Here is a 143,332-nt window from a genome sequence, read left to right as displayed (position 1 = left end):
AAATCTGAATGCGCAAAACTTCCAGTGTCATCTGCTTCCAGCTACTTTAGCTGTGCAAAAATAGTCCATTATGCTGCTTGATATCGCAGACTTCCTATCATGTTGTTTTAATTCACTATCATAATCATTAACACATTGGTTTGTTGAACAAATAATTTTAACGTTTACAGCACTTTGTTATTCTTAGTTACTTGTGGCTATTGAATAAGAAGTCTCGCATAGTCAGAGAAAATAGCTTAGTTCCTCATTGCTAAATAAGGTGGACACTGCAACTTGCAAAACTACAGGCAAAATTCTTCCTGACCTGCAATTACAGATTTTCTCAGTTTATTTGACACATTTCTCCAAACTCAGGTCATTGTTCCTAAAACAGTTAACACAGTGATCTGAACACTTTGTAATTGTCCTGAACAGGTTGTAAATTTTCCTTAATTTCAGGCAAATTATGAATCACTTGCATAATTTTCTTAAAACACTGTGCATAAAAAGTTGTTCGCACTGCCAACCAAAACGTTAATATATCAGACAAAAACAATTGCAGCTCTTTTTATTGCTTTTACAAAAATCACAACTATTTGTGCACCAGTTTTCCAAACAAAACAAACAAAACTCTGCTATTTGTTAAATTTTCAGTTGCACTTGGAATGTTCTCAATTTGCCCCAAATAAATATCTGCTGAGTAAGTAATACACACAACACAGGAAATGCAAATTTCCTAATTTTTTGCACAGCTATCTTAATTACAAAAACTATAAAAGAGGAAAGAAAAAATATTTAAAAAAAGAAGAATGGAAAAGGAAGAAGTCTAAGAATGAGAGGTTTCTGGAGAGGATAGAGGAACAGTGGCAGATTGAGATGAAGGGAAAGGAATACATGGTATAGGAAGAGGAGATGGAGCAAGAAGAGCTGAGGATGTAGGAAGAGGTGAAAATGGAGGAGTAGAGGGAAATGATATGGTAGAGTGGAGGGCAATGGTATTAAAGAGCAAGAGAAGAAAATATAAGAAGACATAGACAGAGAGAAAGGGGAGAGCAAGGTGTAAGAGGAGGGAGGAGAGGTTGAAGGATATGGTACAGACAGGTTTCAAATGAAATCAGAGCCAACCTAATTGACCATGTCATTAAATTATGGTCTTTTCTTGAGAGAAGCCCAATATAAACATTGTACCACAGTCAATGTCTCTGGACAACGAGTGGCGCAATCCACTGGTGTCGTGGCACACAACGCTGTCTTGGGCCGCACAACACAGAAAGGCTTCAAAATTTTAAAATCTCCATCAATGAAATTCACTTTCCACAGGGTGATCAGGAGCAAATCAAGCGAAATTGTGTAGTTGTGTGGGACATTGTTCAATTTCACCATTCAGCACAGATGCAAGAGTGGTTTGATCATCGATTACAGAACACGGTAAACATCTACTTTCATTCATGTATGTGTGTCTACAGTAGGGCTGCACAATGAATCAAATTTCTAATCGCGATTACATTTACGATGCCACTATTTTGTAATCGTTCAAAGGCGCAATTACAAAAAAAAATATATCCACTTACATTATTCTGCATGCTTAAGAGTTTTGTTTAGAGCATGTTATGTTGTGATAGGTTAATCATGACTATTTCAGTGTAAAAGGCCTAACCCAGCACAAAAGGAACTACCAGTGACGTAGGTGTACGCTGAATGGTCAAACGCTTGCGAAACACCAGCACCTGCAATTTTTAAAAAGCCGTGTTTCTATTTACTCCACAAGCTAACTCTACAAACATGGAAAACAGTGATAGATGGACCTCTCAACCTCATGCTAAGAAGAAAATCCAGTGCGATTTTGAGTGTACCAAGCGAAACATGATTATGTATTTCTGCTCAGCTACCGACACTGGGCATCAACCACATGGCAAAAGCTAATACATTTTCATATACTGTCTACTTTCTTTGTATAACAGTTATATCTAATAACGTATTAGACAGGACTGTTAAACAGATCGTAAACTAATGAAGATGGAGAATGAGGCTCTGGCTGAGCTGTTCTCAGCACCGTCAAAATAAATGTCCGCCGCGCCATCAAAATAAAAGTCACAACAACAAGCACAGTTTGTGTCACTTCAGAGTTCCTACTTGCGGTGCAAATGCAACCAGGAAAAAGGCCCATATGTTTATTTTTTTATATATATTGTTTAAAGAAGAAAACAAACTAACGTACAGTTGACGTTTGAGGCTTAATGCTATGGAAAAGTAATAAAAAATAAAATTTCAGGAAGGGTGTTTTCAGCTTGTGTTTCATTTTTATATAAAAATATGGCATGCAGTTGCTTCAAACAATGGTATAAAGCCATTCAAAACATCATTCAGTATAAATTATGATAGTAGTAATTAATAATCACACTCACCATTTCAAAGGAATAATCGACAATTATGATTTTTGTCATAATCTTGCAGCCCTAATCTACAGCAGAATTTATCAAATCAACAGAGAGCACACTTGTAGTTTTGATGTTAACATTTATTTTTGATAAATGCATTACTAGAATAAAATGCAGTGCTTCATTATGCAGTGAAATACTGAACTATTTTGCCAACATAACAGTGTGTTGTGTTAATTGTTTTGAGAGCAACTACATTCATTTGGAGAACTGTGTCAAATCGATTGAGAAAAACTGTAAAGTGAAAGTCCGGTGCGGGTTATATAACTGGAGGGTCAGCTAGTTAATAAATGTAAGGATTCAAGCACTTTTTCCACCCTGCACTGTGAATGATTACATAATGTGTTCAATAAAGTCATGAAAATGTATCATGTATGTGTTATTTGTTACAACAGACTGTATCAATAAGATCACAAATGCCAAGCAATATTGAGCTTATGACACTCCAAACTCACATAAATGCACTGGCCTGACACAACTGACTCTGTGAAATATGTAGAGCATGTTCTGGAAACTAACAATATACTGCAGGTTCCTTTATTACTGTTTACACAATAACAAAGTGCGTCACACGAACCACACGAGGAGCAGTGGGGCCTACATAATTTTATGGTGACTTTACAGAATGTAGACTCATTTTTATCAAGAGATCAACTCTGCCTCATCTCTCTTTGTGTTTTCTCTCTCTCTCTCTCTCTCTCTGGACTCACAGATGAGGTGTGGTTAATGGCTTCCTGCAGAGAGAAATGGTCTCTTTGAAGAAAAGATATTCCATCATCACTTTCATAAAGAGACATCACTGTTATCCTTTGGAAACACAGACAATAGCAAGCCTGTCATGGGATGGCAAGGTCAAGCTACAAAGGAATCCTGGTGTTGCTGTGGGTGGAAACGTGGCATGTGTGAGTTTTTATAATTACCACACATTTGCTTTTATCTACAGCAGTGATTCTCAAATCCCAAACTAGGGTACGCATACCCCTGGAGGTACGTACTGTATGTGAGGTGACAAAAGGGGTACACAAATTGAATGTTTACCTTAAAATAGCATTAAAACAGAGCATGTATTTCTAACAGGCAAAATGCTGTAAAAGGTCAAATACATGACATCCAATCAAATGACCTCATCTTTTGCTGTCAAATCTGACTGCATCTGACAAGCAGCATGCAATTGATAGGTTGCATGCAGAGTATGCTGCCTTAGCAAACTGTGTCACATTATTGCTGTTCTCGGCAATGGAACATTTTTTTAAGTGGGGATTTTTCACTTACCAGCATGAAGAACAAAACAGAGATACAAAAGCATACCCTGTGTGAGTTCTTGTTTTTAATGTTGATAATATATTATACAAGCAAAAATGCAATTTTTTCCAAATATCCACAAGATTGCAAATGAGACATTGATTTTATACAAGAGTTCAACAAACAAAGGGTAATATTAAGTGATGTAAATTTTAAACACAGTATTGTCAGTATTGTTTGGTCTATTTTGCAACGAAATAAAAGTTCCAGCGAAAGCCACAGCAGTATTCAACACACCGCTGGGGTTTTGTGAATGAATCTGTGGCTTTGAACGAATCATAGAGTTAATGATTCAATGACACATTCATAAATACAGCCACTTGCTTCTTTACTGAATGAATGAATGATGGCTCACTCATTAAGACAGTGACTTACCACCGTTTTTCAATGTTGTTTTAGACCCCACTGACTTTCATTATATGGACAGTAAAAAAAAACATTCTTCAGAATATCTTCTTTTGTGTTCCACAGAAAAAAGACAGGTTTAACCCTTTGACTATGGTATGCAGTTTCTCTAAATTATGGACCTCCAATGGATTTTTGAAAAAAAAAAAAAAAAAAAAAAAAATCAAACATTTAAATAAACATATTTGCTCTCTGTCTTTTTGCAAAACATTCTGTTCCAACTGAATACCATGAAAAAAAAAAATTTGCAGCCTAAAGAACACTTACACAAGGACATTTTGCCTATGGTTTTAACAAAAATACCACAACAAAAACAACTAGACTAACTAATATAAATTTAAAACATTAGCCTATTAAAGAAGTAGACAGTTGTTTAGACAATTATAAAATAGAAGTAGACAATTACAAAATAATAAACAAATTAGCAATGCTCAAATAAATACAACTGAACAAAGTTCAGGTACAAAAATTGTAAAGATTGTATTGTAAAGATGCATTCACACTACCAGCGACTTAGCCTCTGCACGTCGCCATTGGCTGGCGGTGAGATCGCTAGTGGGATTAGTTCACTTTCAAATAAAATTTTCCTGATAATTTACTCACCCCCATGTCATCCAAGATGTTCATGTCTTTCTTTCTTCAGTCGAAAAGAAATTAAGGGTTTTGTTGAAAACATTCCAGGATTATTCTCCTTATAGTGGACTTCAATGGCCTCCAAACAGTTGAAGGTCAAAATTACAAAAAAAAAAAAAAAAGTAATTTAAAAAAGTTTCAGTGCAGCTTCAAAGGGCTTTAAATGATACCAGACGAGGAATAAGGGTCATATCTAGCAAAACGATCGGTCATTTTCGAAATGTAAATGTATATGCTTTATATAAACAAATGATCGCCTTCCAAGTGGTTCCGCCAAAACCGCAAAAAGATTACGCTGTATGTCCTACACCTTCCCTATTCTACTTACGGAACGAACGCAGCGCCAGTTCCATTTTTTCCGTAAGTAGAATAGGGAAGGTGTAGGACATACAAGCTGTATTAGGGTTAGGCGATGTCCCCTAAATTGGCAGTTGACGATGTTTACAGTAAAACATCACGATGGACGATGATATCGTCGGGTGGGGGTGTAATTTTAATTATTTTTAATTTAAATACATATAATTTAAATACATACATACAAACAAAACAATACATTTAGAGTTTGTAAAACACACACTGATGTAGAAGCGGCAATAACAATTCTTTCCATTATAATTAGAGGACACGTTTTATTCATATCAGATACACATTGTGTTCACCAGCTTACTTACTTCAGGAGAATTGGATGAATTTACATGTTGTAAACATAAATCAGAACGTGCGGCACAAACTAACATGGCGGCGCCCATAACGTGTATAGATCAACTAACGCGATCATTATGAAGGTGTTTAAACAGCAAAACACATCCACTTGCTCATATTTGACAATCGGAATATAAGATATTTCATGTTATAGTTAACAAAATTGTGAATATTTTGAATAAAAAAGGAAAACTGAAATAAAAGCAGATCATCAGTCATACAGCGCTGCGGTGTGTGACATGACGAGCAATGACGCGTCACCATGGAAACAATAAAGTGATACGTTCTAAATAACGGTCATCAGAATATTTTAAACTTACGTGTGAAAGGGTTATTTTATTTCCCAACTAATGACTCATTCGGGCTTTCCAATAGGTATGCCTGACACAGTATTTTCACAGACTAACACACGTCACGTCTCTGGCATAAACTACAGTATTTAAAATAGTATATATGCATTAGTTAGGGCTGGGCGATATATCGCATGCGAGCCGGAGCCTTAGTTCACTGACAAGCTACGCAATATCACGTTCATTATTGCAGATGAATCGCCTTCGATAATGAAAGCGATATTGCGTGGCTTGTCAGTGAACTACGGCTCTGTCTATTAAATGCCGCTCCATTTGAAAGCAGTTGATGGCGATTTAGCGGTAATCAGGGAACCGGGAACCAGGGAATTACTGACGAAATGCGCGTGACAATCGCATGCGATATATCGCACAGCCCTAGCATTAGTTATATTCTCAATTTAATTTACAGAGCAATTCCTGCAAATATTTTAGGTTAACTGTAGTCTATAGAAGAGAGTGTGTCGACTCAAGACTCGCAGCGGAGCGGAGCGGGACGGGGCGGGGACGTGGCATCATGATGGACGATGATATCGTCCATCAGTACAACCCTAAGCTGTATAACAAAACCTATATGAGAGGCGGCTCTCAGTGCTCACACACCCAAAGTGCGCACAGAAAACCGAATACCGAATTGAGTTCTCTTCTGGCACTTTAATGATTTCAAATCACATTAAAATGCGCACACAGGAATTGATCAGTGGAATAAAAATTTTAATTTCAAAGTGTCCGATTCCTGACCTAATGTGTCCAATTCTTGAATTGGAATCGATTTTTGATTCCCAACTTTTCATTCAAGCTATATTTTTTTTTTAAATCAATGTCCCATAAACAGAAGCTGTCTTAGTGGATAGAAAAGCAAATTAGTCCCAGCTTGCTTTTAGACTTGAATTTGTACCCAATCCATGTCCTGTGGTGCAGCCTAGAAAAAACACTGAAAACTATTATTTTCAATGACTACGCTTGATGTCAAAGAAAGATATGGACTGTATTTCCTGGTAGCACATGAGGATGAGTAAAATGTTTGATGTTGCAGTAGGTGGCACACAGTCGATTTCAGCATATTGCCTTATCAGGATGGAGTGTTATAACTCTCACATTAAGTGTTGCCAATCTGTTCACAGCATCACATTTCATCCCACGAGTTAAATTAGTTTTGCAATACAGACACAGTAGAGCAGCCATAAACGCTATAAACATAAAAACATATGATACTGAACATAAAAGGGAAACAAACTATAACCATTAAAATGACTTTGTGTGACTTTACCCTAAACAGCCTGCTCAAGCAAATCTGTCCAGTAATCTGTTCTGCTGTAAGATTCACACAAATCTGCTCTCAGTAAGACGAATCCTGTGAAATATAGCACACGATGACAGCTACTTTGTATATAAACATCTAAATCACAAATATTTCATTGTTAAAACGACCACATTTTTGAAAATATATTGGTAAATATTGGATATTTAATTGTGCATGCTCATTTCCCCTATTTCTACATTTAGATTACCATAGCAATCATCTAATGATCACTTAAATTTAATTTTTAATCTTTATTAGTGTTTGATTAATCTTTAATCAAACACTAATACTTTAATAACACTGTTAAATGTAATACTTAGCATACCACAAAATTAATATCCACTTTTCAATTTATTTATCATACAAGTTTCCTAGTTGGAAATACATGTATTCACAAGTTGTGACATTGGAATGGGTGTGTCGATGTGAAACATGGCAGAAACACTGACCTATAATATTGATAATATCATACATCTATAATCTATGAATAGATTGCAGTTATTTGGGTTTATTGCTCAGATTCAGAACATTATTCTTTTGTTTTGTTTAGACCACCTCCATCATGTTATGTTTCTGACTTGAATGTGTGATGACAGCGTGCTCAAAGTATCTGCACACCCAACCAAGTCAGACTAGTGAATTACAAATAAACATTCACACTCTATTCTCTCTAGAATATCATTATCTGGGGCGATGTGATGTTTAGCTCAGGTAAATGTTGCACAGGAGGGCATTATTATCCTCCATCTGAGGTTAGAGTCAGTGCACCCAACCATTCCACACCTCCAATATCTGATTACTGCGCATGTAATTACATGTGATGTAACTACCGGCGATCTGGTCTTTCTCTTTCATTAGGAGTCGCCATCAGGACTAAATGGCTGACTCATCTCACTGTCTGTCTGTTCTACATGTGCATTGGTTCTCATTTCTGTTTCCTAAATATTCTCAGATAGTTTCTCAAGGTCTGAGCCTAATGTTTTTTTCTACATTTGATTAACAGGGCTCCTAATACTAGAGATGTGCAAAATTGGTTTTCTTTTTCATAATCGACTAGTCTGTGGGTTGCCTGAATAGTCAGTCTCAAGACAAAACAAGTCTCTTATGCTCACCAAGGTTGCATTTATTTGATCCAAAATACTGTTAAAAACAGTAATAATGTGAAATATTGTTACAATTTAAAATAGCTTTTATCTATATTAATATAAGATCAGAAATCATTCTGATGCTCAAAAAACATTTATCATTATCAATGTTGAAAACAGTTGTAGCTCAATATTTTTGTGGAAACTGTAATACTTTTTCAGGATTGAATAGAACAACATTTACTTCAAAATTTAAAATTTAATGCATCCTTTCTGAATAAAAGTATTCATTTCTTTAAAAAACAAAAATCACACTTGGGAAATTGAGGTGCATTAGCAGCAATACAAGAAGACAGTAAAGTACTCATAGTTCGCACAATAACAACAACAACAAAAAAAACAATATAAACCTTATATTAAAGGGGGGGAGGGGGGTGTAATGCTATATTAAACATGGCCAAAGTTTAAAAACAAGAGTTGGACGTATGACGGAGTATTTCTCTGCCAAATCCACTACTTCTGGTTTCGGTACAGGATTCTGAGAGTTTTTTTCGAGTGTGTCCTGACTCCTGAATGACTCCTTGGCTGCATCCGAAAACTGGAAAATGCTGCCTTCGGAGGACACATTTCAAGGTAGGAAGGCATCAAGGCACATCCGTATTCAATGTTAGTTTCACTTCCTGTTTCCTGAGATACCTTCATCTGATCGATTTTTGAAGTCAGCATAGAGGTATCCTTCGCTGCCTTTGATATCCCACAATCCTGTGCTTTCCATTCTGTGGCTGCATCCAAAAACCTAGGTAGCTGACTTGCTGCCTCAGGGTTTGCGCACAAAGGCACCTTACGAAATGGATTTCAGACAGACTTCTGAGGCAGCGTAGCAGTTTAATTATCTACAGCAAAATAGCACGAACTTTGGTGAAAACTAAACAAATACTTAATTACTACAGTAGTAATTTCTCGCTAGAAATGACATCAAAAGTGGAAAATGTTGGTAAAAAACGTACATTTACACACAAACTGGCCAGCAAATGCAACTTTTGGATGCCATCTTTATTTTTCTATCTCAACTGTCACAGGCTGCGTCCGAATACTGGAAAATGCTGCCTTCAGAGGACACATTTCAAGGTAGGAAGGCATCAAGGCACGTCTGAATCCAATGTTAGCTTCACTTCCTGTTTCCTGAGATACCTTCATCTTATCGATTTTTGAAGGCAGCATAGAGGCATCCTTCGCTGCCTTTGATATCCCACAATCCTGTGCTTTCCATTCTGTGACAGTTGAGCTAAAAAAATAAAGATAGCATCGAAAGTTGCGTTTGCTGGTCAGTTTGTGTATAAATGTGCATTTTTGACCAACATTTTCCACTTTTGATGTCATTTCTGAAATGAAAATTCTTGGCCGAGGCCAAAACCAAATATAATGAAAAACTTGCCCGAATTTTTTCCATTTATTTTGCCAATTATTTCACCATTGCATAAATTAAATAGTCAAAATGTGCTTTTTACTATTTTATCTTGATTTTCAAAGAAAAAACATTATACCAACAAATCACAATATAACTTATAATAAATGAATCAGTATTTTTTTTTTTTTGGCCATCTTTAAGCCCCCCTTCTTGAATAGCCTATATTAGACCTGTAACTGACTGCTGAAAGAATGTAACAGACTACGCCTACAACAAAAAAGTGCATTAAAAAGTACATTGAAAATAGCACAAAACAAGTGGATGAACCCACAACAACTGAATAATTGTGCTAGAAATAAGCCTTCAGGAAAAGTGTCAGGTTCTTCTTTATGAAAAGTAGCTTCTCTGCTTTCTCACCTAAAAGTCGGCTCCTCTTTGATGACATGAGGCCCTGTTTACACATGGGCTTAAAGGGTTAGATCAACCAAAAATGAAATTTCTGTCATTAATTACTCATCCTCATGTCGTTCCAAACCCGTAAGACCTTCGTTCATCATCGAAACACAAATTAAGATATTTTTGATGAAATCAGTGTGCTTTCTGGCCTCCGTTTTTGTGTTTGTTTGTTTTTTTGAGCACAAAAAGTATTCTCATTGCTTCATAACATTAAGGTTGAACCACTGCAGTCACATGGTTTATTTAAATAATATTTTTACTACCTTTCTGGGCCTTGAAATTGGTAATAAAGTTGCAGTCTATCGGAGGCCAGAAAGCTCAATGATTTCGTCAAAAATATCTTAATTTGTGTTCTGAAGATGAACGAAGGTCTTATGGGTTTGGAACGACATCAGGATGAGTAAATGATGACAGAATTTTCTGACCCTTGGCCCTTTAAGAAGTGTCGCAAGTGGACGACACTAAATACAGGTGTAAACGGGGTGTGAAACGTTTTGAGCTTGTCCACTTTCAACCACTTCCAGATATAGTCGAAAATGCATTTGACCATGATTGCTTTAGTAGTGTAGACACTCATGTGTTCGAACAACCACAAAAGACCCCCTATTCTCTGACCTAATGCATAAACATTATACTTTTGCTACATTTATACTTTGTTGGCTGAAGACCCAAGTTTGGTTTGAAGACGAAAAAAAATACACACACTCGCCGCATTTGGTGTGGTCTTGTGGAACCACAGAGCAGAGCAGAAAGGAAAGCTGCTGCACTCCATGTGTTTTTCTGTCATCTCTGTGCGAGTTCATAGGTAAATTGCGTGAGCTTATTTTATCCATTAGATCGAAAGATCTTAAAAAAAAACCCTATATTTACCCGCCCATAGACCCTCCCCTCAAAGAAATCAGGACAGAAGTGTTGAAAGTGGACAAAAGAGACAGATTAAAACACCAGGTGTAAACTGGAAAGTGTCTCTTGTGATCCGATCGACCAAAACGCATCTTAATACCAGGTGTAAACAGGACCCGAGATGCAACGCTAAACAGTCTTTCGCTGTCGGTGCTTGTGCATGGAACAGACCTAGGATCAAGATATTAGGATAGTTAATAGGATAGATAATAGGATATTTTTGCCTTTTCTAAGAAGTCATCCACAGATGGAGTGGGTGTGCTGGGACTGAGAGGAGGAACTTTCCTTTTTCGCTGCTGCGTCTTTCGGGGTGTCTTGATTTTAAATGATAAATTAAATTAAGTGCTGTAAGTTTTTGCATATGCACCCCCTCTAGACCATTCAGCAGAACAGTGTCTGCAAACGGCCATTTTTGCATCTTTTTCAGACACTTTAAAATGCTTCCACACTGCCTTCTAACTCTACGCTGGTTGCTATTTGATCGCGTCATCAAACCATCATTGTTCGGTAAAATTTATTCAGTCTTTTCATTTGTTCTAAAGGGCTTTTTTTTTGTTGTTGCTATTTTCGGCTAAATGATTTTGGTTGCCGAACATTCGGTGCATCCCTAGTTTTAGCATGAACCCAAGAGCTGTTCAGAATAAAGCTCATTTTCTGTCTTACTACATGCATCATTCGTTTTCATTCTCTCCTTTTTCTCTTCCCGACAATGAAAGCCATTGTATCAGAAACTGGTGCCCTGGTGTTCCATTACACTACTTCGACTAAACATGCGCGTGTGTTTTTTCAGGTGTGTGCATCAGTACGGAGCTATGCAGGAACATTCAAGCAGAATGTGTGCGTCTGTGTAGCTCCCCGCACGATATCGTGATTCACTCCCCTTTTCCATGTTGGAAGGACACTAGAACACATGCAAAAATGTGACTGTTGTTAATGCGTGTGAGGGAAGTTGAAAGGTTGATTATTAGCTAAGTGAAAATAGCTATCTTGTACATTAATCACCTCCTTTAACACCCTTTTTCTGGTCACTCTCTCTCATTTCCACACACACAGATAAATACAACAATACATAACCTCTAGCAGTAAGATCACAATTTAAAACGTCAATTAAAATGTCAGTTCCCTTAACAAGTCTTTAATGACAGCTGATGTAAAACTACAGAGAAATGTCACCAAGACATGAACTCACGTTATGAAAAATATCCAGATTTCCAAGGAAACACACTTCAACATTTTAACGGTAAGCTACACACGTGCACACTTAGACATGTTACATGTTCATGATGTAAAAGATGTCATATTAACACTGAGCTGATTTTGTGCTGATAAAGGTGGTTTCAGTGAGTGGGCAGTTGAATAATAAGTCAAAGAAATACACTGCACCCACAAAAGCAGAAGACAGAATCCACCATTTTCTGAGCAGAGAAACTCTCATCAAGGACAACCTTAGATGTCTACTCAATCTAACCACACACCAACCCATTTCCTTAGCAACTGTGACTCATTTCCCTAACTACAGGGCTGAAGGCAGTGCAGTATAGGCAGCAGAGCAGTGAGGTACATCGCTTCAAACAACAATGAACCTTTTCTGAGAGATTTCAATGAAGAAGGACTGTCGTTTTCTCGTGCTCTGCAATTCACTTGTCACAGCACAAAGATAAGTGTGTCTCAGACGTGTCATGTGACAAAAGACCTGAGCACCTGGACTCTTACAGAGCACAAACACACAAACTCTATCACTCTTTTTGGCCGTCACGTGCATTCAAACCTAAATAGGCTCCCAGGCATTCAAGGAACATTATTCTTCATTTCTGTTCTCTCCAATCGCAAACAGAGAAAACACACCAAATCTAAAAAAAAAAAGCATGATTTAAAGGGATAGTTCACACAAAATTTTAATTGTCATGTTTTACTCACCCTCATGTTTCACCCCAAATGTATGTTGTTGTTTTTTTCTTCTGTGCAAAAACGTGAAAATATGTTTCAAGTTTTTTGGCCACACAATGGAAGTTAATTGGGTCCAAAACAAGTGAGTAAATGAAGGCAGAATTTTCATTTTTGGCTGAACTGTCCCTTTAACAAAAACAGGATAAGTTCAACCTAAAAAATGATGATTTAAAGGGATGGTTCACCCAACAATGAAAAATAGACCTTAGTCAAGGCAGACGCCATATTGAATTTTATGCGGATGAGAACAAGGCTGTGAGGGATAGACTAGAGTCTTCACTATATAAAGGACCTGATCACAATTTTCAAAACTCACGATTTTCAAAAGAGTTTTATGGAGATTTCTGAAGATTTTTTTTTTTTTTCGTTTTGTCATCTGAACAACTGAAATGCTGTTTCATTCTTGTCAAACATTATATATGGCGCTACCCTGACTAAGGGCTATTGTTATCATTTACTTACTCTCATGTCATTCCCGTATGTATATGTTTTTCTTTCTTCTGTGGAGCATGAGAAGATATTTGAAGACTGTTTCAACCGTTTTTGTCTATACAATGGAAGTCAATGGGGTGCAAAACAGTGAATAAAAGATGACACATTTTTCATTTTTGAGTGAACCATCCCTTTAACAAAAAGAAAGGAAAATATGCATTGTGGACAACAGGTTTAGTATGTCTCTTCATAACACCATTCAGGACAGAGAATCCCATCTAAAAAAAACCCATACACAAACAAATACACCCAAATCTGGCATGCCCAACCCCACTTACTCATAAAAACAAATGCAAAATATCATAAAAGCATGCAATAAATTATGTTTAATAAAGGATTAAGATGAACGGAATCGATACAAAAAACACTGCGGCGACACACACTCTATACAATGCTTCACATAAGCACCTGAAATACCTTTCAACAGCAAATGAGCTTCAGAAAGAGCTTCAAGTGTCACATCCACTTTTAGGAAAAAAGACACAAGTGCGTCAAAAGGGTCAAGAGCGGGAAAACTTCCACATAGTCCACAATGCGCAGGGATAACGTCCACACCTCTGCATCTCAGGATGAGAGCGCGTGTGAAGGAGAGACGGTGGAAAAAATGAGAAGACAAGGCTAGACAAAACATTACATCAGTGCTACGAGCAAAGACACACTGCGAAAGAATGTTCAGAATGCGTGTGACACACAGATGACGCTCCTCGGCTATATATTATAATCATAATATTTTTGCTGTTATCAACTACTGTTTGCTTAAATGCAAGCTTCTGTGCCTGTTGGATTTGAGGGGTTAAGGGAGGGAATGGGCTGAGGATATGGAACAATTAAACAGACCAGTGCAGTCCAGCAGATGAGGGTAAAGAGGGAGGGAGGAAAAACAAAATGAGAGAATAAGACAGGGATTACAGGAAAGACACCATAACAAAGACAACAGATACGATTTTTTTTTATCAGCTCAAGTGTGCTTTATATGAGAGGATCAGACGGTAAGACGTGGCAAATGAAATCACCTCTTCATCTCTCACAGGCCAAAGATCTGATGTGACCTTGCGTGATCTCAAAACCTGATGAACTCTTTGAAGTATTCGGCTTCATATTAAAGTCTCTTACATAGCGTATCATGACCTCAAATGTGGATTTTTAAGAGGATAGCATTACATAAACGCCACAGACCTTTTACGTATAAACCGTTACTGAGAATTTCAGTCATCTTAAATAAAACTGCAGCAGCATGTGGTCATCACATCAGAGAAAATGCAGTATCCAACACATTTCTACCAAAGGTCTACCACAAGGTCTACCACAAGGTCATTCTACCACAAGGTCTACCAAAACATGGATTCCACAATAAAACTTCAATGTTTTGGTAAATCTAGTGCAGCATACTTGTTTGTAGTACAGATGAACAAATGGGCGATCTACATGATATAACCCTCCAACCCTCCTGAAATAAAGTTCTCTTTCTTTGTCAGACATTACTGAAGGATATCCCAAAACTCAGACTTCAAAGCAACACACACATACTCTAATGTGCAAAAGTGACAAAAACAAACAATTGTGACAAAACTTCTGGAGACAATTTTAGCCAAGTAAAACTTTCAAACACATTTGCTTGCTTCACTATATTAGTAAGGAGGACATAGACTTTCATTGATTTTATATCACGTTAATATTTTCTATGGCCTAACCTAACCCCTACTCCTAATCTCACCCATCACAGAAGCATATGCAAAGCACTAGATTTAAATAAAATGTTTTGGGCTTTTTATAAGCCTTTTTACTAACGAGGACCAGTAAAATGTCCTCACTAGTCGGCTGTCATAATATTTCACTGTAAGGGAGGACATTTGGCCCTCATAGCCAAGCCTGTACACACACACACACACACACACACACACAAACACACAGAAGAACCTATCAATCACTTGATGACACTGAAGTGTTTAGAATTTGACTCCAGCTTAGCTGAAATGACTTTTCAAGAGATGGCTGCTAGCCTGCTAACTCTACAACTCCTCCACACAGCTTGAACACAGAAGTGTGAGATCTTGTTTTAACACAGAGCTGTTAAGAAACTCAAATAGACCAAATCTAAAATAGATCATAAAGCACATGCTTCACTTCCCACAAAGCCAGAACAGCAACAGACCGAACTGAGGGGGGAGCGATTTTGACCTTCTGAGAGACAGCCAGTAACCTTTTGTTGGTAGCTGTGATCGCACTTCATCTGTTTGCTTAAGATTTAATACAACAGATGTCTGTGATGCTGTCACTGTACCTCAGCCGCCTGATCTCTCTCTCTCTCTCTAAATAGTGTGTGCTTGTCAAATGTGTGGTATGGTCAGATTTCTGCAGATGGACCCAGCCTGTCGGTCAAACAGCACAGCAGACCACAGTATTCAAAAATGAAGCACAATAATGATCTACCATACCATATCAAATATCCCACTAAAGCCTTTAAAGAGCAGCGTGGCACCACTCCGTCTGTTATTGGTTAGGTGATTACATTATTGGACGGATTGATTTTGTGTAATTGCCTATAAAAAACATGGATGAGATGAAAGGATTCAGTGATCATCAATCCTTAGGGAACAAAGCATCTTCATAACAGAGGTCGTTCTGTCCAGCACTAAACGTCACAGAAAGGAAAACTGTAACATGCCCTTAATACGACAGTGGGACTTTAAGTCAAAAATTTAAAAAGTTATTAATATTTTTCTTTTTAGCAATACAGTTACTTTTTGCAGAAAAGTGTGCTTAAGTGTTTAGAAGACAAAAAGCAAAAGTAAGTTCAGGAAGTCACTCCCTGAAAGTGCATCAAATTCCATTCAGTGGAAAAGACATTGCCTGTGTGGATACGTGGATGGTCAACTCCACAGGAGGAAGGGAGTGTGCAACACACGGGGCAGGGGTGGGAAAACTCCAGGGAACATCCGAGAAGAACATCTAAGACACACACACACACACAGCTGAATGTTTAACCTCTCTAGTCATGTATAGATTGCCAGAATTAGCGAGAGAGAAGGGTGGAGAACAAGTCAAGGGTCAGAGGGGGTCCAAGTGCTTCACAAATAAAGTGATCTAGCAGTTCTCCATTGTCTTAGGGAGCGATTGTGTTTCTTTTAAAGTAGGAGAGCAGAAAATCTTAACGGTTATTCTATATATATATATATATATATATATATATATATATATATATATATATATATATATATATATATATATATATATATATATATATACACACATTTATATACAGTATACACAGAGTAATATAGTCTATTCAGTAAAACTGACTTTATGCACTTTTTCCCGCATTTAGCCTCTGTGGCCACTGCAACTTCCAGTGCAGCGTAGTGTATGGAATTTGAGAAAGTTAAAGGTCCCGTTTTTCGTGGTTTTTTGAAGCTTTGAGTGTGTTTATAGTGTGCAATATAACATGTGTTCATGTTTCGTGTGTAAAAAAACACAGTATTTTTCACATAATTTACTTATCTGTATACCGCTGTTTCCACTGTCATAAAAACGGGCTGATGACTTCCTTGTTCTATGAAGTCCCTCCTTCAGAAATACGTAACGAGTTCTGATTGTGCCAGCGGTTCCTGTGTTGTGATTCGACAGCTCTGAGCGCACCGTGCCCGGAAAAGTCACGCCTCTTACCATAACGTGGAGATGCATGCGCTCAGTGTTATTGTAAACATGTCTTTAATTTTACCCTATCAATTTGAGCCGGAATCAGACCCGGTGATTGGACTGCGGGATGAAAATAACAGCGTTTCGACGACATGGCGACAAACACACTCTACAAACGCAACTCTTGTGTATTCCTGTGGGCGGAGGTTAGTCAAAAAACTGTTTTAGTGACATCATTAAAGAAGGAAGTAGAGGGATGTAGTCCAAACTGGCCGTTCGATGTAGGCGACTTCTATTAAATAAAATATCTCGCTTGGCATTGAACTTTGAGCTTTAAAATTTTACAGATTTTATTTATACTCTAACAACAACATTACACACTAACTAAAGTTTAAAACATGGGATCACGAAGAACGGGACCTTTAAGCACAGAATGTAATATTGAGTCTATTATACAGATATACAGTATATATCGCAATGTAGATCAAAGAGGCAAATTACAAAAATTATCTTCACAGGACAAATAAAGTTATATTTGATAAGCATTCAATAATCATTGAAATTGAATAGCAACAATCTTAGAAATCAATAAGCAGAGCTTTAACTTTGAAATATACATTTAAGAGACTGTAAAGTCCAATATGGAAACTCACGCTAATGCTTACACGTACGCTTTTACTCATGCATGTACCAGCAGTCTGACCACAATGCTGTAGCACGTTTGGTGTGAGATTATAATTAACCTCATGTCTGCAAGTAAGGCTGTCTGCTTGTTACTTGCTTTCAGGCACGGTCAGACTCTCAGTGAACTCAATCAACTCTCTGTTCAGCACTGCACAGATGCCCAACACAAACTCTGACAGCAATGCACTTTCACCTTCAGTTTGGGTGGTGTATCAATCCACTTGTATTTTGTATGTGCTACATACATGCATATAATGTTTAAGGCTCATAACAGGGGCATTTCTCAACTAGAAAGCTAGACTAGCTTGACTAGAAAGCGAACTAATCCTTCAAGTGTCCTGCATCAGGAATCTCAACATGTCATACTGAAACCCATACATCTCTCTCTCATAGATTTTTATAGATTGTTCACTGTCAACATGATTCCAGTCTGCCATTGAGCAAGACAATGAATGTCCCATTAGCCCATATAGGGTGACATTAAGTGGGTACTTTATAACTTCCTACCATATTTCAAGCAAATATATGCGTTGGCTGTCAAGAAGTCCAAAACTCCATTCAAAGGACATTAGAAGTGTTGACAGAAAATTGCATTATATGAAACAATTGTAAGATTTACAATTTTGAGTTAGGGTTCGTTTTTTATATTTATTTTTCCTAAAATTTACCAAAAACAAACAAAATCCATTTAAGTTGAGTAAAAACAGATTTTTAAATACTGGCAAACTATTAATAACTTTTTTTTTTTTTTTACTTTCTATTAACAACGTTTTATTCCAGCATCTGACTGTTAATGACACCAAAAAGCAAAGCTTTTTATTTCATAGTAAACTTTCAGAATAACTTCCTGATTCCTAAATTCTTTCATCACCCATGAACTTTTATGAGTGGAAGAGTTCATCTCTGTGCAGTGCTCAATGTGGCTGTCTTGCCAGATTCTGTACCACAATGACTCTGCTGTGGTAAGATGTGTGATCTATGAAACATCAGTCATCCTTATTCCTAACATTTCGTCATGAATGTCATCAAAATGTTTACATGTTTACATGACCTGTTTCTGAATAAATCAAGCAGTGATTGATTTAATGTCAGTGTTATTTAGTCTATACTTTCAATAAAGTAGACATAAACAGCAGCTCTGACATGGCAGAAAATGCAGACAAAATAGAAAATGCACATATACACATACAATAATACAACTTAGATGTTTCAAAAAATATTGTTTGCACTATTTCTGCCAAACACTTGCAGCAGTTTACAGAAGAGAAGAGTTAACACTTCCTCTGTGAGGTTTCATCTTCAGTCATGGCTTTTTTAAAGGTTCCCACCCTTTATGACCAATGATTTTCCATGACTTTTCCAGTCGTTCATGATTACTAGAGGTTTTTTTTTCTTTTTTCTTTTCAATCAAGTAATAAAGATGGCTGGAGAGGATTTCCACAAATCCTTGTAAAATTTTGCCCAAAAAACGCATATGGAGGATTTGATTTCCAAGTCTAAGTGCAAAGCTATTTATATTCACGACAGAAATGTCCATAATGTCCATAGTAAATTCAGCTCTAAACTAAAAATCCAATCGAGCTTAATCAATTGTCTCTTGTTTTCTCCATGTCTTCCTCCTCCGTTCACGTTCAGATGGTAACGTTAAGCCCAGTGGCTTTGTTTGCTCAGAGTAAACCGCATATGATAAGCCTCCAGCGCACTTAGATTCATGCACACTAACATATTCATTTCCTGTACAGAGACCATTATGTCAAGAAGCAAACCAGTTACTTCCACTATCTAGCAGACGTTGCCTGAGGACTGCTGCTGCAGCTGTATTGACTGGTTTTGAAATGAACTTTTATAAGGAACACCACATTATCTGAGTTCAGAAAGATTTGGGACCTCAACACTAGTCCCAACAGACACTCAGTAACGCTAACGTTACCATACATATATCCCCTGTTTCGCGGGACAAGAGGATGCGTTTAAGCTAACTTCAAACAAATGAGATAAAGACATTAGTCCAACTATTTCAGGACATTTTAACTCTTTCTGGAAGGCTGGACAACATTCCTTCCACCTGTATCAATAATACAGGAATTATATAGATTTTCAGTCAGGAATGTTTCTTTCTGAGCCGAACTGACGATGCCCTAACAGACGCGAAAAGAGACCTGTGTGAAGATTGACCATAGGAAGAAGCAGCACTCGTTTAACCGAAAATGTAAATAAACCACTTAATATTTAAAACGAAAAAACAAAGAGCATCTCTGTTCGCTTAGTTTCCATCGCGAGTCCAGGTAACTGAACTCTACAGGTATCAAATTCGCTAAAGTGAGAAACTTCACTCACCTGGCCGCTATCGTCGAGTGTTAAACTCTGATTTTTGATGCCGAAACACACATCGATTAGATACATTTGATTTTGTCCTTCGGTTCCGTGTGTGACAGTGTAAAATCTTGTCTGTCTCTCTCGCAGAGGCTCAAGCTCCAGAGGCTCGATCACAAACTGTGCACGCGCTACCGAAACTACCGCTCGGATCATGTCTGATTTGAGCGCGCCTCCCCGCGTGCAGCAAAAACATAACTGTTTCTGAACTGTGTGAGTTTGGTATTGCATGCTGAAACAAACCAAATATATATATATATTTGGTTTGTTTCATATATATATATATATATATATATATATATATATATATATATATATATATATATATATATATATATATATATATATATATATATATATATATATATATATATATATATACATGGGGATTTATATATATATATATATATAAAATCCCCATGTCCACACAGTGTCCATTTTATGTTTAATGAATGTAACTGTAATCACATTGTCTTTTTTATGCGTAAAAAGCATTATAAAACGTATGCAAGACAATGAATGTAAATTCAATTGTAGTCTACATAACACAGCTAACTTTCAAGATATTGTAGAATACAGATCTTCCTTTTGATTTTCAAAATTGAGCTTTATTGCCTTTTCATTCTCACAAAAATATACAAACATATTGATGTCTTAATAGTAGCTTATAAGAGCTAATGAGCGACAGCCTCAAAACAATGACTCAAACAATTTCTTTTAAAAATAAAGATCAATCATGAAATAGTATATTAAAAAATAATAAAATAATTGTTTATGCATATCCAATATTCGTTCTTTTTGGGATTACCAGTTTTTAACACAGATGTGACTATTGAGAAGTCAATAGAAACAGTTTGAAAGCTGCAGTTCTGTGCTTTGTGCAGATCAGTGAACCAGCTGGAATAGCCTACACTTCACAGGCAGGCACTACAAATAGGAAATATACAAAAAAAGTATCATTAAACAGTATCTCTGCCTTTTTTTTTTTTTTTTTTGATTATTTGGTGACTCTGCTTTTGCAAAGTGTGATATGACTGCTCAAGCAGCAACAATTGTTCCCAAACCAATGCCATATTATCTTCATATACATATACATATAAATCACAGATCACACAAATGGCAAAGTATGATTATATTGGCATGTCAAAGACAATAGAGATGAAGTAAATGCCTTGAGTCAGTCTAGGGCAAAGATTCCCACCTGGACAAATGATGTACACCATTAGCTCAATTCTTCTGCAATGGGTGAGGAGTCTCCAACATTCAAAAAGCACAATTAAAAGTTGGGATTTTAACTGATTTAAGATTATCAATGCTTTCAGTCATGTTAAACCTGGTGCACACAGCAGATGTTCTGTAGTAGGCCTACATAAAATGGAGCTGCTTAAGCTGAACCTGATGATACGCTTTTCAAAATTATTCCTCTGGAAGCAAGAGAACAGTATTTTCTATTGCAAAAAGAGTGTGTGTCAAGTAAACGTGCTAGCCTATAGCAAATTTTAAATCTCCTCAACCAAAACAGAACTAAGCAAAAATCTGTGACTATATATATCAAAGCATACCTGGATCTTGGAGACTGCACATAATGTCAGGTTTGCATTAAGTTGTGTTTTGCTGCATTCAGTGACTATAGAACAATATTCATTTGCTGGACTCAGTCACTGGCATTTAGCTAAACAGCCTACACTGAGCCATAGAACAATATAATTTTTCCAAACATTTAGTACACTTAACGTTGGGACAGTAACACAACTTATAGCAGCTTTAAAAAAAAAAAAAGAAAAAAAAGTGTTCAAAAGAAATTTCATGAAATAGTAAATGTACCATCTTGATGTTTGATAGTTGTGCTGTAATTTTTATTGCATGGATGTTCATAGATACATGTGAAGTAAACCTGTCTGGAGCACTAGCTGTGGCACTAATGATCCTCTAATTGCTCTGTCTGCATTGCATCACATCTCTCTTACTGTATTTCAGTGGCATTCATCTTATTTTAAGACATACTTCTGGCTTTGATACTGCATAATAGCATCACATACACTCTATACAGGTGGAATAACTAATATTCCTCATCAAAAGCCATCGTCTCTTAAACTTACACCAGAGAACTGTGAGCATATCAAAACTATTAGGAAAATTGTTCTTAAAAAAAAAAGAAAGAAAAAAAAAAAGTCAAGTCACAGGGGAATTACAGTGTATGAAATAACCTTAGGGTACACCACCCTACTGTTTATCTGAAGAACTGCAATATTATTAATTTTAAGAGAACAGGCATCGCAATACATCAAGTTCCAGTGGAATGGCAAAAAATGAAAAAAATAAAAACAATAATAATAATTAAAAAAAAAAAAAAAAAAAATCAAAATAATTCACCTTATCTCCCTTTAAGTAGACCAGCCACAAATAAAAATTAAACCACTTTTTCAATGTCTCTGTTAAAATGTACTTTCAGAAATAAACTTGGTCACTCAGTTGTTATCGGAAAAAGGGTACTTGACATTCAGAAAAAAAATAAAAATATATATATATAGCACACTACATGACAAGCAACAATCATGTTTTGCCACTCAGCCCTAAGACAGAACACAAAACATATCTGGCCTCTATGGTCAGCATATAGAAAACCACTGTCATTGATAAAAATAAATACATTAACAAATACAACTTATTTTGTGATGGGCAGATCATTCAGAGAAGCAGATTGAAAACCACAGCTGTAGTGTTTGTCAAATTTCCAGATCAGCACACTTTTCTCCTCTAGCTGACAGACAGTAAAGCTCATGTTAGCACAACCGTTCTCACACACACACACACACATGTGCATAGAATTGTGTGTATTTCCAGATGTACAGTCAACTGCTAACACTCTACCTCTCTTAATTGCCCAACCACAACATTACAGAAACAATTTAACAGCAGAAGAGGCTGATGATAAGTGTTGGCAATTGAACCCAAACCCATACATAGCTGTGAGGAGCCGTTTTTCTATTAATGTGTGTACATCTATAGCATGGCAAAATCTGAACAATACTATAAAAGTATTAAGAAACCATTTTCATGTTTGATAATATTTTGGGGGTATTTTTAGTTTTTTTTTTTTTTTCCTTTTTTCTTCCTTTTTTGTATCGTTTTCTGTTTTCTTGTACAAATATTTGTATAATCTGTGTACATGACAAAAAAAGAACCACTCTTCAAAAAAGAAAAAAACATGCATAATTTCTCAATACTAATTACATTTTCCTGTTTTTTTTTTAGACATTTAAAAATCTTTGCACTTTCAATATAACATTTTTATGTAATTTGAGTCGTCTTCCTTTCTTTTTTTATTTCAGTTTTCCTCAGTGAGGCAAAAGTCCAGGGCTTCAGGTATTGCTCAAATTGAATTCTCTCTCCTACATTCTCTGGTCCTCCACATCTCCAGCAGAGCAGTACAGCTCCTCTATGGGCAGTGAGAAGAAGCTGTGCAGAAGCCAGTGGAGTTCAGGCCTAAACTCTCCCACATGATTTCAATCCCATGGCCTACGCCCCACTTGAATTATTCCTTTTTTTTTTCCTTTGTTCTTTTCCTTTTCCAGCTACAAAGTCACACGCATCCCTTGAACAGCGGGACATGAGAGAAAAATGATACCACCAGCACCCTTCAGTGGTCAGAGAAATTAAGAGCAGGTGTAAGTCTGCAGTAACAGCTCCCCCTATCTACACAGGTCCTCGTGCGCTACCTCACGCTGAGGTTTCCTCTTCTTTATGAGTTTTTGAGACTTGCTGTTTTGCTGCATCTTGTTGGGGTTGCTGTGTGTCCCTTGAGCACTTTTGTTAGCAAGCTGTCGGCTCTGAATAAAACAGGAAAAAAACAAACATGACATTCATATTAAGGTAATGAAACATTAACACTTTACATTTGAATTTAACATCAGCATTAGGTATCATTTATTAATCTGTTAATTTATTTATATATTGTTGTTTATTTTTAATTTGCTGTCAAGGTTTGCTCATAATATATTCATGTTAATGCCAGGTTTATTAGAAAGCTGGATTAGGACACTGGCTAAAACAGCAGTAATAAGCTAAAAAAATGAAATAAAAATAACAACTTGAAAATACAATTTAAAATGCTTGAAATGTTATAAACTAACAACTTGAAATATTAACAAAGATTAATTATTGCAGATTAATTCATGACACCTAATCAGTTCATTAACCAATGTTGACTAATGCTAAAAAATTGAATATTAATTAATAGTGTTACCAATGAAACAGATACTGAACCATGTGTCTCAATTATAGATACATATAATCAGTCACTTCTAACAGGTTCTTACTTTATTGCCCTTATTAGTGGGGGTGGGCATTGTTGCTGAATGATTTTGTGATCTGTGATTTGACAGATTCCTTTCTGTATTCTCACTGTAAGAGCCCCGCCCACCCAAAGCTTTCGCTGTCTTACAGGGCGTCCCATCAGAGTCCTGCAGAAAGCCAGTCAAAAAAAAAACTTTCTATTTTTCTTTGTATTTCACCAATACAGACAGAGTAAAATCATTATGTTGTTGTTGTTTTATGCCAAATAAGCATCTAATGCCATTTCCATGGCAAGAAAGAAGGTGAAATCAGTTTTAAAATAGATCTATTATTAATCTAACATTTTTAGGTGTGTCCAAAATGTTGAAAGTGGATTTGCATGGGTATGAAGTACTTACCGCATCACTTGAGCTAGAGGCAGTTGAAGATTGCGATGACGACGATGATGGTGATGAAGGAGAAGAGGGAGAAGGAGAAGATGAGTTGGATGACACTTTGCTTCGGGACACAGGAGGAAGCCCCACACCATCCTCTGAAAGGTTATTATTACACTCATCAAGTTCCTCAGGCTCAACTAGCAGTGTGACATCATTTGCTATAGAGAAACAAAAAAAACGAATATTCAGCTGTCTAGAGCGAGAGATAGATCAAAATGAGCTCAGAAATAATGTCTTACCATTACAGTTGAGGACTGACTCATTGTTGCTCTTCTGACCCCACTGTGCACTGATCCAGTCACGGTACTCTGCTACTTCTTGTGTGACACGGATTATTCTACCTAGAATACTGTGGGGAAAAGAGAAGACCAATCATGAAACCTATCCTGAGTAGATCCTGATTTTACCACACTTTTGTCAGAGATTTTTTTCTACCTCGGACTGTTAAAGGTGCCCTAGAACTTTTTTTTAAAATATGTAATATAAGTCTAAGGTGTCCCCTGAATGTGTCTGTGAAGTTTCAGCTCAAAATACCCCATAGATTTTTTTTAATTCATTTTTTTAACTGCCTGTTTTGGGGCATAATTAGAAATGAGCCGATTCAGGGTGTGTGGCCCTTTAAATCTGGTGCTCCACGCCCCAAGAGCTCACGCTTGCCTTAAACAACATAAAAAAAGTTCAAACACCTAATATAAACCTCAAAATGGATCTTTACAAAGTTTTCGTCATGCAGCATGTCTAATCGCGTAAGTAAAGTGTTTATTTTGATGTTTACATTGATTCTGAATGAGTTTGAGGCTGTGCTCCGTGGCTAACGGCTAATGCTACACTGTTGGAGAGATTTATAAAGAATGAAGTTGTTTATGAATTATACAGACTGCAAGTGTTTAAAAATGAAAATAGTGACGGCTCTTGTCTCCGTGAATACAGTAAGAAACGATGGTAACTTTAACCACATTTAACAGTACATTAGCAACATGCTAACGAAACATTTTACAAGACAATTTACAAATATCACTAAAAATATCATGATATCATGGATCACGTCAGTTATTATTGCTCCATCTGCCATTTTTTGCTATTGTCCTTGCTTGCTTACCTAGTCTGTTGATTCAGCTCTGCACATCCAGACATTAATACTGGCTGCCCTTGTCTAATGCATTTCATAATGTTGGGAACATGGGCTGGCATATGCAAATATTGGGGGCGTACACCCCGACTGTTACATAACAGTCGGTGTTATGTTGAGATTCGCCTGTTTTTCGGAGGTCTTTTAAACAAATGAGATTTATATAAGAAGGAGGAAACAATGGAGTTTGAAACTCACTGTATGTCATTTCCATGAACTGAACTCTTGTTATTTAACTATGCCGAGGTAAATTAAATTTTTGAGTCTAGGGCACCTTTAATATTTGATTTTACAATATTGTCAATTTGCAGTTGTTTTTCTGTCTTTTTTCTCCACATTTCATTGTATGGCATGAGCTATGGATCTATGCTCAGAAAAAAATGTAGGGACAACTAAAACCACACGTATGCAAAAAATATACTCTGGGGGGCCTTAATGTGTCAAGATGAAATTTTATACATACATGCACAAATATGTTTATGTACATATTGCCAATGAGAGGTCTGTAATCTGGGTTAGAACAAAAAAAAAAATTAAGAAAAAATTCACATGCTTATTGATGTAAACTAGGCAAAAATACAGGGAGTGCAGAATTATTAGGCAAGTTGATTTTCTGATCATATTTCTTTCCCAAGCACATTTTACCAATTCCAATCCACATCAATCTTAATAACTACTATTAATATTGTTTTTAATCATTTATAAGTGATATATAATTGTTCATGAAGGCTGGAAATGAAAAATGCCTTATATTCAGGTGTGCAGAATTATTAGGCAAGTTTTCTTTTACAGGCAAAATGAGCCAAAAAAGAGATTTAACTCAGACTGAAAAGTCAAAAATTATTAAATACTCATGAGAAGGACGCAATACTAATGCAATACTAGAAATTGCAAAGTTAAAGCATGACCAAGGGACAGCAAAATGCTCATTGGGTCAGCGGGGTCAGACAAAAACAGGTGGAAAAGAAAAGACACATGTTAACTGCAAAATAATTAAGAATTAAGGTGAAGAATTATGTGTGAAACCATCAGGAACCCTTTAGTCTCCAGCGCCACCATTTTCCAGAGCTGCAACCTACCTGGAGTCTCCAGAAGTGCAAGGTGTTAGGATCTCAGAGACTTAGGTTAGCTAAAGAATCCTAAAAAATGACCCGCACTTGATAAGAATCACAAGCTGAAGTGTTATAAAATACATGAAGACTGGGTTTTAATAGGGCTTATAGACAGACAGCTTGAGAATGACTCCTGATGGGCCAACACCACATCCTCTTGTACCACTGTTTGAAGAATTTATCCAGAATCTGGCAGTAAGGTGTTTGAGTTCACTTTTAGTCCATCTCTTATCCTGAAATGTCTGTCTTGCAGAGATGGACTAAAAATGATCTTCCAAAACTTACTGCCAGATTCTGGAAGATAAATTCTTCAAACAGTGGTACAAGAGGATGTGGTGCTGGTCCTTCAGGAGTCACTCTCAAGCTGTCTGTTTATAAGGCCTATAAAAACCCAGTCTTCATGTATTTTATAACACTTCAGCTTGTGATTCTTATCAAGTGCGGGTCATTTTTTAGGATTCTTTAGCTAACCTAAGTCTCTGAGATCCTGAGACCTTGCACTTCTGGAGACTCCAGGTAGGTTGCAGTTCTGGAAAATGGTGGCGCTGGAGACTAAAGGGTTCCTGATGGTTTCACACATAATTCTTAATTATTTTGCAGTTAACGTGTCTTTTCTTTTCCACCTGTTTTTGTCTGACCCCGCTGACCCAATGAGCATTTTGCTGTCCCTTGGTCATGCTTTAACTTTGCAATTTCTAGTATTGCATTAGTATTGCGTCCTTCTCATGAGTATTTAATAATTTTTGACTTTTCAGTCTGAGTTAAATCTCTTTTTTGGCTCATTTTGCCTGTAAAAGAAAACTTGCCTAATAATTCTGCACACCTGAATATAAGGCATTTTTCATTTCCAGCCTTCATGAACAATTATATATCACTTATAAATGATTAAAAACAATATTAATAGTAGTTATTAAGATTGATGTGGATTGGAATTGGTAAAATGTGCTTGGGAAAAAAATATGATCAGAAAATCAACTTGCCTAATAATTCTGCACTCCCTGTAGAGAAGTTCTTCAGCAAATAAATACAAATAAACCATGCAATTATTAGTGACAGAGACACGTTATCTATGATAAGATATATCATATTCCCCCTGTCATAATTCAAGGGAGCTTGAATAATGTGGTCCTAGTGTCTATACTACATATTACATCATGGCTCAAAGTTTCTCCATCAAAACATCATACCAAATGTATCGGACATATTGCTCAGCTCTAACAGCTAAGAAAACAAAACACACACATCTCTTACAGTTCTTTTTGTCTCACCTCTCTGACTTGTTGTTGGGGTAGTACTTGGCGATTGGGGATACAGCGTGACTTAAGACAACATAAGCGTAATCAAAAGCCTCTTTCACCTGCATCGCCCCATATGAACTCCGCCCGACATCATTTCCTGTGGCACAGAGACACACAGAAACAAATGATATGAATCAGAACATCTTCACTACAATCTATGATGCCATTTTCATATCAGCTGAACTGTTTAAAATAGTGTGTGTATAAGGGTTTGTATGTGTACCTGGCTGCAATGGATCTTCAATGTAAAGCATAGAGGGTCTATACCCATCCAGCATGCCTTTCTGCACTTCATCTTTGGCCACGTATGAGCCACCATCTTTGATCCTGATCCCTGTCTTCAGGTAGTTAAAATTCCGTCCGTACAGCTCAAAAAACTCAATCAGCAGTACACCCAGGTTTGAGTTTGAACTACACACGTCCTCTCTATAGTGCAGCTGGGAAATAAAATAGCATTTAGAATTGTAATGAAATTGCTGTGTTAGCAAAAAGCCTATAAACAATTTCCTTTAAACAGGTAATTTTCACTTTGAATGTAAATCTGCCGAGGCATATACCTCTGGTGACAAAAGCAAGATGATATTCACATAGAGAAGCATTACATCATTTTGCAGTGCATTTAGAGTTGTATTCTAATGTAAAATGCTCTTTAAAAGTTTGGGGTCAATAATATTTAAGTCTCTTATGCTCATCAAAACACAGTTAAAACAGTAATATTGTGAAATATTAAAGTTTAAAGTAAAAAAACATTTTTTGTTTTGTTTTTTTTCCCCTGCATTGAAAATATTTTGGCTACCAAAATGAATCTTTGTATTTATATATTTATATGTGTGTGAAGCAATCTGGGAAAACCCATCGGATGTCGCGATGGATTGTTTTCAGTAAAGTCAAAAAATAGGTCGGATGTCACTTTTTGGTCAAAATTGGGTTTTCATTAAATTATCATTCTATAACATCTTGTCTATCATCTCTGAAAATATCTTTGCAAAATTCACCTTTTAAGCGCAGAAAAAAATAGCGATTTATAGTGGCAAGTCTGTAAAAAAAATTAAAAAAAAGAAATGGCTATAGCTTTCCCTCTCTTAACACTACAAAGACAGTTCACTTATCAAAATAAACCACATAACATGTAGAATGAAGGTGTATTAATGCAAATTTCCGACCAGTCCTGTATAAACTACAGCACACAAAGATTTTTTTCCTAATACAACGTTATTGTGAAAAGGCGGAGCAGAACAACGGCGCTATGAACACACATGTTCTAATTATGTGTTTATGAGAGGTTGAATTCAAATCAAATACTGCCAAACTGCCCATACTACTTCTGAATAGGATGTCTACTTCATAAAATGTATGATAATATGGAAATATATTGCTCACTCAAATAAAGGGAGGCGCCCTTAAATGGTCAGAAATGGAGCTTGGGTGTCATCTAGTGAGAAGGTATGGTACTGCGCCCAAACAAAATTTTGTTTTATGATCTGTCCTGACAGTGATTATTTTTTATTTCATGAATAAATAGGATAAGTTAATATTATAAGCTGTTTCTTTGCATTTATTTTGGATTTATTGTCAGAACGTATTTTAGGATACTAGTGAGAGTATTTAAATGAATATGTAGAAGTATGTTACCTGTAAGAAGCTGACAGCCATGAGGAACAGACTGTATGATCCGATTCCGCCCGTGAAGACTTCATTCAGCTCCCTTTGCAGTAAAAACTGCTTCAAAACCAGCACCAGGTATGGTAACACAGGATATTGCTGAAACACACACACACAAATACACACAAGTAAGAACATGAATCTGTATAAAGTCAAGAATAGGGGAGAGCCAATACACTGGTCAAATTCGGCCGTCTCCTTGTTTTGTTTTAACATGTTTATAAATTATCATGTGCTCAGGAGGTGATGGTAAGGTCTTCTGCTTGCTTGCATACACATACACACGCATATACACATACATACATATATATATACACACACACACATAAAGAAACGGAAAAAAACAGACAGCAAGGTTCAGATTTTTACCTGCCGTCAAAATGCACAAAAAGTTGTTTTTGTTGTTTTAACCTTTGTAAATTATAAATTAAATATAGAAAATTCCTTATTAAAGCTACAAAAGTTATTCCGTCAAGAGCAGTGAGTGATTTTTTTTTTTCTTTTGTTCGATTAACATTAATGACAGATTGTAGCAGGTTTATTCGGCTGCTGTCACTTTAGAACCTGCCTCACATGACGTAGATCTGTCACATATTCCATTTTATCAAAGCTCTTTACTTACATTCAAGTCTTCATATAACTCATTTAAAGGTCCCGTTCTTCGTGATCCCATGTTTCAAACTTTAGTTAGTGTGTAATGTTGTTGTTAGAGTATAAATAAAATCTGTAAAATGTTAAAGCTCAAAGTTCAATGCCAAGCCAGATATTTTATTTAACAGAAGTCGCCTACATCGAACGGCCAGTTTGGACTACATCCCTCTACTTCCTTCTTTAATGACGTCACTAAAACAGTTTTTTGACTAACCTCCGCCCACAGGAATACACAAGAGTTGCGTTTGTAGAGTGTGTTTGTCGCCATGTCGTCGAAACGCTGTTATTTCCAATCACCGGGTCTGATTCCGGCTCAGATTGATAGGGTAAAATTAAAGACATGTTTACAATAACACTGAGCGCGTGCATCTCCACGTTATGGTAAGAGGCGTGACCTTTCCGGGACCTTTCCGCTAAGCTGCTGTCGAATCACAACACAGGAACCGCTGGCACAATCAGAACTCGTTACGTATTTCTGAAGGAGGGACTTCATAGAACAAGGAAGTCATCAGCCCGTTTTTATGACAGTGGAAACAGCGGTATACAGATAAGTAAATTATGTGAAAAATACTGTGTTTTTTTACACGCGAAACATGAACACATGTTATATTGCACACTATAAACACAATCAAAGCTTAAAAAAAATACGAAAAACGGGACCTTTAAGACTCATTGCTTGTGAGAATACTCGACAAAACAGGCCTTTTGGCATAATTTTGTGAATTTTAGTCCATTCAAACGTTGTCTGAAGTTCTCTTGTTTGTCTTGAATGGTTTAAAAGCATTTGTATGAATAAGAGCGTGATCACGTAACGCTAGCCAAAGGATGATGGGAAAAATCGGATGCTGCGTTAATTGCATTAAATATTTTTAACGTGTTAAACGGAAAATATTAAATGCATGCACTGACACGTTAATTTTGACAACCCTAATATATACAGACAGACATACATACACATTCGCTTGCACCATCTGCATGATATGGCCTCTGGTGACAATTAGAGATGCACCGATGTATCAGCCAACAATCGGTATCGGCCGATAAAAGCTATTATTATCACTATCAGCCATCGGCCAATTGTTTAAAATGATCAGGGCCGATTATATCCTGTCAATCAAAAGGATGAGGAAAACCGTGTTCAGACTGCAACTCATACATACTGTGTGTGAAGAAACTCACTCGTGTTGAATTTTAAATCATTAACAGTTTAAAAATAGTGATATTAAAGCAGGCTCTTTTTGACCCTATGAATCACCCGTAGTTCAAGACAGGGTTGCCAGGTCTGCGTTTTTTTTCCTACATCAAATATTATTTGTAGCGCCTCCCATCCAATAAATCACAAAAAGCTTTGTGCTTTATTACTTCAGATAAGAATAAAAGTTTCAGTTTTCAAATTCAGTCCATTTTATCATGAAATTCAAACAATAAATGGCTTTTGACGCTCTTAAATGTGACGTGTCAGATCGCTGTAATGCCTCAGTTCAGGGCAGGCAGCAGAGCAGAGCGCGAGACTTTTCTTCCTCTTCAATACAAGTTATATCTCGAAAAACATGCATGAACATCAAAGGTATGTTGAAAGATATGGTACAAATTACCAGAATGTCTCATGTAATCACTTTATTTGTGTTACAACCACGGAAAGACGTCAATAAAACAGCTTGTGAACAATATGTCAGTCACATGTCACATTTACCTCAGGAAAGTTTTCCACTGTTCACAGTTCCTTATATATCTAAACATAAAAAACACTAGAGAGGAGCTTATTTACTGTCAATTATATGTTTGTGTAAATTTGCCATGAAGACAAGTGCTTATGAAAACTACCTTTTGTGATACTAATACAAACATTTCAGTTTTTATTTAAGTGTAATTATTATATATGAAAATAAACAGCAGCTAAATATGATACCTCTGTTGTTAACAGTAACCTCTAATATTGTAACTGTACCAAATGAGAGGGTTCCCTGTAATAGTTTGCAACATTATTTGAGAGAGATTTTTTATTTTTTTTCCTGAAGATAAACCAAACTATTGCCATCGGCTGTTATAATTCTGAATAATCGGCTATCGGTATCGGCAGAGAATTCAGTATCGGTGCATCTCTAGTGACAATCCAGTGTAGGTGGTTCAAATTAGTTTCTAAAACTTAAAAAGTTCCATTCAAAATTCATTCCCCATTAATTCAGCAATTAAGTAAGTAGTAGTTAGAAAACCTCCACACTCACCTGTTTGAAGTCCTTAATGAGGTTTGCAGCTTTTACACCACTCTGTACATTAAAGCTGATGTCCACTTTTACCTCTGTGTGTGCGTCTGTCAGTTTAATGATGGGGACCTACAGACACACAGAACATTAAAGACAAGCCGGGATCTCTGACAGACGGAAAAAACGCCCAACACACGTGTATGACACAGCAGTGCTCGTACCGTTGCTTTATCCAAAACTTTGACCGAGTTTTCATCTGCCACTTGTCTTTTGCGTAGCGCCTCTTCCAGAGTCCAAAGAGGTAAAGTCTCCCAGTTACCAAAAACCACCAAGTCTATATCACTGGTATAAAGAGAGAGAACACAGAGGAGAGAAAGTTTTAAATAAGCAAACAGAAATCATTCTCCTCTTAAGAAATAAATACTCCACTAAATGACAAGTCAGTGTATTGATGTTTTAGAACAATTTTGATGGCTTTTAATAAGCACCCAAGTAAAAATGTTAAGAATTTATTGACATCACAACTGTGTACTAAACTTAACTGCTTCAGCAACTATAATGTGTGTGTTGGCACAGATTTATTCCACTAAGCCACAGTTAAGCAATCCAGATGGTATATAAATGCAGTATGACTGGTGTGAGTGACATGAGATTGGCCATCACAAAAAAATGCACACACTCCGGATCACAGGATAAGCAGAGCTAAAATTACAAATCTTAATCCCCTCCATGCAAACACGCAAAAAGTACAAATACACACAAAGCCACACGTCATAATACTCGTATATTACACAATTATAGAAATTGTTTAACTTTCATTTAACTCAAACCACAAAACAGGTGTATGTATTAGGGCAGACCGATATATCGCATGTGATTGTCAAGCACATTTCGTCAGTAAAGCTGGTTCCCTGATTACCACGAAATCGCCATCACCTGCTTTCAAATGGAGCGCCATTTAAAGGGATAGTTCACCCAAAAATGAAAATTTGATGTTTATCCAAGATGTACGTGTCTTTGTTTCTTCGGTAGAACACAAATGATGATTTTTAACTGCAACCGCTGCCGTCTGTCAGTGGTATAATGCAAGTCAGCGGAAACTTGGACTATAAGAGTAAATAAAACACGACAGACAAATCCAAATTAAACCCTGCGGCTCGTGACGACACATTGATGTCTTAAGACACGAAACGATTCGTGAGGTCTGATCGCGCTCTGACAGCGGCAGTGATGTCTAGCACTCATTGAAGTATAAGCGCAAGACATCTGAAGACTGAAGAGAAGACTGCCGCTGTCAGAGCGCGATCAGACCTCACAAATCGAGTGATGAATGCCGCTGGACATAGTGGTGTATTAGAGGTAAAAAATGATATAAATACTGTTCGGTTTCTCGCACAAACCGATCGTTTCGTGTCTTAAGACATCAATGTGTCGTCACGAGCCGCAGGGTTTAATTTGGATTTGTCTGTCGTGTTTTATTTACTCTTATAGTCCAATTCCGCTGACTTGCATTATACCACTGACAGACGGCAATGGTTGGGAGTTAAAAATCATCAATTGTGTTCTACTGAAGAAACAAAGACACCTACATCTTGGATGCGCTGGGGGTAAGCAGATAAACATCAAACTTTCAGTTTTGGGTGAACTATCCCTTTAATAGACAGAACCGTAGATCACTGACAAGCTACGCAATATCGCGTTCATATCGCAAATGAATCGCCTTCGATAATGAACGTGATATTGCGCAGCTTGTCAGTGAACTACGGCTCTGTCTATTAAATGCCGCTCCATTTGAAAGCAGGTGATGGCGATTTCGCGGTAATCAGGGAACCGGCTTTATTGACGAAATGCGCGTGACAATTGTATGCGATATATCGGTCAGCCCTAGTATGTATAAGACCATGCAAGATATCATATGAAAACTGTGCTCAGTGAAAAAATGTAGCAAGAGAATAAAATCATAACATTACCTTGTAGGTAAATACAATCCTGTGCTGAAGCTGCCAAACACTTGAACCTGCAATCAGAAAAAATAAAAGAGGTTCAACTTGGTCTTTCCTACAAGAATCCACTTGTGAACCATCAGCCCCAACAGTCACCCTGTGTTCATATTTAAAACAGGAAAAACCTAAGCATGCAAATCAGACACAAGTATTCCCGTGAGACACTCAGAGTTTTTGTCTGAGTGCATGAATGTAATTACATGCAAAAAACACACTAGGACTGAAACTGGTGAGAAAGATGTGACCTCATATAAGACACATGAATATTATGTTGACAGTTACATGCTATGCAAACCTATGGGACAATTGTTCTCCATAACTTAAAGGTGTAGTATGCAATATTGACAGCTAGTGGTTGAAATTGGGTACTGCAGTCCAGATTCAAAATACTGGAGAGAGTTGTTTCCCCCACCCCTGCCCCCGCCTCCTCAGACTCGATGCTCACACAGGTTGCCAGATTAAGGACACACAACAGGAACGAGAGCAATTGACAATGGAAGGCGATGAGCCTTACACTGCAAGTTGAAGAGCTGATTTATCTGCGTTTTATTATGCCTCTAGTCATTGGGCTTTTCGGGTCTGTTAGAATCTGAGATCTCTGACCCAGTTCATTTGCTGGCTTCCATGGCTACAATACGCTGTGATTTCCACCAAATGGCCACCCGGGGTGTCGAAATGTGAGTAAACTGGCAGTGGGCGGGATCACACAGACCAAAACAAAAACATTCCGAAACAGAATGCACATTTCAAAGTGGAATAACTGGCTGTAGGTACTAGGTATTGTTTTTTGAAAACACAAGTATGTGAACTTAACATGTTTCATAAATATCTGCAAAAAATATATTTTTATGCTTTAGTACAGACAAAAAAAAATTACATACAGCACCTTTAAATAAGTGCAAAATAAATATAAATGAAAAAAATAATAAATACACATTTAAGCCAACCATAAATAAAGACAATAATTTAAAAAGCAGTGAAGTATTCATTCACACAGGGACTTAACGACATGTATGTGGTTCAAAAATAGCAGGTTAAGCCTCTCCTTGCACAGTTAAATACTCAATCTTCTTACACAGACACAGACTGCTCATATCCTTTAGGTAATGTTGAGTGAGTGATTGAGAATAATTGATCTTTAGTACTAACCATTAGCTTGTACAGTGATATCAGCTCACAGGAGAAATTAACTTTTTAGAAGCTAGAATGTCTGACAATAAATATGCATTCCCAAATTAAACAAGCAACCAGACTCTGACACTGAGGAAGAGATGCTAATTCTGTTCCTTTAATCTGTAAGCGCAGGAAGACAAACACAGCACCGTGAGATCCAAAATAAACATGCCCCTGAAGACCTCAGAGTCATACTTCGATTCATCTGATAAAATGCATTTTGAATGCATTTTTTTTTTCATCTTTTCTTCTTCCCAAAACACAAAGGTCAAATCAGACCGTTGACACACTTTGGAATATTTTTGAGCAAACAAACAACTTATTTGTTCATTAATATAGATGGATAACAGGCTGAAAAATGAATACATGTATTTAAAAATACATTTGAGCAACTGCCACCTCTGGAATGTGCTAAAGGGTCACTGTTGATTTAGCTGTGCTATTCTTTTAGCGGATTCTGTACAGTTTAAACTTATGTTTCTTTTCTTTATTTTACATTCAACACACATTAGGCATATTTCTTTCTCTGTTAGAAAACAGCCATAAGCTGTCTTTAAAATTCCAGCTGGCTGATAGACCTGACATAATCATCAAACCGAAAGAAAAAAGATGATTAGCCACCAACCAATTCAATATGGCTGGACTGAACAATGCAAACTGAAAAAAAATTAAATATTTTTTAGATATACATGTGAACTGAGAAGAGTATTTCTTCTATTTCTGGTGGGTTCCAGTCACAACTTAGAAATGGAGTACCCCAGGGATCTATATTTAGACCTCTGCATGTCAATGACACCGGTTTAACGATGAACTACTGCAAGAACAAATCCACACATGGTGTTTGATATTTAAAAGGTCAACTGGAAAAGTCAAAGCTGGCAAGTGTTTATATTCGTATTTATTTATCCTTGACAGGTGCCATATTGATTGTGCCTCATTGTCCAAATATTCAAGAATACTAATTACATAAACCTCAAGAAAACAATCAGTTTAACTAAGGCCCCATTTACACTGCACGGTTCAAGTGACCCAATTCCGATTTTTTCCTCCCATGTGGCACAGATCGGATATGAGTCACGACCGTGTAAGCAGGAAAAAAGCGCATGGATTCCGATTTTCACAGATCGGTTTCAGGCCTCATTCATATGTGGTTATAAATCAGATATGAATCGGATACGTGCGTTTGCGCCTGCAGTGTAAGCGGACAGATCGGATGTTCCCCTGTAAATGCGACTCCTGCGTCATTGAAAAGTGAGGGTTTTTTAACATTTTGCGGTACAGACATAGCTATAACAAACGGAACATCTCTAGTTGACTGGCAGATTATTAATTTAATTTGTTTGTGTTAAATAAAAGGCGATCCGACGTTGAAATGTGTTGCTCTTGAAATCACACTGAGTGCTCGTTGCCGCTGTTGTCAGTGACGACGGCTCGTGCACAGACGCGCGCTTAAGTCCCTATTCGTTCCATTGAAACCACAAAATAAAAAGCACACAAACTTACAACTGCCCTTGATATACAATCACTGATGAATGCATTTGTTTTAATGACAAAAAACAAAACAAAAAACAATTGTATAGGATGGCGGATTCGAGCCCATGAAGCTGTGAATATCTACCCGTACCCGAGTATTATTCAACTCACACGCTTCCAGCGGAGCTGCGTACGTATACTGTCGTGAAGAATTTGTATGATTTTTATGTAGGGATGTAACTATTGCATTAAAAGGGTTTCTATATGAATTCATGTCAATAAATTAAGCTCAATGTACCATTGAAATTGATCTGTGACGTCATATAGGCTATTTTTGGTACGTTTCGCCAAGTGCAGTGTAAAAAGGAGACATCCGATATAGGTCACTTTTAAAAGAAATGTAAGCACGTCGTCCAAAAAAAATCGGATATGGTCAAAAGATCGGATCTGAGCATTACGACTTGCAGTGTAAATGCGGCCTAAAAGGTGCGTGTGAGTAACACTAACCTCGGCATTGGGCCACAAGTCTTTGATGACTCTCTGGATCCTGGTCACCACCTCCTCCCTCATGTGCTCCTCCTCTGGACGAGGAGAAATGTAGTCATAAAAGTCCTTTATCTCCTCATGCAGCCTGGAGAAAAAGAGAAATATAGTATTACATAATCTAGTTCCTCAAAGAGTGATTGCATTGTTAGCAATAAAGTTCTTTCATGTTTAACACAAATAGCTACATTATAGTGATTTATCAGCACAGTATCACAATTAGGTGATGATAAATGTTAAACCTGTTTCTGATGACCTGAGCTGTTGTCATTCAATAACAATAAAGAAAGAATAAGATGTAACACAGCCAATAGTATGCATGCAAAGGGTTTTTGTTTTACTAGGTTAAACACACCTAAACTACCACAAAAGTCTGGGGTCGGTAAGATTTTTCTTTTTAATATTTTTTCAAAAGTAATTTATTCATGTGATGGCAAAGATGAATTTTCAGTAGCCATTACAACAGTCTTAAGTGTCACATGATGCTTTAGAAATCACTCTAAGGCTATGAGCAGACTGCCAGTAAAAATAAGATTTTTTTTTGTTATTTCCAGATTTTATCCAGATGGGGGTTTTTTTTCTCCCCCCAAAACTGATTCAAAACACATTTGGAGGTGGTTTGAAATATGATTCCAATCAGATTTTTACAGATGTGTCTCAGTCTGGATGCTCAAATCATATTTCAAATGGCCTTTTACGTCACCCTTAACGCAACACACAATGGTAATGTCATCAAAACTGGTGATGGAAATGTTGGTATTAATGCTGTGTTTAAAGATTATGTCCAAAGATTTCGGCATTTTCTTGTGAGACGGAAGAGTTCTGCAGGGCGCTTATCTGGAGAGCAAGATGATGCACCTTCATTTTTCCTGCATCCATTTTGAAAGCCTCGTCACATTTGTGGGTACGCCTATGTCATTACCAAAGCAACCCATGCAGATATGTCTGGACACATAAATCTTATTTGATCACGGGCAGTCTGCCTGAAAAGATCTGATTCGAGGAAAAAAAAAATCTGATTGGCCTGCAGTCTGAACACAGCCTAACATACTGATTTGGTGCTCAAGAAACATTTCTTATTATTATCAATGTTGAACATTTGTGCTATTTAATATTGTTGTGGAAACAGTGATATATTTTTTCAGGATTCTTTGATAAGTTCAAAGAAACACATTTTTGAAGCAGAAATATTTCGTAACATTATCATGAATAAAATGATCAATTTCTTAAAAATGCATAATATATATATATATATATATATTATATAATCTTACTGACTCTAAACGGTAGTGTATGCTGTCAGGTAAGCGACGAGAATATTGGTTAACATGACTCAGGGTGACAGAAGAACAGAAAAAAAAAAAAACACACCCTAGTTACACTAAAGTAAACATTCAAACGCAGGTTACTACAGCAGGGAGAGCCAGTGAGGCTTCTGAGTCAAGAAGAGGGTAGCTAGGTGACGCCTCATTATTACACATCTCTATTAAATCTCTAATAAATTCATCAACCTGAATGCTACATTTAAGCAATGGTAGCAGAATCCATTCACTGAAATAATGTCTTGATGACGTGCAAGTTCAATATGTTCAGTAGACGAGTGCGCCAAGGTACCTGCTATCACCTCTCATTCTCTTCCAGTTCTTACTAACACTAGTCTTCTGGTGCCAGGTGCCAGGTGCCAATCTCGTGACCAGGACTGAATCCACACATGCCTGCCAAACTGGCCTCTGTCCTCGCTCATGTACACATAGCTACTGCTGCAGGTGGTGTCATCATTCTGTCTATTTGCTGAGTTAGCTCGCGTAGGACTTAGGTAATGATTCCAATAGCCCTCCAGTAGCTCAAACAAGGCGCTTGCAATGCCAAGGTCATGGGTTCGATTCACAAGAAATGCATGAATTAATAAAACGTGTGCTAAGACACACATGCACATTTGCTGGAATGTCCTGTACAAAATACATTTTAGCATGATTTGATTTAAAGAAGCTAAATTTATGATACCACCATTGATTGTTAATTTAGGGTTGTCAAAAGTAAAGACTTCGGTACCAAGTCAGTACTGATATTTAAAAAATGTGATGATACCAAGCATTTCCCCCTAGCATTTTAAGTGCTGTTGAGCACATTCTTTAACTCCTCTGATTGGCCATTTTGTTCACACGCTCAACAGACCGGATCAGTCTATCAGGAGATATATTAGGGATCCACTGATAGATGTCTGCTTTCAAACACTCCCATGTGTATCTGAGTAAGTGCTCTTTGAAGTCAAAGATGTCCATTTACAACAGGTTTTTGAAGCGTTGATCACTGTAGCCAATCACAGACATATCTGTTGAGCACGTGAGCACAATTGCCATTCAGAGGTGTTTAAGAATCTGCTTAACAGTGCTCAAAATGCTAGGGGGAAATGCTGGTATCGTCACATTTTTAAAATTTCAGTACCGACTTGGTACAGAAGTTGGTATTTTTGACAACTCAAGTTATTTCTACATTTGCTAACTGCTTGAGTGGCCTAACATTAAATATACTGTTCTTTCACAATCCAGTCCCTCCTCCACATTTGACCGCAAGTGAATGTTGGTGGGCCACATTTAATTTGTCACATCTTCAGCTTGTGCAAAAAAAGGCATTCAGATAAACTTTTAATCCCAGCATCCCTTACGTTCGACTACAGCCGGCAAACTAAAGCTCTCACTCTAAAGTGTATGAGAATCAAAAGGCTTCCCCATGTCATCTGCTCAGGCATTTTAAAAATTGACAGGATAGGTGAGAAACAAATCACACCCTGAAGAACAATTTGCACTCTGGGAATCCTAGGCATCTTATTACTTAAGAATGAGACTCACTCATTAAAAACGCTGAGAATTATTCAAAAACTATGCGCTGATTTCCATTTCAAATGAAAGAATTGGTTATGTGAAGGTAAAGGTGCTTATCTGAGTGGAAACATTTGCTTGTCTGAGTGGAAACACTGAATGGAAACACATAGTTTTATCTCAAGGAAGGTCTTAGTAGCTCCGGTCACCCAAGTTGCACAAACAAGTCATGCAAAGCTTTGAGCATAAACACCAACACAGACACACACAAGTCTCTTGGGGTCTGATTGGTGGCTAAACGCATTTGTCTGACCGTGATGGTGAAACAAAACTGCATGATAAAGTTCTGCCCTGGGCATGACGCTCTGCAGAGGCAGTTTGACAGCATTCTTCAGGGCCAGCGTAGTGCCGAATTCTGACCCCCGCCAAATTATTACCCCCCCCCCCTAGTATTGGTAGGTTTAGGGTTAGGTGTGGGGGAGGGGTTAGGATTAGGGGTGGGATCAGGATTAGGCAGTCAGGTATAGCGACTTCAACGAGGGGGGTAATAATTTGGCAGGGAGTCAAAATTGGGCGCAACACCGGCAACCACTGCAACACGAACTCGCCCACTGCAGACACACACTTATGACTCCACAGACACAGGCCACTGGGTTTGTGTGATATGAGACAAAGGGTGGCCCAGGTTACCAAGACAAAAATCATCATACTTGCAAATCAACAAACGCACAAAAAAAAAAACAAAAAAAAAAAAACATTTTACACTAAAACAGAATATGCACGACATACATGCAAAAAACAAAGGTTTTTCACTGGCCCATATAAAGTGGTTGAACAATGAAACTGAAACACTGGCCAATATAGTGTTTTACGCCTATGCACAACATTCTATCAGTAAGAGGAGTGTGTGTGAGGGTTGAATTAGCCGAGCAATAGCACAGATGTACATAAAATATTGCCATCCACACAACATAATGGGAGACATATCAAAGTTCAAAAAAGGACAAATTGTTGATGTGCGTCTTGCTGGCTCATCTGTGACAAGGGCAGCAAGTCCTTGTGGTGTATCGAGAGCTATAGTATCCAGGGTAATGTCAGCATACCTCCACATAGGACAAACCACATCCAACAGGAGTAACTGTTGATGCAAAAGGAAACTGTCTAAAAGGGATATCCAGGTACTAACTCAGATTGTATCCAAAAAATCTGTATTTTCTCCAAAACTGTTTGTCGGGAACACCACAGATTCAATATTCATGGTCGGGCTGCTATAGCCAAATCTTTGGTCACTCATGCCAATGCCAAATGTTGCTTTAATTGGTGTTGCTAATTGTCCACAGCCCAAGATTTGCACTATGTAAAACATGTATTGTTTTCTGACAAGTCCACCTTCACTGTTTTTCCCACATTCGTGGGATTTACGTGTGGAGAATCCTCAAAGAGACTTAACACCTGGACTGTTGTGCACCCAGAGTGATGCACAAGGGTAGATCATTCATGGTTTGGGCTGCAATATCACTGCATTCCCTACTATGCTTGATGGCCGCAATCTAAATATTTGTGAGCAACTTTTGGGTATTTTGGAGGAGCAAGTCAGAAAACCTCAAGCATCACATAGTGACCTGGTCACTGTTCTGCAAGAGGAATGGCTCAAAATCCCCCGGCTACTGTGAAAGGCTTCTATCTATCAATCCCAAGATGAACTGATGCTGTATTGGCCATACTAATAAATTACTGTGGTCTAAAACCAGGTGTTTCAGTTTCATTGACCAACCCCTGTATATATACACACAATATACATTTTTGCAATAAAAGTTCCTTTTACAAAATTTTTGTTGTATATTTATTAGCTTTCTTTACAATATGGAAATTTTGTGAAACAAAGAAAGCAAGTTCAGTTTAGCAACGAAACTGAAAGCAAGAATGGAAATAGGGTCTGAATGACCTCTTGATCTCAACACATCTGCTGTTACAAAACACAAATGGACAAGAGTGAGCAGAAGCCGACAAACCAAGACTGATCAAATCCAAAACAAGACGAGGAGTTGAAAAAAAATTGAAAGCACTCAATCTAACTGGAGTTAAATAATTCCCAGCAGGACGTTTAACAGTTCGAAAAGCACATTTGACCACAAAGTCGTCCACCCTGACTATGGGAAACTGATTACACACAGAGTCTGAGTTTCGTTTCACAGAAAAAGTTGTTCAGATCAGTTTCAATTCTCCAGAGCAGCCTGTTGTGTCCTCCAATCGTGCACAAGCAGCATGCAGTTTACTCTCAGTGTCAGCCAATCAGAGAGCAGACTCTGTCGCTATAGGAAACCCTTCACCGTGAGGCCATTCAACACAAAACACAATTTTCACTGCTTCTGTTGTGGGTTGACTGACTCACAAGACACATAAATAACAGCTCACACAATCATCCTTATTTATTTGAGTAAATACATTTTAAAAGCTCCATATAATATCTCTTTGTTGTCTTTATTTTAAACATGTCATTGACTGATCCAAATGATTAAAGTTGGCATGAAATGGAAAACACAAAAACACCATTTTTTTCTAAATGCATGTTTATTGATCAAATTGTGAACAATTTTGTGCAGAGGTTTTATTTCTTTAAAAACACTTTGACCTCATAACTGGACCTTTCAGTGAAAACGACAGACTTCTGTTCAGTAACATATGCCAGACTTCAATCGTTTAGTCTGTTTAAACTCCGCCCCTTTAAGCTCACATTCATCAGCCTTCAATTTTGAGTGCATGATTTTGATGCGTGTTTGTGGAGTGACAATGACTCTTTGTGGTAAAATAAGACTTGTCAGTGTCATATTGGTGATGACTGTATTCACTATTTTGGTCATCTGTTGGCTGAGATAACAACTGCTGTTATTAGTCTTTCCTTTCTGGAGATCACCTACAGAAATTCTCAGGGCCTGAAATTCACGTTTGAAAATGGGGGGGAACTCCCCGGTTAGGGTGGGGGTAGCACTTGTGACACAAATACATATATGTGCATGACACAATCAGATGCAATACTCTAATTTATTACAAAACTGACTTTTACTTAAATAGGTAGCTTAAGGGCACAGATCATCATAGTTACAAAGACCATTCAAAAGTTTGGGGAAAGAAATCAGAGTACAGTTTTTGGATACTCTACCCACCTCTGCCATGGAAAAGGAAACTTTCAAAGGAGAGGAAAAAAAAAAAACCTTTCCTTGGCCATGCAATGTATCTCATAAGTGTTTCAGTGGCAGCAAGGCCTTACAAATTGAGTCATACTTGTAAAGAAAGGCTGATGAGATTAATAATCTGCCCTCTACATCCTATATTGTTCTTATGGCCCTGCAATAACACCCACAAGTTACCTCACCAAAATGTTATCTTTCCCATTTCTATTTTGAGATCATGTCAACTTGACCGATTTTGATTTGAGCCAAACAAACAGCACTTACCGTGTAAAACATACAGATGGTTGCAGATGCCAAAACATTGCCTTATTTTTACAGAAGCTCCATGTTAAACTTTCATCTAGATGTGTAATCGACACTGTCATGAATCAGTAACATTCAAGCTATTACATGATAGGGGTGGAGAAAAATTGGTGTCAATTATTCTACGATCAACTTAGACAATGCTTTTGGGAAACGCTACCCTGGACACGCCACACTATATCCAAGTTATGTTGTTGCTATATTATTAATATTATATAATATTGTTATATTACTTATTGCACATAACAGTATGATGTTTGTTAGAAGTCTATTACTTTATTATAGTGATTCAGAATATGCTGAAGTCACATTTCTTTTCCTGTTGGTTCTTTGCAATGCTGGGACATATGCTGGCAAATGTAACCTTCCAGTTGACTTGCCAAATCACTTCCATTTGTTTTATTAATAAAAGATTGGGAGTAATTCATTATGGATCATTACAAATATTTTACTTTAAAAGTACCAAGTACACTGAGAAAAATGAATCACTGAGGCTGCAAGTGTAACATAAAAAAAAAAAATTCTTTTTTACAAATAAATATTTGTTTTGTCAATTTACTTGGATAACTTGAGTAGCTTAATTTGGATTTGTAGCAAAAACGTATATATTGCACGTCTTATCTTGAGTAATCTAGACAAGGCTTTGTAAACACGTGCATTTCCAACATACTATTTAAGTAATATTTACTTAAATATTTACTGCTGGATTTGGCTGATGCAATGAATGACGTTTTTATATATATATATAGCAACATAAATCTAGCAATTTTTCCTCATATTTCATATTTTAAGGCAATTTTTTTAACAGTGTTGTCAACAACGGCCGTGAACGTTGTTTTGCGCCGCACCGCACAGCTTACGGTCCGTAGACATCGGTCTACACTGCAACGCATCAATGGAAACTTTACAAATCCGGACCGATGTTGGAAGCTTCGCAACCGCGTGCATACCTCAGGTACAGGGCATCCGTTTACTGTCTCATCGCGCTGCACCGCATATTGTTTACCTTGCTTTTGATGCGTCGCGATGCTCCTCGCATTGCTATAATCTTGTCTTTATTTATTTAATTGTTTGGAAAGTCGTGGATTTTTGTTTTGTTTTACTACTGATATGGAATCACTCAGTCAAAACGAGGATGTTTGCTGCTTTTTCAATAGGCCTATATTTAAATGAACATTTACTTAATTTTATTGTGTATAATCTACTTACTGAGGGATTTCTAGTTCCCAGAATGCTTTGCATCGGATTTAATTCGAAGAGAAAATGCTTAATTTGTTTATCTTGATGTGTTTTTAAGCAAGATATATAAGTAGAAGACTTGTTATTATTGTTTAATGTTCTATTAAGGTGGGATTTAGAAAGGTTGTCGTCATGTTGGGAGTTTTGGGGGTTACCGTCGTGGTGATAAGTGGAGCCTGACGTTAGGTTGACGACAGGTTAGCGTAGAACGGTATATGAGACAATTACTTAATGAGTAATTGTCTGCAGTAATACTGTTATGAGGTTTATTCCTACAGCATGCTGCTCATTACATGTGACGCAAATATTACGTATGATTAATTGAAGACATTATACTGTTATTTTAGGTGAATATAGTATATACTCAATTTCTTTGAGTTATTTTTATGAGAAAAATTGAGTAGAAATTACTCATAGGTGCATGTTGAAGACATGTAAAAGACAAGTGGTCAAACACAAATTAGATGAGTTAAAAATACTTAGAAGTCTGATGCAAATAGTTGCCTCAATTTTTTTTTTGAGTAAAACCAAGGCAACATTTTTTTAGTGTTACACAGTGGCAAAAAAAGAAAATCTGTATAGAAAAAAAAGATGCATCGATAATCATTTTCTAATCGCATCGCAGCCCACTGAATCGTAATCGAATCGAATCGTGATGTGCCCAGAGATTCCCACCCCCATTACATAATAGGTATGTTCGACTTCGTCTGGATATAACTGATCGGCAAGAGTTGCCGCTTGCAGTCGAAGATAAGCTACAAACGGAGTCGTGAAGTCAGACACTTTCTGCTTCCCATACTGACACTCGCACTGTTTACATACTTTATCAAAGATGAAGTGAATTAAATACAATATCTGTCCAATACACAGATGCTTCAGAGACGTTTTCATTCAATACTTTATGTACTGCTTAATACAGCGTCTGTTTGTACCAGAATGAAGTTCAACATAAGCATGTACTATTAAAATACCATCAAAGTGGGGTCTATGTTTTATATCAGTTTTATTTTGATAAACATGACACTATAACATTACAACAACATGAAAAGAGCTTTTACCGTTATAAAACACAGATTTGTGAGCATTAGTGTAACTGAAGGTGTCAGAATAAACACGAAACACACATGATCGTTGTCATGTGGTGAATCCAGCTGTGTCATCATCAGAGCTCATGGAGAAGCTGCGTCGGCTGAGTCAGCCGACTGCTCTTGAATCGCTCACACTGTACTTTAAGTCACAGTGACATGGCGTCTGCGCTGTCTCAAGTCGGAACAAAATTTCTGACCGGAATGCACTGTTTCAAGTCAGACACCGATCGGTCTGCGCAGCGCTGCATGAAGTCGAACACACCCAAGTTCAAAGTGTACCCCACCCAACTCTGACTCAAGTCTGACCAAAACCTTCCTGGTACATTCAATAGGGCAAAACATAAACAAGTGTCAATTTCATGTTGCTAGGCAGAGCATGGCCTGGTGTCAGTTGAGCAAGTAGTCAGTCTGTTGCTTTGCAGCCACAATGCTCAGCAGACCATGACAAAAAAACATTCAAACTAAACCTGATCACACGTTAAACGCAGTCAGTCATTCGCTAAAAGATCAGTTCCTCTCACATTTTGATCCTCTACGTCTGGTGTAAAAAGACGAATGATTTAAAGGTGCCCAAGAACGTTCTTTCACAAGATGTAATATAAGTCTAAGGTGTCTCCTGAATGTGTCTGTGAAGTTTAAGCTCAAAATACCCCATAGATTTTTTTTAATTAATTTTTTTAACTGCCTATTTTGGGGCATCATTAACAATGCACTGATTTACACTCGGCGCCGCCCCCTTAAATCACGTGCTCCCTGCCACACCAGCTGTTGACTATATTACAGCGCATTTACAAAGTTCACACAGCTAATATAACCCTCAAATGGATCTTTACAAGATGTTCGTCATGCATGCTTCGAATTATGTGAGTAAAGTATTTATTTGGATGTTAAAGTTTTATTCTGAGTGAATTTGAGGCTGTCCTCCGTGGCTAACGGCTATTGCTACACTGTTGGAGATTTATAAAGAATGAAGTTGTGTTTATGCATTATACAGACTGCAAGTGTTTGAAAATAGCGACGGCTCTTGTCTCCGTGAATACAGTAAGAAACGATGATAACTTTAACCTCATTTAACAGTACATTAGCAACATGCTAACGAAACTTTTAGAAAGACAATTTACAAATATCAGTAAAAATATCATGTTATCATGGATCATGTCAGTTATTATTGCTCCATCTGCCATTTTTCGCTGTTGTTCTTGCTTACCTAGTCTGATGATTCGGCTGTGTGCAGCTCCAGACGTTAACTGGCTGCCCTTGTCGAATGCCTTTTATAATGTTGGGAACATCAAGGGCTGGCATTATGCAAATATTGGGGCGTACACCCCGACTGTTACGTAACAGTCGGTGTTATGTTGAGATTCGCCTGTTCTTCGGAGGTCGTTTAAACAAATGAGATTTATATAAGAAGGAGGAAACAATGGGGTTTGAGACTCACTGTATGTCTTTTCCATGTACTGAACTCTTGTTATTTAACTATGCCAAGGTAAATTCAATTTTTGAATCAAGGGCACCTTTAATCCAAATTAGCCTGTAGTTACAGTGGCAAAACTTTTAACAATTCAGTTTACAGGAATAATGTGAATGGTTTTTTACATGTCAGACTAACTGTCAGACTCAACTGAGCATTGTGTATAGAGACATCTTTCTAGTAAAAAAACTAAAACTAAAAGAACATACAGTGATGTGTGGCACATAACACAAAAAACATCTTTCTTATTAGGGAGAGTTGCAAGTGTGTGAATATGCTTTACATATTGAAGGTTTGTATTACAAATACTGGTTTCATTTGAATAGTTTTTACAACCTTCAACAAACCTTATATTTGAAGCAAATTTGGAATTAAAAATGTTCTACATTTGCTGCCATATTCAGGAAAAGAATCTGTCATCATTTACTCTTGGTATTCCAATACTGTATGACTTCTTTATTTCTGTGGAACATAAAATAAGATTTATTTCTGAAGAATGCTGCTAACCCAACAGTTTTGGTCACCACTGACATCCAGTTGTATGGACCAAAAAAAAAAAAAAAAAAAACTGAGATGTTCCTCAAGATATATTTGCATTCTACAGAAGAAAAAGACATACAGGTTTGAAATGACCCGATTTGAAAGGGTGAGTAAATGACAACAATTTTAACTTCTGTGTGAACTAACCCTTTAAGGGGAAGGGACTGCAGCAGGTAAGCATTTGATCTGGTATGATTAAAATGAATAAAAGTTTACCAACAGCAAAGCGTTTCTTAAGTTTCAAATGTCAATGCAGATTCCAAACATTCTGCTACTGGTCCAAAAAAAAAAGAAAAAAAAAGAAACATGAGCAACACATTCTGACATCACCCGTTCATCCTGACCACCCTGGGAAAGTGCCCTTGTGACGAGGATGAATTTTTGCTGAGTGGTCTAATCGTGTGCGAGACTGTCTGGGACAGTCATTCCTCTAGCACATGACACCAAAGACTATAGATATACAAATGGTGCACTCCTATTTCTTATGAAAGGGAGAAACTGCAACGCGCAATACAGAATACGTCCCGCCTTCTAAATAAAAGAGCCAATCGCTGATTGGCAAAGTCATTGCATCAATGCAGGTACCGTTAAAAGCTCAGGTTCCCATAGAAACCCGAAACTTGTGTTTAGAAATGCACATGCGCATTGGCTGGTCTTGCATGAAAACAAAAGATTTTGTTACTGAATGATATAAAATGTTATTTAATCGTGAGTTTGGCAAGCAGTTTGAGATTTCAGGATTCCTCCATTTAAATAAATAGAACTGGATGCCCAAAATAGCTGCCCGGAGGCGTTGCAAATATGGCCGCCAAGAGAACAGACTTTCCTTGAAAGGGACTTTAATGATACTCTCACAACTCCAAATCCTGCTGCTAGTGACAGAATCAGTCAAAGACCGAAAGCCCCTTTCAGGGAAGCCCCATGTGATGACACTAAAGGATGGTTTTCTATTACATTTTGCCTCCTTCAACCAACTTGCAATGCCTCTCTCATGCCCCATAGTGACGGGTTAACCTAATGACAGTGATAGATGAATATGTCTCAACTCAAATGCACATAGCAGAGCTATAATAGGAAAAGCATCAGCCAGAAGGAACCTTGCTTGACATTTTGTAATAAATAAAACAAACTACTACAGAATAATTCTTACTAAAACTTGCATTCAGTGATAATCCTTATGAAAAGGTGATATAATTCCCAATTCTTTAAAGTTTTAACGTGATCAAAAACTATTCAAAGACATGAAGTCAGGCCACCATCTGTGTAGCAACAGCTACTGAATACAAATCAGCGTCTTTGTGTCAGAAAATATACCCTTTGCATCGATTCGGTGGTCTTCAAGAAGAGACCAGTGCTGAATTCATCCTAGAAATGAGGGGGGAAAAAAAAAAAAAAAAAAAAAAAAAAACACAACGTTCAGAAGACCCAACATAAAAAATTCAGCAGCAGCACAGCTGTGCCTGGAGAGAGGATTTCCCCTCTCCTCTCACTGCAGCATAGCTGTCAGGCAGATGAAAGGATCTCAGCTCACTCTGATTGGCTAGAAGCACTGTGACATCACAGAGATGGGGATCGTGTGTCAGCTGGGAGGGGGAGCATTTGTTTTGGGTAGAACAGGGAAGGAACTTGCTCAACACACAGAAAATATAAACACAGAAAAATCTCTCCACAGTCCGCACCGATTAATACACACCCATAAAACCATCTGTCTCTCTTCTCACACCTCCGAACACAACAGCTAAAGGATTATAGTGGGAAATTATCCTCCAGCTAACACATGTACAAAATATTTCTATGATGCAAGTTAGAAATATTCTGCGCTGTAGGAAGGAATCACATTTCACATCCCGGTTTTCTAAATCCCACAACAACTTATCCCTCTACAGAACGAGATTAAAATCTTATAAATCCTGTAAGATGGAGCAGACAGGAGTTTACTCATATAAGAAATGGAAAAACAGTGAGAGGGGATCAGGTGAGAAGGTCTGTAAGGTGAAGACTAGAGTATTAGAGTGTATTAGAGTAATCACAAAGGAATGCATTTATGCAAACACTCTGCTAACATTACTATAAATGAGGATAAGGCTTGTTGGCTGTACTTTGCTCTGGGCTCCACAAGCTGCTGCACATATCACAAAGTAGGGCTATCTGCACTTTAAAAACCTACCAAACCACCACCACACCCACTACACCTAATTCTAACACCACACAAACCAGAATACACAATCCAGTACTACTTCCACATGCTTCGTTCAAAATGGTACCTCATACAGTTTGACAATCGACCTCTCTGGCACGCAGGAAGATGTACTTATGGACATTTAATGCTTTTAATAAAGTATTGCCATTAAAGCCTAATTGAATAATTTTTTGGTTCAGGGAAAATGTGGTTTGAGAGCATGTTGTTGATTTAATTTTCATCATTTCACACAGGGATAGTTCACCAAAAATTAAAGTTTACTTCCATTCATCTTCAGAACACAAATGAAGATATTTTTAATTTACTTGCATCATTTTTATCCACCTATTTAAAGTAACCATGGTTCAAAGCATCCATCCACGTACTCTAGTAGCCTACTCTATGTATGTGTGCTGATGAATGTTCAAATATGAATAAAGGCCTAAATGAAATGTTCACCATAAAGTGATCGTATCTCTTCATAATGTCCTTTGGATTCAATTGTTAAATTCATATAGATTACTTTTTGCACTTTTTGAAGAGTGAAAATTTGGTTCTGTGGACTATTGTGGATGGACAAAAATGATGAGAGAATATCAAAAATATGTTCATTTGTGTTCCCAAGATGAAGAGAAGACTTATGGATTTGGGACAACATGAGGGTAAGCAAATGACAAAAATTTAAATTTTGGGAGAACTATTTCCTATCAAAAACAGCTGCAGCAATCCTAGTAATGACAGCAATAAAAACATGGGAAGAAGTCAGTCATTATGATGATTTATGATCATTGAGTAACCAAAGTATGAAGTGCAAGGTGTAGATTATGGACTGACTGAATGACTAAGAGGAAGATAAGAATTAATAGAGGCAGTACCTACAGTACAGCAACTTTATGTAATACAGATCTGGAGGTTTCCATTTGAGATTGGTCTGAATAAAAAACCCTGTGAGAAAGGGAAAAGATCTACCGAGATATGTAGTAGTCCATAACGGCCAATAAATAAGCCTTTAACTTCTAGTTTAGCCATTTTAGTTCTATTCTTCTTTAATTACAATTTTTTTTCCACAAAAAAATACCATGGCAACAATTATTTCCAAAACACCAACTGTTACTAGTGTAAAACATAACTAATTATGGCATCTCCTTCAAACTGTGTAAGATGTAAAACTGACACAAAGTAACCACAGTTTTATTGTTTGTAGTAACAATGGCATTATGACAGAAACCATACATGCATGTAGGCTTGTGACAGTCAGATACAGGGATAGTTCACCCAAAAAAATGAAAATTCTGCCATCATTTAATCATCCTCATGTCGCTCCAAACATGTCTAATGCAGAACATAAGAGAATATATTTTGAGAACTGTCTCAGTGTTTGTTCCACAGAAGAAAGAACCTAACAGATGTTTAAAAGGACAAAAAGGTGAATAAATAATGACAGAAGTTCCGTTTTTGGGTGAAATCCCACTTTAAGCCCAAGTGGACTTTGAGAGAGTTTGTGTTACTTGTAATTTTACGAGTATTCGGGCACTAGAGAAACGTCAGGGGAGCAGCTGACAAGCCAGCGCAGGTCATTTCAAATGGAAGGAAAGGATTGCAAGGATACTCTAGACATGCCAAATATGGTGAGGAAACGACTCGGATGTCGAACCACTGCTAAACCTGCGAGAACCTGCTAGTTATTTTTGTAAATGGACGGTCGCAGGTCCAACATCGAGCTGTTATTCAGGTCATGACATGTTTAACGTGCACTGAACAACCCTCAGTATCTTTAGTGTCAAACGTGTAGGCCAGCTCCTGAATCCGAGCAAACAAACGGGCCCTGCTCCGAGGTTATCGTACACCCACACATATAAAGTTCATTTCTGCACTCACCCCACGACGCCGTCCGGATAGTTTCTGCTCTTCCACGGTGTGCCCGTGTAGACGTCCTCCACCCCATCAGTCAGCAGCAGACTCCTGTTAAAGCCAAAGGTGCTCGCCTTGTTGTCTCTCTTCCTTTTGCTTGGCAACTCCGTTCCCACTCCTGCGACCCCACTGCCACCCACTTGCCCCCCTCCGCCGACACCCCTGCCCGCCCTACTGCTGCTATTATTGTTATTGGTTTCCAGCGAGATAAAGTCTTGTTGTTCGGAGACCTCGCTGTCAGGTTTGGATCCAGACATCCCCTGATGATCCTTGGTCTTTCCGCTGCTGTCGGCCGCGTTGCTCGACGCACCGTCCCCGCCGCTGCTGCTGCCGCCGCTCGTCAGTTTGGCGCTGGATGTGTTGCAGTTGTTGTTAAAGTAGAGGTTTCCCAGTGTCTGTGTCGTTTCCCAGATGTGCATCCACAGGTTGTTGGCGGGTCCGCGCTGTTCTGGCTGAAACCAGGCGATTCTAGGATCCATCAAACGCTGAGCTGCTGCAGGCACACTTGCCCCCAGAGCAGAGCCAGGCTCGGTTCGCTTAACCCACTAACGGGAACACACACTCGCCCTGGACAGCAACTAAAATATCCTGTGCGGGTCCATTAACGTCTCTCGGGACAGGAATACACCAGTGTAAACGGATTGTAAAAAGACGTTCTACTTAAAAAACGGCAACCGTCAAACTTCAGAGCACGAGGAATGGAGAAACGTGAGTGTCGTCTGTGTCACTGCCTCTGACCCGTTTCTATCTGAGATCGTGTGTCTCAATGGCGGACAGACCGCGGACTGCGCATGCTCGACCAGGCGCGAGCGAGCTAGCATCGGGGACGCGCTGACTCCGAGTGTTACGCAAGAGCGCACGTTACAGCTTGTGTTACGTAACAGCAGCAGGTTTGATACACTGTAGTACGAACCTCTCGCTCGTGTCATGTTACAAACGTACCCTGTAAAAGGTGGCGCTAATCCAATGAGCCCTATATCTAGTGCGTGGGGTCTCACTGTTATCTTATAATTGGATTATTTTGTAATGCACTAACAGAAATTAGATTACTAGGGAACACAGTCCGCGAATAGAATATAAACAACAGTATTATTACTGTGGGACAGGTTCGACCAGTGTTTCTTTTTTACTACTTAAAGGGACAGTGCAAAAAATAAATTAAAAAAAACAAATATACAATTGCCATAAATTGTTGTTTCAAATCTGTACTTTTTTTTTCTTCAATGAAATGGAAAAGATATTGGGCAGAATATTATTTACAGACAGCCTTTATTCACTTTCATTCCATCATTTTCTGTAAAATGAAAGTGAATGGTGACTGAGACAATCATACAGTATCCTAATTATTGAGAAATATTTTTATTTTATATGCTTTGTTTTTGTTTCTTCAATCAGAAATGCAAATTTCAAAATGATGCAGGCATCGCTAACTAAGCATACTAATGATATATCATGTCAAAAAGTTTAAAATAACCAAACATCTAGAAGACAATGTTTCTTTCTCTGTAGACAGGTTTATGAGGGATCTTAAACAACTCATAAACATCTGATAATCTACTTATGCTGTGAGCCATAAAACACTACATAAAAGGGTTCTGTTGTTCTCAAATGGACTGGGTGAGAGGGGAAACTCAGCAACATAGCAATGCTTATAAAGTAACCCGTGGGCACTGATCCATCATCATTAACAGATTCTCTCACTGTGAGCAAGTCTTACCAGAAGTTAAAAAAAAACAAGGTGTTAAGAGGCATTTGACATAGGACTGGATGACATTGTTTCACTCACACTTTTCAGCTTAACATAAATGCTGGAATTTGACGGCCAAGGGAGTGTACATTATAGGTCAAAGACACACCACTTATCTTAATTTTCAACAACACAACAAGAGACCATTATGATATTTGATGCTTTAATTAAAGCACATATGTTTGGTCTTACAAACATAATTGTTTTATCTTAATCTCTTCACATAAACACTCTCACATAAAAACAAAACCAAAAGAAAACCATAAAGTATAGACAGAAAAAAATGCTAAATAAAACAAGGTGAGCCATTTACAGAGAATTTGTACCACTGATCTCTGAAACCTCATTTTTTCTGCAGGTTCTCCAAGTAGCCGATGAATCTCTTAAGGTTGATCCTTATGTTGTCCAGAACACACAGCTGATCAGGGCTGTATTTTCCTTTGCCTTCTTTTCGCAGCTATGAGGGAACAAAAGGCCAAACTGTGAAAAGCCTGCCATCTAAAGGCATAAGAACATACTAGAATAAAGGGATCCAGCAATGGCTATGCTATGAATGGTCAGACTGTGAATTGATAAAAGCAGCTGAAAAAGTACTTTACAGTTTTATAGTGGAACTTTTAAGATCAGCCAACAGAGACAGATCCGTTTAGTTGGATTTCAGTACTCCTTTCTGTGGACAGTCTTTGTGAGGCTGAGATGGTGCTTATGCAACAGATCTCAATATCAGAGAACAGACAACGAAAATGTTGTTCTTGAACCTTAAAGGATTAGTTCACTTCAGAATTAAAGTTTCCTGATCATTTACTCACCACCATGTCATCCAAGATTTTTGTCTTTCTTTTTTCAGGTGAAAAGAAATAAAGGTTTTTGAGGAAAACGTTCCATGCATTTCAGTACAGCTTCAAAGGGCTCTACATGATCCTGGCCGAGGAATAAGTGTCTTGTCTAGCGAAACGAAAATTATATACTTTTTAACCACAAATGCTCATCTTGCACTGCTCTGCGATGCACCACACATTACGTAATCACGTTGGAAAGGTCACACGTGATGTAGGAGCAAGACAAAAAAACATTCTCATTTTCTCCTCCAACTTCATAATCATCCAACATTGTTGTTTTACCTTTTTTCTGTAAAAGGCGGTTGACCTAGTCTTTGCACGTTCACTTTGTAGACATTGGATTAGTACTTCCGCCTACGTCACGTGATACCTTTCCAAAGTGATAACGTAATGCATGGCGTATCGCAGAGCTAGTGCAAGATTTGTGATTAAAAAGTACATACATTTTTTTTTTTTTTTTTTTTTTTTAGAAAATGACCGATCATTTCACTAGACAAGACCGTTATTCCTTTGAAGCTGCAATTTGGACCTTCAACCCGGTGAACCCGACTGAAGTCCACTATATGGAGAAAAATCCTGGAATGTTTTCCTCAAAAACCTTAATTTCTTTTTGACTGAAGAAAAAAAGACAAACATCTTGGCTGACATGTGGGTGAGTAAATTATCAGGAAATTTGAATTCTGAAGTGAACTAATCCTTTAAGCTCAAGGCTGACCATGAATTTGGAGGTGTGAGATTCGTCTGATTTAATATTACTGCTCAAGTGTGCGAACATAAATGCGTTTGTATCTTTTAGGTATTATTTCTTGCTGGCTTTATACAAACCTTGGCCCTAAAACCTGGCTGAAGGGCTTTGAGAGATGAAAGCAGGTTAATATTTTTTCCAGCTTTCTCTGCTTCATCACCATCAGCAAACACATCGAAAAGGGCATCCAGCGCTTCACCACACACCACCAGGTTTGTGTCCTTCGTTGCGACATTCAGTAATGCATTTCCAATCAGCTGCAAAAAAAAAAAGATAAGGCTGGCTGTACAAGTGACCAGAGCAATGACAAATATACTGCAAAAACTTGATCAGTGATTAACTTAATAAAAGATAGGCAAACAGGCATATTTTATCATACAATTCATTTATAAATCAAAATATTTTTGTCATAAAAAATACTGTAGAATGTAGCCTTCTGTAATTTAGTCAAATAAGACTGCATTTCATTGTATTTATTCTAATAATCTAATTCTAATAATAAATAAAAGGTCTAATAATTAAAATATTATAAAATAAACAACAAAATACATTTTTTAATAATTCTTTTTAACCTAAAATGGGGTAATAATTTCTTAATGTTATATTTTCTGTGGGCATAATAATGGCAATACAGACTACAAACATGACTAATGTTATTCTAATAATTCTACCACAATCAGTATTACCCGTAGAGTGTCTTCTGTGTTTTTCTCTTTGGCAAGAGAACTTCCTGTGATACCGAGAATGGCCAGAGCATTAACTCTCACACTGACCAGCTCACAGCTGGTGGCAACCTCACAAAAACTCATTAGCTGGTGTGGAGACATACACTGCAGGATACAGCACATTAAAAACACACAGTTAAAAAAAATACCAGGTAAAGCTTGAAATAATGTTCCACTAAAGCATAAAAATTATGAATGTGGTTATCACCTGAGGGATGTTTTTGGTAGCCATGATCTGTAGAAGAGAGCGAAGAGCACTGGTCACAGCCTCCAGGAACTCCTCATCCTTTAATACCTCTAGAAATTAATTCAGAATTGTAGAAATCACGAAACGCCAATCACAAGTATTTTGGTCAATACTGAGATCACAATTACTTAACACCATTACATACTGACTTTGGAAACAAATAAATAAGATCAACTATGTAACTATGTTGCTCTTTCACAGTGCAGTACAAAATATTTATTCTAACTTATTTTGATATAATTATTTTTATTAATTATCTTTACAAAGTTAAAGGATTAGTCCACTTTTAAATACACTTTTCCTGATAAATTTACTCACCCCCATGTCATCCAAGATGTTCATGTCTTTCTTTCGTCAGTCGAAAAGAAATGAAGGTTTTTGAGGAAAACATTCCAGGATTTTTCTCCTTACAGTGGATTTCAATGGCTACCAACAGGTTGAAGGTCAAAATTACAGTTTCAGTGCAGCTTTAAGGGCTTTGAACGATACCAGATGAGTAATAAGGGTCTTATCTAGCGAAGCGATCGGTCGTTTTCGAAAAAAATACAACCGTTTATGCTTTATAAACAAAATATCGCCTTGAACGTACTTTCCGTTTCCACATTCTTCATAATGCTTACGCTGAATGTCCTACACCTTCCCTATTCAAGTTACGGAAAAAACTAAACTGGCACCGCGTTCGTTCCGTAAGTAGAATAGGGAAGGCGTAGAACATTCAGTGTAAGCGTTATGAAGAATGCGGAAGCGGAAAGTACGTTCAATGCGATATTTTGTTTATAAAGCATAAACGGTTGTATTTTTTTCGAAAATGACCGATCGTTTCGCTAGATAAGACCCTTATTCCTCGTCTGGTATCGTTTAAAGCCCTTTGAAGCTGCACTGAAACTGTAATTTTGACCTTCAATCTGTTGGTAGCCATTGAAATCCACTGTAAGGAGAAAAATCCTGGAATTTTTTCCTCAAAAACCTTCATTTCTTTTCGACTGACGAAAGAAAGACATGAACATCTTGGATGACAGGGGGGTGAGTAAATTTATCAGGAAAAGTGTATTTAAAAGTGGACTAATCCTTTAAGTAATGTGTGACAAAAATATGCAGCTGTAAAGGAAGTGCGCTGGATTTATAATAAGACAAAGTGGAAGTATCACTGCAAAAAAGGAATGTGGCACAATAATATTATACAATAATTGAAAACCAAGTTTAATTAATTTCCCAGCAATTAATCACCTGCTGAGCTGAAGACCAATGAGGAAAGGTGCAGAGCCACGGCCTGTAGCCCTGAAGCACCACCGAGAGACTCTGTATCCATAGAGGAAAGGATATTATGGAGACACGTCAGTGCCCGACACTGCACCCGGTACATCCTAGAAGAAACAAAAGCTCAAGAGTATAAGTTCTGGGTTTCCATAGCTTTGTATCACACCACAACCATGATGTACGTTTTTCTTACTTTTTCAAGAGGCATTTCCAGAAAGGGTTCTTGCTACAGAGCTCAAGGGCCATGGCACTGGGGAACTCTGCCTTCTTTAAGACCTGAAAGCAAATCAGACAATGAAGTGAATACAGTACACACAGCTAAGACACAGGAACAGTGTGTTATACAAATAATACCAGAGAACGTATTGAGTATATTATACAAATAGTGTTAAAGGTGCTAAAGAGGATGTTTTGTTTTATAAATTTTTGCAATATTACTTGAAACTGTCTTTACTAACTGATAAAAGACTATTTATTAGGTGCACTGAAAGTAATAATATAAATATACATCATCTGTGCACGAGGTAGGGCCTTAAAAACATCAGCCAATCGTTTACGCGATCATCGCGTAAACGATTGGCCCTCTGGCTTGTCAATCACTGCCATGACGTTCCTTGTGAGAGACGTGCGCGGATTGGCCCTCTGGCTTGTCAATCACTGCCATGACGTTCCTTGTGAGAGACGTGCGCTCTCCAGTAACTTTCCACACTCCACAGGCGCCGCATGCAATGTTTTTGTCAGGAGACAGGAGTAACAACTGCAGATTATGAGTTACCTGCGGTGAGTCCGACATAATGAATCCACTAACACGATACAGCGAATGCCGGTGGTAAACACTCGTTTTCCAATACTCGTGCACGAGTTTTGGGAGGCGTTCCCTCGAAAGGAGGGGGGTTGTTCTTACGCATGCGCTCATTTCAAAAACTCAGTAACAAGTCTTTGGTTTCTCAGTCAACGAAAAGATCCTCTTTATCACCTTTAAGTGCCTTCTTTGACGGTTCTTTGAGTATTTCAAGGGGTCATATCATAGACTTATGAATTTTCCCCCGAGGTCCACTTATAAAGTTACATTAGTAAAGCTTATTCACCAAGAGCAGTCATAGTTGTATACGACAAATTTTCACCTTTTACAATTACAATTAAATGTGCTGTTTTTTCTCATTTCTATTTTATTAGATACCACTATTATTTATTGCAATTTCATGGTACTCTAGATAATCCACTTTTATCCTCATCATCTATTAAAACTGTCATTTCAAAAGTTTGTGGTCGGTAAGATTTTTTGGTCACATTTTATATTAGGTGGCCTTAACTACTATGTACTTGCATCAAAACTTATTGCACTTATTATGTTCATATTTTATTGCAAAACACATTTGCTGCTATTGAGGTGGGATACGGGTAAGGTTAGGGATAGGTTTGGTGGTTTGGGTAGGTTTAAGGGTGTGAGGGATCAGTCAACACTGTAATTGCAGATGTAATTACTGAAATTAATTACAGATCTAATTACATGCAGGTATTTATTAAAATACAAGTACAATGTAAAAACATGCATGTACACAACAAGTGCATTGTATTAATTGATTAGTTTAAATGTTAGTATATAGTAGTTAAAGACACCTAAGTGTTTAATGTTTTTTAATAAAAGAAGTCTCTGATATAGTTCACTAAGGCTGCATTTATTTGATCAAATATACAGCAAAATATTACTATAATTTAAAATAATATATTTAATATATTTTCACATGTAATTTATTTATTCCTGTGATGGCACAGCTAAATCTTCAGCAGCCGTGTGGAAACCATGATCAATTTTTCAGTATTCTTTGATGAAGAGAAGGTTCAAAAGAACACTTTTTTTATTTGAAATAGAAATATTTTATAACATTATAAATGTCTTTACTGTCAATTTTGATCAATTTAACCCATCCTTCCTCAAAAAAAGGTATGAATTTCTTTAAAAAATAATAATAATCACATGTAAACCCTTCATAAGGTCTAAACGGTGTCCTCAATTCACTATTAAGCCAAAATATGCCCATAGTGCTCGCAATTTAGCTTGTTTTACAAATATCCCAAAGTAGCCTGGAATACAGCATTGTGAGGTTTGTGTCCTCCCCACTGGACCAGAAGAGTCTGTAACACCAGAGTTACACAAAAAAGACCATGTCATTGTATGTTTTGCAGACTATGTAATAATGTGCTACCTGTTGAGGTATGCTGTGGTTGAGCAGGATCGTGTGAAGTTCAGCAGACAGACAAAGAGGTGAGAACAGGCTGGAATTAGTGTCTGACATCCCATCAGCACACATCTCGCTCTCATCACTGCTGGACATCTCCTCCCACTCATCATCTGAGGGCTCTACATACATACACACATACACACAGTGTCAATATCCTGTCACATTATCCTCTGCCTCGTCTTCCATGACACAAACACAAAAATAATTCCTCTAACACATTAGCACATACAATTCTGTGCAGGATTTATAATATTCAAGTCTTCCCTCAAGCACCTGCTTGTCTATAAACGCACATACACTCACCATCGGAGCAGCACATGTTGACGATGATTTCCAGGGACGTCTGCTGTGCTGAGAGCAGTGCTTTGGCCTCTCGCAACTCCAGTCTGTCTCTCTAAAAACCACCACATACACACACAACAAAACCACAAAAGTAAATGTTGGGGTCATCTGTACACATTTAGTGAAGGTTAAACTGATTTAGGATAGTTTAACTGATAATACTAATAACTGACTTGATGAAACTGATATGGAAAATGAAAGAATTAAGAGCATTCATGGCAACATATTAAAGACAGATACAGTAAACATGCTTTTCTATGGTTCCAGATGTAAACTAGGCCACAAATGAGGATCTGGAAAAAAAAAAAAAAAAAAAAAAAAAATCTCACCATGAACTTTCAAAGAGGACAACATTCAAGACACCCTATGGGAAGGTTAGACTCGCCAACAGGAGTTCAGAGAGGTTAGAGTAGCCCCGCACACTGTAAGTGAGGACAGTCACTCTGTGTTTAGAGAGAGCGAGAACCATCTTGCTCTGAGGGACAGATGTGCCATCACTTGGGTTGACATGGTTTGAAGGGGAAAGAGAGAGCACAGGAAGAGTGCAGAAGGTATCCCCATCCTCACACTGGCCATATTTGAGTCATGTGACACATTCAGCCAGTCAATGAGACATAGACCTCATGTGGAGGAATATAGTGAAGATGTACTTTAAGAGTGTGCCTATGTACTCCATGTGCACTCTAACCTATCATAATATAAGAGGCTCATTTTTTTGTAGGTTTTTTTTTTTTTTTTTAGATAATTCACCAAAAAAAGGAAAATTCTGTTATTAAACCTTATCCTTTTTTTGTTATTTAAAACAACAAAAGACAGCAGCTTTAAACTTACAGGCAACAGATCTGAAATGTCACTTTTTGTTTTTGACATTTGTCCATTGGGCTTTCTTCCATTCATCTTCTCATCCCTCACATCCTCCTCCATCTCTGCAGGCCGGTCGTCTGTATGATCTGACTCTGTGGCAGATGTTGTCTCTTTAGACAGACGGACAACTTCAGCATGCCACAGCTCTGGGATGAGCGCTCCAGCGTCCAAAATGAGGCTGTGTGAGAGAGTGGCAGCCAGCGCGGTCAATGTTTGAGACTGCTGAGCTGAAGATAGACTGCTTTTTAGATTCCATAAAGAGCCTGAAGAATAGAAGAAATACAAACAACTATTAACCATATAAAGCATTCATTAACTTTATTTCAACTATACATCAAGTCTCCACTAGAGACTGACATTTTTTTGGAATCCCGCGGGTTGGGAAACAAAATCACTATTAATCAAGTGATTGGGACAGGACAGGACAAAATGTCAGCAGGAGTGGGTGGGACCGGGAATCCTAATAACACTATGATACCCAACTTTATACACAAATATACCGTTTATATAAATAAACAACATATTTTAATTTTGAACTCAATTCTAGTTGCCCTGTCTCTTTATGCTTTGGTGTGGCTGGTTAAGTGAATGACGTGCTCCACACCCGTAACATTTGGTGGTGGTAATGCACAAAGTTGGTATGCCAATGCCAACCACCAATAAAATAAGGGGGCTTTCACACTGGGCTCGTTTGCGATTGTTCCCGGTGCCCCCTGCAGCGTTGGTCTGGTTTCACACTCAAATTGATTCTATCAAACCCTGGTGTGTTTGCATTCATCTTACGTCATCACAGATGTGCACGGCGCATGATAGAAAACAGAACGCGGGTCAGTAAATTTAGTTTTTTTTATTCATTTGGTGCTATTGTGTGCAGCAGAGTAAACGACACTTCAGTTTACTGTATGTGCATCGCATGTACATGGTTTTCCGCTGCTTGCAAACAAACTATTTTGAGGAGACAGCTGATTACCATTCATTTGCCGCTCTGATTGCCCTAAGAGAAGAAGGCGGCTTCCCCATGCACTTCTTAGCCACAAAAATCATAATCAAAATGTCAGACATGAAAGCCACGCTGCAACGACTACTGTCAGAAAATGATACCTCAGTTGTGCCTACCGAAATTTCTGGGTGGTCTGAAGTAACCAAAAAATTTTTACGAGTTGAGAAAGACGGCGTGAAAATGGCATACGCCAGCTGCAAGACATGTAGACACATTATCAAATACCACTCCGACTCAGGCACGAGTGGCCTTCAGAGTCACACATGCATAGCAGATATAAAAAATAAACTACATTTTGGATTTTTATTCAATTAAGACTGGCATGCTATGATCTGTACTGTATTTTTTACTGACAAATTCCAGCTAAAAAAAAAACACAACACAGGAGTGGGAGGGAATGGGAGTCATTCTTCTGAGATTGGGACGGGATGGGATTTTCCCAGTTTTTTTTTTTTTTTTTGAGATGGGGGGGGGGGGGGGGGGGTGAAAATCCACTTCTGTGTCACCCTCTAGTCTCCACAACCCATTCAGAAAACAGTTTCAGTCTTAATTATAAATTTACTCACCAATTATCAGCACTATATCAACAATAAATGCAAATTTTACAGCACTTTTTTTACCTAGATTAAAGGATTAGTCCATTTTCAAATACAGTTTTTCCTGATAATTTACTTCAGTCGAAAAGAAATTAAGGTTTTTGATGAAAACATTCCAGGATTATTCTCCTTATAGTAGACTTCAATGGCCTCTGAATGGTTGAAGGCCAAAATTACAGTTTCAGTGCAGCTTCAAAGGGCTTTTAACGATACCAGATAAGGAATAAGGTTCTTATCTAGCGAAACGATCTGTCATTTTTGAAAAAAATACAACAGTATATGCTTTATAAACACAAATGATAGCCTTGCACGTGCTTCTGCTTTCCGTATTCTTCAAAAAGCTTACGCTGTATGTCCTACGCCTTCCCTATTCAACTTACGGAACGAACGCGGCACGAGTTCCATTTTTTTCCATAAGTAGAATAGGGAAGGCGTAGGACATACAGCCCTTTGAAGCTGCACTGAAACTGTAATTTGGACCTTCAACCGTTTGGAGGCCATTGAAGTCCATTATAATGAGAATAATCCTGGAATGTTTTCTTCAAAAACCTTAATTTCTTTTCGACTGAAGAAAGAAAGACATGAACATCTTGGATGACATGGGGTTGAGTAAATTATCAGGAAAATTTTATTTGAAAGTGAACTAATCCTTTAACCTGTTAATTCAAAATACATGAGCTAATGTTCATTTTTAACATTACTTAAACGGCTACTGTATATATATATATATATACAGTAGCCGTTTAAGTAATGTTAAAATTATATATATATATATATATATATATATATATATATATATATATATATATATATATATATATATATATGTGTGTGTGTGTGTGTGTGTGTGTTGTTTTACCTGCAGCCAGTGTGCGCAGGAGAGTGTATTCCATACTGGTGTGTGTGGAAGACAGAATGTTGTCCAAGATGCCAAATACCCCTGCATTCACACTGCGCACCAGTTCTGAGTTCTCTTCTGTTACTGTGTGCAAGCAGTGAGCTACACAGAAAAAATATATACACACAAACAACAGAAAGCTAGGATCATTACATTTGTTTAAATGTTTTTGAAAGAGGTCTCTAATCCTCATAAAGACTACATTAATTTGATGAAAAATACAGTGAAACAATGTGAAATATTACAATTTAAAATAACCTAATATGTTACATTTTTAATTTATTCCTTTGATAGCAAAGCTGTTTTCAGTGTCACAAATCCTTCAGAAATAATTCTAATACGCTGATTTGGTGGTGAAGAATTTTTGTATTATTATCATCAATGTTAAAATCAGCTGTGCTGCTTAATATTTTTGTGTAAACCATGATGCAAATCAGGATTCTTTGATGTATAGAAAATGTACTGACACTTTTAATCAATTAAAGGTATCCATGCTGAATGAAAGTATTAATTTCCTTCAAAAAAAAAAAAAAAAAAAAGTGCATATACAGTATGTGTATAACTAGTGTCACCTGCTGATATTGCCAACTCCATATTCTGAGGGTGCCTCTGGAGACAATGTAGAAGAACATCTAGAAGTCCAGACTTGTTGAACACCAACACCGCTGTGCTACTGCTCTCACTACACAGCCACAAAGAAAACAGACAGAAACACACAGATCATATAAGACTGCAGCCCTGTCATCTTTTTGAACACATTTTGACTGGTTAAAACACAACTCTTCATGCTCTATTTTTTTAAAGTACATGCTAAGTAAAACTCTAAATGCCATCACCTAATGTTTTGCTAAATTACTTTTCTTTTTAACGCAATTAGCAATCAATCTAGGTTTACACCTGATATTAAGATGTGTTTTGGTTGATCGGATCACAAGTCGATGAAACGAAATTCAGGTGTAAACGGGGTCTAAAACACCAGGATTAAATGGGTATGTGTCTCCCTCGTCTACTTGTGATCCAATCGACCAAAACGCATCTTATTACCAGGTTAAAACAGGGCCCTAGGGACAATATAAAGCATGATGACGCACTGTCAGGTGGTCACAGGAAATACTTAAGACACTCAAGGGCATCTGTAAGACATTTGTTATACACTTGTTAGGTGTAAACGTCAATTTGTTTGAGCTCTGTCTTACCAGAGATTCCAAAGCAAATTTACTGCCTCATTGGCGACGTCTTCCACCTTGTGTTTCTGTCCTTTCAGAGCAGGAGAGGAGGTCAGGTCAAAGCCAGCACAGCACTGTTCTCCACAAACACACACAAAAGAGATTTATGAACAAGAGTTTTTTCTCCTTCTCACTAGGGATGGGTGATATGACAAAATATATCACAATTTTTTCTCAACCAGGATGACGATCCACGATCTTATCACAATTCTTTTTCATGTTGGTTTAAAGGGTTAGTTCACCCAAAAATGAAAATTCTCTCATTTATTACTCACCCTCATGCCGTTCCACACCTTTAAGACCTTCGTTCATCTTCAGAACACAAATTAAGATATTTTAGTTGAAATCCGATAGCTCCGTGAGGCCTCCAAAGGGAGCAACGGACGCTTCCTCTCTCAAGATCCATAAAGGTACTAAAAACATATTTAAATCGGTTCATGTGAGTACAGTGGTTCAATATTAATATTATAAAGCGACGAGAATATTTTTGGAGCGCCAAAAAAAACTAAATAATGACTTATTTAGTGATGGCCGATTTCAAAACACTGCTTCAGGAAGCATCGGAGCACAGATGCATCAGTGTGTCGAATCTGCTGTTCGGAGCGCTAAAGTCACGGGATTTCAGCCGTTGGCAGTTTGACACACGATCTGAATCATGATTCGACACACTGATTCATTTATGCTCCAATGCTTCATGAAGCAGTGTTTTGAAATCGGCCATCACTAAATAAGTCGTTATTTTGTTTTTTTTAGCGCTCAAAAAATATTCTTGATTATTGAACCACTGTACTCACATGAACCGATTTAAATATGTTTTTAGTACCTTTATGGATCTTGAGAGAGGAAGTGTCCATTGCTCCTTATGGAGGCCTCACGGAGCCATCGGATTTCAACTAAAATATCTTAATTTGTGTTCTGAAGATTAACAGAGGTCTTACGGGTGTGGAACGGCATGAGGGTGAGTAATAAATGACAGAATTTTCATTTTTTGGTGAACTAAACCTTTAAGACTATTTTGTAAGTTACTGGCCAGTATAGCCTAAAAAAATTTCCCTATTTAAATGTAAACTATGTAATTTTTTGTTCAATATTAACAAAATTTAAATAATACATCATCAATCCTTCTTCCAAAATGTTTTATTGTCTTACCTTCATTCGCTATGGTAACGTGAATGGTGTGTGGGAGTGGCATAGGTTAGTTGTCACAGGGTGACAGAGCTCACAATAAAACGAGAAAAAAAAAGTACCTAACTCAACAGTTAGGTTAAAGGTTAAAGGTAAAGAGCAGGTGTAAAATGCCCTCCAAAATGTTTTCGAGGCTGATTTAAATCCGATCACTCAAACCACTTCAGGAAGTGGTCTGAGGATGCAATGCATTCCAGACGAAATGCATTGAAGTGTAATTGCATCTGGTTGTTGAAACCACATATGTAGATGAATTAAGCAGACTGACTAAAATATGCTCATTTATCAATGCAATAAAGACAACACTTTTTTTGTTCCACTCACTTCCATTTATATGCATGCAAATGCTGGAGACCAGAAACACAAGCTAATGCGAAGAAGTTTCACATTTCACTGTGTTCTAAAGTTCCAGTTTGGTGAACTCTGACCTGCAAATTCACATCAATTTGTGAAATAGAGAAGGTTTGCAGCATTGCAGGAAAGTGGAGTAGCAATGTTGCATTTATGTTTTTAAAAAAGACACACATCTGAAGACATTTTGTGTGCTCAGTCAAGTGTGCCCACCCCTTTAATCATTTATCATGTTAAAGATCATGTTAAAGATTGTCATGCCCATAAAGCTATTTGAATTGATCCAGGATTCATACCTCCCTCAGGAGAGCAGAAAGAGATGTCAGCACATCCTGTCTCACCATGTCCTCGCATACTTCAGGGCCTCCACAGGCACTTAGATTCCTGTAACACAGACATAGATGAAAAGGTCATTTTTACAAAATAGATCCCAAAGCAGAGGGGTCTTGTATCAAAGAGCTGTGTAATAATGATTTCAGAACTTGACTACGCTGTTCATCTACGGAAGAGGATTAGGGCCAAGCAATAATAAAAAAATAAAACCATCTCGAGATTAAAGTTGTTAAATTTCGAGAAAAAAACTCTTAAAAAACTTTATTCTCAATATTTTATCTCGACTTTTTTTCTCGAAATTTAACGACTTTTTTCTCATAATTTAACGAATTTGTTCTCGTAATTTAACGACTTTTTCCTCGTAATTTAATGACTTTATTCTCAACATTTTATCTCGACTTTTTTCTCAAAATGTAACGAGTTTTTTTCTCATAATTTAACGAGTTTATTCTCAACATTTTATCTCGACCTTTTTCTCGTAATTTAACGAGTTTTTTCTCGTAATTTAACGAGTTTATTCTCAACATTTTATTTAGACTGTTTTCTCGAAATTTAACGAGTTTTTTCTCGAAATTTAACAACTTTAATCTCGAGATGGTTTTATTTTTTTATTATTGCTTGGCCCTAATCCTCTTCCGTAGTTCATCAGAAAAACTACTACAGAGAGAAATAATGATATTAAAACATACCATTTTTCTTTTCTATGCAATAAATGCTCAAGCAGTTTTTTAGACTTTTTCATTCAGTCTAGAGGGCTTTCCACACTACACTTAACCCTGGGTTATCTTCATTTTAAACCTCGCTTTTAACCCCAGGTAGAGAAACATTTCACATTTGTAATTTAAAAGCAGGGTTAGAAGCACTTTTTATCCGGGGTTATGAAACCCTGCTCCAGAGAAGGGTAAGCACCAATTTTACAGTTTTAACCCTACATTTTCACTTTTGTTTTGTTTATTTTATATCATTATTAAAGTTGTTGTGCAAAAACAAAACAAAAAATATCAACTTTATTCAACAAATTCGTCTGTCCCTGTCATACTGCTATGCTATTTTCGTTGCAGAGCTTCAGTGTTTACGTTCGAACGCAGGCTCAGTATTGGCCATCTACTGCATCAGCATCACATGCACACATTTTGTTTTTGCGCACAAAAAGTATTCTCGTCACTTCATAATACTAAGGTTGAACCACTGTAGTCACATTGACTATTTCATCGATGTCTTTAATACCTATCTGCACCTCATAAGGTGCAATGTCGTTGCTGCCTATGTGTGGATCAGAAACCCTCGGATTTCATCAAAAATATCTTAAAGGTGCCCTAGATTCTGTTTTTAAAAGATGTAATATAAGTCTAAGGTGTCCCCTGAATGTGTCTGTGAAGTTTCAGCTCAAAATACCCCATAGATTTTTTTTTTATTAATTTTTTTAACTGCCTATTTTGGGGCATCATTATAAACGCGCCGATTTTATGCTGCGGCCCCTTTAAATCCCGTGCTCTCCGCCCACAGAGCTCGCGCTTGCCTTAAACAGTGCCTTAAAGTTTACACAGCTAATATAACCCTCAAAATGGATCTTTACAAAGTGTCGTCATGCATGCGGCATGCATGTGTCGGATTATGTGAGTATTGCATACTGTTATATTGTTTACTTCTGATTTTGAATGAGTTTGATAGTGCTCCGTGGCTAACGGCTAATGCTACACTGTTGGAGAGATTTATAAAGAATGAAGATGTGTTTATGCATTATACAGACTGCAAGTGTTTAAAAATGAAAATAGCGACGGCTCTCTTGTCTCCGTGAATACAGTAATAACCGATGGTAACTTTAACCACATTTAACAGTACATTAGCAACATGCTAACGAAACATTTAGAAAGACAGTTTACAAATATCACTAAAAATATCATGTTATCATGGATCATGTCAGTTATTATTGCTCCATCTGCCATTTTTCGCTATTGTTCTTGCTTGCTTACCTAGTCTGATGATTTGGTTGTGCACATCCAGACGTTAATACTGGCTGCCCTTGTCTAATGCCTTTTATAATGTTGGAAACGTGGGCTGGCATATGCAAATATTGGGGGTGTACATATTAATGATCCCGACTGTTACGTAACAGTCGGTGTTATGTTGAGATTCGCCTGTTCTTCTGAGGTCTTTTAAACAAATGAGATTTATATAAGGAGGAGGAAACAATGGAGTTTGAGACTCACTGTATGTCATTTCCATGTACTGAACTCTTGTTATTTAACTATGCCAAGATAAATTAAATTTTTCATTCGAGGGCACCTTTAATTTGTGTTCCGAAGACAAACGAAGGTCTTACAGGTGTGGGATGACATGAGGATGAGTAATTAATGACAAAAATTTCACTTTTGGGTGAACTAACCCTTTAAAGCCTGCCACCCTCAGGCTGAATAACGCAACCTCTGCCAAAAGTGTTCAACCTCTGCTGTGTGTTCAGCGATTACAATATAAAGCTTACAATTTTTATTTCATAAACTGGTGCTAAGACCCAGAATCTGCCCTACCTAAATTTACAGTCAGGAGCCGCTACTGATTGTAGTACAGCTCAGGTTTAGTATGTCAGTGTCACCTGAGAGAGAGAAAGAGAATGACAATATGTGTGTGTGTGTGTGTAGCTGCGTTTTTCAAGTTTTTCTATGGACACGGACTCATGGGGACTCGAATTGAGGTCCCCAAGGGGAAACAAGGGGTGCTTCTCAATATCCCTCCTCGTTTCCTCGGTCCTCCGTCCTCCATCCTATGACCCGGAAAACGATCAAGCTCAGCCATCTTGAAGGATCTCAATTCTCTAACTGCACCACGAGGAGGTGAGGAACGAGGAGTGAGGAGGCGTGAGCGAGGATACACTGGTGCATCCTTTGCGGAAAATTCTGTTCTAAATTCTCCTCCCCTTCATATCTGTCACAATAATTTAAATGTATGCTTTAATGTATGCAGAAATAAACTTTATATCTCACATATTTCAACAGGGCATCTTGTTTTATTAATATTTATTATATTTGTTTTAAATAACCAAACTTCATCAACATATGGGTAGATCTCTCGAGTGCAACTGATGACGCTTTAAAGTGATGCTAAAGGGAGCGAGGATAAATCATTTCACTTGATTAAATTCCTCCGTCCTCGCTTCTTTTCCTTGCGTCCTTCCCTCGCATCCTGAAGGGGTGGAGCTAAGACGCGAGGCAAAATAAGAATTGAGAAGCACCCAAGCTTATAAATCATACAGAATGAGTTTTTTAGTTTTCTGTGATTGATAGGTTTAGGGGTTGGTTTGTAAGGATTGTAGGTTTAAGGGGACCGAACATACAGTTTGAACAGTATAAAAACCAGAGTCCCCACAAGGATAGTAAACCAGATGTGTGTGTGTGTGTGTGTGCGTGTGTGTGTGTACCTAAGAGCTCCAGCAGCAGTCTCTCTGACAGCCAGGCTGCGATCCAGCAGTAAAGGTCCGATTTTCCTGACTGCATCTCTCTGGAGGAATCCTGGGATCGTCTGACTCTGCTGTACAACACGAGAGATACTGGCACAGGCGTATTCGCGCACATCTGCTGATGGACTCTGTAACTATACAGAGAGAGAGAGAAAGAAGGATGGTCACAAACGAATAGAGATATTGTTTTGAATTTGAACCCACCTATGCAAGTTAAGAAAGACTGGCTGGTTCAGCTGAAGAGCCGAACCCCACTTGCTTGACAGCTGCATCAGTCAGTTCAGCCGTAAAGAAGGTTTGCTGACTCGCTTCATCTATTCAACATGCCAACGTCCCATCAGTGAAAGAGCTGACACAGTCATTACATACTCCATTTTAATCTGACACGCAAATACTGTTTTATCTCAGCATTTTTAGATATTCAGATTCCTAAACATAATTTACGTAAAGTCTGTAGAGTTGTCATTGTACCGGCAGCTTACTTTATCGAGTAGCTCCGCTGCCGGACAGTCTTCATCTTCTGATTCTTCTTCGACAGCCTGTTTAACAGGAGTCGCTGCAAGACCATCGGGAGAAAATGGTGGTCGTTTGAATTTGGTGTTCTTAGTCTTCCCCATGCTTTGAATGTGTTTGAACTACACTTGAAGTGTAAAATCAATTCCGATCTGTTTTAAAACTCGGGCAATCTCACAACACGAGCGACCATGTGGACATTACCGCTGCCGTAAAGGGTAAGTGAAGTCGTAAATAAAGTGTCGAAAAGCAAGTGGCGCTCACTGCAGAGCCAAATGACATCCAGCTCCACCTCTCTCTCTGGACGTCATGGGTTGAGCTCTGGCTCTGCAGTGAGCAACTTCTCTCGAAAAGACGGACGCGCCACCCTGTGGTCAAAAACGCACTGCTTCTTCTTTACTTTCTTGTTTTATAGCGTTTGGCATCCAGCTTATTGGTGCATTACAGAAACCTTCTGCTCCGGAGTGAGTATATCAGGTTTACAATCTGATTCTTTCTTTCTTTTTTTAATGCTCATTCTGATTCTACTAGGCTATATTTACTTATACAAACTAACTAACTAGCTCTGTTCTGCTATCTGCTACTATTAAAAACGCACTGCAGTTGAAAGCAGGTCTGATAGAAATCTTATTACTCGGCAAGGGAGATATTGGAGGTCAAATGGTCAGTATCCAGTCATCTGTTTTCTCTATCTCAAGTTCCAGCAGAGAATAATACATAAATCAAAACCAAGCACATTTGATCTTGTTACAGATAAACTCCTTCAGGAGAACCCATGTCTAATCTTTAACAGTATAAAGAGTGAATTTTCCCACATGGTGTTTGGGATCTGTCTGTACTGTACCTCTGCATCCTCGCTTAGGAACCTGGAAATCATTGGATTCATCTGTTTTGCTATCATTCCCTCTCATTTACTGCCTAAACATGATCTAAAATAATATTTATTTATTTATTCAATTATATATTCATTCATGGAATAGGCCTACTTTATTTTATTTTTTGTGCCAGTCAAAAATATTGAAAAATATATATGTACACTACATATTGTTCAAAAGTTTGGGCTTTGTACGATTTTTAAATGTTTTTGAAATAACTCTCTTATTCTCACCAAGGAAGCATTTATTTAAATGCATTAAAAAAAATAGTACAAACATTAATATTGTGAAATATTATTACAATTTAAAATAACTGTTCTCTATTTTAATATGTTCTAGAATGTAATTTAATCCTGTGATGGAAATGCTGAATCAGCAGTCTTCAGTGTCACATGATCCTTCAGAAATCATTCTAATATGCTGATTTGGTGCTTAAGAAACATTTATTATCATTATCAATGTTGAAAAAAAGTGTAATATTTTGTGGAAACTGTAATACATTTTTTCTCAGGATTGTTTAATTAATAGAAAGTTCAAAAGGACAGCATTAAAAAAAATGGCTTTACAATTTAATGCATCCTTGCTGAATAAAGTTATTAATTTCTTTAAAAATAAAAAAAACTTATCATACCAAACATTTGAACAGTAGAGTACAAAAATAAGCAATCAAGAATCAGTAGTTTAGCTTAGATAAAGAAAACAGTAATTCCATCTACCACATTTTAAAAGCACTTTATAAGTTCTCAGTTTTAACAATCCTATTTTCTTTCTTTCTTTCTTTCTAGAGTAAGTTTTGGCTGTAGCACAGGTTTGACCTCTCTTAACCCTGTGCAGTGTGTCGAATGAGACCTAGAGACCCTGGGTCTTCCTTTCCAAATCCCCTACTGCATGTCAGCACGTGGCAACCCTCCCCAACAACTGCCCTGAGAGGACCCTTGATTCATCCCAAATCAGCATATTTCAAAATCACATACAGCTAGCAGATCAGAGAGGATTTCAACATTATGAGTCTGAAACACTTTATGAAAAAAGCACAAATCTCAACACACACACACATTTCTCTCTCTCTCTCTCTCTCTCTCTCTGTCCGCAATACATTGAATGAACTTAATAATTAGAGTGTGTAAAGGTTGATTCCTGATCCAGCAGGTTTCCTCTAGCACAGCGTCTGCTGTCCTTGTATCATTTCACTGATAACGGCTCCCACTGATAACGACTGAGGAACTCATGAACTCATGTAGGCCTATACCGTACATACACATTCTGCTTTATATGTTCTAAAACTCATTTTTATTGTAGAGTTTTTGCATAGTACGAATCTAAAAGCAATTATCACACACACACACACACACACACACACACACACACACACACACACACACACTGCAGGCCTGAACATCTTCAATATCCCCTCAAAGCACACACAAACTACTCCATCCTACCACTAGATGGAAGTATTGTTCTATGTAAGTACGCCAGCAAACGTCCCAAATCTCTCCACAGAAATTTCACACTTTTTTTCAGATCATGTTTGTGTGAATAAACAGTGCAGCATTATGACGAAATACACCTGTTTGGTGAAATATACATCAGCGCCAGGGCCAAAGGAGAGATGAACCGTTCTGTGAGGCGAGGTGAGGTGAATGATCTACGAGCTCCATTTTTCTTAGGAGTAAAACAAATATACCACACATTCCTCCGGCAAGCACGCTCAGTTATATGGTTTAACATACGTTCACCTAGCCTTAAAACATTAGCCGTTTCAACATGAAGTTAAACTCACTCTTTAATGTAGATTTACACTGTTGCAGGATGTTCTAAGACTTATTAAATCTCTTTTAATTTCAGAACATAAATGCCAAAAGACATTATAATCTATTGCAGAGGTTTGTTTGTTTGTTGTGTGTTAGATGGTGTCTACAGGTCCTCACCATGTGAGAACAGCACGCACAAGACAGCAGAAGATTATTTCTGCTTTTTCTAACGGATGTTCACAATCTCACAGAGCAAAATTAAGAGAGGAACCCTGAAAAAAGCTCTTGACTTCATGTGATTTCTCGTTAACTAGTCCTGGACCAAGAGTCCACTACTAAATGTAGTTCAATTAAAAACCAAAAGGGATTTTATTTTTATCCCATTATTATTATTTATTCATGTTTTAATTGAAATATTCATTTATCCCTAATGTTTCTGAGTTTTGTGGATTACAAACATGGCTGTGTGTTTGTACCTCATGACAAGCTCATCAGCGTACTGCCTTATGAGACAGTGACCTCTAGACTAGCCACATCTTCACCCACACAAGCTCTATAACAGAGTCAGAACACAGAATCGGTCCCATGTTGCCTTCAAATGCTACAATAGAGTTTCCATCCAAAGCAAGCGAGAGAATGAGAGAGGCAGAAGGAAGACTGGTGTTACGTAAAATAGGGAAAGGCGGCTCTTTAGGTCAAAATAAGTGGGAGATGTTTGTCACTGATGTCAGGAAAACCACATAATGAAATTTAATTACAGTATATAGACATAATCTTCCCCCGGCAATCCTCTTCTGCGGGGTGACACCGATGAACAACAGGAACACTATAACCATTTTCTTACTACGCACAAACTCATTTACTAAATGCATAACAGAGAATTTGTGTATTAATTTCCATGGAATAAAGAGAAGAAGAATTGTTATATGTGTAATAATTGTTATGATTTTTCGTGTGATCTTTATCCATCAGCTGTTGCCCTGAAGGCTTCAATCTGACCTCTTAAGCAAAGCAACAAAACTCACACAATCCAGCTGCAGAAACAATGAGAGAAGAATAACTACAGTACAGATCTGGACGTAGTGAGTGGGTCCAAATACTTTTCTTCACCTCTCTTCGCTCTGAATCAGAACCTCAGTGTAGGAGGGAACTGTGATGTCATGTTAAAAATGTGTAGCACTCATGCAAGAACAACCTGATCAGACAGGTTTAGGCCTAACTCTTGGCTTACGGAAAATGACTGCCTTGATTCATATGACTGGCTTTCCAGAGAAAACGGATGCTGCCTAAAAGGAGCCAATAAAATCTCTGCATGAGAACAATGAATCAGTTTGCCGTGCTAATTGTAGAATCGAGTATTACTAGAAGGAAACGGTATTTCCTTGATAGTGTAACAATAATCTCTCAGTCTCTCAATTTGTAAAATTGTATTTTGCTTTGACGTAAAAAACTCTAGTTGATGCAGAGAGATTCTCAGTTAATTCGTATAAATTAAGTGCTTGGGAGTAAAGTGTCTGTGCTTGTAGATCAGAGGCCTAATGCTGCACCATGAACCTTAACATGGCCATTATACATTCAAAATACATTTCAAAATGTCACTTTTATTAATACAAAGTGATTAATGATGCACAACACTTAATTTTAAGTTATGTAAATACCATAATATATCAAAATACCATGGTAGCATTACTGTGGTACCACCAAAGAACTGGTTTGTTAGTGATGGCGTCCTTTCATTGTCTAATAGTGCACATTTTCCATTCAGTGCATGATTGAGGGGATTTCTGACTCTGGCCACATGATAGCAACACCTTTAGCCAGATTAGCATTAGCCTCGTTTTTCATGGAAAGGCGATTTAAAAAAGCCTAAAGTCCTAAATGTGCCGAAGGTGTTGGCATTTGCACTGAGGGCAAGACCTTTACATTACAGGCAGCTATACATGTAAAGTCATTTTACAAGTGGAAAGCATAATAAGCCCCCAAGGAATGGTATTATGTACATTCACAGTGAATTTGTATTCGTAAGTGTAGTATGTCTTAACCTTTTGAAATCTGTTAACTTTTTGAACCACTCAGAAGTAGGGATGGGTATCGTTAAGGTTTTAACGGTATTACTACTCTTACCGATACTGCTTATCGATCGGGTACTTTAACGGTATTCTTATCGGTACTTTTTGTTATATATATATATATATTATATATATAAAGAGCTGAATTAACTTTGCTTTATATTATATAGTGTCTGGCATTTTTGGTGTTTTATATAAGATACAGTAAGAACATGAACAAAGAGACAAACTGACAAATACAATAAAACAAAGACACAAATGAAATAAAGTACTTTCATTTGTTCTTGTGTTCATGTAAGTAATAGGCCTAGCCTATAAAAGAAATCCAAGTAAAGTAACCAAATGTAAAATAACACTGAATGGTTTTCACAGTATAAATTAATATATTAAATCTTATTAAAGCTAACTATATTCAGAAGAAGTGCTGTGAGTGGTTTTCTCTTTGCATTTTGTTGTTTGATTAACACTGATGGCACAATCGTCATGACTGCTGTCACTTTAAGAAAATAGATCTATTAACACACATCAGATTTTCTCCCAGCTGTTCATGTACACTTACGATATAAACGGCATTTAAGTAGCTAAACACGCTCCAATCCGGTCATTTTAACACATTTTTGTGTGTATTTGATCGTTTGGACGTGCACCTGAAGCTCAACGTGTAATTTGTTTGTCTATTTGCGATCCGTTTTGAAGTGCGCGCCGCAATTCAGCCTGAGGAACAGCGTCTCTTGCGCGGATTATTGTTCTTCGACGTTTTAAACGTTGATAATAATGATCAAACCTTTACTGCAGTTTAGCAACAGTAAAGACTGCATTTTACAACAAGCACCGATTGTGCCGATTCTGATGTTAAGTTTGAGTTTAGGGAGGAACGAACGCGCGCAGCTGTGAATAGAATAAAGGGGTGGTAGACGAAACGCGGCTAGTTTTTAATAGTTTTACCTCTGATATGTTCTTTATGATCCTTAGAAGCCAAAATCGAAATCAAAAATAAAACTAGCTTAATATCAAAGCACAGGCCTAAAGTGTAAGCAGACGTTTAGTTGTTTAGTTCTCTCCTCCATCGTCACCATTAAACAGGCTTTCATGTGAGCGGCTGCGCGCGCTGTAGCTCCTCTGCGTGAGCGCGATCTCTCGTCTTGCGAAAGCAAAAATGCATCATAGACAAATGTCCTAATATTATTGCATATAGAAACAGCTGGCGACTCTGGATAGATTGAATCTGCAAGATAATGTCTATATAGCAATAATAAATGCACGTGTATTTTCTTCATAATTTATACAGTACCGATAGCAGAACCGTTAACGTCAGAGCTTATCGATACACCGGTCTTTCAAAATTTAGCCCCGGGGTCAATTTAATACCGGGTTTCGGTACCCATCCCTACTCAGAAGTCATTTAGAGGGTGAATAAACAATAGGTAATGACATAAAGGTATACAAGAGCATGCAATGCAGTGTGTGTCTTTTTAAAAAAGAGAAAAGGAAGTTTGGTGGCTGTAGTAATTTTACGTTGTATGCGTCACTAAAAAGCTTGAGAAAGTCATTGAATCAAGTGAACACGGAACTCCATTCCTGGTTTGCTAATCCTGTCGTCTCTTCTTATTGGAGTTTACACATTTTAGCCAGCTAAAACCAGTTTAACTGATTCTATTCGGCCATATTTTTTCTCTATACCTGGACATCCAAGACTTTGAACAGAATGTTCTGAACATCTTTACTACTGTGCCCACACTATAACATATTCAAAGAACAACTCATTAATATTCATAGATACATTTACATATTTTCTAATAATACTGGATTTTGGAAATAAGCTAGAATATACAACATGGACTTGACAGCATCTAAAATTAGTATTTTAGATGAGTATTATAGAGCATCTAAAAAAGTATTAACATATTTTCAGCTTCAGAAACAAAACAAAAATCTTAATAATTAATTAAATTATATTTATATTATAAATATATATGAAAAGTTACATTTTACTATTACAGTTTTTCCTCAATTTCTTGTTCACACCATATTTTAATTTATTTTTTCCATTTAAGAATGCATGTGTCCAAAAAAGTAAGTATTGTCTACAATTTGCACAATAACTAGATGCGCATGGCTTATTGATCAAAACTGTTGAGTTGATTCTCAGTGAAATTGTCATACTCTTTGCAACTTTAATCAAAATCTGTCAGACATACATGTATATTCCAAAAGTTGCTATGACATGGAATGTCATACAAATGTGCATCTTTTTTTGTGTACTGCAGTATTGACTTTCCCTAGTAAACTTTTACCTTGAAAACTATATCTATAAAGATCGGTATAGATAGATAGATAGATAGATAGATAGGGGTGTTGCATAACAATATGCAATACAGTAATGCATAACATATGAATAGAAAGGGAAATGTCAATACAACCACTTGACCTGTTGAACCTACACCTGAGAATGACAGCATATTCCATGCATTGTGTTCACTCAGCACATGACTAAAGCTTGCTGTTCAAGCTTGAACAAACTTTAAACATGCAAAATTTCTTCAGACACTGCAGCGGTCATGATGTGACGTCACGCTCTGTGGTATCTTTTTTTAAACAAATTCAACATATAACAAATAATAATAAATCCAAAATGTAAAATTGTACAATATACTCCACTTTCCTGCAAACCGGTTGTTTTAAAGTTGAGTGCTTTTAATTCAGCTGAGCGCTCACGCTGGGACGTATCGTTCTTCTATTGGTCACACGTCTTCACCTAATACAAATTTACAGCTCAGAGTTTACGGAACTGGAACTTTGGCCAATACAGATTTCAATGCCAATACTTCACCTCAATCATGATCATAAATATGGTGGATGAGTGGAAAATTCTAGTGTATTTCAGTCGTATTTTCAGTTGTATTTTCCGAATTTCACTCATGCCCCGTAAATCACTGCACTGTGCATTTGACACCACATACAAGATACTATATTTGCACACAAGCACATGAAATAACGCTGTTTGGTCCTTGTACTCTTTACGACTACATTAATGTAATTACTGACCTTCATCACACCCATTTAAGAAATTCTTGCAGTGTGTCATGTAAAGGTACCGACCAGCTTCAAGTAGCAGTACCAGCTTCAGTTACTGGGATGATACACACTGTAAAACAAATTCCGTTAAATTTATGGTAAAAAATGGTAAACAAACAAACAAAACTGGCAGCTGTGCTTGACAGAAATTAAACATAAAAAATACAGTAGCAACATTTTAGGTTTTACAGATTTAACTTAAATTTACAGTTAAAAAAAATAACAAACGTATTTCATTAACTGATATATAGTAAATACACCAACCTATTGGAGTACTAATATCTGTTTTGTACTGTTTTGTGAAGGTACAATATACCAGTATTTAGAAGGTCCACAATGTCATTCACACAAATACTAAAAACCAGCATGGTAACACACAACACTAAAGTAATGCAATAAACATTATTTTAACAAAATTAGATGTAACATAGAACCCTAATGTACATAACTGATAAGAAAAAAAAAAAAAGAGGAAAGAGGAAACATAGTTATTTCAACAAAAAATCATCAAATGTGAAGTGTCACGCCGGGAATTCTGGGAATGTCAATTTATGGGTTTTCACTATAGGGGTGGGAATCTTGGTTCACGATTCGATTCAAAAAGATTTTTGCGATCACAGTTTGATTCAATATATGCATAGATTTGATTCTAGTTGACTGTTTTGTGTTACTTTTCCTTTTTGACTGGAGTAGACATTTTAATGTCTTGAAGAAAAAATCCCCCTGAATTAAATGTGAACCTACAAATGCAAAAGCAAGGCAGGTGATTTTATTTTACTTTTTATATTAAAAATAGGAGTAAAGAAGCAAAGTACAAACAATAGGACAAATAAAAGCTGAAACTAATTGGGTGAGAGGCTGAAAGATGATGGATAAATTCCACCAGGACAAAAAGCGTGGCCTGATATTTAACTCCCAAAAGATGGATCTCTGACTTACTGACTATATCCAATGCAGCACAATGTGTAGGGGTGTAAATTATTGTGCGTCAATGCCACAGCAAAAGACTGTGTTAGACCTTGCAACCTAGAGACCTCCTGATCTCTTCCCGGGTGCCCAGTGAGTGGGGGGTTAAGAGAGGGTGGGGTGTTAGCCTCACAAGTGTAATCATTGGCCGAAATGGTCACAGTCAGCTGGCCTATCGTGTGAGCTCTCTGGGCGGTTTTCCAGTGTTTGGCTCAGAGGGCGTGGGCTTGACATTCTCTGGCAGAAACTCAGCTGGACTTTAAACACTCAGAGTTGGTGCACAAAGCTTCTTTAGACATGAGCACATCATTATATCTGGTTGTCCTTATAATATAAATGTACAATTTTTTACCTTAAGACAGTAATTCTACCTGTTCTGACCATTAAATTTGTGACTTAAAGGGATAGTTCACCCAAAAATGAAAATTCTGTCATTAATAACTCACCCTCATGTCATTCCAAACCCATAAGACTTTTGTTAATCTTGAACACAAATGAAGATCTTTTTGATGAAATCTGAGTGATTTCTGTACTCTCCATAGACAGCTACGCAACTGACACTTTGATGCTCCAAAAAGTTCATAAAGAGATCGTAAAACTAATCCTTATGAATTGAGTGGTTTAGTCCAAAACACGATCGCTTTATATGATGAATAGATTGAATTTAGGTTTTTATTCACATGTAAACATTCATCACCTCGCACATGGTAAACGGAAGCTCAAGCATGTTTGCTTGACGCATGCAAAAACCAATGAGGTTCATTCTCGTGTTAAGCAGCACGTTTGAGCGTTCGCAAGAAGTTTATTCTCATGTGTCAAGCAGGTTCGGTTGAGCTTCTGTTTATGTTCGCTGATCAATGTTTATATGTGAATAAAAGCCTAAATTAAATCTGTTCATCATATAAAGCGATCGAGTCTCCTCAGAAAATTTGGACAAAATCGCTCAATTCATATGGATTAGTTTTACATTTTATTTATGAACTTTTTGAAGCGTCAAAGTGGTAGTCCATAGGGGGTCCGAAAGCTCTTGGATTTCATCAGAAAAATCTTCATTTGTGTTCCGAAGATGAACAAAAGTCTTGCGGGTCTTGAGGGTGAGTAATTAATGACAGAAATTACATTTTTGGGTGAACTAACCCTTTAATGAATCTACGTTGATTCAGCGATGTCAATAGGATATATATTGATTTGAATGAAATCAATTCATTTAAATGTTTCCACATGAAGCACATTCTTCCTCAATTGTGCCTCCACGGAACAGTACTTTGGACCATATGTATCTGAGCTGTTATCTGAGCCAGATCTGATCTGAATCACATTTCGTCATATATTCATTAAAGCTCTCTCTGACCCCGTCCATGCAGTTTCTAACAGCTTAAGAAATTCAAAGCATCATTCTGTAAATATTATCACTTATAAAAGTCTGCATATACACACATTATGGTCTCAATGATTTTTATTAGGATTCCTGATTCCTCAATGCTTCATTCTCTACAACAACTAAATCAGGCAGTAATTCAGAGGGAGACATTTTAACAGGCCCCTTTGTTTTCTGAGAGCTAGTTTGGGTTGTTAGAGGAATATTCCAAATGCTGCTTTCCAAAATCACTCTGCAGATGACACTGATTTATTTCCCCTCACTGCAGCGAAGAGACACAAGAGTACACTGACCTTTGCTGAATTAAAGCAAAAATCTAAAGGGCAAAATCAAGTGACTGGCATAACATTAATAGAAAATTCTTGTGTGAACACAATGCTATTGAACATATTAATTTGTCAAAAATACTTATTTTGAAGAATGAAAATTTGTTACCATTAATTTTTGCTGAATCGCTTACAGATTTTTTCCATTTGTCTTTTTGTTCTTTAAAATTTGTATGTGGGGAATTCATCACAATAATTACTAATGTTCTCTGGATTGATCCTTCAATGGACTTCAAAGGATTATCATGAGCAAACAAAGCCAGATGACCCGTGCTGGCCCTGACGGCTATTTTGGATATGTGGTGAGGAGATAAACCAGCATGATGATCAGAGACTTTATTAAGTATTTTTCTCATTCATTATGTTCTTCTTTTTCAAGTTGACAAAAAAAAACTTAACACTGAGCAGATACAAAACCATTCAGGCCCTGGTTTTGTTTTGGGGGGATAAACAAGCCAATTCCATCATCATCTCAAATTTTAAAACATGAAAAAGTACAGAATGTCTTAAATGTCACAGATCCAAACATTGTCTTTTTTTTAAATTGGTTCACAGAACTGACCATAAAACATACTCAAACAAATCATATAGAGCATGACTTCCTGTAGATCAGTAAAGATCCTGTCCAGAATTATCAATGAATGAGTGCAGCTATATGTAAAGAGCTCGAGTGTATGGCATGTTTGCTGAATCAGCTCTATGTGTTAATGTCCTCTGCCAAAAGCAGAGCCTGGTTCTCACATGCTCTGGTTCATAAGGCCATTCCACACGTCCCACACTGAGCTCGCTATTGTAGGAGGATCCCATCATAAGTTCCTAATGGATCTTATCATTTCTCTGATGTGGGACGGGAAAGGGGGTTAGGGATATGGAATCCTCCCTTCATTGCTGTCATAGTAACAGAGATTAAGTTTGTTGTGGTTATTTGAGGAATGGGATACAGTGGATTTGGGGTGAATGAATAAACTACATTTACACCTGATACAAAGTCATAGCCTAGTGTTAATCCAAATTCAATAGCAGCATCTATAGCTATGTTTATATCCAAGTTTTAAATGTTTGTATAATTAAATTTTTAATTTTAAAAAATAAATAAAAATTTTACATTAAGGCCCCATTTACACTAGTGCATTTTTGTTTTAAAATGGCGTTTTAAAATGAAAACGATCTCCATCTATACTACACGACCGAAAACGCATGTCACTGACCGTTCATGCACACCGGGCATGTGCGTACAAGTGTAAACATTTGCCTCTTGCGCATAGCTACAGTATTAAAAAAAATGCAGAATTTAAAGGGTTAATTCACCAAAAAATGAAAATTATGTAATTTATTACTTACCCTCATGTCATTCTACACCCATAAGATCTTCGTTTATCTTCAGAACACAAATTAAGATATTTTTCATAAAATCTGATGGCCCAGTGAGGCCTCTATTGCCAGCAATATAATTAACACATTCAGATGCTCAGAAAAGTACTAAAAACCTATTTAAGGTTGTGACTACATGTGACTACACTGGTTCAACCTTAATATTATAAATCAACGAGAATACTTTTTGTGTGCCAAAAAAACAAAATAACGACTTTTCAACAATATCTAGTGAAGGCCAATTTCAAAACACTGCTTCATGAAGCTTTGAAGCTTTATGAATCTTTTATTTCGAATCAGTGGTTTGGATCGCGTATCAAACTGCCAAAGTCATGTGAACTATTGAAATTTTAAAACACTTATGATGTAATAAAGCCTAGTTTACTGAAATCACGTGGCTTTGGCGCTCCGAACCACTGATTCAAAACAAAAGATTCGTAAAGCTTCAAAGCTTCATGAAGCAGTGTTTTGAAATTGGTCATCACTAGATATTGTTGAAAAGTTGTTATTTTGTTTTTTTGGAGCACAAAATGTATTATTGTCACTTTATAATATTAAGGTTGAACCACTGTAGTCACATGAACTGTTTTAACTATGTTTTTAGTATCTTTCTGGGCATCTGAAAGTGTTAATTATCTTGCTGGCAATAGAGGTCTCACTGAGCCATCGGATTTTATGAAAAATATCTTATTGTGTTCTGAAGATCAACAAAGGTCTTACGGGTGTGGAACGACATGATGGTGAGTAATTAATGACAGAATTTTATTTTGTTGGTGAACTAACCCTTTAACTATACAATGAAAACAAAGCCAGCAAAGATTGCAGTTCAGTCTCCATGTTAATGTTTACATGCTCATCAAGGATACGCAGAGCGAACGAGGGTAGCCATGCCATCGTTTTCAAAAGTCACCATTTTGGTCCGTATATACTGAAATGCAACCCCGGCGTTTTCAAACCTAAACGTCTGCAGCGTTTTCGAAAGTCTCCATTTTCAAAGTTCGAAAATGCCGGCGTAGTGTAAACGACAGGCGTAACCTTAGCAAAACGTATGCATTTTAAAACGAAAACGCACTATTGTAAACAGGGACTAATTATGTACATTTTTAATTTAATTTATTTATTATAATTAAATAATTTCTATTTTTGCCTTTATTTTCCAAGTGGTAGAGTGGAGACAGAACAGGATGGCTGTTAAAATTCAGGTCACCCACTGCTGCACAATATGCTCTGACTTTAAGTTTTCTATATAGGAATTAATGTATACCAAAATTTGAAATATCACAAAAACAATTAGTAAATAAAACAGAATTTTCATCCAACATGTGTAACTGTCTCATTCTGTTTTGGTTTCTTTTTCATTCTGTTCCCTGTGCTGCTTTTCCTTCTATTTGCTAGTTCTATGCTTTCTGATTGAATTATGTTCACCTGTTGTTCATTTGGTTACCTTGCTATCACTGTGTATATTTTCCAAGTAAAGACTTTGTTATTGTATTTCCTGGGCCGTGCGATTATTACTACCACCAGCAACTCATCATTTTGTATTTGGGTGTATTTTGTAAATTTTATTTGCATCTCAGTCTTTTCGTAGAGCATTTTTAATGCAAAACCTTGAAACCAGATTTATTTAAAAATTTAAACCAGGCTTATGAAGATATTCCATCTAAATGCCCATTTAAATACTAAAACTCATTAACTGTTTCAGTGTTTCAATCATATACCAGCTGAAGCAATCAGGATTTCTTTCTCTAATAAGAGAAATGAAAGACATTCAAAGCCGTTAAAAAAGGCTAGTTTTAAATACGAGTAAGCTAACCTTTGCACAGCATTCTTAATGCTTCTCATGTCACCTTTCACCCTGATGAGCAGCTGCCCCATGCACACCAGACAGAATCAGCAGAAATGCCACACTGAGACTGAAGGAGTGATTGTATGGAGCTGTTCTCTGAAGATTTATATAACTGTGACTGTAATAAGATCAGCACCAAATGGTACACATAACGCTGAGATGATGCAGGAGCACATGCTCTGTAAGAGGATCTACTTCCTGTAACAACAAATTAACGCATACACACAATGTCCAGCAGCGTGCGTGGAATAAGTCTTGTGTATATGCGTGTGTCTGTGCAAGAATGGAGTAGTCCCCCTACAAACAACTCCTCCACCCCCGAATCATGAGACTAGCCATGCTGTCTGTCTCTTTCTTTTTCTCCTGTCTTTCTCTGACTGAAAGAGGAAGTGCAGACCACTTCCCAATGTAGCAGGCAGGGTTATGCTGATTCACGAGTCCACTGAACAACCAAAAAACTTTCCATCCACAGACTCTGACGGCATCTCCAAAACATGCAAATAAAAAAATTCGAAATCATTTATTACAAATCATTACTGTGAATGTACATGTTAATGTAGGACAGTGGTTCTCAACATTTTTGGGGCCAGCAGCCCCCTATCCATTTTCCAGTTCCCTTACTGCTCCCATCATTGTCCCTGTATAATAATATTGATTTGATAATAATTTGATTTGATCTCCTAGTGTAATGGATTATCAAAAAAGGAAAATATGATAGATGTTGCACTCAAAAGTGGATGCAGATGAATGTAAGCTTGTAGAGGTGGAGTTTAAGCAGACTAAATGATTGGAGGAATTCTGCATATTTCACCAGAGAGAAGTCTGTAGTTTTCACTGGAAGACCCATTTATGACATTTTAATTAAAAAGTTTAAAAAAACAACAACAAAAAAAACCCAGAATCATTCACAATAACATCTATAAATATAATTTCATGCTGACTTTAAGTAGGAGACTAAGGAAATGACACACCATCATATCTAGCCACATTCTGATTTCTGACAACTGGGAAGTCATTTGTTTTGCTGATCATCCTGACCAGCTCGACACAGCAGCATTGGCTCAACCAGTGGTTTGAGTTTGAGGGTGGGACTATCAGTTAGACAGAGAGAATCTTCTGGAAACTATTGGGTGATGCTAATCACTAAGTTTAACATAGTGCAGCTCATGCTTCTAGTCTAATAATACATCTAAAACAAATGATTTTATTACTTTTCATCAATGGTAGAAAAGAGCTAAAGAAAGAGCCAGCATGAAATCTTATAGTTTAAGCCGTCATGACTAGCCTCTGGTTTCAGCCTCTGATAAGAAGTTTAATGGACGGCAGTGGGTTTGTTTGTATTCCCACGAGTTTAAAAGCCGATAGCACCATTTCACCAACTTGGCCCTGATGGAGTCCAGAGTTTTACTTCTCTTCATTGCTGCTATGAGACTAACATGAAATACAAAAAAATTCCCAAAGCGCTCACAACCTGAAGCACGTACGTGTCCAGAGCTGTTGCTGCAACTCTTCGACAACAATTCCAGCTACCCAAATATGTTAAAGGTTTAGCTTTGAAATGTATATGAAGTTTGAAGGCTGCCACTAAACCATTACTGTTCATTTAATATCAAACATGTTTTCCTACTGCTACATGTTGCAGTGAATAAACCATCACATCACAGATCTGTGGTTTGGTTTGTAATAATCTCTTGGTTTACATGATGCGCATAACAAAAATACTTCGGTTGAACCATAATTATCCATTTGAGTGTGTATGAAAACAAATAACTCCAGAGCATGCCTCAGTGCTCAAATCAAAATGTTTAATATCTTCTGGAGTGACATAATTAATAAAAACAGAGCATACTGTATGTTCCACCAAACCAGAAGCACATTGATGTTACACACAAAGGCCATGTACTCTTATTATGCTGTCAAGATATAAAGATGAATGGTAGTTAATGGGTGACGCTTTGGGATATTAATTAAAAGCTTGGTCTGAGCACTCAAACTGAGGTATAAAAGTTTACGCACCATTCACACGAAAACAAACCCTGCTTACAGAACTTGTGGCATCATTACGGGCATGTTGTCATGAAGATGCTTCTGTTTTTATGGACAGGACTCACAGTCAAATGAACAAAACACAGGCACAAAACATAACACGCTTTCCAATTAAAAGTAATTAAAAGGAATTCAGTCGGTTATATAATATAATAGAAATGTTACTTTAACTGCATTTTAGAGTTTTCCCTGATGTATCATACATTTATTTGGCCTCACGTTAAACTTTAATTCACTCTTTGATTCAGTTAAACTATTAGCGATAAATATAAAAGTAATATATGTTAGTGATTGTCTTGGTTAACTGCCAAACCTAAGCAATAATGCATTGCAACATTCAGCCCAGTAACATATACAACTGTCTTGGGTTTTGAAACATTGTCATGTTGTCACTCAGCCTGTGTAAGGTGATTTTGAAAGCTCTTCAGTGTAGAAACTGTCACTCAATTATCAATACTTGGTGTTAGGCCACTTATAATTTACAGCAATCATAAACAAACATCAAAAGGAACATTAGACTACATCTGGCTCTAATTTTCCTAAAATATTCCTTTGAAACACCTGAAGTTTGTTTTCCATGTTGCAATTGCTCAAAAAGATATTTCAAACAAAGTCTCTGCTAATACCAGCACTCTTAAAATCCTGAACAAATGGGAAATCGTGGTGCATTAGACAGTCCAATAAACTAGGGCTTGTTATGTCACTGTGTCGTAGTGCACTGAGATGCCCTTCAAATCTTCATCAAAGTATCACCAAGTCCATAAGACTCTTAGCATCTGTGCGTACCTACTATACAACCCCTGCTTTGTGCCATGTGCAAGCTCAGGAATGCCTGGCACCGGATCGGGTCAGCACATACAGTAAGCGGGCCGAGGCGCAGTCGAAGAAAGAACTTTGCCCTTCCCCTCCCCTTCTCGTTAACAGATGGAAAAATCCACTCCAATCCAAATCCGATTGTTTGCAGTGATCAAAAGCCGCTGTCATGGAATAAAGTTCACAAGCTTTCCTTAAGGACAAATGACATGAGAAAGAGAAAATGTGTTCTGACAGGCTGATACAATGGCAAACTTGGCAGCGAGAGGTTGCCATTAATTTTATAGTAGTCATATATCAACTAAATGTGTGTGTGTGTGTGTGTGTGTGTGTGTGTGTGTGTGTGTGTGTATAGTAATGCAGATGTGATTAAGGCAGATTGTTAACATGCCTTTGCCTCACTTTGATTAACTCTTCAATTCAAGGCAAGTGAATCACATATAATGAGCACTAAGAGAGACCAGCATTTCCAGAGGAAACACTTCAGCTTTAAATGTTTTGTTATTAGAAAGCAGCGGCATCTGTACAGACAAGCTCTTGATTATAGAGCAGCGTATCAGAAATGCTGACACACAAAAACACACACTGCATACCTCGCAGTGCAGATCCCAGAGGGGTCAATAAACAAGTACACATGCCTTAAAGTTAATGTTCACCCATGAACGTTCTGTCATTATTGTCACTCATGTTGTTCCAAACCGGTAGGCCTATGACTCTTTTTCTTCTGTGGCACACAAAAGAAGATCTTATCTAGATTAATAAATGCTGTAAAATTGGTTTCCCATTGTTAGGTCATGATACTTAATGCATTAACTAATGTAAATGAACTGAACCTTATTGTAAAGTGTTACTGCTTAAATGTGTTTACGGTACTCTTTTTTTCATCATTTTCTCTGTGAGTTTGTGTATGTAAGCCAGAGGTGTCCATGTTCCTGCATGTGTTTCTGATTCGCCGTGAGCAGTGCAGGAGTGTTGATTTAACTCAGAGGTTTTTTCTCAAAGGCAAATGCTATAACCGACAACAACGTTCTGTTCCCACATCATGTCTCTTTTACAAAGTAATTATACACCTATTGTTTATGTGTTTGCCAGTTTTTATCATTTCTCTCCACCTTATCTAATAGTAATTCTGAATATCGCTCTTTTTTCCTATTTATGTTTTCATGGAAGATGAAATCCAGAACCATAAGGGAGGAGTTATATATCTTAACCATCAACATCCATCAGAGAAAAACAGGAAGATAAGATGTATAAGTTAGGAAACAGAAGGATGGGGATTAGGTTTGTTCCAGGGGTAAGGCCAGAAATGTTTAAGGGGGTTGGCCTTCTTAATGGACAATGCATGCAGGATGAAAACTGCACGGCAAATTTCCAAGACAAAAATATAGCGCAGCACAGTTTTAAGTTTAAAGTTTCAAAACAGCAAACAACAACAATGTATAAAAACATCACTATTAAAAAAAATTTCACTTATTTCAACTTAAAAACTTAAGTCTGTTGCTGTTTTTAAATTCAGTATAGTCAAACTGGCAGTACAAGTCAATTCAACTTAAATTATAAAACTACTTAAAAATGGCTTAAATTATTTTAATGAGTTAAAGTAATGCAAAAACATATGTTGCCATGCCTTATTGATCATATAATTTTGTAAATGCATGGCTCTATCCTTTTTCTATCAAGTATGTCAGTATAAACTTTAGGTCTATATGAATTAATGTTTAGTAATTTTTAACTCTAAACAGTGAGAAAATGTTTGTACTTACCTTTATCCTCCTGCAATATCAGTCTGAGACAACGGAACTTCTGGTTAAAAACAGAGATGAACTCATCAAGTGTCTCTGTCAGTTTGTGTTAAAGTTATGATTATCATTTTTTATGACTTTTTTAACTTCAGTTAGTTTGTAATGTTGCTGTTTGAGCATAAACAACATCTGCAAAGTAACGATGCTCAAAGTTCAAAGCAAAGGGAGATATTTTCTTTTACAGAAATCACTTTTCAACAAATGGCTGGTAGGAACTACAATGAGCTTTTTCCCAGGATGGTGACATCACAAACCCCAAAATTTACATAAAACCTGCCCCCGGGAACACGCAACAAAGGGGGCGAGGCCATGTTGTTGCCGTCATTTTACACCGGACTGTTTCACAAATGAGGGTCAATTCAATGCTGGATTTGCACAAAAGATTAACATGACGACACATGCTAGTCGATGAGTTGAATCAACTCCACAGCAACTACATAAATTTATCCACTAACCATTCAGAAATGTCCAGATGCATTCTAAAAGTTGTAACTTCTTCCTGAGTCTCTCCATCAGTCTCCGGTTTGAACAATGTAAGGCTGAACACCGTGACTGACAATCGTCATTTTGGCGGCGTGAGATTCTCCAGCTTTGTTGTTGTTGGGAAACCGAAGCAAGAATAAGCTTCACCCTCTTCTGGAAAGGGGGCTGGGAGCAGCAGCTCATTTGCATTTAAGGTGACACACACAAAAACGGCACGTTTTTGCTCAGACCCAAATAGGGGCAAATTTGATAAGCTATAATAAATGATAATTTCAATTTGAAACATCACAGACACATTCTGGGGACACCAGAGTGGCATAAGTGGCATTGTAAAGGTCCCCTTTAAAGGAATTGCACAGATTCATTACTAGACTTGGTTTCTTGCAGCAGTACAATTGGGGAAATCCAATTTAGGCTTTATATCAACTAATTGATATTTGCTTTGCCATTTTCAAATTCAACTCCACAAACATGCAAATCACTATTACAAGTAAAGATAACATTGTGGATGAGACTAAGAGAAACTGACGAATCATATCAATTTTGACAAGCGTATGATATGCACCCATAGGGAGAGGGAAACTATAGAATAACACAAGACTTGTCACTCGTATTGTTTTGAATGGGAGAAAGTGTCACGCGCAATATGGCAGAATAAGTCCCGCCTTCTAAATAAGAGCCAATCGCCGACTGGCAAAGTCATCGCGTCACTGCAGCGGCCGTTTGAAGCACCGGTTTCTATAGAAACAGTCAGACGCGCGCCTCCGAAATAAGGCACAAGAGACGCGCATTTAGGTTGGTCCAGCATAAAAATACAGGGGGTTTTTTGTCATGATTCGAGCGTTTGGGAAAAAAATTATGAGACAGTTGTTGTCAGATTTCATTGGTGATTTCAAATATGAAATTTTATCGAAAGCTCGGTGAACAGCTTTGGAGCTGCATGATGCCCAGGATGCCCGAGAGGCGTTTCAAAGATGGCCGCCGAGTGAAATGACTTGTCTTAAAGGGACTTTGGGGAAACTAGAGGAGATTGCCTACAGTTGACCATTGAAACTTACATTTATTCATTATTTTAACTAAATAAATAAAGTTATAGTGTAATAAAATGTTTATTATAATTATATTATTTATTAAATTATTTCTATCTATTTGGAAAATGACCAGCTTCTGAGCTACTTCACATTGCTGTTGATGACAGCCTCATGACCATGACACATTCTGTCCTGATGACATCAGCAGGTCACCCTCTTCAAAATTCTACTGTTTATTTACTGAAGCTCAGTGTCTTATGTTATTACTGTGAGGTCATCATATCAGTTATGAGCTTATCCCATGCCAACATTATTTTAATGCTACAAGAATTCAAAAACAAATAAAACACTTACCTGAAGCCCTACGGCTGGGGGCTGGTGCAGGGCGGCAAGAGAAAGAAATAAACAAAGAAAACTGGGGAGAAGGAGGGAAATAGATGGATTAGTTTAATATAATAATTCAAGGTGTTCTTTCAACTTTGGGCACTTTTATGTTTTATTATAGCTATTAAAAAGAAAGTGAGAAAGGAATAAAGGAATTACATTTTTAATTATTATTGTTATTTGGGGGGGGGGGGGGGGGGTGTTCTAATCTTTCATTAAAACAGTCATGAAAACTTTTACCATGACCTCATCTTTTAGTTTTAGAGCCATGATTATCTAAAAGTTTGAAATAAACATAATTCATTTCAATATTTATTTTGTTACACAGTTTTTATGTCATTTCCACCATGCACAATAAAAATATTGGCCTTGGCAATGGTTTTTAATAAAGTAATTTGTTTATCAAGGAAACCACAGTTTTTGAACAACATTTTTTTATGTTCAATCTTGAATGTTTGTGACAAATGACAAATGAGTCATGACAAATGAGTCATGGCATCACGAAATGACAAATCAATTTTAATCTAAAACATGTTTAACATGTCATTCAGCCATCAAAAACTGTAATTGGTGGTGTGGTGAAAATGACAACCATTCAGTGGTGGATGTATATGCACTGTTGGACATTGTTTGAGGAGGAACTGAACTAGTGAGAGTGTGAAAAGTGATACTTTCTAAGTCCACAGGGCCAAAAATTCCTGTTGTTGAAGAAACAACCATTACTGAATTATGAGATTTTGTCTCATTTCTGTATATTTGAAAAGTTAATGAAATCATACCAATGCTATAAAATTATACCAACTGTCAATCATTATGAATCTACATATTTACAGACATTATTACTGGCAAACACTAAAGATGACGGGGTGTGGTGACCACATGAGTATCTGTGTCAGAGGATATTTTGGTATCAGATGACTTCATATCACACATACTGTATGGTGTTTGGTCATACCCACACGCCATGAAGCCTGAGTGTGTTTGTTTCCAGTGTGACACAGCATGTTCTCACTTGGGTATCAGGGGACTCTAGACTGGAAGCTTCTGTATTCCATAACATGACTGCACTTGATGAGCCATGACTGGACTTGAAATGGTCTTCATGAGATGTTGGGAAGGGTTGTTCCTCAGCCCTTTTTCAGCCTGCAGATGAAACATTGGTGTGAGTGGTCTCCTGAAATGAGGAAGCATAGTCCCCATAGTTTTTTTTTTTTTTTCCTTTTTTTTTTTTTCAGTCCACTGTAAATTTTCTTACACTAACAATTAGAATTTTTTTTGTCTATAATATCATATTAAGACACATGAAAACATAAAAACCCATCATTGTGTGTGTGTATGTGTGGTAGGGCTGGGCAAAATAAATTGCTTTTTTGGTTAATCATTTTTTAAAATTTGGCCGATTCAATATCAATTATCGAAAGCCATGAATCTATCTTTTTTCTGTATTTATTTCCGCAAACATTGAACATAATATCTGATTGCGCAATGTTACAGAGGGGGGCCCTTGTCATTCATGCAGTGCTCAACATGGCAGATGCAGGTGCTTCTTTCAGTGTGAAAGGCATTCCAGACAGTTAAAGGACCTGTCACTGTCGCAATCGGGCCAGCATGGTCACAGAAGTTTATCATTTGCAGGCATTTTCAAGCCTGGCGCACACTGTGTGAGAAGTTTGGTGCACACAAAGAAAGCTGCGTGTCTCAGACAGCGTGCAAATAATAAAAATTAGTTCTCTTTCATGTCTCCTTGTGCTTGAACGGACAAATTCACACAAATTTTTCTCAAAATGCTCAAAATGAGTATCCTAGTAAACATAGTCGGTCATACCTTAAAGTCCCCCTGAAATCAAAATTGAAGTTTTTTGGCTTTTAATATGAATATGTTAGTCTTACTGTTATTTATAAGCTAGTGTGTTCCAAAACAATGACAAAATTTGCATTTAGAAGATTTAAGCATTTAAAATGTACAGTCCCTCACTTCCGCCAATATGGAACAATGATTTTGATGACATCACTCTGCACTTCAGCTTCTCATCAGATTTTCTGTCCAATCAAATGCTCTCTAGAATCTAAAGCATCCCACCCCCTACATTATAAATAGACACTGAAGCTGCGGCTGAAATCACTCACTTGTTCACACAATTACTATTTTCTACATGGTAAATGGCACATAGTGCACTATATAGGGGATCAGGAATTATTCAGACAGTGTAAATATGGTTTCCATTGAGGCGAATGAAGTCTGGTTTCACGTTAGTGTCACACGTACAGTTACAGCGCACACAGTCTGCTCCGGTCCAGAGACACGATAGCACAAAGCGGATCATATGCGCGAGTTGGCGTAGACCAGAAAATGTATCGGACCCATTTGAATTCTGCACAGAATGCTATTTTAAAACAATATGGAGGAGATTAGGAGGAAACTGCAGCTTTAGCGAGCTTAACAGCTTTGGCCGAGCTGTGTTAAACTAAACGCTATTGGCTATTTTAAAAAAGGGGATGAGCTGTTCAATATGTCCCACCCTGTCTTCCTGTTTCAGCTGAACACATTAGAATAATGCTGTGTGTTTCATGGCACTTCAGTGGGCCTTTAAGTGAACATAAACAGTAGAGAAAGACAAAGCATTTGTATCAGTATACTGGATCCGTGCATTAGTCTTAAAGTGACAGAAACCTAATATTATTCCTGCTGCTGTCTGTGTTTGTAATGTTAATCAAACAACAAAAGACAAAGAAATCACTCACTGCTCCCACTGAATAACTTTGGTTATTTAAATATTATATTTAATATCTTTATTTAATTTATACAGTGAAGATTATATGCAGTGTTATTTTACATTTGATTACTTTATTCAATTTCTGTACCTGAAAACTACTGTTAGACCTACCTGAAAAACCTTAAAAGCACTGATTATTTCATTTGTATCTTTGTTCTATTGTTTATTTGTTTGTGCTTTTGCTTGTAGTTTGAATATTTGTTCTTTTTAAGAGACTAATTGTTCTCTTTTTCAGTGAAAATTTCATCTAAAATCTTAAATTGAATCGAATTGAGATCTTGTGAATCAGAATCAATGTGAATCGGGACATTTGTATTGATACCCAGCCCAGTGTGTAGGATAACAGGGTCAGGAAAAACGACTAATCTAGGACAAATTACCAATTAATAAATCCCTGCAAATTTACAAACACTCAAAGCGTTCAGCATAAAATACACAAATATTGGCCAACACATAAAGCCTATATCATTACTCACAGCAGGCATCAGAACGCACAGACAGTCATGTCTCAAACACAAAGCAGAACAGTGCTTACTCTCAAATACCCCCACACACTGTTCAGATTATGAGGCAATTTGTTTATAAAATTACACAACATAAAAAAAAATCAGCTGGATGTATCACTCTATGATTATAGATTTTATTTTCATAGTATTTTAGTTTTTACCACGTGTATTTGTGGAAATGAGTTTGTTATTGACAATGTTAAGATTCTTTTTAATGCCAATAAAAATACTGCAGGCTTTCTTTCTTCTTTATCACTTTATTAAAATTAAGCAAAACAAATGGACAAATGTTTACTTTCACGAGCCGTCACATATTTGTGAGCTTGCAGTGGGAATTTCTTAAGAAAATCTCTTAAGTTAAAACAAGAATTTCAAAGCTTACAGGCTTCTGTATGTTATCCCACAGTGACTTCTGGGAACGGTTCGATTCTCTAATGTTTGCATTTGATGCATCCTTGATATCAAAGAACACATCCGGGTACTTTCATGTGTCCTCTTGCGTTCTTGAGCACTGGAATTGAACTTTGACAGTTGATGATGATTCTTGTTGTGTACATGTCAAAAAGACACTGTTTTCTGCACTGCAAATGCACATTCTCTTTGAAAATATTTCCAAAGGATGTGGATGTGAAGAGTCAGTGTTAAAATTACCACAGCGATACAATGGCAGTATAACCTTTTGTTGTGTTCTCGTCATTTTACCGATGATTGCTTCTCAAGTCTCAGCGAGGTCTGATTTGATCCATTAAAGATGGGACAGTACCCAGTTTATTTGACACAACTTGCTCCTCTGAATCACAGCCTGTAAAAATGATTAATTATTGATGTATGTATTTTCTACCGAGTGTTCAAAATACATAATTTTGTGTTTTATATTGTGAAGGTTTCTGGCTAACTGGCTAACTCACGTTATCACTGTCTTAGTGAAATACTTCTGCTAATCAGCTGTGGGTCACTATTACTTAAAACTGTGTCCATTAACACAGATTGTCTGTCGTTCTTACTACTTTGAGAAATGATAAAGGATGATTACATCAGTGATTCAAGTTAGTGCTCGGCTAATGTATGCACTGTTAATGATACAGTTAATGATGCAGTTCCCACATGTGCACTGCCATAAATTAGAAATATACACATTTGTTTGTTGATGGACATGCACTTGTTAATACTGATGGTGAGGAATTACAGTTGCATTTCCTCATAATGTACTACAAACTGAGCAAGGCTACGTCCACACGAAGCCGGAGCTTACCCTAAACCGATCTTTTTTTTCCCTTGTCTCAAAAAATATCTGCGTCTGCACGAAACCACTGAAACGACTCAAAATGATGTAATATACATGCCAAACCATTATATGGCGCTGTAATTCTGTTACAGAAATGCACTTAAAGCAGCGAAGAAGACTTGGAGCATGCGCATAAACCTTGCGCGCTGAATAAAAAACTATAGCAAAGCTTAGAAATAAGGCCGTGTGTCCACCAAAGCGTTTTTTCCAGCTGCTAGCCTATGTTTTCAATTGTTTTCAATGGGAACGCCGCGTTTTTTAAACGCCAGGAGCGTAGCGAGGCGCTGAACGTGTTTTTCACGCTCAAGCGCTGAGAGCTCGCCGTTTTTTACTGGTCGCCTCGAGTTGAGTTGAGTTGACTTGACTTGGAGCATGTGCATAAACCTTGCGCGCTGAATACAAACTATAGCAAAGCTTAGAAATAACATTTAATTTTGGCTCAGTAGCTTCTGCAGTACGAACGCAAGCATCTAGAGTCTGCTATTGCTGTTGTTGGTGCTGTTTTGTGCTGTTAGCGCCGTCTGACTAGGGTCGACACGTGGGATGATAACATCATCATTTCAGAAAATTGCCCCGTCCACACGAAAACGCAAAGTCGGCGTTTTTAAATGTATCCACTCTGGGACCCGGTTTAAAAAATAGCGGTTTCACCTTTTGAAAACGGCGGATCCGTGTGGACAAAATGCCTATACGATAAAAAAATTGTGCGTATTCACAGAAACGCGTCTCCGTGTGGACGGGGCCTAAAAACATTGAGAAATGTCCTGCTCAAGTCGTCCTTGCAATGGAGGTTCGGGTTGAATAACTAGGTTTCGTTTCATCATCAGACTCGCGTTCGAAATTATATAGTAAAATTGACGCCATCATTATACTGTCTTTATAGTGTGTACAATTGTTGAGGATTTATGAAGCCTCTTGAGTTCAGTAATGGTAATTATGGTTATGGTTTTGTTTATGACACACTCTGTAAGCAGTCGACCAATCACAACAGATGGGCCATCTGACCGATTAGAGCAGAGTAGGCTCTCAGAAAGGCGGGGCTTAGAGAGACTGAATATTCAAACAACCCGTTTTCAGACTCTTTGAGAAATGAGTTGATGTGCAATGTATATTATGAGAAAAGGACCGTGGTTTGTGACCTTTGATGCATGTAAACCTGCTGTAGGATACATCCAAAACAAAATTAGGAACTTTTAAAATAGCATAATAGGGGCACTTTAAAGGGGACCTATTATGCCCCTTTTTACAAGATGTAATTTCAGTTCAAAATACCCCACAGATTATTTATTATAGCTTGTCAAATTTGCCCCTATTTGGGTGTGAGCAAAAACACACCGTTTTGTGTAGGTCCCTTTAAATACAAATGAGCTGCTTCTCCCGGCCCCCTTTCCAGAAGAGTGCGGAGCTTTAAAGGATTAGTTCAATTTCAAATTAAAATTTCCTGATAATTTACTCACCCCCATGTCATCCAAGATGTTCATGTCTTTCTTTCTTCAGTCGAAAAGAAATTACGTTTTTTGATGAAAACATTCCAGGATTATTCTCCTTATAGTGGACTTCAATGGCCTCCAAACAGTTGTAGGTCTAAATTAGTTTCAGTGCAGCTTCAAAGGGCTTTAAACGATACCAGACGAGGAATAAGGGTCTTATCTAGCGAAACGATCGGTCATTTTCGAAGAAAATAAAAATGTAAATGCTTTATAAATACAAATGCTCGCCTTGAAAATGCTTACGCCAAACCGCCTTCCGTATTCTTCAAAAAGCTTGCGCTGTATGTCCTACACCTTCCCTATTCAACTTACGGAACTAAGGCGGCAGTTCCATTTTTCCGTAATTTGAATATGGAAGGTGTTCTGGTGGAAGCTAGATATTTGACTTCATAACTTGTTTAAATATGGATTTTTTTTTTTTTTTATGCTGCGTTCACACCGAACGTGTCTGGAGCGTTCTGATTTACATGTTAAGTCAATGCAAACGCGCGTCTAGACATCCTGCGGCGCGAATCAAGCGTATAGCGCGGTGCGAATCGGCCGTTGACGCGGCACGAATTGAGCATTCACGCGCCCTAGACGCCCAAGTTGAAAAATCTGAACTTTGGCGTAAATTTGCGGCGCGTTAACCAATCAGGGACTCTGCTTTGGTAGTAACGCGTTCATGACGTGATCAGCGGTGGAGACCAGAACAAAGATAATAGTCTGTGTGTGGCCACCTATGATGTGTCATCGTATTTTTACCGAGACAGGAATAAAAAGAACCTTGTCTGGAAGAGGATAAGCGAAGAAATCGGACAATCTGGTTAATTTTAAAACGCTTTGCATGATTTTAGCCGTTAATCATAGCCCACCTGCTCGCTAGCAAAAGCCGGCCGGCATAACCGAGTTAAATTGCCGCTACTGGTTTCCAACTGACAAGATAATGTGTTTATTCAGAGGATCTGTGCAGAAAGAGATGGAAACCCCTCCCATGACGCGAATTCGCATCTGAACACACTTTTAGACGCGTGAATAGAGCGAATTTTACGCGTATGAAGCGTCTGACTTCAAAATGTTCAAGCGTCCAACTAGATGCGTCTGACGCGAATTTGACGCCCCAGACGCGTTTGGTGTGAACGCAGCATTACAAACGCATCGCTTCACTTCAGAAGGCCTTTATTAACCCCCCGGATCCGTGTGGAGTACACATTTATGATGGATGGATGTGGATGGAAGCTTTTTCTTCATCTCATACTCGTGGGTCCTGTTCACTGCCATTATAAAGCTCAGATGCGTCAGGATATTTATTAATATTTCTTTGATTATGTTCATCAAAAAGAAGAAAGTCATATTCACCTAGGATGGCTTGAGGGTGAGTAAAGCTTGGGATAATTTTCATTTGAAATTGAACTAATCCTTTAACAGCTCAGGCTTCGGATACTCGGCAACAACAAAACTGTCTCATGGATATTTTGGATATATAGATATTTGGATATTTATCTTACAAAAACCCATTGCTTTGCTTCAGCCTTTATTAACCCCCTGGAGCCGTATGGATTATTTTTATGATGGATGGATGGATGTTTTTGGGCTTCAAATTCACGCACCCCATTCACTACCATCATAAAGCTTGGAGGAGCAAGGATATTTTTAAATAAAAATCTCCGGTTGTGTTCGTATGAAAGAAGATACACACCTATGCTTGAGGGTGAATAAATCATGGGATAATTTTCATTTTTGGGTGAACTATCCGTTTAAGTTGTTTCAACTCATTGGTTAGCATGTACCATCATGTTAATCTTTTGTGCAAATCCAGCTTTGAAATGACCCTCGTTTGTGAAGCAGTCTCGTGTTCCTATTAGATTGTGCTACCAACACTATGTTTGCATTGTGCTACCTACTGTTTTAATGGGAGGTAGCAAAATCTGACCGGGTAGCACAAATCGGGTAGCACTGGCGTAAAATGATTTGTGCTAATATATAACACTTTACCAACTTTCTTCGGCAAATTTCCTTCAAAAATGAAATTCAACTAAGGTGTCCTCAGTGACTCAGATGCTGGGAGTCTATGGAGATTCTTTCTATTGGTACATCCAATAACATTTGTAATGTTTTTGGTGCAGACATTGTACATCTTCAGCTGCTACATCATAGAAACAGAAATGGCGGACTGCGGCTCTCTCAAGGTGGTGTCTATGCTAATAGGGCAGATTGTTACCAGTCATGGGCAGGGCTTGTCCCTACACTTATGTAAGAGTAGGGGAAATCTGGAACTGCATTTTTGGAAAGATGGTTTATGATTTATGGGTATTATAAAAAAAAGGAGTGGGTTTTGGAGTGGGAGTGGGAATGGATTTTTACCATTATAGGCTGGTTGTTCTCACACACTGCGGACACACATTTGTGTTCAAACACCTTATAAAAGTGAATTTTGCATAACAGGTCTCCTTTAAATGATGAAAAATAATTCGCTCTGATAAAGAAATGTGCTAAAGCCTGCTAAAGTTTCATTAATGAAAATGTTAAAGTATACTTTAATAGAGGAATTAATACTTAATTCTTAATATTTATTATTTAGTTTACCCCAAATTAGAGTAAACATTGCCTACATTGAGCACTGTGTTAAAATGATAGCAGGCCAATGTAACACAGACAAAAAGACCATCTCAGGATGATATATCACTTTGTTAATGATAAAAAAAGAAGATTAAAGATAAATAACAATGATCAAAACGGAAGCATTTCTGCAAAACAGGAAATTATTTCTTATCCCTTTCAGAGAAAAACATTCAATTCTCAGTACAAAGAATGTTTAAAAAGTCAGATAATATAGATAATATCTCTAACATGCAGAAAACTTCTCTTTCATTTGACACTTTTTTAAATGACACTACTGTTCAAAAGTTTGGGGTCAGTAAGATTTTTATTTATTTTATTTATTTATTTTTAAAGAAATGAATATGCAATGACACATTAAATTGACCAAAAGTGACACTAAAGACATTTGCAAATTTTAGTTTCAAATAAATGCCGTTATTTTGAACCCCATGTTCATCAAATAATACTGAAAAAGCATCATGGTTTCCACAAAAATATTAAGCAGAAGAAGTGTTTTGAACATTAATAAGAAGAGATGTTTCTTGAGCAGCAAATGAGCATATTAGTATGATTTCTGAAGGATCATGTGACAGAGTAATGATGCTGAAAATAAAGCATTGCCATCACAGGAATAAATTACATTTTAAAATATATTATAATAGAAAACAGATATTTTAAATATATTATATTTTTTAAATATAATGTATTTAAAATATTTCACATTATTACAATTATTACTGTATTTTTGATCAAATTAATTCAGCCTTGATGAGCAGACGAGGAGAGAACTTATTTTCATTTTTTTTTTTATTGAAACTGAGCTGTTCATTTAGTGCTCTTTCTGTTCTAAGATGATATCTGGATTAAACATGCAATATGATGAGGTCATGTGACAGCTATGTGATAAATTACTTTGCGTTATGACTGAATCCTGGGAAAAATAAAGTGTGATATTACCCTTAATAGCATTGATTCTAGGTGTTGTCCATTGTGTGATAAAATGTGTTAAATGAATAAAGAATTTGCTAAAATCTCTAATCTCCAAATACTTCATATTGTTTAAGTTCTCAATTTGAGAGACCATCATAAAATGAAATTAGGACACAGGTTTCATATATGGTCAGAAATCTATAAATTTTTAAACTCAGTTTGGCAATTCTATGACTATAAACCATGAGGGATTCACAGGTGCCAAACCCCCTGTTTCTCAATAAAACAAAAATTGAAATTGTGTTGCAAGTACAGTTTCATGAAATGCAACTCTTTGTTTCAGTGCAAACAATCACAGTTTAGCCTATTCAAATAAACATATTGGAACGCCGGATGAAAAGTGAATCCCCCAAGTCAAATGTGCTAACTTTGTGCTTTACTGAATCATTTGGATGATTAAATTATGTTGTCGCTCCAAAAACATTATTCATGTAGCAATACGCTGCAGCCATAGTGTTGATTGCTGAATGCCAATTCACAGGTGCTGCTATTGGCTCACTGTTTGTGACAGATGAAATTAAAAGTGCGTTAAGAGGTAGTTACTGCAGAATCTACTGTTACAATAAAAATTGCAAGCTCAAATAATCAGTTCTGATTGAAATCCCTTCATGATAGCATAAACACTGAAGATTGTGAAACTGCACAGAAAACCTCCATTCTATTTCATTAAGTTCAGCATTAATTCTGCATTAAAGTTTAAAAACATTGATCAAATTAAGTCTTCACAGCCAAAATGACAACATGGCAAATCAACATGACAAAGTGGCTTTAACCATTTTACAAATACTGTACACATTTAAAACTTTTGGAAGTAAAAAGCAAGTCAGCTTAATACAGAGTAATTTGTATACGAGTGAAAAAACATTGGGATTAGATTGATGTCCTTTCCTTTGTGACAATGATCATGACTGGGATGCTGTATCCTACAAACAATTTATTTTCCCTATTATTCCTGTATAGAGTGCTCATGGTTTCATGAACATTTATAGACTGTTTTCTTACCTTCTAATTATGATGAATTCATTTGTATTGCTTTCAAGGAGAATATAGAACAGGAAAAGAGAAAAGTATTGGTAGAGAAGTGCTGTGGGGCTGAATGAGGTTCATTGTTGACTCTCAAGGCTCAAAACTCAACATTAAGAAACCGTGTTGAAAGAAAACTCCCTTTGGCTAACATACTCCTCCACTTCCCCACTTCCGTTTCTCTCTATGTACATATTTTTCACTCTGTTTCTATCTTTTTCCTCCCTCTTTCTCTTTACCTCTTTCTGCCCCCACCCCACTTATAGTTTGAGTTATGTTTTTTGGACAGAATTATTATCTGAGCTCCAGAATGCAGAAAAGCAACAAATCACTCTGGGACTATTCTGTTCCCCCTGCGTCTCTGGGGAATGTGCTGGTAGCAATCAAATTAGTGCAATCCATTAAGAGATTTCACAGCTGTCAATGATGTATAGTGCAAAAAGTTCATTCTTTTCTCTCTGGACTCTTTCAGAAGAGTTATTGAGTGAGTTCAGTGTAATATTGGACTCATTTATGTTTCTCTCTCTTTCTGTGTGTGTGTGCATGTGTTAGAGTGCATATGTTTAGCCGTCTTTGGGGACTGCATATCTTTTTTTAGGGCTTACAAACCAAATATGTAAAATCTCCACACCATTTCATAAATTCTATATGAAAAACAGGCTAGTCTCATCAAAACTGAGGTGCACATTGGACAAAGTAAACTACAGTAACAAGAAGGTGGATGAAATGTTAAAAGCCCTAAGTTTGCTGTCATAGAGGCTAAAGTGCAGTTACACTTGAGGAAGTTGAGGTTTATTATTTAATTTTTTCCCCTGAGCTCGACAATTTTTCATTAGCCATTAGTTTTTTACAACTGCTTTTCACACTCTTTCTGACCCTTAGAATTAAACAAGCTGCTTTTGGCTTCTGTACCTTGCAATTCTTTGCTAACAATAGCTAAGTCATCTAAAGGGTCACTACCACTGGCTTCTAGAAACTCTTTCTCATCCAGTAAAGAGCCATTTCCGTTTCAAATATAGGCCACTTTCACACTGTCAGTTTTTGGGATTGACAACCGCATTTACTTACAGGTGTGAGTCTTGAAATGTCGTGTTCACACAGCAACTTACAGTAGCGTCTCGAACACTGTCTGTATGAACGTGCAGCAAGAGTCAAGCCCGTATCCGCTTGTTAAGTCGTGACATAAGAAACGCCGTTTCTGGGTCCAAGCCTCGACTCATTTCACTTGAGAATGGCATCTCCATGGGCGTTTGTGAGCGCTATTTATTCATATTAAACATTTAACATTTTAAAGTTAAACATTTAAAATACAGTCTACACAACAGTCTCTGTGCGCACAGCGTCAAAGACATTAAAGGGTTAGTTCACCCAAAAATGAAAATTCTGTCATTTATTACTCACCCTCATGCCGTTCCACACCCGTAAGACCTCCGTTAATCTTCGGAACACAAATTAAGATATTTTAGTTGAAATCCGATGGCTCAGTGAGGCCTTCATAGGGAGCAATGACACTTCCTCTCTCAAGATCCATAAAGGTACTAAAAACATATTTAAATCAGTTCATGTGAGTACAGAGGTTCTATATTGATATTATAAAGCGACGAAAATATTTTTGGTGCGCCAAAAAAAAACAAAATAACGACTTATTTAGTGATGGCCGATTTCAAAACACTGCTTCAGGAAGCATCGGAGCACAAATGCATCAGTGTGTTGAATCTGCTGTTCGGAGCGCCAGAGTCACGTGATTTCAGCCGTTGGCAGTTTGACACGCGATCTGAATCATGATTCGAATCACTGATTCATTTGTGCTCCGATGCTTCATGATATTATATATTATGCTTTAATATTTTAACGATTTATAAAAGATGAATCACTGTCTGGCCATCTGGGATTTTGGTATGGAGAAAAAGGTTATGATTATAATTTTTTTGGAAGTATTACACCACATCGTGCGTGTATATTATCATCATTTGTTGTTTTCTTGTGTTATGAGAAAGAGCATTTGGACCCGGAAGCGCTGCAGCATGACGTCAGACTTAACAACCGAATTTTCTAACCATAGCGACAGTGACCAACGTAATATTAAAGATGGTGACGTCCATAAAACTGAAAAGTATTATCACTTTTGACATGACAAGAGACCAGTTGATCCGCGAGTTTATCCATTCAAACTTCATTAACCAACAGCAGCATAAATGTAATGGCGGAGTCTTTATCCATTGCACTCGCGCGTCACTTCCTTTGCAACATCTCGTGCATGGCATTTGAATTTCGAAAAGAAACACAAAACAGGCGAGAGCTGCTATGGTGGAAAACAGTGACTGGATCTAACACCTTAAGATGATGCATAGCTCACATCTCTGTCACTGTAAGTTACCGAAAGCGAAACCACACACGAAACACCTGAGAAGAGTGGCTCTCTCGCACTGTATGATGTGACAGACAACTAGTTGTCCAGTCCGGTTCCGTTCATACAGCGTGGAATTTCTGAGAATGCGGTTGTGATTCCTGAAAATTTACGGGTGTGAGTTCGGTTTTAAATAACCGTACTGTGTGTGAATGTAACCGTATTAAGGACTCAAATACAGGACTGACAACCGTATTCTGCTGCTGTGTGAACGTGGCTTAAGCTCTGTTAATGTATTAAACATAGCCATCATCCACTGCAATGAATAAATAAATAAAACTACTTTGAAACATTTATTGTGAAAAGCAGTAAATAAATTATAATTTAAAATATTTCTATTCAAGTTTATGCATAACTGTACTCTAATAGTAGGCAGAAATACAAAGATGTCTTTGATTCTTAGATGTGATAAAGTTTTTGATTAATACATTGTTTGTGTGGTGCTTGGAGTGCCTGTCTGTCTGTATGCATGAGTGCGTTTTAAAATTTTAACTTAGACCTGTTAGACTGGTTAAGAATGGAAAGAGCATAAATTGACGCAGGAGGTTGGCAGATGTTTGGAGTGTATGAGGGTGTTCTGTTTTTATGTCATCACTTCAGAGGGAGAATAACAGTGATGAGAATAATGGCTCTTATTTCATCATTCTGACTTCAAGAAAAAAAAAATGTTTCTCTGTTACTCTGCTTTGACTTGTTTCTCCTGTTACATCACCAGCCTCTCTAGTACAATCCATCCATGAGCTACGGTTTAGTGTTCCACTGAACCCTCTCTACTCATAGTTTTTTAAACACTTCCCAGACAAGACCACACACTCATCCACACCAGTTTACATCACTGATCACTGACCTTAATCCATCATCTGACTGTGCAATTCTACATTTCTTTCAGTTTGCTTATCAAATTCCATAAATCCCTCAAAAATGAAAAAACAACAACTAATAACTATATTTTTTATATAATGTTAAAAAGCTCTGTAGCTTGTGCAACATCGTCCATTAAGATTTTCAAGGAACATTTGTCTTGGAATCACCAGCTGTAGCCCTGTTTTATCACCAGAATAAACAGAGGAAAGTGCTTTTAAAAACACAAAAATTCATAAAAAAGAGAAATGGTTACAATTGAAAGTAGCTAGGCTGGAATGACTGTTTACAGACCAAAAACACCAAAATAAGTACAGTACAGTCCAAAAGTTTGGAACCACTAAGATTTTTAATGTTTTTAAAAGAAGTTTCGTCTGCTCACCAAGGCTACATTTATTTAATTAAAAATACAGTAAAAAACAGTAATATTGTGAAATATTATTACAATTTAAAATAACTGTTTTCTATTTGAATATATTTCACAAAGTAATTTATTCCTGTGATGGCAATGTTGAATTTTCAGCATCATTACTCCAGTCTTCAGTGTCACATGATCCTTCAGAAATCATTCTAATATGCTGATCTGCTGCTCAAGAAACATTTAATGTGTACAATTGTACAAAATATTTGTGTACAATATTTTTTTTCAGGATTATTTGATGAATATAAAATTCAAAAGAACAGTGTTTATCTGAAATCTAATCTTTTGTAACATTATAAATGTCTTTACTGCCACTTTTGATTGATTTAATGCATCCTTGCTGAATAAAAGTATTCATTTCTTTAATTTCTTTTCAAAAAAATAAAAATAAAAATTCTTACTGACCCCAAACTTTTGAACGGTAGTGTATAATGCTACAGAAGCTTTGTATTTCAGATAAATGCTGTTCTTTTGAACTTTCTATTCATCAAGGAATCCTGAAAAAAAAAAAAAGTACACAACTGTTTTCAACATTGAAAATAATCATAAATGTTTCTTGAGCAGCAAATCAGCATATTAGAATGATTTCTGAAGGATCATGTGACACTGAAGACTGGAGTAACGATGCTGAAAATTCAGCTTTGCATCACAGGAATAAATTACTTTGTCAAATATATTTAAATAGTACACAGTTATTTTAAATTGTAATAATATTTCACAATATTACTGTTTTTTACTGTATTTTTAATTAAATAAATGTAGCCTTGGTGAGCAGACGAAACTTCTTTTAAAAACATTAAAAATCTTAGTGGTTCCAAACTTTTGGACTGTACTGTATGTATAGACAAATGTATGTTCACATCATGTGTATACACTTTAAAAGTTTGGGATCTGTAAGATTTTTAATGTTTTTGAAAAAAGTCTCTTATGCTTACTAAGGCTGCATTTAGTTGCATTTACAGTATTAATTATAACTAATTATTATTATAAATTGCTTTAAAATGCAAATTATCCCTGTGATGGCAAAGCTGAATTACTCCAGTCTTCAGTGTCACATGATCCCTCAGAAATCAGTCTAATATGCTGATTTGCTCAAGAAACGTTTCTTCTTATTATCAGTGCTCAATATTTTTGTGGAATCCATGACATAAAGAAACAGGATTCTTTGATGAATTTGAAGTTTAAAAGAACAGCATTTATTTGAATTTTTTTGTAACATCATAAATATAAAGTTCTATCATGAAACTCTAGATGGCGCAGGCTAATAGGTCCTTTAATTCAACCTGCTCGTGATCACCTCGGCTGTGTCCGAAAACCTAGGTAGCTGACTTGCTGCCTCGCTGCCTTTTCAAGTAATGACTTGTAAGTCAGCGTTTGTGCATGAAGGCACCTCATGAAACAGATTTCGGACAGACTTCTGAGGCAGCGTAACAGTTTAATGATCTACAGCAAAATAGCGCGAGCTTTGGTGAGAACTAAACATACATTTAATTACTACAGTAGTAATTTCTCACTAGAAATGACATCAAAAGTGGAAAATGTTGGTCAAAAATGTACATTTACTCACAAACTGGCCAGCAAACGCAACTTTCGGACGCCATCTTTATTTTTCTAGCTGTCACAGAATGGAAAGCACAGGATTGTGGGATATCAAAGGCAGCGAAGGATACATCTATGCTGCCTTCAAAAATCGATCAGATGACGGTATCTCAGGAAACAGGAAGTGAAGCTAACATTGGATTCAGACGTGCCTTGATGTCTTCCTACCTTGAAATGTGTCCTCCGAAGGCAGCATTTTCCAGTTTTCGGACGCAACCCTCATTATCTACAGGACACAGCTGATTAGTTCCTGCCGTATTCAGTAGCCAATGAGCTTGCGTGCTCAACTTTCAAATACACGGGTAGCGTTTGCCTTAGCAGTGCAACACGCTTTTAACCCTTTTCACTAAGTTTCAAATATTCTGTCTGACCCCCCAGCTTGAGTTTTTTAAGGCGACCGTTATTTAGAACGTATCAATTTATGGTTTCCATTGTGACGCGTCATTGCTTGTTACGTGACACACCGCAGCACTGTATGAATGATGATCTGCTTTCATTTAATTTTTCCTTTTTTATTCAAAATATTCACAAATTTGTTAACTATAGCATGAAATATCTAATATTCCGATTGTCAAATATGTGCAAGTGGATGTGTTTTGCTGTTTAAACACCTTTATAACGATCGCGTTAGTTGAGCCATATGAGCGATGGGCGCCGCCATGTTAGTTTGCACCGCGCAGAGAATCGGATCTGTTGGATTTACAACCCGTGAATTTATCCACTTCTCCCGAAATACGTGAAAGTAAGTGTGCCGGTGAACTGGGGAAGAATAGAGTAAGCTTTTAAGTTACTTTCACAATGTGTATCTGATATGAATTAAGCGTGTTGTCAAGTTATAATGGAAAGTGTTGTTATTTCCGCTTCTATAGACATCATTGTGTATTTTACAAACTCTAAATATATTGTTTTGTTAGTACTCATGTGTATTTAAATGTCTGAAACCTGAAATGAACATTATTTGGTTGAAAACACTGCTATATATGATATATGAAAAGCGCTGCGCGCGTCCGTCTCTGGTTTAGCGCCAGTTAAGCACATTTGAATTTGACAGTTGATCACGTAATGCACTGAACGTTCTAATCACACCGGTGTGATCGTACACTCCTGGGGCCAGACAAGACTGATCACACCGGTGTGATCGTACGTGTTAAAGGGTTAAACACCTTTATAACGATCGCGTTAGTTGAGCCATATGAGCGATGGGCGCCGCCATGTTAGTTTGCACCGCGCAGAGAATCGGATCTGTTGGATTTACAACCCGTGAATTTATCCACTTCTCCCGAAATACATGAAAGTAAGTGTGCAGGTGAACTGGGGAAGAATAGAGTAAGCTTTTAAGTTACTTTCACAATGTGTATCTGATATGAATTAAACGTGTGGTCAAGTTATAATGGAAAGGGTTGATATTTCCGCTTCTATATACATCATTGTGTATTTTACAAACTCTAAATATATTGTTTTGTTAGTACTCATGTGTATTTAAATGTCTGAAACCTGAAATGAACATTATTTGGTTGAAAACACTGCATATATGTGATATATGAAAAGCGCTGCGCGCGTCCGTCTCTGGTTTAGCGCCAGTTAAAGCGCGCACGCACATTTGAATTTGACAGTTGATCACGTAATGCACTGAACGTTCTAATCACACCGGTGTGATCGTACACTCCTGGGGCCAGACAAGACTGATCACACCGGTGTGATCGTACACTTCTGGGGCCAGACAAGACTGATCACACCGGTGTGATCGTACGCGTCAAAGGGTTAAATACCCTCCACCTTCCCCAGCTCCACCTGTATAGATCTGCTACGGGTAATTCATGTACACTATATTTTGCAGCAGCAGCATGTCTTACAAGCTCACAGCAGCGTGTCGTGTTGGCAGTAGCAATTCCCGTACTTGCTCTGCAGCAGCAATAAAAGCAGCAGATCTATTCCACCAAGACCAAATATATCAATATTGTCATACCCATTAACATGCCAAACACTCCAAGAGTTGTCATGACAGACATGTACAATTGAACAATTTAAGATGGACAAAACTAGCATTTTGAAGCGTTATGCTTATTTGTCCAATATGTCAATATTTGTAATCAACTTCTGCCAAAGCATACAATGACTTAAATCAAATAGTACGTGCTGCAACCGAATGATAAAGATATCTAGTCCTAAATTCTGAGCATGTCTCCACAGGGGGAAACAGAATAAAACCTGGAGAAGGTTGTTGGCTCAGCCGGCTATAATACACGTAAATTAGACATTTAACTGATAGAATTCAGTTTGTGTGAGAAATTAAAGATACATCTAAAAGATTTGTGCTGACAGGAACAGAGAGTGGAATGATAGATGAAATATTAGTGTTGGCAGGTTAGAGCATGGGTGCTGTGTGCTGAACATCTCTGTCTTTCTTACAGAAAAGAACAATGCATAGCTTTCCCTCAGGCAGACAAGTTTAATAATTCAGCTTTAAATCCCTGATGACCCAATATCTAAATAAATACATTAGGTTTATAAAGCAACACATTTAAAAATGACCACGTTTTTATAGTGTAAACAGATTTGTGCAATAACCTGTTTAGGACTTTTAGACTATTTTACTTGAACTAAATATGAGCCATATTTAAGCTAGCCCTGAGCAATTCAAATCAATTTTAGCATTTTTATAGCACTTTTCAATTCATATTGTTTTAAGGCAGCTTTAAAAGAACAGAGCTTTATAAACACAACCCCCCCCCCCCCCCCCCTTTTTTTTTTTTTTTTCCTCCTTTCATGTGACAAGGAAAAACTCCTTAAGATATTTAAGTAGATGAGGAACCTTGAGAGGAACCGAGACTCCTGGAAAAGCCCACCTACTAAACTGTCACATACAGAGTATTTACAAGGCAAGCATACACACACAAATGTTCATTTTGAACAGATGTGATCTAGGAATATTATTAATGACTAAATAGAAAAAAAATAGCCTGTGCATTATTGAGAGATCTTTTTGCATATTTTTCTGCTAACACACTTTCCTGAGGCCCTCGAGCTCTGCTTTATTCTCTCTGCCCTGCTTTCAGCTTCATACTTTTTTTATTTCCCAGAGAGCAGAGTGTTTATATCATGCCTATACTAACACCAAACAGCAATGGAAAGTCAGGCTCTTCAGAAAGAGAGCGCCCAGATTTCCACACGTTGGACCTTTTGCTCCCCCTAAAGCACATTGCTGGCACACCTCAATGGCTCTATATTTGTGCATTTAAAGTTAACATTGTTAAAGAGACTGACGTGAATTAATAATGACGTTGGATAAATTCACTTTAGTAAACAGTACACAGTGAAACAAGGTGGCCATTCTTACATCTGTGATCCTTTACAAATAACAAACATACTAAAAATAAACACATGTCAGTCTACAGCAGAAGATTCTGGAGTGTAAAACTTTTTTTTTTTTTTTTTGGACCTGCATGTGCAAAGACCAATTCTCAGACCACACAGTTAATCAAAAACAAGCTCTTGATCAATAAGCAGCTTGCTATTGTATAGTATCACTTCAGTCCAGAATAGAGACAGGCAGAGAAAGATAGTGAGTTTGTGTGTGTTTGTGTGTGTGGAGAGAAAGAGAAAGATGACTGTGAAGGCAGATATGGGCTTCAACAAACAGGACGCAGTGACACTAGGTGCAAAGGTAGAGCTGAGTAAGATAAGACCTGCTCTTAACATGCAGATGAGATACTATTTGGCAGACAGAGGGCATTTTGATAAGCCAAGAACACACACACACACACTTTGATAAGTCGGGTCATACACATAAAGACCCATATTGATTGGTGAGGTCAGACACACATACACAGACAGCCTTCAATAATTAACATCCCTGATAGGTGAGGTTGGCTTGTGAACTATTTAGCTTATACTGAAATAATAACATCACTACACACAGGTGACTCATTTAATTATTTAGGTTTGACTACATAAGAACTTACACTACATATTTTTAATGTTAGAAAGTTGCACAAATTATACATAATGTAACATAAAATTATGGCCAAGCAAAATGTTCACCAGAAATAAATTCTGTCATTCTTGTTGTTCCAAAACTTATGACTTTTTTTTGCTTCTCTGGAACACAAAAGAAGATATTTTGAAAAACTGAAGTAATTTTCACTGTATGGATCTTCTTTTATGTTCCATACAGGTTTTTGAACAACATGAGGGTGAGTAAATGGTGACAGAATTTTCAAAAAATAAATATTGTACAAAGCAAATAGAATATGCATATGAATCTGAAAGTTACAGTATTGCACCATTCCTATTTTCAATCAAGCTAAAATGAGAATTTATGATATAAACAAACAAACAGCATAACATAGTTCAAACGGCATGACTCAAATATTATTCAGGCATTATCATTAAACAGAAGATAACATAAACTTAAATAGCATTTCACATTCCAGATTATACAAATCAGAGACAAACTGACATGATTCTCACTAATGAGAGTTAATTGATGTGCACAAGATGTAAATTAGAAGCGCATTTAATGCCAGAATGTCTGTTCAAATTTTATGAGAGTGAATGTCAGCCTGCGGCAATGACGAGTTTAATCTATCAGATCTCTGAGGGAAGAAGCTCTCATACAAACATGACCGAGCATGAGGTAGCAGAACACTCCCAAACCATAACGCACACCAAAACAATATGTGAACACTCAACAGAATAACAAATAATGGGTCAACAACAAACAATAAACAAATAATCTAACAACATATGTTACATTATAGTGCAAAACACAGATGCAATATGATGATAACGCTGACAGTTTTTCTGCAGGTGTGCATATTAAAAAATGTGCACATTGCAATGTGAAGAATTCAATTGATTATAACAAGAATTGTCTTGTTTTCAGTATTTAATGTTTTAATGGAGTACTGCCAGTTTCAAAATAATAAAAGATATTCTTATCTTTTATTGTACTTGTCATAATGCTAACATCTTTCACGAATAATAATGATACACACGTCTCTCTTTCCCCTTTTCTTTGTCTCACACTCTCACTCTCCACCCATCCCACCCTACTTTAGTTCTCTCTACAATCTGTCCTGTCATATCCGTCATCTTTTAAACTCAATGTAAGACGTGTGGCTCATTTGTGCTATTCAAAGTTTGACATTTGCTCCTGCTAGTGAAGTGACCTCTACAAAAAGGTCAAGAATATTTTTCTTTTTTTTTTTTCTTTTAGTCAACAGGGTGAGTCAGTTTGGTAAATCATTAGTGAACACAAAGCCATAATTCAACTAACCTGAACACTGAGCTGTTCAATTTTTTATGAAAAAGAGCTTCAAAGGTATTCAATTTAATTTGTTATGCAATTTAATACTGTTACTGTTATTTCTATTCTCTTCTGTCACCAGTCTTAAAGGAATAGTTCACTCAAAAATGAAAATTATGTCATCATTTACTCACCCTCAGGTTGTTCCAAACCTGTAATGTGATTAGTCTGGTGCAACTTCACAACCAACAAGGTGCATGGAGTGGTAAATATATGGTATAAGAAAGAAAAAAAGAAGAAGAAAAAAACAGCAGCACTTGTGGCACGGAGGGGTCAAAAATAAAAATAAAAACAAAGAACTGTAGGCTGGAGCTAAGTAACAACTTTATTTTGCCAACGCGTTTCGGCACACAGGCCAAACCTGTATACGTTTCTTTGTTCTGTTGAACACAAAGGAAGATATTTTGAAGAATGTGGGAAACTGAACAGTTCTGGGGCACCACTGGCTTCCATAGTATTTTTTTCCTACTATGGAAGTCAATGGTACCCCAAAGCAGCCTGGTTACAAACTTTCTTCAAAATATCTTCCTTTGTCTTCAGCAGAACAAATAAATTTATACAGGTTTGGAACAACTTGAGGGTGAGTGTTGAACTGCTGAGTGGCTAAGCACCAGGTTAGGTCTCAAATAGGCCTGCTGCTAAAATCACATATAATATGAACCTCACCCTATACTGTATAAACAGACAGCAATCATCATAGAGAAAAATAACACTTACATAATTATACACATTTTCTTAATTAAGCTAACCATAAAATTATAATTGAGCTGGGTGTGAGTCAACATTGAACCTCAACTTCTCAGACAGTTTAAAAGTTTGTATTTTTTATTATTATTAAGGTTTTTTTTTATTATTATTTTATATTTGATCACTATTTACTTGTATTCATATAGGTTTCTCCTATCTTTTAAATCATTAAAATTTCCACTGGTGTGATAAGCAGAAAATATTTTTATTTTATTGTTATAACATTTTGTTAATATTTTATTTATACATTTACTCAAATTATTAATCACGATGCTCAACATATGCTCTTACAGTAAAATAAAAATAGGTATCATTGGGTTGCTGTTAATAATTATGTTTCAATTAATTTGGAGAAAATATATCAGGAAATATTGCTTAAACATAAACATACTTAACCATACACTGAAATAAACTAAACACTAGGAGCCCTATTTTAACGATATTTCGTGCGCGAGGTTAAAGCGCGCGAGCAGACCATCTACGGGAAGCATTTTTATCTTTATGCACACAATAATAATCATTTACATTGTAATCCTTTTATTTTTAATATTTGGCATGTTTGTGTGCTGCTGCGTGTCCCTGTGTGTGTAATAAGCAGTGTGTCTATAGGCGCATATTACTAACGTGCTCTTTAAATAACAAAATAAATATCGTAAAATAAAATAAAATAAAAATAATGACTGCGCCATTGACCAATTGAAACCTGGTCTAAAGTCAATGGCGCAGTCTATTAGACTGGGTAAACCCAGCCTGATCTGCCGGCGATTTGATTTCGCCCGGCAACTCAGTCTGGAAACCCGTACATTCATTTCTACTGCTTCTGTTACACTTTTGCGGCAACCAATCGCAGACTGGCTTTATCCACCTTGCTCGCTATTGGCGGGTATAACACGATGACGATAGAGAAGCGACGGCAAGCACGACCATCAATCCAATTCCTTTTAACCTCTCGATGATGCTGAATGACTTTTAGCAAACAAATCGCTCGACTGGGTGTAAATACCACTCACTTTCGTGTTTTTTTTTTTTTGCACAACCTGCAAAAATCGCTCGATGCCATTGCTGCTTCTGCAAACCGCTGATCAATGCTACAAACCAATACAAACTAAACCTGTCTGGAGTTTTCGCATCACTCTGCAAAGTACGTCACCCAGATCGTTGATCTGATTGGTTGAAGGACTATCCAATTGCGTGAATAATGCTCGTTGATCACACCTCTTGTGCAGTAGAAAATATATAGCAAACTCCCCAGACCAATGTTAAATTTTAAATTGAGCTCGGTCTGGTGATAGCCAGACAAGCAGTCTATTTCAGTTACCTCAAAATAGTAACGCGCCAACAATGCGCCTGAACACACCTGATTATCAGATCAGATGGACGCAAATACATTTGCTATTTAAACAACGTGGCGCAGGACGTGAAAATGATAACTGCGTTGGGCTGAAACTAGCAAAAAACACTTGCGTCGCGCCTGTGTATGATAAGGCCCTGGGATTTAAATTCATATTTTTCATATAAGAAAGCACACAGATCCATTCTATTAATTTCACTCCACCGAGACTGACTGCAAGAGAATTAATGTGAAAAGCTAGTTCTACAATGTAGCATTACTAGAGAAAGCAATTTTACAATTACTACTGATTTACTTCAGATGAACATTTGAACTGCTGCATGACAGCCATGCAATACACACCTGCATACTCACACACTGATTTATGGGTATATGTGTTTAGTGAACACACACACACACACACACACACACACACACACACACACACACACACACACACACACACACACACACACACACACACACACACACTAACACAAGGACATCACCAACAAAAGTTAATAATTGTTATGGAATTTTCCAAATCATAAAGTGAACTCTACCCATTCTCTCTCTCTTTCTCTTTCTCTCTCTCTCTCTCTCTCTCTCTCTCTCTCTCTCTCTCTCTCTCTCTCACACACACACACACACACACACTAGTTATCTAATTAAGCACATATCTCAGACTTGTATAAAGCTAATTATAGTTATCCCATTATAATTAATCCTACAATTTAAAAAAGTATTTTTAACCAATGAGGTCCTGATTACAAATTGTTGTTTAAAGGATTCACTTTATTATTGAGGACATTTTTGAATAGTGAGGACATTTTGGACCTCACAAATATAGTCAAACCTACCTACACACACACACACACACACACACACACACAGCTCCTGCCCTGCAGTACTCACCCAGTCCAAAGTTCATTTTGAAGAGGGTTGTAAAAAGGGGGCATTTGCCCTGATGTTTACTCAAGTAGCCTCTGAAGGTGAAAAGTCACCAATATAGATGGATGAGGCCCAGAACTATACAATATATCCAGATCTGTCTTCACAGTTTCATGTTTAATTCATGATTCTGTATCTGTTTGTTCTTCCTCAGGTGGCGTATAGTTTATATTTTGTAATGTTGTGTGTGAATACAGCGGAGAAAATCTTAAAGGCAGAGAGAGTCCATGCATATCCAACATACTGTAACTGTGCACATCACTAACCTCATGCATTCACACTATGCACACATACATAATGTACCCACAATTATACAGTGTTATTTATAAAGTATTCTTTTCTGGGACGTAGTACATGTACCATGTTCCCTTTTTACCATATGTAGGAGGCTAAATAAAACCATGTTGGGCAAATCTTCTTTCTAAAATGTTCAAAATAAAAATTATAGGGGAAGTACTGACGTCTACAGTTTACATTTATGAATTATTTGCTGATTATATAATATGTCTGTTATTATGCTTGTCTCATTCTGTTGACAAAGTTTTCTTTGTGCATTTATCTTACTTTTCTATTTTAATTCTGAAAGAGAACTGGGTCTCACTTTATATTAGGTGGCCTTAACTACTATGTACTTGAATCAAAAAATAAGTGCAATGTACTTATTGTGTTCATATTGTATTGCAAAACACTTTTGCTGCTATTGAGGTGGGATACGGGTAAGGTTAGGGACAGGTTTGGTGGTATGGGTAGGTTTAAAGGTGGGTCAGGGTGTAAGAGATGGGTCAACAGTGTAATTATAAATGTAATTACAGAAATTAATTACAGATGTAATTACATGCAGGTATTATAAAATATAAGTACAATGTAAAAACATGTATGTACACAATAAGTGCATTGTATCAAATGATTATTTTAAATGTAAGTACATAGCAGTTAAGGCCACCTAATATAAAGTGGGACCGAGAACTGTTTATATTATGTTCTAGACTAGTCCAGTTCTTTCTTTTTCTTTAATATTAACTATTTTCTTGTAAACTGAGGATTCATCTATGCCTGTTTAATGCCTGGACTATTTTTTACCTTTAACAGAGAACATGACCCACCAAATCTTACAATGAATCTTAAAAGGTTTTTTGAAACAAACACTTTTAAAAACAGCAGTTCTTGGCAGATGCTGTAAAAAAATGCATTCAAGCTTGCCCAGAACTGGGTTTGAATGCCGTCTTAGACTCAGCTGAGAGTAAGAATTGTGAAACCGTTACAGCCATTTAACTTCATAGAGATTCTGATTCAGTTCAGTTGACTCCTCAGGCTACTGTAACACTAACAGAAAGCAAAAGTAATATTATATGAACACAAGCAATGTTTCAGTTTCTACACAACTTTGATTACGAAATACTGAAAGAAAGTTTTGACATGACTTTCATCATCACTAAGAATACCAAAACAATCAGTACAATCGCCTGAGTCCAGTGAGAGGTTTATGCAGACCTGCATTCAACATGAGCAAGACATTTTGCCGGAGAAATGCTCATCAAAACACACGTTACAACAAACATAAATTCCCACAGGGAGAAAAGCCTTCAGATTTCAGAATGTGGTACATCGGTATGAGCCAGTATTTTTGGTGCAAAACTATAAGGTACATGTCAGCCAAGAAGTTTGATTTTTAAAGTTGGAGGCACATCACTCTTGAGGATCTATATGCTGGGGTTCATAGACATGATATTAAATATCCATATCCAAGTCTTACTGGACTATATAGGCATATAGTTATGTATACAGTATATATACTATATATAACTATATGCCAATCTATATCCAATGACATTACCGAACTTCATTGAGGGCCATGGGCCAAAGGTAAATGTTGCATTATATCCAACTATATTATAACAAGATTTTTTTTTTAAATAATCAAATTCAATTCATTTCATTATGAGAAGAAAACTATACATATAACTATATAATTTATATAAATATAAAACAAATGTGTAATGAGATGAAAAACTAAAGACCATTTTGTGATCTATTCTAGCTTTATAAAAGCTCTAGGAGAACCACAGCCTGCTGTTTTACTTTTCACTGCACATTGCAATAGTGCAGGACCGTTTTTATTTTAGTTTTAGTCTGTGCAACTTATTTTCATCTTTTTCTCTAATCAGTGACAAACTGTCAAACTCAACCATTATACCAGAGCATGAGAAAGTCATAACAGGTTTTCTAACAACCTTTCCTTTACCTAAATATGCTAAGCTAAATGAAAGCTAAAATCTTATATGTGCGTGCGCACAAAGAGAAAGACATGCACACATACACAAACTGTCCGAAAAAACAGAAGTTGGTCACGGTGTTGCTGAGGCGTTAGGACCATGTGATATATGTGGATGGATGGAGAGATTGGAGATGAGGAGAGAAGGACAGGCGTTCTCTCTCTTGTCCTTAAATTAAACCCAACAGGAAGACTGAAAAGAGGCCTGCAGCAGCAGTCAGCCCTTTTCGCTTCCCCTTTCTGCCTGATGGGAGAGGCAGTGTTGGGCTTTGCACTGCAGGCGCGGCCTCAAATCTGCTCTGACTCATCACAGATGGACAACTGACCACCTCTTCTCAATGTGCATAATAGAAGTGTTCCTCTATTATAAATGTTATAATGTTTAACTTGCACCAGCATGTGTCTGGAGACAGATGTTGATTAGATGTATGAAGTCACATTTATGCATTTGGTAGTACTTTTATCCAAAGTGATTAACAGTCCATTCAAGCTATTCATTTTTTTTAGTACGTACATTTCTCAGTGATTAATTCAGTGACTGCATTAATTCACTAAAATCTACCTGTAATAATGTATAGCTCTGGGACACCTTGCTGGGCTGCATTCATTGATCCTTATATGACCTTCTAGGGTCATAGAGCTGGAGCTGGTCCCACTTTATATTAAGTGGCCTTAACTACTATGTACTTACATTTAAATTAATCATTTGATACAATGCATTTATTGTGTACATACATGTTTTTACACTGTACTTATATTTTAAAAACACCTGCATGTAATTACATCTGTAATTAATTTCTGTAATTACATTTATAATTACACTGTTGACCCATCCCTTACACCTTAGCCCTACCCTTAAACCTACCCATACCACCAAAGCTTTCCCTAACCTTTCCCGTATCCACCTCAATAGCAGCAAAAGTGTTTTGCAATTCAATATGAACACAATAAGTACATTGTACTTATTTTTTGATGTAAGTACATAGTAGTTAAGGCCACTTAATATAAATGTGTATATAATTGTATATATATAATTCAGTTATATATATAATATAATTGTGTGTGTGTGTGTTCTTGTATACATGGTTTATGAGGACACAAATGTGTATAATGACATGGGTATTACAACGTAAACATGGTTTATGAGGACACTTCCTGTGTCCTTATAAACCAAATAGCTTAAAAAATGTAAAAAAAAAAAAAAAATTATTCAAAAAATGCAGAATGTTTTCTGTGATGGGTAGGTTTAGGAGTAGGAGTAGTGTAGTGGGGCAGAATATACAGTTTGAACAGTATAAAAACCATTACGTCTAGTGAGAGTCCCCGTAAACCACATATACCAACATATACCAAAATTAATAAACCAATACTAGCACTAAGCCCCAAAAAGTCATGATTTACAGTGAATTTAGAACAGCTAAGGGGCGTTATTAGGCACGACTGTTCTAAATTCACTGTAAATCACAGCTTCACAGGGCTTATTGCTTTTATAAAACATTTATTCCACATACCAGGCAAGGTTTTACAAAATAAACACACAGACACAAAAATGTAATGTTATTGATAAAAAATATTATTCTTCCGCCAAGCAATGTAGTTCTTCAGAAGTGGAATGGTTGTTGTTTAATTTACAATGGCTTCGAACACGCTCAACCAATCATAATCAAGGACCGGAATTTTCTATTTTATAAAATATATTAAATAAAATATACTATATTAACCAGTACATGCAAATAAGCAAGGTCAGCTGAACAGTACATAAATACACACATATAAATTTTTGTTCAATATTGATTTTAGTCCCATTTACTGTGCAGTTATGTGTACTAAGACTAAATAATATTTAATTATCATAGACTGTGTAACCAAGTAACCATTTTGAAGCAACAGTAGAAACTTCTAATATTTTGGGAACTGTGCATATTAATAATGTTCCTAAAGTGCAGTTATTAGAGTGCATACACTATCATTACTGCTCATCAGCCTAAACTGGCTCACGGAAGGGGCCTTCCTTATTTCAGTTGAAGTTTTACAGATTTCGAAAGACATCAGTGAAATCCAGTTTTCTCCAGAACAAATGGTACAAGCAGGTCTCCATCCAATGATGTCAGGTCCATGTGTGTGTGATTGATAAAACATCTCAGTAACATGCTGTCCTTCCCCTCTGCAGAGGGACAGTTCTATACAAAGTACATGATTCGGGGGAGAAAGAGGAAACTTACCAGAAGAAGGGAAGAGAGGGGTGAGACTGCCGGGAAGCTGAGTGTTTTGTGTGTGTGTGCCCACACTTGTGTGTGTGTGTGTGTGTGTGTGTGTTGGGATGACATGGTGACAGAGACCACAGACCCCCAGCGGTAGATGGCATCTGGGATAGTCTGGTTACCTCAACAGATATACAAAACACATGTACCACTGACTTCCTTTAAGAGTCAGTGAACAGCTTTGCCCTGAGTATGGCAGATAGCAAAGCACACACTCAGTGTTTCTCGTGTAAGTGTGCACACATACCTGCAACAGAGGCACAACAGTATTACAGTGATTTGAATCACAGGGCCACTCGGATGTCAGTGATGCACATGTAATTTCTTTGTTTAGCAAGATCATACATACATATCTGACAAATATGTGATCATTTAACACATCTACAAACTCTTCAGGAAATTACAGAAACATCTTGTCCGTTAATAGGGAACTTCCCGCAGCTTTCACCAGGGCTGATGAGAAAGACGTGTAGAAAAGCCACCTTCTCCCACACCCAATGGTACACAAGGTCAAAGCACTGCCCACTTCTCATCCACTTACTGAAAAACCATAATTACTCCAATTGCGCAATCTCCTCAATCCAGCCACAATGCCGGATACTTTTAGTGTAGTATGTATTCTAGCAATGCAACAGATCCATGACTCTATTGTGACATCACTTGTGAGTTCTTTATTTTATGCTACTTTGATGAGAAAGCACTCTGTAGGACATGATGCAATGTGCACGTTCACCATATGAATACCCTGACCTGAGCAATATGTTCATTCACACTGTGCGATGTACAAAAATTACAAATTACACAATGTACACAATGTGTAATGTCCCCAATCAAGTCTAAATTATGTGTGCAACATGTCGTGTTTCCCAATGTCCTGCAGTATATGCAGTTCACCACTTCCAGGACTTGATATTACTGGAAAGCATGTAGCAAGCGCATCTTGGCTTGCATTTAAAGTTTTCATTAGATTACCAACATTGAGATGATGTTTTGACCTCTACAGCGCATGTTAACAGACACAAAGCCAAACGCTGGTGTTGAAATAGCTAGATAATATAAGGCAAAACTGACTCTCAAGTTTAGATATTCATTTTGTATGATAATTGATTGGGATGGTGACAAGAATCTACTCAAACCTTGAATTCCTTTTTGAACCACTTCATTTAACATGATAGAAATGACAAGGAAATAGAATAAAATGGCATTCACTTCAATTCAAAAGTTTGGGGTCAGTATTTTTATTTAAAGAAATTAATACTTCTTTTCAGCAAGTATGTATTTAAATTGATCAAAAGTGACAGTTTATATAGAGTAATTTACAATTAATGTTACAAAAGATTTTTATTTCATTTCATTTTTATTTCTAACTATCAAAGAATCCTGAAAAAAATGTTATTTGGTTTTCGGAAAAAAAAAAAAAAAATATTAAGCAACACAGCTGTTTTCAACATTGATAATAATAAGAAATGTTTCTTGAGCAGCAAATCAGCATATTAGAATGATTTCTGAAGGATCATGTGACACTGAAGACTGGAGTAATGATGCCATCACAGGATATATGATGTTTGAAAATATATTTCAAAAAAGTTTTAATTAAATAATTGCAGCCATGGGGCTTCTATTACAAAAAACATTTTAAAAATCCTGGTGCCGTATTCAACTTGTTTCAAATTATTACATCACTTCATCACATCAACTTTAAAAGGTTAAAGTCATTGATAATTAATTCATTTTTATTTTGTATGCCATAAGACATCTGAAGAAAAAAAAAAAAAACATCTAAATAAGATCAGTCTTCAGAAGCTATATGATAGCTCTGTGATGTAATTTTTTATGCTCAGATGATCCCCCTCATCCACCATCACACCCGTGGGTGGTAGAGGGATGCTGGAAGAATTGTGAGTGAGTTAAGTAGCCATTTACAAACCCCAGTCTTGTGATTGACAGGATTAGATGAAAATACGATTAGATGAAATGCTTTACAATTCCATTTATAATAACCTTCAGCAGCTTCAAGTTTTCCTTGTCAGTGAAGTCAGTTCCAGAGAATCACAAAGGGTTAATTTACACTTTCCTCATCGAACAGTTTCTGTGGAATTTTTTTTTTCTTTTCAATTGAGGATTTTGCTTCATCCTCACTATCCATAATTACATGATAAGATCTGACTCGCTTAGCCACATTTTTATTTTTGATAATCCAACAACAGCAACTAAAAAGGTTCTAACCTCAAAACTCAGCTCCTCCTAAGCCAATCAGATAACAGAGCCAAATCAAACTCTACTCGGCTCTTAAATTAAACATTTCCAGGAACAAAGGCATGAGATGTTTATAAGGTTGTTACTCAAAATATAATTTGTTATTTGACAATAGATCTGTTTTTTCTTGACAAGAATAAAGATGTTAGCATCAAGTTGTAAGGAGCAAATACTTGATTGTATAGGCCATTAAGACATACATACTCTAGAAGTAGAGAAAGAAAAAAAAAACAGAGTTCAGAACAGCTGTATCAAGTCTCTGCAAATAAACTGTATCTGCAAATAAACAAGAAAACAAATTCGAATTCCTCTCTTTCTTTGTCTTCAGCTCCCTCCCTCAAAGCTTGAGGTAACATCCGTCTCCTTGTCTCTATATTTCGCACGCACACAGACATAAGCAAGTGAAAACATCACTTTATCATGATACTGTGTAAACTTCATTTGGAAAACACCATCACTCTCACTTGTGCTAAAGAAGAAATACTTCCTCTGCCCCCTCTTTGCTCATTCAAACATGAATGTTTTCAACATCTTCAGAAAATACTGACCATTGAATGCAAGCAAACACAGAATGAATCCGGCTGCACCTTGAAATTTATTTTATTTTATTTTGAATTTTTTTGACACACACAACCTAAATTCACGACCAAATTCTGGAAAAAATGGAAAAAGGCATTTTCCCCCCCGTAAATTTACAGGTCAGAACGTGTATTGTAACAGATCTGCTCTTATAAATGAAAGCCTAAAGGGACAGTTCCCAGTTAAAATTCTGTTGAAATCGTCTAACTCTCTTGTGGTTCCAAACCTGACTTGCTTACTCTCTTCTGTGGAAAATAAAAGAAGATATTTTGAGAAATACCTCAGTTTAAGTCGATCACACCCAAACTGTTTTGTTACCATATTTACAGGTCTTCTTTTCTGTTCCTCAGAAGAAAGAAAGTCACACTGGTTTGCAATGACATGAGAGTGAGTGAGTAAATAAAGAAAATAAATAAAAATCTTCATTTTGGGATAAACTACTGTATACATTTACGTATGTCATTTCTGTGCTACCAATGGTTTCCCAAATACTCTGCCATTGGTCAAACTCACATTATTGGTTGAGTCAATACTGCTGTCAGATTCACTCTGCTTGTGGATTCATGCATATACTCAGCTGCACAAGTCCCTGTATTTCATTACACTGAATATAACTAACCAGTTATCAGTTTCTCACTTCATTAGCTTGGCACACAAGATGCATCCCTAAAATGAATCTAGGTTAATTTAGTGGTACAAGTGGTACATTTAGAAATAAGCCATATCAGTGTAATTCAGTGATTTATAAAGGGACTTGCCAGATTAAAGGAGTGTGTGCGATTTGCGCATCTCAGCAGTGTGTTGTGGCAATGATTTAACTTCTATCACGATTAGGCACAGTCTTTGTCTGAGTCACACAGATCAAAAGTTAGGCTTCCTTGAAATTCACTGAAGATATGGCATTTTGCTGCCTTAAACACACATCTATGATCAAACATACACACACTTTGTAGGTTGGTCAGAGAGTGTTTGCACTCCTGAGATCACCTTTTCTCTTTATTATATGAACAAAGAGCAGCATACCCATCTCGCTCAGGTAAATATGACCTGACCCTTACCCTGTTATGGAGGGTCAGTAAGTGGAGTAAGTATCTTCGTGCATCATGACTGGCTGCTTTGCTCAGTGAAAATCTACAAAGGCCTATATACACACCCATATAGCAAACAGTTTTATTATGATAAAGTAATAGTTTTTTTATTGTATTATTAGTTTAGAATTGAGGATGTGTAATAATCAGTGTCAACCACTGCTATTTGCGTAAATTAACACATAGAATCTTATGAAAGCCAGTTTCTGCCTCAGTGCAAAAGATAAAAAGGTGAATGAGATAAAGTATAAAATATAAAGATAAAGTCACAGTTACAGAAAACAAAATCAAAATCTGAGATATAAAGTCACAATGTGAATAATGAAGAATATTGAGAGATATTTATATTGTGAAATATAAAGTTGCAATAATGAGAAACAAATATTAGGTCAGAATTGGGAGACATAAAGTAACAGGAGATACAAAGATGCAATAATTATAAAAAAGTTACAAAATATAATTTGCACTATATATATATATATATATATATATATATATATATATATATAAAAAAATTCAGTGACAGAAACAAACATCCTTAAACCAAAAAGAGCTACACACATATAAAACGAAATAATAAATGACCGGAAACTATCTGGACGCACACGTCTAAACATGTTAAAGCAGTAGTGACATCCACTCTGGATGGAGGAAAAGGCTGAGAAGAAACACATGCATTTCACGCTCATGAAAATCTGGGTCAGAAATGAACTGAAATTGTTTGTACCAGAAGGAAAATAATGTTTCTGTGCAGAGTATTTGCGTTCTGTGTTCAGTGTGTTTATTGGTCTCAGGCCACTTGTAAGATGCACCGTGACTGGAAACAGCTGTCAGTAAGAACATCATGTGTCCACAAACTTATTCAAACGAACAGCGATGAGCCAGTAATAAAGCAAAATCCACACCATTTGTGCTTTGCGAGCTTTGACAGATAAAAATATGACACTACACATTTTCATCAGGTGAGAAGGTAAGTTGGGTGATCCCCAAGTCAATGAACAAAAGTCTTACAATACATGTAAATTTTATTTAATCTTGTGTTTACCACTAATATGTTTCGCTCGAACTATAAAATGTTTTTTGCATTTATTAAGTTAAAATGCGTTTGCCTCGACTTGTGTGCAGCACTGTAAGTCCGTGTGTATGCGTGTGTGTACGTGCATGTTTGTGCCTGCGGTGATAGTGTGCATGATTGTGTGTGCAGGTTATGTAAGACTGTACTCTGAGGAAGTTGCTGGTTAAGAAGATGTGGGGCAGAAAGAGGAAGTACTGTGTGTTTATCAGTCTCCACACTTCCTGTGGCCGAGGGGGCAGGGCCTGGCCCCGGGGCTGTGGTTACCGAGCACCTATCTCCCTCGGCAACAGTGTGACTGAGTGACCAAGCGTCTGTTACCAAGCGCTGCAGTCTTATCAGACTCCAAATCTCACACAGCAGAGGTTAAATAACAGGAGCGTAAGAGCGGAAATACACACACCTGGCTTCGCTTTCATACACACACATACATCCCCCATTATTCTCTCGATGACAGACACGCCGTGAGATGGGCGCACACATTCATAGATCTGTTTCTCCCTTGTCCCTGATGGCATCATACTCAGAGCATTAGCATCAGTCTCTCATCAACACTGCTTACAGTCACATCAATGTTTTATAATAAACTATAAACAATATGGTCATATTGAGGAATATATCATGGAGGAAACTAAACTTGAAAGCATATACACTCAAAAAAAAAAAAAAAAAGATTTTGGCCTAAATTTAAGATTTATGTCTTTGAATTGCATATAAAATTTCCATGCATTTGGATTGCACAGTTTTAACATAAACAAACTAATAAAACGCAATGCATATTTGTCAGTCATACATAAAACAGTTTAGAAACAAGTACGATTTCAGCATTTAAAAAAAAAAAAAAAAATCTTGGTTTTATAGTTCATAGTTTGTTATTAATTATTTGCATCCATTTGAATTTCTTTAAACAATCATATTTTCAAAATGCATACATCTGGTCATTGTGAAAATAAACAAAATAAATGTATTCAGTAAAACATAAAACACTAAACATAGTTGTGAAACAATGGCTCTCATTATTGGGTTAGTTAAAATGTCTGAGATTGAAACAAATGTATGACTGACACGTTAAGTTTATTAATTCATTTTAAAACTGTGCAATCCAAATGGATGGGAATTTTATATTTAATTCAAATGCATAAATACCAAAATATTGTTTGTGTGCAGATAATAAATCAATAAATGATGCTGTAACCAGTTTATTGTCAGTGTTAATATGACCGTTGGTAGTTAGGAAAGCAGTTTGTGTCCATGTTGCAGCATCTTCCGTTGGGACAGAAGAGAGACAGACCAAAGAGAAATCTCCTTTCAAACAAATGTTCTGTCTTTATAATATATTTATAAAACACTTTCAGACTTGAATGATTTTGAATTCTATTGGAAAACTGTGCACAAACTGGGGCAGTGCCCTTAAAGGAACAGCTTTCTACCTTATCTACCCGTAAAAGGTGCATATTACTACCTTAGAGTAATATACGCTTACTATGATTAGTGATTTAGTGGTAGATAAGCTACAAAATTGTCCCTTTTTAAGGGCACTGCCCCAATGCTAAGCTGTTGTTCAATTTTTTCTGAATGATCTGTGGATGTGTTCAAGGCTTTTTGATCTCATCTTAAAAAACAACAACATTAGTTTTTAAATTTATCATGACTACTAAAGAAAAACTGATAATCATCCAAAGATACAAACAGTCTCTACAGTTAGAAATAACACATTCAGAATCAACTCAACACAGGCAAAAGAATTAGACTAACAAATTCATTGGCATATATTCTACTCTTTCAAAATGCTTTGAGCTCAATTCAAGTGTGACTTTTCCTCCTTTAAAAGGGAACCTATTATGCCCCTTTTTACAAGATGTAATATAAGTCTCTGGTTTCCCCAGAATGTGTCTGAAGTTTCAGCTCAAAATACCCCACAGATCATGTATTATTCACAGATCACATTTTTGAGTGGAAGCAAAAACATGCTGTTTTCGTGCATGTATCTTTAAATGCAAATGAGCTGCTGCTCCCCACCCCGCTTTCCAGAATAGCGCTGTGCCTTTACAGCTAGTGCCTTGATACTCTGCCAAAAACTAGGAAAACATCTATTTGGTTTTCATTATCGGTAACACTTTATTTTACAGTGCCGTAGTTACACGTTACTACATGTAATTATTATAGTAATAACAGTAAATTATGCATAATTACAAGTAACTAACCCTAAACCAAACCCTAACCCTAACTGTAACTCTATAGTAAGTACATGTAGTTAATTAATAGTACTCAGTACTTATTTGAGTAATCACAATGTAACTACAGCACTATAAAATAAAGTATAACCTCATTATCATCTCTGTCGCGGCCACGCTCATGTCACATTGCAGTTCTTAGTCACTGTGAAAATGTATTATTTGCACACACATCTGAAACATGTGTACAGAAAGTCATGTGACTACGATCTCTTTAACATCTTATTGCGCTTAAACTGTCAAATACACACAAACACACTAAGTTCACATAAACACAGTTATGAATGTGAACGTGAACGGCAGGGAAAGAAATCACATGTGTATATTAGATCTGTGTATTAAAGTGATGGCAGCATAATATGCAGTACCTACTGCTGTATATGCTGTTAATATGAATCAAATAACAAAAGAGAAAAAATCACTCTTTAGCTTCAATAAGAATACATTTCTCACTTGAATGCTGCTGTTAAATGCTCTGACGAGGAGATAAACATGGCAGACTGTGTACAGCTACCTCAGGGGAGGAGCTAAGATAACAGGGCAGATTCTTTTGCAGATTCTGAGACACTGTTTCAGATTTATGGGGAAAATAATAAATGGATGGATGGATTTTTACCTTAATAGGATAGTTGTGTACACACACTGCAGACACATAATTATCTTCAAAAACTATATAAAAGTGAATTCTGCATAATTAAGCAAGAATGATCAATGTTTTATTACTGCAATCCAGTTTAATAACTATGATAACTGATGAAACATAACACTACAAAAGATATTCTATAATAAATCAATTTTACAGTATTTATTTACAATAATAAATAATTTTGTCTGATTTCCCCAATACTTGGACTTTTGATAAAAGCGTCTCCTTCTGAACAAGAGAAGAAGCTTTGTCACATTTAAATATTATAGTGTCACTTAAACTACTGTGTGCAAAGAGGCATCAACTAAAGGGTTTCTAGTCAGAAAAACTGATAGAGAAAAAAGAGTGACGGGGTAAGCAAGTGCGACCAGACAAACAGTTGGTGTGAAGATAATGAGAGGTCTAAAGAGCAAAGTGCATCTCTGAAGTATGTTAAACATCTCTATAAGAATGACTCACAGGGCCGGTACTCTGCACTTTTCTACAGCTCAGAAGGACCCTGTTTCTGTTTAGATTTTCTTGTTGCTGTATCTGTATATTGAGATGGCAGCATCTTGATCACAAGAAGAAACACTCGTGAATGCTGCCTGAAATTGTACGGCAGACTCCTATCCAGAACAGTCGGTTAAATCCCTTTAAGTCATTTCCAACACACCTACACCTTCAGACGGAAAGCTCTAAAGATCTTCCATATCTCCCATGCATGACTCAATGTTTACAACAGGCTTTGACAACCAACGACTTAAAAAGACCACTTATCCAGTGCCTTTGCAAACACTAGGCATGATCAGATCTAAACCGAACCTTAAGAGGCGTGGAATATTTATTAGATTGGCTGTCATGAATAAAGCAGTCATCAAAGCTCTCCGACATTAATCCATTTATGTCAGGCAATGAATAAAAATGACACTGTAAATGGATGCATTCCATGACAATGTTTAACCAGGTTTAAATACCAATTAATATAACACCATATCAAGTGACGGAAACACCCAAACTCCAGTGGCTGAAAGCTACATGACAGTATTATAATCTCTGGCTGCCACATATAATAGATATCTGCAGGTGAAGTACACAAATGTTGTTCTATTTAGGTTAATTCTGTAGTCTAGACACCTAATCCAGTCAGACCTGTCTCTCTGTTCGCAGTGGGAAGACAGAAAACTGAGGACCAGGGAGTGTTCATTTTGGCATGTTACTTTGTCGTGCTCCTGTCACACTGGCTATGATAAACTAGCGTGTTTTTTCTCTCTCGTACATTCTGCTTCACTAAGAGTAGAGAAGCCGTGTTGACACTTGTCTGATACTAACCAATGGTTTGACAAGAATGCATGCGTTTAGAGAGAGATGGAGATAAAAACAGCAAAATGTGTGTGTGTGTGTGTGTGTGTGTGTCGTCTTGTGTTGAAAAGTTCACACGTAATTAAGGGTCTCTGTGACGAATTACGGCCAGACCCTGTCTGATGACATCATTTTAGCGGTGCTTTGGATGCTTTGCTCTTTGGCACAATTAAATTACAAAAAAACACACATACACACAAAAAAGGTCTTTTTACTATGATCTCTGTGCATTGCAGTGGTGATATTTTTTGACACTCAGTGATCCATCTTCATTAAAACACCATTACGTCAAGTTGAGTTTAAGCCATTTGTGTTTAATTACAAAACCATCAAATGCAGCCACTTATTGACTAAAACCTGTTTGCACAGAAGATTGCTGCTCAAAGACATAAAAAAACAAAAGGACTAAATATACAAGCAACTAATGAACAAATTAAATTGAATGAACACTGAACACTAAAAGAACATGAGTGACAACCACACATCGCCAAATCCTTTACAGACAGCAACAAAGAGTCAAAAACTGTCCAAATTAAAAAAATAAATAAAATAAAAAAGTGCAGTTCCTAGTTCTGTGGTTCACAACTAGGGGGCCTCAGAAAACGTCCAAGTAGGCCTCGAGATGATTTAAATGTTTTAAGACAAAACAAGTATTAAAATAAGCTAAAACAATTAAAAATTAAATTATTTCTTGTGTCTGTATTTATTTATTGTTTGTTTGTTTGTCTTTAAAAACCTGGATATATGAGGTAGTCTGATTTTAAAAGTGTGAATTCTAGACCTGGAAAAGTCATGTAAATGATAAAATGGCACTTGAAAGGGAGAGTAAATGCTAAAATTAAGTGTTATATAATGTTTTTTGCACAAGATTAATGGTAAGGGAGATTTAGCAGTAATTAGTGTTTTGTTATGCTAATTTAGAAGAGTTTCTGTTAATGTGGGTTTTTGGAGATTTACCATCATGGTGACAAGCGGTGCTTGGTAAGTCCATGTTACAAATGTGTTTTATTGTGTCCAAAAAGCATCTTCACCTTACTTAAAACATTATGTTGGATCAACTCAAAATATTGCTTTGAATTAATGTAATTCTCCCAATTGGCTTAAGTTAAAAATTCTAGTGGAAAACGTTAACATATTTTTTTTTGTTGTTGAACCAATGTTTTATTTTTTAGAGTGTACAAAATATTTTATTAGGAACAAAGTGTGAGTAAAACATATTTTTAAAAATCTTTATCCTTGATCTTGTCCAGTAAATCAAGGGGGGTGGGGGGGATGCAAATTTATTGCTTAAAAAGAATGGGAAATACTTTGTTTTTTGTTTCAAAGAAGAAATAAAGCCATTTTTGGAACAACGAGAGTAAGCAAATAATGACAGATTTTGCTTTTTTGGGGTGAACTATTCAATGTTTGCCAGATAGGTCACTCTTTTAGAAACAGAGGGCTTTATTCATGAAACAAATGCAGAATACATTTCTGTCCGTGTAAATGACTCATAAATTCAATCTTAAGTAAACTGTCATGTTTCATGAATAATGCCTATGAATAAGGCCCAGACACCATTTCCTTGAGTACAAGAAAGGCCCTACATAAATATTAAATGCATTATTATGACACAATAGGAGGAGTAAACGTCACTGATTTGGGTTAGATAGATGCACTTGGGGTTTCCATTTTCACCTACATTGTGAGTTATAATCCCCATTCCAAGGACGTACATTTGGACAGTTATTCAGTATAGCTAATCTCCTAATCTGTGTCTGATGGCGGGTGGTTCTTTCATGGTCGGCACACCTCTGAAAGAATGACTTGTTTGCCACTCTGTGGTTTTGAAGAACATATTTCATTCCACAGGATCAGCTGCTAACAATGGAGCGCTATTATACAGACTTACAGAATGCAGGTAACAGTATGTGCGTGCGTGTTTGTGTGTGTGTGTGTGTGTGTGTGTGTGTGTGTGTGTGTGTGTGTGTGTGTGTGTGTGTGTGTGTGTGTGTGTGTGTGTGTGTTAAGCGTAGGTTGGCAGGCGGGCCGTATCCTCAAACCACTAACACTCAAAGTACCATCACAGCTGCAGGTTAATGCAATAACAACAAACACTTCACCCTCAGAACCACCACCGTCACACAATCTCTTTCTCTTCCAGATAACACAACACAAGCGACAGCTCTGACAGCTTATGTCAGACTCTTGAGAACCAGTTTCTGTTTACTCTGTTCTCTGTGCAGCATAAAAATAATCATTGACATAAGAACAATAGTGTGCATAAGTGTGCAGCAAAAGCGAGTCTGCGTGCCCTAACACAGAACGATCTACCGCATCAAAGTCCAAACCTCAGAACTGTAACTACTTCAGAAACTGATGACCTGAGAATACATGCAGGGGCATATAGATGAATCTCAGATAGATCATGTGGATCAAGAGCTGTTATCCTCACAATTATAACTAAGTTTTCATAATTTAAGCATAGGCGTAATTTGCGGGTGGGACATGTCCCCACCACTTTTTGCCAGGGTCGATATTGTCCCCATCACTTTTTGAAACATCTCAGTACATCTCATCTCAGTACAGATGTATCTAATACAAATTAAACATCTCTAGTTGACTAGCAGAGTTGTTGTTTTTGAAAACATGCTGAGTGCTCGTTGCCGCTGTTATCAGTGGCGGTGGCTCTTGCACAGACAAGCACTTCAATTTCTCTATTCATTCTATTGAATCACAAAACAAAATGCACAGAAACGTGTCTCTGCTCTTGATATACAATCACTGATGAACATCTGTGGCTATAGAAACTATAGCACGCTTAACAAAAGTTCTACCGCCAGACCATTAGAACTCACAAGTATACTAATAGCGGATCTCTGTGTTTCTTCACTAACGTGAAGAATCTCGCGACTAACACCATATTGTATTAGTAGATGTAAGGATGAAACTATCACATTAAACATGAGTTCTGTGTCGTCAAATTAAACTTTTCTGGACATCGTAATGTTATTTTTTTGTGCACACACACAGACAAAGTTACGCCACTGAATTTAAGAGGTTTGTTGCAACTTGGCCTTGGTCCTGACCAGAGTCTGGAACATCATCTTTAAAAGGAGGCAGGGACTTGCAGATATTGGCTTAAACATATTTCATATTTTTCTATCATATTTCTGTAACAAAACTATCAGTGTTTTTCCATAAATCTAATCAGGTGTAAAAACACATCTCTCGTTCTCTCTCTCCACACAGTTATCAAGTTACTACATAAAATGTTGTGTATTTTCTGCACTGCAGCCCATGAGGTCTGGAGGGTTTGGAACATGGAGTCGATTCATATTACCTTCATCTAACTCACTGTTATTGGAGTGAGGGAGAGAGAGAGAGTGCCGTATCATGCATATACCTTATACTGTATGTAAATTCATCCCATTTTTATTAAATTTTTTTTATTATTATTTCAACCTCATCCTTTTCTTTTGTTTTCCCATCCCTTGCCTTCATTTTTTTTTCATTAAAAATTAACACAAGTAAAGATTAAAAAGAATTAAATTTAACTTTAAAAAGCAGTCACAGAGAAATAAACAACAAACAGTTTAATAAAAAGTACATATTGAAAATTATATGCAAATAAAAAATGAAATTGAAAAACAAATAGCTGATGTTGACTCAGAGAGAGAGAAAGACAGAAGGGCGGGGACACGTGTTTATAATATCTCAATCGTGGACAATAATAGCATTACACACCTCACACATACCTGGCATTGTTCCTGACACAGGGGACAAAGGAACATTATACTCAGGTGTCTTGTAATTTGAAGTCTCTCTTTCTCTTTGTAAGAAATGCATTACGTGGCCAATTTGGCTCTGTAAATCACATAAAAGAATTCAAAATACACACACATTCTTACAACATAGGAGAGTGCAACACTCAAGAACCCACTGCATGTGCGTGTTCAAAAGTAAAGTTTTGAAGTGTTTGATGGCATACAGCACATATCTATGGTCTCGCCACACCTGGTTCGTGTGTATGTGTACGTCTGCTGTCTGTGCAAATATATGCTTTTTAACTATACGGAGCTCTCAGCAGGACTCAGACGGCTGCAGGTGTCAAAGAGAGTTTTCTCAAGTACTGGTGTCTGTCTCAGCGGAGTGACAGCAGGCAGAAGCTCACTCACACACTGATGAGAAGATAAACTCACAATGACGAGTACAACAGCCACAACCTCCAGATAAGAAGGCGGTGGAGTCATACTTCAGTGTTGGGGGGGGTGCCCTGTATATTTTTACTGGTTACAGTTATGGATCTTTGTAGAGCTATACAATGGTTATCTCAGTTCTAAGACGGCCCTTCTGCAGAAATACAGATGTCAACGGGATGTAACCTAAAAGTCATGACCCCTAGTCATGGTTGACTCGTCACCATGGACACAGACGAGTAGGAGGCAGCAGTAACAGGCTAAATCATCACCTTCTGGTGATAATGTCAACCTCTCCCAGAATGACTAAAGTAATGGCTGTGTAAAAGAGATAGTTCATCCCAAAATTCATATTTTGTTATTTTGTGAATTTTGTTTTAAACCTGCAAGAATACAAGATATTATATTGTCAAGAACTTTTTTTTTCTTTCTTTTTTTCAGAAAATGAAAGTCAACATTGGACCCAAGTAACTTTCAATGTATGGATATTTTTTAAAAATAAAAATAAAAATAATTCATTTTTGTGCTTCAATGCTCTGTTCATGTGATGTGATTCACAGTTGCATTGCCTCTGAACACTCAAAATCTTCTTTTGCTAATTTTAGTGTGCTTCTGTTCAGTAGTCACCATGAAATCAAAATGGAAGATTCCTATTTTTATGGAACATGGCAGTATTTATTTTAAATGATTTATCTGTGCACATCATTATTTACTTATTATTATTATTTTTTTTTGTTGAATTTGTTTTACTTGGATATTCGTCACAATAGGGAAAAGACTAATCACGACTTCTGTTTTATGCTGACTTTATAAGCCAACTCTCCAAATACGTGCTATTGTGTCATAAAAAGCTAGATTTCAGAAGAAAATCAAAAAGTGAACAGCTTTTGTTGTGTTTTTCAGTCTGATTGGTGATGTTTGTTTGTCTCAGTGAGTAATCACAACTTCATCCTCTGAGCCACAAATTGCTGTGAGCAGTGTTAGCTGTTTAGCTAACTTCCCCCAGACTTAGCCACTGAATTAGACCACCTCCTCCCTCCAAAACCTCGCTCTTTAAGATGTCAACAAATACAGAGAAAGTGACTGACAGGCAGACAGCACATCAAAGTAATATGGCTATTGTGTTCTGCAGTTTTTGATATTTACAGTCTAGTTTATACCTACTTTTTAATCATTCAGTAGCTCTTTAGCTAGCATCGCTGTTCTTCGTGTACTTTAAATTCCACAATGTTAGGCGCTGCACTGCCATCTATCAACATCTCTTTCATCTATCAAAGTTTTCATTGTTTCAATATAAATTTGAGTTTTAGAAAACAGTCGACACAATAATTAATTCCCTCTCCCTTACCTGGCATCACAACTCAGATTTTCTCCATCATCGCATCTTTCATCCTTGTGAATGCTGTACCTAAGTTTACACTCGTTTATTGTCTTTGTCTGTCTTTCTGTCTTCAGGTACTGATTCTCCTGCTGTTTCCGCTGATAAATCATGATAACAACTGTCTTCCATTGTCTCATTTTTGCTCTTACTACACTACCAGTGTATCTACAGAGGCAGCTGTCAGTAAATGTGAGGATTCACTCCAACGTTTAATTGAACACCACGGCTCACGTCGTGCAATATTTCAGCATGACGAAATATTGAGAGGGATGACCCACACACCCCAACAGTTTCTAAAGAAAACTATTATGAGTACAGCTTTCATCTGATGTGAGTGTACACCATTCAGATATCTCTTCACAAAAACAATTTATTTCTTGACTTTTTAAATCATCACCAAACCACTGAATGGCTTTTATTCTCACTTGAACAAACTGACTGCATTAGGTTACACCAACAAAAGTACATTTTAAGGGTCAGATTAAATCACTTTTTACACTATCGGACACAATAATAGCAAGCATTATATCTGTATTTGAATGTGCATTTAAAACCCATAGCTTAATGCGCACTTTACATAATATTTCCTATGTGCCTGTCTAAACTGAACTACTTGCGCTCTTGACAGATAACCAAATTGGAGAAGTGTTATATGACAAGAAAGCATTTTTTGGCAGGCGCTGAGTGACCTGACAGAGAGGATAGAACATAAAGAAGAGAGGATAGGAGCCAGAGAAATTGCATACTTGCAGGAAAGAGGAAGAGCAAAAAAGGAGGGATCAAATTCAGTCGTGGGAAAGCCCATCTCAAAACCTCAACACTAACTCCGCAAACACGAAAAGCGAAAGTCTGTTTCATTTTCTCTCATAGTTCAAACCTAAAAAAATAAAAAAATCACAGTTACATTTCTGGACACAGATTCAATTTCTAGAGGTTTTAGTGTCTCATAGCACCCTATTTACAAGAGGGAGCAAACAGAGAGAGGAGAAGAGCAGCATCATGGCATTCGGTAATTGCCATCTCCTGCTGAAAGAAACTAGTGTGAGAGAAGCTAGAGTTTCTTTTCTTTGGACGTTTAATGCAGACCTCGCATCCAAACTGCACTCTCTCCCTCCCTTCTCTTCTTTTAGCTCTTATCTGCAGTAATTGCTCTCATAGGTGAGTGGACACAAGGTCCAGTGTGTAGCTGCGTGTGTGTGATTGTTTGTGATGTTTTGGGATGGGGAGGACAGAGGTGGGAGCAGACGGGTTCTTATTCAGCTCTGGATCATGTGCATGTGCGTGTGCGTATGTGGGGGAGCAGCGTTATGGGATTTGGTTGACTCTGGCCGATTATGCTTGCTTTGTTTTGGCTGAATAGCAGCATTTTTGGAGGTTAACATGTGATTCCCCACGATAGTAGCTTTGCTAGATGCCAACTATAGAGGTTCCATCAGCCATTATAGAAATATATAAAACACAAACTACTCTGGATTTAAAGGTTAACAGCATTCGCTACACTCACACATATAAACACGATCCCTCGTGTGTAGTAAATGGACTAAAAACAGACTGAATGATGACAGAACTGTATTCCACATAAACAGTGGGAATTATTTTGCCCTGATAGCACTTGTCAGATTCATATATTTACACATACGCACACTCCTTGTTTTACTGCTATACATACGATATTTTGTGAAGACTGGAAGACAAATGATCTAAATGGAAGAGTAATATGAAGGTCTAGTGGAGTATTAATACAGCAGTCATTCATCATGCAGGCGGCCTGGTCCTGTCTTGGCTCCATGGGCCCTCACTAACTCATAATGTTAACAACAGGCCTCGAGAGCTCAGTTCACTTCAACCACACAACCATACACCTCTTCTAACCTTTTAAATTAGATTTTGTTGTTAATTTTATGTCTTAAATTAACATTTTACTATCATATTTTAGCTATACAGTAGCAGTTGAGCAAACAAGTGAACACAGTAAAACCACATCAGCACATTCAGTCAAAGGTCAACTACATAATGAAGGTACATTTTAACTGACGTGTTGAACCCTGGTCCCAGGTGTAAATCAGCAGCTGGTTTTAACAAATCAAAAATAGCTTGTTAATGTGCATTTAGCATTGGAATTCAGCTGGTCTTAGCTCAGTTTCCTGCAAATGAACCGTACTAATGTATTCTAAGATTTGCATTAATTAGTGCAACTTAACGATGGAGATCCCCTTTGTCACTTTTCTTAACAATCTAAAAATTGTCCATATTGTACACAAGCCGTGTTTTGGTGGTTGGATGCCATGGAGAGAGGTTTGAACGGCATGCACTATCACAGTGTGTGTGTGTGTGTGCAGGCAGGAATGTGAGGGATTTGAGGGGGCGGAGTGTTTTAAGAGGTTTTAGGGGAGTGGCATGAGATCCACACACCCCGAGATGAGCCAACCAACAGGGTTAGCTGAGGGGAACCAACCAACTCTATCAATCACACGAATGCTCAAATACTCACACGGACATGAACACACTACAATCACTGTCAGGGAGAAAATACACATGGAAAAAAGACAAGATGAGAGAGAACGAGTGTCAGAGAGATGTTCTTTAGCATGTGTTTGTGTATGCTGTGTGTTTGTGGTGTTATGGTATTGACAATGAGAGATGGGGGATTATGGGAGTTTTCCTTCTCAACCATCATAAATCAACGAGAATAAGACATGGCACCACACTGCCAACCAAAGCCCTAAATTGTAATCTCACATATGCATATGCACACACATAAACACACACACACACACACCACAGGGCGAATGAGTGCTAACTGATGGAGCGATCAGTATCACTATTGCTCTCTCTGACATGTGAACATTCAAACAGCCACAAATACTCCCACTCCTATCCTATTTGTCCCGAAATACACAAACATCCAAGACGTGATCTCACAGTGGTAACAGACCAGCTTCAGAAGGTCTGAGCCTATTGTCTTCATAATCCTCTAAATCTGCCGTGCAGCAGCCAGTCAGACCTGATCTTGGTGTCGGGACTTATTGCGGTTTCAGACATTAACTGGAAACTCCATATGAATCAGCAAATTACATGACAATATTACATCAATAAGCAGTCATCTAGACAGCAAATACTGATTGGACAGAGAGCTCTCGTGTGTTGACGTGGATACCGGTTTGTGTGACGGAGACAACAACAAAAGCTGCTGGGAATTAGGGGTGTGGGGAGAAGAAATTACCTGTATATGCATGAACTGAATGTGGGCAGGGCTTAAACCGAAAGTGCATTAAAACTAAAAAAAGGCAATTATTACTATACTTTTACTATTCTATGCTATACTTTACAGTACTTGGTAACACTTTATTTTATAGTACCGTAGTTACACATTACTACATGTACTTACTATATTATTAACAGTAAATTATGCACAAGTAACTAACCATAAACCTAACCCTAACTGTAACTCTATAGTAAGTACATGTAGTTAATTAATAGTACTCAGTACTTATTTAAGTAATTACAATATAGCTACGGTACTGTAAAATAAAGTGTAACCCAATACTTTTATAGCTTCCAAAATAGCAAATATTCCTTGTATATATATATTTTTAATGATTCATTCATTACAAACTTAAAATTATGCCAAAAAAGCTAAAAGAAAGAGATTTCTCCAACTGGTCAGAAACATGCAAGCCTGCTTGAGGAGCAAGTGAGAGACAGAAGCAGAAGTATATCACTTTCAAAAAATTGTAAACATAGACATTAAAAAAAAAAAGTGGAAAATATCTTATACCTTAGTCTTGACATTTCTGAATTTCTGAGACATGCATAATAAAAGGCTATGTGATTTGAACTTTCATTTATATTGACACTTTAATCGCATTTTCATATGGAAGACTCATATGTTCTGCAATTTTAGGTATGTTCATTTAAAAAATGATTAAATTCTACCAAATAATAGAAAAATATGCAACAACACTCACTCAAATATTTTTTTTTCTATTATTCAGTAGAATCTGTCATTCCGTTTTAAAGCCATTATTCTCGCTTTTCCAAATAAGTTATTCAGCTTTGGTCACATCCTTTCTTTTTCTCTGAGCATGTGTGTGTGCTCACCACTGAGAATTCATCGCATGTCATGTCACTTGTATGACAGACTGGCTGTGAGCCTAGATTGCCCTTTTGAAGAATTATGATCTGTTGCCTGTCTTTTATTTCCATTAACCACCCCTCAAAACCCACGACTGTTTCTTTCTCTTTCAGTCTCTCTTTGTTTCTGTTCTGGTTTCCGCTCTGGTCTCAGCTGGTTGGTGGTGATAGCATCTCCCAGGCTCTGGACTTCCTCCTCTAAAGCCAACGCACTCAGAGAGTCTCTGTCTGGACGGTTAGTGGCTGGTGACCAGAGCCTCATCTCAGAACTCCAGACATGCCTTGATGAAGAAGGGAAAGTGGATTGGAGGGAGGGGGAATGGATTTATAATACTGCAAGAATTTAATTAGTTTTTGACTGAATGAAACGTTTTGTATGAGAAATGTTTTTGAGTATGTGCATGGGTCTTATTAGCTATGTCAAGGGATATGGCACGAGGTCATCTGCCTCAGACGTTTCCCCTCTCCTCCACTTTAATCTCTCTTTAGTCTTTCTGTCTTTCTCTTTGTCTGTTAGTTTCAGTCTGAGTTCTGTTGGCTTTTACAGAATCAAGACTCTGATTTGACAAGTTTCAATTTGATTTGAAGAAGATTTCAGATTTTTCTGTGGAATAAAACAAAAGAAAAAAAATGGTAATACATAGGTATCAATATATAACATTTTCAGGTGCAAAACGTACATTTTTGTATGTTCGGATAGATGGAACATACAATATGGACGTATTGACAAAATTTAAACGTAAATATTATTACATATTTAAAGCTAAAGAAACATAAAATATTTAAGATTTTTATATCATAAAGATATTTATATAATTGCCCTTTTACCACTTTCATAGATAAACTGTAGATCCTTTAACCCTACCCCCAACCCCAAACATAACCATTTTATAGAGGATATAAAAAGAATGTATAAAACATAATGGAAAAAAAAATGTGTAGAAGAAAGACACTTTTAGAAACTTTAATTTAGCATTAAAAAGATATTTTGAGCCACTAATCCCCCACCTCTAAATCTAACCATAAACATTTCTTAAAAATATAAAGATAACAGACAGACAAGTGGAATTACAATTTATTTATTGCAAAAATGTCAAAATTTAATCCATATCTTTAGAATCCATATGTTGGTAACACATTACAATAAGGTTCATTTGTTAACATTAGTTAATGTATTAACTAACATGAACTAACCATGAGCAATACATTTCTTATTCGTTAATGTTTGTTTAATAAATTAGTCAATAAAAATACAGCTGTTCATAGTTTGTTCATGTTACTTCACAGTGCTTTAATAATGTATTAGTAAATGTTGAAATTAACATTAACAAAGATTAATAAATGCTGTAGAAGTGCTTAGAAGTTCATTATTAGTTCATGTTAACTAATGAAGTTAATTAATGTTAAAGGGAGAGTTCAGCCAAAAATGAAAATGAAAACCAAACAGATCTCTCTCTCCCCCAAAAATGCATTGACTACCATAGTATTTATTTTTCAAACTATGGTAGTAAATGTAAATGTAAAAAAAAATTTACTACCATAGTAAAACTATGGTAGTAAATTTTCATTTTTGGGTGAACTATCCCTATAACTAATGAACCTTATTGTTAAGTGTTACCCATGTTTGCTAGGAAATCACTAATGAAATCTGACAAAAACTGTCTCATAAATGTTGTTTCTTATGCTGAAATATTGTTTAAAAAAGCTTATTTTCCAGGCTGGAGTAGCCAGTGTGCATGTGCAGTCCAAAGCGCAAGTCTCAGAACACTGAATGTTTCTATAGCAGCCAGAACTTCTAACAGCAGCTGCAGTGACGTGATGACTACCAACTGGCGATTGGTTCTTTTATTTAGGTGGGATTTATATGTAATTTATTTGAAGAAAAATGCAAACAAAATATTAAAAAAAATTATATATAACATATTTAAAAAAAAAAAGATATATAAATTTAACCCTCTACCGCATAGTGTTGCCATATGGCAACATACATTTTGTGTTCATTTCCTTGCCACCGTCTCTTTAACAGAACATTCTCGTTTTTTTTGTTGGTAAGAGAAGACCTTAGTTTAGCCAATGACGTGCTTTGGTTAAGTCACATGACATGCAATGTTTTTCTGTGGCGCGATTTTCTGACAGACTGCCGTCTCTTGTATGTAGTTGCTGAAAGCAAATTAAAACGTCAGTAACAAACAAGGACCCGCCCATGTCACATTCACAAAAAAATTGTTAACATCATCTCAGGTAAGTTATAATAACATATTCACCACTCAAAATTTTTTTTATGAAATTAGTTTTTGGTAAATCGATAAAATGTCTGTGTTGCCATATGGCAGCACTGCGCAATAATGGAATGGCTTTATTATAATAGGTTAGCTAGCTAGCAAAGGCCAGCTGCAGTCTGTTAAGCTGTAACAATAACAACATTAATGCTAGTGATATAATGTTGAATAGTATGTCAAGGACTGCCATGGCATTTATATTATGGATTAAATCAACATCGGAGACCTGCCACCACAGCCAGTACTACTGGACCAGACCAACCACTGGCCTACCATTGTGTCTCAAAAAGGCAGGTGCAAGTGGATGTAAGTGTATTGTTAGGGTGAAGTGCACCAAATGTGATGTGTACATGTGTCTCACCTCTGAAAAAACTGCTTTTTGAACTTTCATACAGAAAAAAGGTGAAGTTTCAAGGATTATGGGGGGTTCATGTTCATAATCCTCTCATAAGATTGCGTAATGTTGAATTTTCATGAACTACAATATTTTTGGTTTTATGTAAATGTTTTATGATACATGATGAACAGTATTAGATTTGTTTTTAACTGTCTACATTTGCAATTTAAATAATATTCACGAAAAACGTAATGAAATTTAAAGAATATAAAGCATTATTCAGCAAAATAATAAATTCCATAAATAAAAGCACAAGATGTTGGAAAATAAGTAGAAGGTGTTGTTTATATTTACTGCTAAAGCTTATAATAGCACCAATTTATTCAATACAAACAACATTTCTGAGGAAAAATATTAAAGGTCCCGTTCTTCGTGATCCCATGTTTCAAACTTTAGTTAGTGTGTAATGTTGTTGTTAGCGTATAAATAAAATCTGTAAAATTTTAAAGCTCAAAGTTCAATGCCAAGCGAGAAATTTTATTTAACAGAAGTCGCCTACATCGAACGGCCAGTTTGGACTACATCCCTCTACTTCCTTCTTTAATGACGTCACTTTTTTGACTAACCTCCGTCCACAGGAATACACAAAAAAGGGGGCGTGGTCTTGTTGCGCTCCCACGGAGAAGAGCAAGAGTTGCGTTTGTAGAGTGTTTTTGTCGCCCGCAGTCCAATCACCTTTGTTTGGCCTTCCCAGGGACGCTGTACTTAGAGATCAATGGTTACAATTTATGTTTAACACGGTTCCCGAAAATTATAATCCACATGTAAAACTATGTTTACAATAACACTGAGCGCATGCATCTCCACGTTATGGTAAGAGGCGTGACCTTTCCGGGCAAGGTTCGCTAAGCTGCTGTCGAATCACAACACAGGAACCGCTGGCACAATCAGAACTCGTTACGTATTTCTGAAGGAGGGACTTCATAGAACAAGGAAGTCATCAGCCCGTTTTTATGACAGTGGAAACAGCGGTATACAGATAAGTAAATTATGTGAAAAATACTGTGTTTTTTTACACGCGAAACATGAACACATGTTATATTGCACACTATAAACACAATCAAAGCTTCAAAAAACCACGAAAAACGGGACCTTTAACTATATACACTTACACTTATTTTAAGTTATTTCCACTATTTCACGTTGTTGCCATATGGCAACATATCATAAAGTACCTTAATATAATATTTTTTTTCCAAATTTTTTTTTACAGCACTTCAAGTTAAGCCATTCTAAGAAAAGAAAAAGAGTCAAATATTTTTTTTTAATAAATTTATCATAATGCGTGCGGTAGAGGGTTAAACATTTCACAATAACAAAATGCAAAACAAACATGGCAACTT

At 37.0% G+C, this 143,332-nt stretch overlaps 3 protein-coding genes and 2 long non-coding RNA genes across 9 annotated transcripts in view; 1 reads left to right on the top strand and 4 right to left on the bottom strand.

Annotated features, from left to right (window-relative positions):
* Positions 1-20,241, bottom strand: part of adcy7 (adenylate cyclase 7) — a 55,877-nt gene extending 35,636 nt beyond the window's left edge. For 2 of the 3 annotated variants that reach the window (XM_048185008.1, XM_048185010.1), the window contains exon 1: positions 20,058-20,241. The gene's annotated coding sequence lies outside the window, so the exon portion shown is untranslated. The remainder of the gene's footprint in view (positions 1-20,057) is intronic. The other variant, XM_048185011.1, reaches the window with a different exon arrangement.
* Positions 20,242-21,927: 1,686 nt separating this feature from the next.
* tent4b (terminal nucleotidyltransferase 4B) lies at positions 21,928-53,611 on the bottom strand. Of its 3 annotated transcripts, none has more exons than XM_048185006.1 (12): positions 52,783-53,610; positions 38,039-38,162; positions 34,853-34,899; positions 33,104-33,224; positions 32,904-33,011; positions 29,998-30,126; positions 28,589-28,802; positions 28,336-28,462; positions 25,066-25,175; positions 24,788-24,921; positions 24,413-24,556; positions 21,928-23,923 (listed from the first exon to the last, which is right to left on the bottom strand). In XM_048185006.1, the coding sequence occupies exons 1-12, from the start codon at positions 53,292-53,294 to the stop codon at positions 23,786-23,788; spliced, it is 1,908 nt and encodes a 635-aa protein (XP_048040963.1). In that variant the 5' UTR covers positions 53,295-53,610; the 3' UTR covers positions 21,928-23,785. The 3 variants fall into 3 exon arrangements, with proteins under 3 accessions (XP_048040963.1, XP_048040961.1, XP_048040964.1); XM_048185004.1 differs by having other exon boundaries at positions 24,788-24,984; positions 52,783-53,609; XM_048185007.1 differs by lacking the exon at positions 24,413-24,556 and having other exon boundaries at positions 24,788-24,984; positions 52,783-53,611.
* A 1,100-nt stretch (positions 53,612-54,711) lies between these two features.
* Positions 54,712-71,732, bottom strand: heatr3 (HEAT repeat containing 3). Its single transcript, XM_048185003.1, has 15 exons — positions 71,350-71,732; positions 70,829-71,001; positions 67,377-67,464; positions 65,515-65,618; positions 64,891-65,000; positions 64,280-64,420; positions 61,792-62,087; positions 60,922-61,012; positions 60,583-60,737; positions 58,569-58,651; positions 58,346-58,482; positions 57,080-57,168; positions 56,833-56,976; positions 56,227-56,403; positions 54,712-55,019 (listed from the first exon to the last, which is right to left on the bottom strand). Exons 1-15 carry the CDS (start codon positions 71,482-71,484, stop codon positions 54,906-54,908), a joined length of 2,037 nt encoding a protein of 678 aa, XP_048040960.1. The 5' UTR covers positions 71,485-71,732; the 3' UTR covers positions 54,712-54,905.
* Positions 71,733-73,414: 1,682 nt separating this feature from the next.
* Positions 73,415-84,482, top strand: LOC125265055. Its single transcript, XR_007184194.1, has 4 exons — positions 73,415-73,889; positions 74,982-75,091; positions 82,062-82,125; positions 84,356-84,482. It is a non-coding gene; the product is annotated as an uncharacterized LOC125265055 (long non-coding RNA).
* Positions 84,483-91,178: 6,696 nt separating this feature from the next.
* Positions 91,179-102,494, bottom strand: LOC125264139. Its single transcript, XR_007183993.1, has 3 exons — positions 102,227-102,494; positions 92,559-92,742; positions 91,179-91,630 (listed from the first exon to the last, which is right to left on the bottom strand). It is a non-coding gene; the product is annotated as an uncharacterized LOC125264139 (long non-coding RNA).
* Positions 102,495-143,332: the final 40,838 nt, after the last annotated feature.

This window comes from Megalobrama amblycephala, linkage group LG3 (genome assembly GCF_018812025.1).
Source record: "Megalobrama amblycephala isolate DHTTF-2021 linkage group LG3, ASM1881202v1, whole genome shotgun sequence".
Lineage (NCBI taxonomy): Eukaryota > Metazoa > Chordata > Actinopteri > Cypriniformes > Xenocyprididae > Megalobrama > Megalobrama amblycephala.
This window is presented reverse-complemented; position numbering and strand designations above follow the sequence as displayed.

Bases quoted from the DNA above. Each gene is read 5' to 3' on its own strand.
- tent4b (XM_048185004.1), bottom strand. From the start codon at position 53,294: ATGGATCCTAGAATCGCCTGGTTTCAGCCAGAACAGCGCGGACCCGCC. The intron at 30,127-32,903 runs GTGAGTGTGGAG...TGTGTGTTTCAG, and splicing joins TCATTAAGGACTTCAAACAG to CAATATCCTGTGTTACCATA. The intron at 28,803-29,997 runs GTAACATACTTC...TTTATTTCCCAG, and splicing joins TGGCTGTCAGCTTCTTACAG to CTGCACTATAGAGAGGACGT.
- heatr3 (XM_048185003.1), bottom strand. From the start codon at position 71,484: ATGGGGAAGACTAAGAACACCAAATTCAAACGACCACCATTTTCTCCC. The intron at 64,421-64,890 runs GTGACACTAGTT...TTTTCTGTGTAG, and splicing joins GGAGTTGGCAATATCAGCAG to CTCACTGCTTGCACACAGTA. The intron at 58,483-58,568 runs GTAAGAAAAACG...TGTTTCTTCTAG, and splicing joins TGGAAATGCCTCTTGAAAAA to GATGTACCGGGTGCAGTGTC.